This window comes from Melopsittacus undulatus, chromosome 3 (genome assembly GCF_012275295.1).
Source record: "Melopsittacus undulatus isolate bMelUnd1 chromosome 3, bMelUnd1.mat.Z, whole genome shotgun sequence".
NCBI lineage: Eukaryota > Metazoa > Chordata > Aves > Psittaciformes > Psittaculidae > Melopsittacus > Melopsittacus undulatus.
Window position 1 is genome coordinate 37,919,953 of NC_047529.1, and position 144,179 is coordinate 38,064,131.

Consider the following 144,179-nt stretch of genomic DNA (forward strand, 5'->3'; position numbering starts at 1 on the left):
GGAAAAGGACTCATTCACATGGAAATTAAATCCTCATCATTTTACTAGCCTTGTCAAAAGGCTTGGATTGCAATAATCATCCCAGATCTCCAGCTGTGGTTCCAGTGGCTCTAAATATTTTCCCAATTCCAATTTGTTTACAAACTAACATTCTTTGGCAAAATGGTTAAGAACAGACCACTGCTAAATTCCAACAATCTAGTATTCCAGACATGAACTCCAAGTTCCAGCATGTCCTATCTGTCAAGATCCTGGACACAAGTACTGTTTCCGATCCTGGCAAAGCATCAAGGTAGCTCTGATTGCTGTAAAAGATTAAGTGAGCAGCAGTCACTAAACACACAAAATTCTGCAGGTATTATAAACAAGGTACAAGTCTATAGCATGTAGTATGACATTTCCTTTTATTAGCCCTTCCTGCATTGGATACTGAACTAGAGCTGGGACCAAGCTTGGCCAAATCCTTAACAGTGGAAGGGACCCCCCCCCCCCTGCATTGTGCAACAGACCACATATCAGCATTCTAATAATATCACTGTTTCTTACCAGTTCTAAGAGTGGGTTTACTTTCACATTGAATCTGTGCCTGACAAAATCTGGGAGCAGATTCTCCTGGAAGGCATGCTAGGGCACATGAAAAACACCAAAGTGCTGGTGACAGCCAGCATTGCTTCACTAAGAGGAAATACTGCCTGACCAATTTGGTGGCCTTCTTTGATGGGGCTACAGAACTGATGGACAGAGGTGGAGCAGTTGATGTCATGTACCCGGACTTGTGCAAATTGTTCGACACTGTCCCACACAACATCCTTGTCTCTAAATTGGAGAGACATCAATTTGATAGGTGGACCACTCAGTCAATAAAGAACTGCCTGGATGGTTGCATTCAAAGAGTTGTGGTCAACGGTTCAATGTCCGGCTGGAGACCAGTAATGAGTGGTGTCCCTCAGGGATTAGTGTTGGGATCAGTCTTGTTTAACATCTTTGTTGGTGACATGGATAGTGGGATTGAGTGCACCCTCAGCAAGTTTGCCGATGACACCAAGCTGTGTGGTTTGGTTGATACGCTGGGGAGAAGGAATGCCATCCAGAGGGACCTTGACACGCTTGTGAGGTGGGCTGATGCCAACCTCATGAATTTTAACCATGACAAGTGCAAGGTCCTACACCTGGGTCGGAGCAATCCCAGGCACAACTACAGGTTGGGCAAGAGGAAATTCAGTGCAGCCCTGCGGAGAAGGACTTGGGGGTGTTGGTCAATGAGAAAATGAACATGAGCCAGCAGTGTGCGCTTACAGTCCAGAAAGCCAACCGTATTCTGGGCTGTATCAAAAGGAGCATGACCAGCAGGGCGAAGGAGGTGATCCTGCCCCTCTACTCTGCTCTTGTGAGACCTCAATTGGAGTATTGTGTGCAGTTCTGGTGTCCTCACCATAAAAAGGACACAGAACAGTTGGAACAAGTCCAGAGGAGGGCCACGAGGATGATCAGGGGACTGGAGCACCTCCCGTAAGAAGATAGGCTGAGAAAGTTGGGGCTGTTCAGCCTGGAGAAGAGAAGGCTGCATGGAGACCTCATAGCAGCCTTCCTGTATCTGAAGGGTGCCTAAAGGGATGCTGATGAGGGACTATTCATTAGGGACTGTAGTGATAGAACAAGGGATAACGGGTTGAAACTTAAACAGCAGAGGTTTAGATTGGATATAAGGAAGAAATTCTTTACTGTGAGGGTGGTGAGGCACTGGAATTGGTTGCCCAGGGAAGCTGTGAATGCTCCATCCCTGGTGGTGTTCAAGGCCAGGTTGGATGAAGCCTTGGGTGATATGGTTTAGTGTGAGGTGTCCCTTCCCATGGCATGGTGGTTGAAACTAGATGATCTTAAGGTCCTTTCCAACCCTAACTATTCTATGATTCTATAAGACTCTATAGAAGAGTGCACTGAAAGCTGATTGCATATCATCCATAGGTTTAGTAACTCATTATTTGGAAACATATAAAAGGATAGATACCACAGGATATTTGGGGGAAAAGCTCCACTTTCATCTTCCTTGTGGATTTTCCTCGTTTCCCTTATGCATATCTGCATACTGGAGAACAGGGAGCTGGAGACGGGAACCAACGTTACATGGCCTACACTAGGTCAAACAAACACAGCAGTTAACTTTTAAATAACATGGAACTACTCTATTATTGATCCAATTTAGGAGCACAGAGCTTAATTTGAGATGTGGAAAGATGTGAAGAAAAGCTTGGTTTAATCTTTCCCAACCATCACAGAATCACAGAATCCCAGGGGTTGGAAAGGACCTCGAAAGATCATCTAGTCCAATCCCCCTGCAAGAGCAGGGTAACCTAGAGTACATCACACAGGAACTTGTCCAGGCAGGCCTTGAATATCTCCAATGTAGGAGACTCCACAACCCCCCTGGGCAACCTGTTCCTGTGCTGTCACTCTCACAGTAAAGAAGTTCTTCCTGATGTTAGCGTGGAACCTCTATGGTCCAGTTTACACCCATTGTCCCTTGTCCTGTCACTGGATATCACTGAAAAAAGCCTAGCTCCATCATCCTGACACCCACCCTTTACATATTTGTAAACACTGATGAGGTCACCCCTCAGTCTCCTCTTCTCCAAGCTAAAGAGACCCAGCTCCATCAGCCTCTCCTCATAAGGGAGGTGTTCCACTCCCTTCATCATCTTTGTGGCTCTGCGCTGGACTCTTTCAAGGAATTCCCTGTCCTTCTTGAACTGGGGGGCCCAGAAATGGACACAATATTCCGGATGCGGCCTCACCAAGGCAGAGTAGAGGGGGAGGAGAACCTCTCTTGCCCTACTAACCACACCCTTTCTAATGCACCCTAGGATACCATTTGCCTTCCTGGCCACAAGGGCACATTGCTGGCTCATGGTCATCCTCCTATCCACCAGGACCCCCAGGTCCCTTTCCCCTTCACTCCTTTCCAGCAGGTCAACCCCCAACCTGTTCTGGTACATGGGGTTGTTCTTCCCCAGATGCAAGACTCTACACTTGCCCCTGTTGAATTTCATCAAGTTTCTCCCTGCCCAACTCTCCAGCCTGTCCAGGCCTCGCTGAATGGCAACACAGCCTTCTGGTGTGTCAGCCACTCCTCCCAGTTTAGTGTCATCAGTGAACTTGCTGAGGGTACACTCAGTTCCCTCATCCAGGTCGTTGATGAAAATATTAAACCGCACTGGTCCCATCACCGATCCCTGAGGGACTCTACTAGTCACAGACCTCCAGCTAAATTCTGTGCCATTGATCACAACTCTCTGCCTTCTTCCTTTCAACCAGTTCTTGATCCACCTCATGATCATCATGCAGTAGTGACAGCTTATCACACAAGGAAAACCAGCCTGCATTCTAAAAAATGATGTAGGCTCAGAGAAGAGTAATCTTTGACAGAGGGCAACAAAGCTCTTCATACTTCTTTTCCTGAAGAGGTATGCTTCAGTATAGCCCCTGTCCTGAAAAGTAGTCAATAGGACCATGTAGTCAATGGTATTATGGAGAAGAAACAAATAAAAGGAGGATTCTTTTGTGTAGGAACATAATGCTGTCATTCAAGGATAGAAAGAATGAGAAATTTTAAGAAAAATTTAAGCCAATGACATTGATACTAAAACAAAGATTTTATTTTGTATAGAGCCATAGTCATAGACAAGGCTACAAGGATTCTCAAGATAAGGAAGGCATGGAACAAAAGGATCAGATGTCATCTTTCAAATTGATGTGGGCCTTCCTTCTGAAGATAAGGCCTAAGACACAGGTAAACAGTTGCAAAGAAAACAGCTAAAGGAGCCTCTCAGGGTCATAAAGTAGCCCAAGCAAGAGCATGTAGTTAATTGGCAAGAGTAAAGAGTGCCTGCGCCATAGCCTTATCTTCCCAAGTTATCATACGCAATGAGTAAAGAGAATTGGGTGGGCATTTAGTGAAATTGTTATGAATATATATATATATATATATATAATAAATGTATATAAACAGTAAACTGTCTCTTCTCAGTGTGCATGATAGGCAGAGCAATACCCCATGCACCCAGTACTGCAATAAAGTAATGTTGGCTTTCTAACTTTGTCATTCTGTTTGGAGAGATTATTTCACAAATTTCGGTGACAGTAGACATGATAAATAACCACAAAATATCATGGAAAATGCATGTAAGTAAATAAAAATAGCAAAGAAAGATACAAAGTGCACATTTACGCATCTAAAAGACCTTTGAAGGTGGACATAAATATATGGAATGGTAAGACATAAGAATGGCAGACACAGATTAATATGGTTACTGGTGCAGGAAAGTACAGAATTCTAGAAAAAGAAATAAAAGGAAAATAAAGGGAAACTGGCAACACCTGAAGGCTACAAAATACTTTTTTTTAAAGCACCATAGTAAGAAGACACAAAGCTTTATACAGGAACTCTGTCTCTTGAGAGGAAATAAGCCTGTAACTGAGTGAAAAATAACCCCAGCCTGAATTCATTCCTTTATTTCAGAGAAAAAAAAGTTTTTCCTTAGTAGTGTTCTCAGTTACAAGAATATGTTCCTACCACTTTTCCCTGTAGTAACTTTTCTGTGAACAAATCTGACAGAGAGAACTGCTTCCAGGCAAATCATAAAAGCTGCAAAGGTATGACTGTCTTTCATAGCAGTAAGGTGTTCACATCTCTAAATAATTGAAACTGGCTGTCTGTCTCAATTTAAGATTAGGCTAGATGCAAGTCAGGACAATAGTTATCAGCTGATCTTCTTTCAGATTAGTTTCTGGTTTCCAGTAAAGGCCACAAAGGCACTGCTATTAAGCTCCATACTAACTTATTCTTCATTCATCTGTGAGTTTCCTTAGCAGGAATTTCCTGATACACTGCTTCAAGTTAAAAAATGATTGAGACACCTTCTTGGCTTTTTTCCCCCTTTCATTAACAAATTTCCCACTCCTTTGTGTGACTACACTTTACTACTGTAAATACGAGTGCCACCAGGTATCTTCTACAATCCTAGACTTAGGGCAATATTTACTCAAAAAAAAAAACCCACCCTGATTTCATTAAAAACTTCTGTTTATTTTCTTTAACGATCCAGTTTTAATCTCAAGTATCTTTTGAGCCTATTTTACTTCAGGATTGGTCTATCTGTGACTTTTCTGTCAGTCCACCTGCTGTCATTATCCCTCCTCCACATTTACAGTACTGTTAGCCCACTGGCCAACTGGACACAAAATTGTTGTGAATTTCATGAAAATTGGTTTCTAAGCAGTGAAAAGGAACCCAAATCAATGTTATTCCTGAGTAAAGGTCTCCTATGTGCTCTGTTTCTCTTATTTTCCTGTGAATAACAACTGTTATTTTTTAGTGAATAAGCATCCCATGTAAGGCTCCTTACATATGTCCTGCGTGGGTCTCCATCTTATGCAATAACCTCAGCTTCCTTCTCAAGGACTCATGCTTTAAGTTTTTATACCACGCAGGGCACATTGTCACGACAAGACCAGCACATGCTTCTGACTGACTCTCCTGGCTGCTCAGTCAAGGAAACAGAGTTGGCCAGCTGGAAAGTCAAACGGAAGTTGCGAGTAAAAGCACATGAGTTGTTTCAGAACACCAATGGGAAGAAATTGGTTTACAGCCAGAAGAAATGAGCAGGAAAAGACGAAAGAGGGAGAAGGTGGAGAGGACACAGGGGCTGGACTTGGTTGCTCCACATGAGAGGATCTAGAAGAGCCATTGAGTGCTAGTGGAAAACTGAGACCAGAAACAGAATAAGTCACACTGAGAGAAAACAAAGTTGATGAGACTCTGATCACCTGTCATGGTAGATATGGGCACCAGTTCTGGGACTGATGGAAAACTAGGAGGCAGGACTACAAACACACTGCTGGGAGAAAACAGGAGCAAGGGTGGCATCAGTCACCACTAGGGAAAGCAGGCACAGGTATTTCTATAGGCAGCCTATCCTGTTAGTGAAGTGAGACAAATGAGCTGGCTCCAAAACAAGGCAACCATTGCAATTAAGTTACTGTGTGTGAGCTAATCCATCCATCTGAAAATTGAGGCTTTTATGAGAGGTGTGTCACCATGCTGATATAAAAATACCACTTATCTGTTAGTATGGGAACTGTACTTACATTTCCTAATATGTATAGCATCACATGGACATTTCAGCTCAAGCGGCATTAGTTTAGCATCTCTATAATCCACGCCATACAAACAAATGCATGCTCTAAACTATCACACATTCCTTTCCAAAGCCCAGAATAGAACTGAAGCACCATTTTCCTCTTCTGGCTAGGTGTATTTATGACACTCAGTATACCTTATCTCTCACATACAGAGCCATTTGCTAAAGATCCAATCTTGGTCTCTCCAGACTGAGACCAGATACAATACTGTTCCTAAAGTTTATCAACTTCAAGTTGATTAAAGCTGTGCTTTGAAGATAAAAAGGTGTGATAAAAAGTATTACATGCTTTGAAAACGAAGCATGAGACATCTTGTGTTTGGCATCCAAAATCAGGGAATGCTTTTGACAATTCTGACATTCATCTTTGCGTGTCTCAATTTCTCAATTATAAAATAAGAATAATAGTGGTATTTAATTTTATAGGGAACCATAGATTAGCTGATTCTTTGAAGAGCACAGCACAGTGTTCCATAAAGATATTTGGTAATTTTACATTTGATGCAGGATCTGCCTGTTGGAAATAGAGTATGATCTGATATCAAATACTGAAGGAAGAAGAAATATGGAGTAACTACCCTTTTATTGAAGGATTTCCCAAAAAGTGAAAAAACCCAAATTTATACAATCATGTAATTAAAAACTGTCTGATAATGTGTATACACAAAAAGGGCAGAATGAATTTCACACAGGAAACCTTTATTTTTACATTCCTCACATATTAAGGACCTGCCTTTGCAACCCTTATCACTCTTTTTTGTATGGTTTCTCCCTGTAGGCAACTCTATTTTAATTATATTAGAGTTTGTTGCATAAACTAGTTAAGCGGCTTAAAAGTTTTGAAGTTTTGGTTTTCAAACAGAAAGTTACTAAAATTCATTTGATTGTGCTTTTTATCTTTACTGTGTACTTCTGATTCCTTTGTAAGTATTGTTATATTATGATTAAATAATTTATTGTTTTCATTGTTGTTACTGAAATCTTATCAGGAAGTTTAACATTTAATTAAATTACATAATTAATGAAGTAGGTGGAATCAATTAAATTAATGGAAAAACAGATTTCTCTCATTTTATTAAAGTAACACCTTTCACTCAAAAGAGATCCAATTGGTATAAAAAAGTTGTAAATGAGATTTGTTGTTCAGTACCATGCTCTCATGAATTTATGTGTGCAACAGCCCAGCTTTCTGCCTAAGAGTCTACAAGAGAATTAATTTTTTGTAGGTCATTCCAAGAAGTGCGACATCATTTTGGACAGAAGATAATAACCACTGCATGCTTAGCAATGTGCATTCCAGATGCAAAGCATGTCTCTTCAGCCTCAAATTTTATAGTAAAAACAGTAACTACCCTAACTCTTCCTGGGAAAAATCCTACAAAACCAAGTGGTATAAAATGTAAACAACTTTCCTTCTGAGGGAAAAGGAAGAGATGCAACTGTATGTGCTCTTTCACATACCATCTACAAGGCTTAGCCAAAACTTGGAGGAGTGGTAGATAAAATGGTAAAGAATAAGAAATAAGATGTGTATTGATTAGAATATGGTTTTCACTGTATTTGAGAGTACTTAATGCAGACTGTAGTACATATGCATTAAGACTTAAATGTGTTTACTGTCATGAAATGTCATTTTTCTATCATAGAAATTCCATTACAATCAGGTTACAATACCCTAAAGTTCTCCAGTATAAACAAATAGACAGAAATATTGACCTTAATTCAATACAATCTTTCTTGCATTACAAGCTTTGTTTCTCCTCTCAATAACTAAATTTAATTTGAAAAATAACTATATTCCAAGTAAGAGCAAAAGCATTTTCTGTATAAGTGTGCTCATTTATTTCAATGAATAAATGAATTCATTTTTCTTATGGAATAAAACATCATGGTCATATGATTTCTGTTTTTTTCCCTTCCTTTTCAATACATGTGCTATGTGCCTCATTTTTGTCTCAAATTTGCTGAACTGGGTATTTTAAGCTCCACCCTGAATGTTTTAAACTTTGCATGGATTATTTCTACTTCCATTTACTATGATGCCAGTAATTCACTGAAGTAATCTACTCAGTTTACTGTGACCTGTGTCTTCAAGGTTGCCTGTCACTCCTACGCACTTCTCAGCGTTCTGATTAATGCATGTCCACAATGTACTTGCTAATAAAATAGATTGCAATAGCTGTATCAATTATAACACAGATTTTGAACTTTAATTTTACACTACACAGTGTTATATTAATATAGGATTGTATGAATCTCCCTTCTCCATATCTCCATGTTTCCGCCTCAAATGCCAAGATCACCCTTACAACCAGCTATTTTCAGAAATCTCTCAAAGCTTCTTCTGGGGATAGTGTGACTCCTGTGTCAGTTGACAACATGCTAATCTCTGTGCTATTTTCTATCTATCTGGCAATAGAGTAAGAATTCAGCCAAACACAGTCACTCAAGCACTTCTTACCATAAATATTACCGATATTTGTTGTACCTGGCTTTCTGCAATGCCCAATCTGAAACCAAATTAACCCAAAACTTACAGACAAGACATGAAGCCTCAGTGCTATGTGCATTTTCACACTTTATTAGGCGATGGAGGAATGTCACGCTACAGTAATGGACAAATCCATTGGCAACAGAGAACTGAAATTTCATTTTTTCAGGAACAGCAGACTTTATCAGGAATTTGATGACAAAGAAAAGAGCAAAATGCTGGAAATGAAAACTACTTTGTTAAAAAGGTATATTACAACAGTATGCATGTACAAGTTAGGGGATAACGGAGATTACACAGGAGGCTATTAAGTCATTTACCTATAAAACAGCCCTCAAGGAACGCTTTTGTTCTCATCACATATGCAATTACTTGTATTGATATTTCTTATTCTTTTGTCTCTTGCTTTGTGTTAGATTTCACATAGGCAGTAGTGTCCCAAATTCAGACCATGATTTGTTTTGACCATCCTTCACAAAAAAAAAAAACAAACAAAACACCTGTTTCTGCTATGAATAATATAGCAATTAAATGCCTCATATTATGGCCTTTTTTTTGGCTATTAACCAAATCCAAGCGGTGTTGTTTACCTGTCTTCCAACTCCACTCTTCTTTTATTGCTTCCTACTTCTAAGATATACATAACAACAACTGGACATAAACTTGTATTTGCTGTTCTTCCTGTGGGTGTGGACGTGTTTCATATTAGTTCATGATGCAGAAGGTCACCAGTACTGCATGTTTCTGAGGTCACCGGAAGCCTTCCTTACTCACTGCAGTCTGTGCACCAGTCTTCTCTGATGCACTCTGCAAATCTCAGTGGAGATTTTCTCTCTTTATTACAGTCCTGAGCTAAAGCTGGTTGAAGGAAATTTAAACGTGAGAATCCTCTTTCATTTCACTGCAAATCACTGTAAGTAAAACCTGACTTATAGTTTAGAGGACTAAAGCCAGCAAAGAGCCCAAGTACCTAAAACCTTTTCATCTGATCATCACATGGAATGCAAGAGGAGAAATTTAAAGCTTCTGGATGTTGATCAGGCTCATGAGTTAGGTATAAAAGTGCCCAAAAGTGGCAAGATCTGTGTACACACAGGCACAGGGTGACAGGCACGGCACCCTGGAGCTTTAAAATGGAAAAGTAAGACCCTGTGAAGTCACTTTAAATAACAGTTGAGAAGGGCTTGTTTGATGAGCAATTTTTGACAGGTGCCTCAGGTCCTGTATTAGTCATCAAAGTCCCTTATTAATATGCAAATAACTTTGGCTACTCCATTGAGAAGTTGCTTACACTTTAATAAAAAACTAAAGAGTAGCATCTACATCATTTGGAGAAGGTGTTTATGCTGTCTTACATTTTTCTGATTGTCTCCCTCATTCTAGAGTGCCGCACATTTATAGTTCAGCATGACTGAACTTTAGATATTTTCTAGCTTTAGAACACATTCCCGTCCCCCCTCCCCCCCGTATAAATGATTCCATTTTAAAACAAGTTTAATTCTTGGCAAGTGAAACTCCCAATTTCCATGTTCATAAGCCAGCTATTTTTACTGAATTACTCCTTAGTCAATGTAGCTTTTTGTCTTCAGTTGAACCATTCTTATTCATTTACTGATTAAGTACAAGTCAGATTAGGATTGCCACTTAAACGTTAATGTATCTGTCTGATCAAAATGAATTGGAAGCACATGAAGTCTCATAACTGGTAAATGTAAGATGATAGCTTAAATCCACCTCTTGGGCCTTTGTCACACACATTAATAATTTCCCATTTTAGATAGCTGAAGGGAACAGAAAGAATCCATAAATGCTTGAATTTATGAAGTGTGTTTTGCCCAAGATACTGTTAAGGAACTTGACTGCTTCAGATTAATAATGAAATATCACAGAGGACTCAAAGTGTTGAATTATTTAAAGGTTTGATGCACAACATAATCTCTTGCAGCCATATAACTGTTATTGATAAAGTACAAAATTTTTTAGCTTTTTTGTTTGCAAATACCTGATATAAAATGGCTTTCTGACATGAGATGGTCCAATAGCAACCATTAAAATCTCACAGTGTATATTTTGCTTGACTTGCAGTTTCATAAGTGATAATTGCGTATACTCTGTACATAAGAAATCCACACAGCACCACAGAATTATGGTTTCAGATCTAAGATTGTGTTTAAAAATAATACCTATTTCTGTACAAATTTCATGGCAGACCTTAAGGACATTAACAGCTAGTTGAAGACTCCAGCGTTGGGAGTGAATGATTTCCATTACTCTTTCTGTTTTAACTCCAATGCGAATTTCAGTACCAGAGAATTTCACCATTCCATTGCTGATAATGTTAGTAGACACCATCAGGTAATAATGTTATTTCATAATCTCAAGCTATCACTTCTCACAGTTTCTTAGTTGCTTCTCTTATGAACTAGCAAAACCCTTAGTTTCCTAGAGGTAACTTCTACAATGTTCTTACATGTTGATACTATAAAACACTTAAGCTTGTGAAAACAAAATTTTGATTATCACCATGTAATTTTAGATCAAGATTTGGGACTATAACACACAACACAGACTCATAAAAGAAAATCGCCTTTTAGCAAAACTCTGTTTAGGATTTTACCATTCTAGGTATGGAGCAAAATCTCTAAGAATTAAGTCTGTTACAGGAAGGAGAATAAAAACAGAAACGCAGTATCATGGAAAAATTAGGTTGGAAATGATTTTTGGAGGTCGTCTTCTCCAATCTCCTGCTTCAAGACTGTCTAACTGAAAACTTAAGAGGATGGCTGAGGCCTTGCGCAGTCATGTTTTGAAAATCTCCACGGAGGCGGATCCCACAGGCTGTCCGGGAAGCACATCCCAGTGCTTAACCACCCTCACAGAGAGGAATTATTCCCTTGCCCAATCAGAATTTTCCTTGCTGCAGCTTGTGATTGTTGCACCCTGTTGTCTCATTGTCACAGAGAGCACTGCCTAAGTGTCATCACAATGTATTTCCTTCCTCCCACAACCTCACAGCAAGAGTTTTTACAAACATATTGAAACAAGTGACTCTATTTTCTCCACGTGGGATTTCAATTATGCTTGGGATTTCAGAGCACTTTGTCCATCATACCCAACTCACACATGCCTCTCTGAAAAAGCTGACAGCTGAAGATGGAGACTAAAAACCTGCCCACATATTTAGTTCTAACCACTTACCATCAGAGACATGATGTTGAATTAGATGGACCTAGTGTAGCAACTTCTGTATTTGTTATTTCTTTCTCTTCTGTATTAGAAACATAGAATCATAGAATCATAGCATAGTTAGGGTTGGAAAGGACCTTAAGATCATCAAGTTCCAACTCCCCTGCCATGGGGAGGGACACCTCACACTAAACCATATCACCCAAGGCTTCATCCAACCTGGCCTTGAACACCGCCAGGGATGCAACATTCACAACCTCCCTGGGCAACCCAGCTCTGTGCCTTACCACCCTTACAGTAAAAAATTTCTTTCTTATATCCAATCTAAACCTCTGCTAAGTTTTAACCCATTACCCTTTGTCCTATCACTACAGTCCCTAATGAATAGTCCCTCACCAGCATCCCTGTAGGCCCCCTTCAGATACTGGAAGGCTGCTATGAGGTCTCCATGCAGTCTTCTCTTCTCCAGGCTGAACAGACCCAACTTTCTCAGCCTATCTTCATACGGGAGGTGCTCCAGTCCCCTGATCATCCTCGTGGCCCTCCTCTGGACTTGTTCCAACTGTTCTGTGTCCTTTTGATGTTGAGGGCACCAGAACTGCACACAATACTCCAAGTGAGGTCTCACGAGAGCAGAGTAGAGGGGCAGGATCACCTCCTTCGACCTGCTGGTTGCACTCCTTTTGATGCACCCCAGAATATGGTTGACCTTCTGGGCTGCGAGCACACGTTGAAGCCGGCTCATGTTCATTTTCTCATTGACCAACACCCCCAAGTCCTTCTCCACAGGGCTGCTCTCAATCTCTTCTCTGCCCAACCTGTAGCTGTGCCTGGGATTGCTCTGACCCAGGTGTAGGACCTTGCACTTGTCATGGTTAAAATTCATGAGGTTGGCATCAGCCCACCTAACAAACGTGTTAAGGTCCCTCTGGATGGCGGGCTTCAGCTTATAAAAGAAACACAAGCTTGGGCTTATAAAGCTCATTAGGATCACAAGTACCCAAGCAAAAACTAAGGTAACACTGAAGGCTCTAATGTTCAACTGAAGCATCCACTGTAACTGGCCCTGAGAAGAAAACTATCTTCAGGCACTTCTGGGATTGGAAGGAGACAAAGACCTTTCATCCTTTTGCCAAGCTCACCTCCAAGCAGAGAGCTGAATATTAGGCCAAAATTGGGTCCTTGTCAGTGCCAACATAAGCCTTTCAAAGTGGTTATAACTTTGAAAATAAACAATGTGCAAATTGAGCAACAATTTGCTCCCTCTAGCCCTGTTTCATTTTCCTCTTTCTATGCATTTATTGACAGGTCTCACCATTTTTCCTCAGTCAGAAACAACCTGGGAGCTGTGAATTCTCCTTCTGACTAGAAAATCCTTATGGCTATGTTGTGAGAGTTCACACAGACCCCATGTACTTGTTCCAGGCTCCTGGCCATAGCCTAATGCAGGAATTGGATCTACAGTTCATTAAAACATTAAGATCAAACAACAGCAGACAGCTTGCCATTCCACTGAGTACAAACAGCTTAAACAGGCAGAGGTGTTTTCTATTACTACTGTATCAACAGCAGACTGGACTTTGATGTAGTCAAGATTTTCGTCCAACTGGGTATCCCAGGTTCAAGGCTAGATTTTAATAATTGGATTCTTATACACAATGCATAGTTGTATATAATAGTTCCTCTAATATTAAAAGTGTATGTTATAGAAAAAATCTCAGTAGGGTGATTTAAGTATAACATTTATATATAAATATAGTATACTAATATATAAATATTTTATACTAAAAATTAAATAATAACATAAAATTAATAAAAATACATATATACTATAAAATTAGTATAAAATTTTCAGTATTGATCTCTACATTACCCCAAAGTATGCCTGTCTTCAAGAGATAAGATTATTCATCCCTAATCACTAAAGTCTTAAGCCACAAATCTGGATCACAAAATATATGGTTAAGATTTTGTCATTCAGACTCCAGCAATGCAACAGCCCTTGGGAAGACATGATGATAAGGACAGGCTAAGCCCAGTAGGAAAGATACATCAGAAAGTTTCGTTTTCTGGGAAAGTGAGCAGGTGGAGAACAAAATATGAGTTTTCCAACTAAAAGGGGGAAAGGGGAGGGAAGGATGTTATTGGGGTATTTTTTTCTTTTTTCTTTTATTTTCTGGTCAATTTTTTATTACTACCTGCTTGTAGTAGTACAATGACTATCATTTCCAAAGTAAGGCAAAAGTGGATGCTCAAGTAAAGGCAAGTGACAAAGGAAAAAATAATGACAAGAGTCAGCCTGAAGTATTTTGGAAATTACAACAACTGCATGAATACCATCTGGGCAAAAAGATTTCTAAGAGCCTGAATCACAAGGACATGTGAAATCTTCAAAGACCTCAGAGTATATGAATATTTAGGTAAGCTTGAAGTAGCTACCTAACTGTATGACTAAAAAACTTGAGAAGCCATGAAGAAAACAGAGAAACTGGGCTGCTTGCTGCTACCTGTGCAAGCCCAAGGACACAGATGGAACCATGTTTAAGGGCATGCACAGAGGACTGGAAGCCTGTAAGAAGATCAAGGGGAGCTACTTCTCTGCCTCCTAGAGAAGGAAGTTAATCTGCAGCAAGAAAATGTACTCCTCCCCCTTTCTTATACATTAGCGTGCTCTGAAGGAACACAAGAACAGTTACATGGAGTCAGAGCAAAGGTCTATGTAGTGCCTGATCAGCCCTTGAATGAATAGCAGCGCATAAAGACATGAGGCAAAGAAGAAAATGAGAGGAAGAGGGCAGAAAATATTTTGTCTCGTTTCATCATTAGGAACTTCTTGTCTCAGAGCCTTCTGAGCCAGAGGTATTGTCTTCATATTACAGCAGACCTCAGAGGAGTTCCCTTCTCTCTATTCAAACCTGCTTTACAGCAGAGATACACTCTCAGCTATATATATTGATGGCAGAAAATAAAGACCAGTGGGTTTTTATTTACTTGTGTCTCAAAATAAAAATGTTTTGCATAAATTTGTTAATCTCTTACCATAAATTACTTAAAGGCAACACTCAGATTCTCTTCACAACTGAAGTTTCTGAAGTCATTTCAGTAGGTTTGCACAAGGCCTTGACAAGACCAGACCTAGGACAAAAATCTACCATACAGCATATATACCCGGTCCAGCATATATGGGTTAGGAATCCTCTCTCCATTAAAGAACTTGACTTTAACTCTTTGTATTTCAACTACTAGCCATTTCTTGATAGAAGCCGTGGGGTACTTAGTAAGCTAATTGGAGTTTGGACACTGTCAAGTGTTTCCATTATGTTGTTATGACCAAATTAACATATCCTTGATTTGAAAAAATGATACCCTAAACAGAAAAGGTCATGATTATTTAATTTGAAAAGCATATGCTGGGAGTAGGACACAAGCTTTTCCATACTAATTTGTACTTGTCTGTGTCATTTTTCTCTACGCTACTTTATGAAATATGGGGGTTTTGAATCAGTCCTCATCAGCCTTGTATAAATGCAGTGCAGTTCTTTTATATCCATAAATGCAAATAGCACATTTGCTCTAATTTTGACCATTGTGCGAACTCTCTATAGTTATACTTTAGATGATATGGCCTTTGATTTGTAAATAGTACGAATCTTCAGGACTGTACTCTTTCTTCATCTGTTCAAAATTTAATAAAGCTAAACTCATAGGTGTTATGAATCGTTATGAACACCTACTGCTTCTGAATCAGCATCCCTTTAGTGAATCTAAATTAAATCTTGGTAAGCATGCAGCAGAAACATAAGTATCATTCATATAAATATTTATCCTTAGTAATTATTCATATCATAAACTTCTGGACTGGTGTCACTGTGTATGTGATAACAATCTTTTATGTTCTGCTTGCATTCGGCTAGACCTGTACATGGCGAAGTCAGTAGTAAAAAAAGTCTCAGAAGTGACAACTGGGAGCTGATAGAAGTCACAGAGATGATAATCCAACAGCACCATAATCTGAGTACTCAGGTCACTTAAGACAATAAGTGTTCTTCCTGATTACATTCTCAACATGATTGGTATCAAACATATGGAGTTAATTCCATTTTTTCCATGAACAAGCTGTCTCTAGAGTAAAAACTTTTTTCTTTTTTTCTTTTCTGTAGTTTTGAGGCTTCATGAATCAGTGGGATTCCAGCAAAACTATTCCAATCAATATGATGCTTCAACTGGGCTTGCCCAGTGTTACATTTCCAGTGGCAAAAGGAAAGGCTGTTTAGGCAAATGAGAGCCTGGCCAGTTTCTGCAGTCCACTCCCCTCAAACTACTGCAGCTCCACAACTCTAGGAGTAAGGATACTGAACAACATATCCCTGCCTCATCTTTTTATAATCCATTTTTATATGTATTGTTTAAGAATTTGTTTTACAGCTTGTTGAGCTTGCTCATACCATCTGCCTCCATTGCCTCCTGTGGCTGTAAGATCTGGAAGTTTATGACCTGGAAGTTTATTACCTGCTGAATAAAAATGCTCTTTACTTTGACAGATGGCTGCGGGTAGCTGGTTTCCAAAACACGTCATCCAAGCTAGGTTTTATGAAATGTCTGGTCTGGTATAGCTACTGGAGGGCTTCAGTTGATAAACTCAGGCAACCCCCAACTGTGTGGAAGAGTCTCCAGCATCATTTACCATCCCCTCTTTATACATTTTATGCAAGGGCTTTCTCAGTATTTAAAAAGATATGTTTAAGTTTTCTACATCTCTTCTCATCGTTCTGTTTACCCATTAATTTTAAAGTTGGTATGGTGTACTGGCTATTTAGAGAGTGTATTGTTCTCTTCAGTAACAACAACAATAACAGTGCCTTATTACTATCAATATTATTGTCAGTGTTTTATACTGTATTGTTCATTTGTATTGTGTGTGTGCATGTGTGTTGCTGAATATCTCAGTATTAAATTGGTTTCCCACTGAGCTGAGCACTGTAAAGGCACAGATCAAAAAACTTATTGTACAGATCCTAATGCAGCAAAAAAACTCTAGGTCCCTTTTCCATGAAGATTTCCTTATTTAGATAGCTATTACTGATCTCATTATAGCTTTTTGTTTGTGCTAAGCTGGTACTCAAACACTGCCTTCTCTAAAAGAAAGACCCAATAGTACTTGTAAATTTTATGTAATGAAAATCCAACCAATTCAGTCAAGGCTAAAAGTGCTTTTGTGACCATCCATCTACCTTCCTACCCTTTCAAAAATAATTATAGAAAATAGATCTGTTCTTCTCAAAATTTACATGGCCCCACCTCTTGATGGACAAGTTTCCACAGAAAAGCATTCTCCTTTCAGACCACACATTTTATAAAAAGTGATGCATTCTAACTATAAAATACTAAGTAGACTTTTACAATGTGTTTGTTTTTACAGCAGTTTTTCTTCCTCATGTTTCATCAAACCCAGGGAAATTCTTTTTTGGGTGTAAGAGTCTAACCACACAAACCAGGTGATCCTAGGTCTGCAAAGGGTAGTCCATGAGTTTACTGACATCAACTATTTCCTCTTTTGCACTCCACTACCTGAATTAACCATACACAAAAAGTGTTGCCTGGTGGCTACCAGATTTATATATTTATATAAGTATATTGTTGCATAGATATTACTTTCTTTTTTTCCTCAAAGAATCCTCTTCAAAAAGTCACAGTAGAACCATTATTACCTTCAGAATAGGATATAACCTGCACTTGCTATTGGGCAGTAAAGGTTAGAAAAAGAAGTTTGTGCCTAAACCCAGACGAGATGAACTATTGCCAATAAAGTGTAATTGTCAGGGTTACACTGCACTGTCTGGCTCATGAAAAAGCTGCCTGCAGTTATCCACTACAGGGTGACAAAACACTACAGGTTATGGACAAAACCCATAAAAAGTTTCCATCTGTTGCCATTAATTTAAAATGACAAAGAAAACTCGTGTTCTTACACCTCGGTGTGCTTAAGTCATGCATATATGTGACATGCTGATGTGTTGGCAGTTGCATGATCCTATTACAATGACTGTGTTCTGGAAGAGCCTTCAGAAAAGCTCTCAAGGGTTTCCCAACGTAGGATTGCCAAAATGGCATGTCCAGGATTTGGGCAGTTGAGGAAGATGATGCTGGCACTGCAGCCTGGATGGCCGGGGGGGTTCTGCCTTCAGCTTCGTTTCTCCAACCTGAGAAAAAACGAGCAAAAGATCATTTTAAAGCAACTGAGCTGTGGAAAGGGGGCTCACCCACACAACCCGATTTAAGGTCTCAAACGTGCACCGCTCCCTTGCCGTGACTTGCTCCCAGGGAGTTAACCTGGAAACCGTGACTCCAGGCTGACGGGTTTATTTTGTAATCCAAGCCAACGTTTGTTACAGTTTTATCCCCCACGCACACAAGCACCCTGCTCCCAGGGTCCCTCCGGGGCTGCCCGTGTGCACGGCCCGGGACGGACCTGCCCCGCGGGACCGCGTATGCCAGCGTCCGGCCCGGCGGGCAGGGATGTGCCGGGATGGGATGGGATGGGGTGGGGTGGAATGGGGCGGGGTGGGGGGTGCCGCCGCGGCGCTGGGAAGGCGCTGCCCTTCGCTCCGCGCGAGGGCCGGGCTTCCCCAGTTCAGACAAGCCCTTGCCCCGCTCCCGCGGCGGCGGGTTTGGTGCGACACCGTCCTGACATGTTGTAACTGGTTTCCACACCCACCGCGCCTGAGAGCGACGGGAAGTACCTGCGATGAGCCCAGCGCCGCCTTGACTCGCCGCCGCAGCGATCGCAGCAGCCGGGTCGAACCGCCTCGGCGCTCCGGAGGAGAGACCCCACAGCGGGGCACCGGTGCGGTAAGTGGGTCTGCCCTCCGCCTCCCCCTGCACGGGCAGAGGCAGCGGCACGGGCACGGTCTGACCCGTCTGCAGGCGGGCGTGTGGGGCGGCCGCCCCCCTCACTCCTCCCCGCCCCTCCAGCGGCCTGCTCGACGCCGCGGGGCTTTTGAAACAGGGGCGGGGGGATCGCGAAGTTGAGGCGGCGGCGGCGCTTCGGCCGCGGGCACCTGAGGCGAGCCGGCGCCGAGCAGCGTGGGGCGGTGGAGGGAGCAGGGGAAGGGCCCGGCGGGGGTACCACGGGCGTGCGGTCCTCAGGGGGAGGTGTGCCCGCGGCGGAGTCAGAGCGGGGCTGGTGCCTCCGCTTTGGGCGGAAAGTTAACTTTCTGGACAGTAAGGAAAAAGAAGCAGGAGCGCTTGGGGCGTTGTTTTTCACTTGAATCTGATGCCCTTTGCATCCACGGAAAATAGTGTAATTCCGTTTATAATGAAATAATTGCCCGTCACTGCTTACTATAGGTAATTATTATTTATTCTTGATACAATTCCTTCGTACGAAGGTTGGTGGTAGGCGGCTGTCATAAAACGCCCGTTTGCTCGGTCACACGAGGCCCTTGGGCGGTAGTAAGGCTCCTTAGCAGAGCCGTGGGTCACAGCTCCTCAGGTGAACGTCCCCAAAAGCCATGCCTGGGAGAAGGGACTGTGTCAAGACGTCCCCATGGTTTAACTTTCCGCTTGAAACTTTATGCAGAAACTGCCAAAGGAATCACACTTCCTTTGGAAAAGTTAGGATATCCCAAGGAGAGCACCATGGCCAGGGCCCTGCCAGGGACTGACTGTGCGAGCCTGGGGTTAGAGCCCAAAGTTGCTGAATGGGAAATTTGTAAATGCTGTGAATATTAGTAAGGCAGGGAAGTTGCATGTCTCTAGCTCTAGCCTGGAGGACTGTGCTCCTGGAACCACCACAGAATGTTGCATCATCTTCTTCAGTGGGCAGTTGTCATCTGCTGCTTTTGTGACAGCTGGGATCTTTCTGTAGAAAGGCACATTGACCTTTGTTTCAAATAAGAGCTCTCTTGCTGGGTTCTTGATAATGGCACTGGGAAGATCTGAGAGTTTTTAATAGAAAGACAAGATGATCACATCAGTGCAGGATTCAGAATTTGTGTTCTGCAGCAGAAGATTCAGTTCTAGCAGCTGTATTGGAGTTGACATTCTATTTAAACCAATTAATGGCACTCAGTAAAAAAGTTTTCAATCCAAGCAGAGAATATAGCTGATACTCTGGGCTGGGATTAACAGCCAAAGTTATTTCTCAGAGGATGAACAGCAGCTTTCCTGGTGCTGGTAAAATTTGTAATCATGTATATGAAGCCTGACAAAGCTCTGGAAGTCTCCAGAGATGTGCCTCATTCTGCTTATAGAATTGTTGACCTCAGGAGTAGAATCAAGTTCATGATGCAGAATCATTATACAAAGTTGAAGAAGACACCAGAATGTTTATTTCAGAATTTTGTCTAAACCCCTGCCACTCTGTTCAAAATTGTATTGGTTCCACAGGTACATTTCCTACAAAATAGCTTTTACCTTCTAAGAAGGAAAATACCTGTATCAAGACATCTAGAACTTTTGTTAAATATACCTGAAGCCATCGTTTTTATTTGGGAGTTTTCTTTTGTTTCTTCTCATGAATGTATGGCATGCTGATGTCCTTAATGACAAAAAACAGAATTAGAATCTCATCTGTTCTGTGATTTATTTCTATGCTGACAAGATTTTACATTTACTTTCTTAAATAAATGTGCACTGCTTGAAGCTTCTTTTGTAAACTGCACTTACAAATCAAAAGATCAACATCAAAGATGTTCACTGCAAAATAACTGTTCTTGTTTGGAAGACTACATTAGAAGTCTCACCTTTTGAAGATTACAGTACATTTATACCCTGCTTTCAGCGTAAGTCTAAGTTACTGTATTTGACCTATGCCGCATTTAATTAATTAATTGTTTACAATGAAATGTCAAACAGTATGCTATATTAATGCACAAAATGAGTCAAAAGAACCAAACCAAACAAAAAACACATGTGAGCCACGTTCAGTCATTTTTTTTGCCTTTTCTTGTTCATAACATTCAATATTTTATATTGCACAACTTTACATATTAAGTATAGTCTTGTTCTCTTATTTTCAAAGGAGAGAGTGAGGAGAAGAAAAAGGGGATTTAGACAAGTTTTTGAAGTAAACACTTAAGTCTTTCTCAACTGTATATATGCAATCAGTGGCAAAATTCTTATTTTAGAAACACATTATTCCAAAGTAGCAAGAATTTTAGAAATATCTTTCATTTGTCTTTGTAAAATCAGATTTAGTCTTAAATATCACAGTAAGATTGATTGTTTTACTACACTGTTTTGAGACTTACTTGTCCTGGAGGGCCCTACAAGAGGGGTCTATTAGGTTCTCAGTAAAGTCACCTGTGTTAGTGTTCAGATTCTTCAGAGCAACTCTGCTGAGTAACTGCATTTTTAGTCTTGATGGTTTTCATTCTTCATCTAAAATGTCTTGAAAACCTGTTCCAGATGACTGGCTTCCATGGGATGCTGATGAATGCTTTAATTTTACATTATAAGACTTTGACCTTTGCATCTGTCTTTCTTGTCTGTACTGCGTGCTCAGTTCTCCGTCGTATTACACCACAGGCTGTATCTGCATCTGGCCAAAGTAAAATGGTATCACTCTTATTTTATAATGTTCTATTTGTACCTGTGAGAGCAGTGTAGAATGAAGCCCTGAATATCTGTCACAGGAATACATGTAATTCTTGACCAGGGGAGAGCAGTTGCATCCCTTTTGCTTCCTGCTTTCCAGTTTGCCACAAAGAGCTACTCTGGAAGCAGCCAGAAACACTCCTTTCCCTCAGGCTCGAAAGCAGTCCTATCTGGGAAGATCTACCCTGCTACTTGGCTGAGAGACAGGATTCAAATGGAATTATTTCATATGACATGCTGATGCCAGCCTCAGATCTGGATTTTTCTTCCTTGGTCTTTTTTTAACCTCAGAGTTCCCAAGTTCCTCAGAAATCTTGGTTTAATTGAACATGTAATTGAATTTTGAATTATCAGTAATGTATGGAGATTTTGATTTTCATTCCTTTAGGTTAATGCGGCCAATTTGTGTTTCCTTTCAAGAAGATTTAAACTGTTCCCAGCAGACAGTGGAAAGCAATTGCACTGTTCACAAAATTTCTGAAAGTTCTTGATGTGAAGAGAGAATTGTGTTGTGTTTACATACCAGTAATCAGAAATATGAATGATTATTGCTTGCCATTACACTGCTATTCCAATAACTAGGCTTGTAGGGAAACCCAGTGTTAACTTTCAAACCATAATTCATATATGCTTTTTGTAACTATTCTGTCTTTTTTGGACTTCCTACTTCTGCATTTTCCTAAGCTTCATGCTCTAGTCCTGAAAGATTAAACACTACTACCATGTATCAACTTTCTATTGTACATGGCCAAGCCTCCCTTCCTCCCCCACAGCTTTGTGTGGTTCTTTTGTGGCTTACCTGTCCAGTGCAGAAATTCATTGTAGTTTAGGTGTTAGATGAGTCCCATGAGGTTGCACAAACATGAAGGAAGAAAAGCTGGCCATTTGTCCTCTCTGTATCCTAAATCCCAAATTGTTGCAGCAAGAACCAACCCTATCAGCCCTTGTTAAATGAAATAAATAAAAAAAAAAAGAATGGATTTAGAAGTTCGTCAGTAGACAATTTACTTATTATTAATGTTTTGGAAAAAAAGAAAAAAAGGTAAGATTAAAGCAGCCGCTCCTTTTGGCAGAAGGAATAAGCAGGGTGGAAACTAGACATAAGATTGCTGATTCAGAGGTTGATCCCAGATGTGGGAGGATAAATCTTTCTGGAGTTCCTCATAACTCACTGAAATGAGGTAGGCTGATTCTGCTTGGGAGGAACAAATGGATTAGATCAGCATGGGAGAACAGATGATAAGGAGAAGGACCTGAATGACAGTGGTTTCAAAGACAACAGAAAACAGGAATGCATTGCAGAGAAAAAGTAATATATCAAAAAGTAGGAAATGTAATTGGTTTCTGAAGTGTTTATCTGAACATTACTCCGTCAGTTGTTATAAAGAGTTTTGAAGCATGACCTATGGTAGCATATTGGACCATGTATTAGGTATGTATTGGTGTTAGTGGTACAGATCTTTAGTGTGTTAGGAGCTCTGCTGTAGCTTTTAATGTAAGAACATCAAATCACTTTTAATTATGTTTTGTTTTGCCTTGTGCAGAAGCAGTTCTTTATCTAGCTCTTTAATATTCATTTGGCAATATTAAGCCCTGAGCCTTTTCAAAACATTTTAAATTTCTTGGAAGGTGCTAGAAATACTTGGAGCAACATTACCATAAAAGTATTTTGAATAGTATCTGTGTGCATCATACATCTCTACAAATATTCTGATTGTTTTCTTACTTTTTTCTCTTTACAGATATATTTCAGCTCACGAATGGATGTTTAAGAGACTTCATACAAAATATATGTGAAAATGGAAACTTCGTCTTTGCTATCGTCCTTACATGATGAATGCAGATCAGACAACTATATTGAACCTCATTACAAGGAATGGTACCGAGTAGCTATTGATGCACTGATTGAAGGAGGTTTGGAAGCCTACAAAGAATTTCTTTCCAAAGAGAGATGCTCAGAGTTCCTAGCGGATGAGGAAATTGATTATATTTTGAATAATGTTCACAAACTTCCCCAAAACACAGTTTATTCCTCTAACCATGCTATTGATGACACCTCTTCCTCGGGAACCTACTGGCCCATTGAATCAGATGTGGAAGCTCCAAATCTTGACTTAGGTTGGCCCTACCTAATGCCTGGAATTTCTGGTGGCACAAATATTGATCTGCTTTTTCATCCACCACGAGCACAGCCTTATACCATAAAGGAAACTATTCGGAAGATGATACGAGATGCAAGAAAGGTAAACATGAAAAATCTTATTGCAGGAGGGAGGGGAGTGTCAATAATAATCTAGCTGTGTTTTACTACAGGCTTTTTTTCCCCTCTCTCAAAAAAACCAATTTGACTGCTAACAGTTCCAACACAAAGGTTTTCGCATACTGAGATGGGTCTGTTGACACCAGATGCACCAGTGTTTTTAACCTAATTTTCAAGGTTGAGGGATTAATGGGAGGTATTAATGAAGCATAATTTCCTTTTTACTGTAATGCTGACCAGTCCATGAGAAATTCATAGATAATTAGCATGGTTTTTCTTTGACGTTAGTTGAATATACTTCAAGTGATACAATTCTGTCCAACTTCAGGATATAGCCTAAGGTTTCTCTTGAATCACAGGGAACTTTCCTTGCAGAAATCAGTCAGAAAGTATTAAAAAGAGCTCAGAAAAAAAAAATAAATTAAGCAACAAGGAAATAGATTCTGCTTGTGTACCTTACCTTCATTTCTGACTAATGACTAATAAGAAATTTGGACACTTTTCCAAATGTACTTGTCTACACTTAGGGTCACTTGCATCTTGAGTTTCCTAAGGCACACCCAGCTTACACCTTAGTGATAAGGTACTGTATGTACAAACCACCTTGTGCCTTCCAGTGTCAATTTAAAAGGCAAAAAACCCCAAAAACAAACACTCAAAAAATGTATTAGCATCTATATCTGTTTGTCCCTGGGGCATGTTAGCTCTTTAAACAGATGTGACAATGTGTTAAAAGTATTAATAGGAAGTACCCACCCTCCCCTTTTTTTCCCCTGTAATAAATTGGGTTCTGCATGACTCTATGGGCTTTAAATCAGTAGGACAGGCTCTAGCTTGAGTGCATTCATAAACACTTCAGAGGCTGAAACATATATATAAACGTGTGCAATAGAAGTGGACTGAAAAGGGTGGGAAGGGAAGGACAATGTCTTTTTACAATGTCTCTTGTCTATTTAGATAAAGCATATAATTTGTTGTCATAATAGAGTTATCGCTAGGCCTTTCATCCTGCAGTTTACAGTCTAGAATGACTGTATGCTCAAGGAAGAGGAGAATTAATTACTTCTCTCTCTCTTTGTCCCTTTCAGAGGGAGATTCCATGTTTTCTGCTCTTGTCAAGCCTGACTTACCTAAGACACTCCCTGATCTTTTTTAAAATGCAGCTCCTTGGCTACCAATGTATCCAGTGTAAGGGAAATCACAAAAACAGGGTTAGCTCTATTGTGAAGACTAGCTCAGATTTTCTACAAGGTTTTGAAATGCCATGAAGAAGGGCTGTTTCCCACTAGTTGCCTTGCTTTTTGTGGTTAGCTGGCTAGCTGCATGCAATCTAGTCCCTTTCCAACACCTGTCTTAGCTGGTGGTGCTGCCTTGTAAAATGCCATTTTAAGGAGCATGCCTCCTTTGAATGCAGCTGTGGAGGAAAATTATGTGTGATTCTTCCCCAACTTTGGAAAAAGCTTGAGCACATAGCATATTGGCTCTCTGGTGTGTTTGTAGTGCTTGTATGTTATAAGGAGGTTGTAATGGATGTGTCACTGTCAAATTTGGCAGCTGAAAAGTTTGTTTAGTTGATCAGCACAACCTCAACAGCAACAACCATAACACTTTTGATACAGTGATATGTGTTGGTTGCTTCAGGAAACAGCAATTAAATCTAAAAGACTGTTCTGTCTGCAGATGCATAGAAAAGTTTAAAGGACTGCTAAGGTGAAGTAAGGTATTTAAAACATGCTTACAGTAGGCAAACACTTTGTAAACAGGCTAACATACTTCTGCTAAACAACTTATAAAAATACAGTTATATTAAACAGGCCTCTTTGTTATGTAGTAGTGGAGATGTGTAGTCTTATGAGGATATTCAAAGGACACAGGAAAAGGTTACAGATGAAAACCAGAAACCTGTAAAGAATAAACAATTTTTTCAGCAAATCGCATTAAACCAATACATCTCTAAGCAAAATCTATGGGAATTTCAGCAAACTTCTGTGGGAAAACAAACTATTGGAGGTAGGAGTATTCATACACTAAGCACCAAAATTCAGTGCTTAAGTTCAGGTCCTGATTTCCCTGGGCTACGTGAACACTCGGTGCAGTAGGAAACCGACTCCTACAAGGTCCTCCAAAGTGTTTCTACACTCATTCACCCAATGAAGGAACCCATTTAGTATATATATTTCTTTGTATATACTAGCCCAGAAATTCATGGAGGCTGAGCCAGTTGAAAACTAGATTCTATTTGAGTATTTGGAGATATAAAAGGATAAGGATTAGTGGACTTACTCTTGACCTCTTTCATGCTTGATGCATCACAGTGTCACTCCTTAAAATGATTATTACATATGTTAATTTTGACCTTAAGAAGAGGTGTTGTAAACAACATTAAGCAACTTGCTCACTGACAGTGTTTTTTTCCTGACTAAAGAGGAAAATAATTTGTAAGGCTATGCTATACTAGACTAAAACCAGTGACTATGAAAAAGTGTCATAAGAAAATTTTGTCACTTACATTTTTCTTAAATACATAATTTGCATAAAAATTATGCACATCACCTTCATGGTAAGTACAGGCAATATAATAACGAGTTTCCTTACAGAAAAGGATCAGTATTGCTAAAACCTAGAAAAATGAGCTAACCATTTTAAGGAGATGAGTCTGTACTTGTTTCTGAGCTTGTATTAAAGCAGGGGAACTGTACTGTACATGGGATGGCATTACATTGCAGTCTGTACTACAGTACTTCTGTGGGATTGGTGTGGTGGTAGCAGAGTGCTTTAGGTCAAACCTAACATGTCAACAAAATGGGTTTACTGTCAGTGTAACTAGACCTCATCACCAAATGATACAGCTTGCCAGCCACCCTCCTCTGTCAACATAACCTGTGTTCATACAGGGAGGATGTTTGGCGTGACTGTGTTAACGAGACACAAGTCTTTCAGGTGCTGATATAACCATGTAGCTAAAAAGCACTGCAAGGGCTGTCTGACCTTAATGATGGACAAGCTTTTGCAAACAAGCTGGTAGCTTTATTTCTAGTGTGTTTTGGAGGAAGCTTCTACCTTTAATCAGTGGCAGATTTCTGGCTTCTCTGAAGCTTGAGGTGCTCCTACAGCCTGACTCATCCCAACTGGGCTGTCCGAACCACAGCTGATAATGTTTAGCATTTTTTTCTGAGAAGATTATTCATCTGGGAAATGGTATCAAGATGATTACTCATCTGTGTCAGGTTAACATGGAACTTCCTTCTTTTACTATAAAGTAACACAAGAGACTTCAGTAATGAAGTGTCCTCTTCCTCTGTGACTTTCCATAAGAGTTGCCTCTAAACCATCAGTTATGAGGCTTGTACATGTGTGCAAGAAGCAGTTCATGCTGTCTTCTCAGACATGATTGACAGGGTGATGCAACAGGGAAAGAGAGCACAGAACACCAAAGGGTCCTTCTGGCAGTGTGTTTTTCTCTTACTTCATTAACTGCATTCTTCTCTCCACCACTGAGACATTCCTACACAGTTTTAGAGAGAATGCATAGCTCTGAGTCTTTTACATTGATATCCAAATAAGGATCAGCTCTTCCTGGAGAGAATTTAAACCAGCTTTTAAAGAACCACGTTGTTTAGACAACCCAAGTATTGCTGATTTGCAGCACAAGCCAGAAATCACTGAAAGACTTCCCTGACATACTTTGGGGATTTCTGATGGAATGTATGAAGCTGCATACTATTCAATAAATATGCAATACTTTTCACTGATTTTATTCTGCTCAAATAGACTAACAGTCTAAAGGCTGGATTTATAAAATTTGTGATAGTTGTAAGACTTAAAAAAGTAGTTGTTTAGAAGCCTAAGTAGAAATTTAGATGGTTAGTATGTTATTGTTTTGGAAAATAAAAAACAAACAAACAAACCAGTTTTTGCTGAATTACTCATGGTTGGCTTTTTAACATGAGAAAGGGCTGCAAAACTTAGACCCGTGGGATGGAATTAATTTACACTGTAAAGTAAGTTTTGCCAGACCCACTGTAGTTAGGTCTATAGTAAGTCAAAAGACTTCCTTTGAATTCTTGTGAGAGTTATGTACAAAATCTGATGCCTGTGTTATCTTCTAGAGCAGTGGACCTAGACAAATAAACAGAACTTGTTGACTAATTTTACAGTCATATAAAAATGAAAATATTTTATTACAGATTGGGCTTTTTTTGTTTCCATTTTGTTTTGTTTCAGGCAAAAGTAAGAGTTTATTTCAGAAAAAAAATATTATTCACTATTGATCTTTTTTGCTCATGTATCTAATACAATAATAATAATGATCAAGTACAGCTGCAGTCTAGTATGAAAGAAAGTAAAATTCTATTACATGCCTATATGAAAAGTGATGTTTCTATACAGAAGGAAATTTGTAGAACATGGGTGTGTTGAGCATCTTTTTTTACTCTCCCAACAATACTTTGCCAACTATTTTAAATATAATTTGAACACAGACTGAAACAATAATAATGAATCGCACTTGTGGCAATGCTTGTCTTAGGTCATTAATTGCAGTAGTCCAAGCAGATGAGAGAGGCTACATTTTTTTGTTTGTTTGTTTGTTCATAAAAGCTAGAACAATCTGCTGAATTCAGGGAGAGGGAATAGATTCAATAGTCATCCCACTCAAAAGCTTTCTACATTATCTGTAGAGTGTCTGATAAACAGTGGATATCTTTTTTTAAGCTGAGAATAACATGTAGAAAGACTCAGTTCCCAGCTGAAGCCACATAGGCAACATTTTCCCTGCCAAAATATCCTACCTCACAAGGTTTTCAGGAAGTGCTTTTTGGTTCAGCTGCTGCACTGAAGGGTGCATTCATCATTCACTTCCACTCACCTTTTGTTAAATGACTTCCTCTTCACTGAAAACCAGCATGGTAGTCATCCACATGGTTTCCAGGTGAAACAGGATTTTTAGCTTTTAGTAGATTTATTAGAGTGAATTCATGTTGCAGCTCTTCTGATTGTGCAGGGCACATGCCATGCATTGGAAGAGGACACATGTCTTGCTCTTGGTGCTATTATTGTGTGACCCAGTATCAGTTCTGTCATCTGCTCACAACAGGTAATTATTTCAGGTAATTTATCTGCTTGGATTTGCCTTCAGAGTCTTCATACTATTTTACTTGCCTGTCCTCTTCTCCCACTGCCATCCTCTGTGTAAGGGTAGTCCCAGAGCAGTCACCACAGAGCACTTATAATGCAGACAGAGAGGACCACCATCAATGGGACATGTCTATAAGCAGTTTTATAGTCTGGAAAGCCTCGTATTTCTGTGAAATGCATTTTTTATACGCAGTTGCTCTAAACAAGAAACCCACAATTTTTCCTGATAGCTCTTCCATTAGATGGGAAAGATCCAAAATTGAAAAGCAAGCAGAGGCTAGGGCCAGCCTGGAGAGTGGGAATCTGATAAAATAATTGTTAATCACTTGTGGTGGTATCCACCAGGTGGTCTATCAGGTCAAATGTTTGCAAAACTATTTTGACATCTTTCATACTCGTATTAGAATATATAACTAACTAATTTGTAGGTATGGCCATTATGTCACAACTGTGCTAATGCGTTATCAAAATATCATGCCTCCTTGATGTGGAATAGGGAAAATTAAAAACCAGATCTTACAGACAGCTGTATTTATAAATGTCTGTCTCATTCAAGTATATGTAAGAAGTAAGCATACACGTATTGTAACAAGATTTTTTCATTAAAACCATTGACATAAATCTGTCAATCAAAACAAAAGTGCTACTAAAAATCATTTATGCTTTTTGCATATTCAGTAGATTAAAATGTTCTTTATCATCTTAAACAGCAGGTTTGTACACAATATGCTGAAGAAATTCTAGGCCAAAATATGCTATAAAGAGAAAAGTGTTAATTTAAAATACTTTTTCCTAGGCAGAATGCTTCTTTCAGTGCCCAGTCCAGTGTATTTAGGTTTTGGCCCTCTCCTTTTCTCACTTGTCAAAAGTCCTGATAACGTTGAAGTACTGTTTTGTTCTTCTGAATTACCCATCCTCAAGAGATCTGAGTTTTGCTAGGGTGTTTTTTTTTCAGGCAGGTAACAGTCTTGCCTGAAGAACTATAGGTTTAATTCTCATTCATATTGCCATAGGCCTTTTTTCATTTTTTGCAGATTTAGCATAACTTTTGATCTCTAATAGCTTTGCACTATATCCAACAATGCCTTGAGGGATGTTGGGACACATTTCGGGGGATTTTAAACTTTGAATTTATTTGTTATGTGTCATAATTTGGAAACTGAAGTATTATACTATTTGTAGTAGAATTTTAAGTGAGCATAGCTTGGTATACAGATACTTGCAATGCTGCGCCAGTATTTGTGTAATACAGTACAGTAGAAACTACATGGAAAGTGGAGAACTGATGACATGGAGCAAAACCAAAAAGCAGAGCTGCCAGTTCAGAATTCCCTATTCTCCTGTTTGGAAGGAGCAGGACTGAATGCCACTGAGTTATGTGTATTAAGTTTCCTCATATATCAGATCTGATTGCAAGTATCTACTTCACATGTAATTATTGCAAACAACTTGCTTAACACTGTTTTATTTTGCCTAAGGAGTACTGCAGCTATTCCAATGTAGGTGATAGAGGAGTCAAAGTACATTTTAGTGTTTACTTCTCTAAAAGAAGTGCAGGCCTTGTCATTGGTACTTTTACTTTTCATGCCTTTCCTTTTAGACTGTTGATAAGGTATGTCTGTAACCATTTTCTAATAAGGAGGTACTATATTATACAATAAAAATCCACATTTTCAGAAATGCTGTCAGCATGCCTGAAACCTCAGAGGACTTTAACTCTTTAAAGTCCTATCATAATTTATGTACCTGAGGAAAGAATGGCCATTGCAACAGTAACAGGGTGTAACTGGCACTGAGCTTGCTGTTTTATACTGTGATCTTCAGACATCCGTAAAATGACTCACCTCAATAGAGCTGTTCAAAATAAGTAATTGCAAGATCTGGTATGACTTGCCTGATCAACAAAGGTAACAATCGTTCAGTGTACAGTCTGCTGATCAGTAAGCCAGTTGATTTTACAGTAGTATTATTTGCATTATAAAGATAGAAGTGGAAGCAACTAAACTAAACATCTCTGCCTTCCTTGCCTTTGCTTGATAACTTTTTCCATATCCAGGATGTTTGTTTTTTAAAGTTGTAAACATCATTATGTTTTGCTGCATGACTGTATATTATACAGTTTACTGGCGCCTTCATCTTCTTGATTGGTGCCAGCCAGTACAGACAAATCACTGTTGTAGTATAAACAGTAGGTTCAGAATTCATATGCTCTGCTTTATCCTTAGCCATCAAAGAAAATGACTAAAGTGTCTACAGTTTTACGGAGGAGAATACTGAGCCACAAAAGCATTAAATTAATATGTATCACAGCTCAAAAAGAGATTATAAACCTAAAGCCTGAGAGTATTATATGTTAGCAAACAGTACTCAGAGCAAGTGAGGGGGCCAGGCAGCAAGTTTTTATTTTCTTGTCTCTCTGGCTTTAGTTCCTAAAAAAACCCTCACATTATAGGTGTACACTTAGGAAAATGAATTTCTGAGGAACATCAGTACTTCAAGAAAAGTTTGTGTTAGTGTATAACTGTGGCTTTGTAGTGCTTACTTTTCAAAAATGTTTGTAAGACCATAAAGTCTTCAGATAAAGAGGGTGTATGTTCAAGACATACACAGAGTGTTCTCATACCTTAGCTAAGAGCAGATTATATTAACCAGTTATCTCTTGATCTGGGGTGCTTGTACTGACTGTCCAGAAGATATAAGGCACATGAGAACCAGAACAGATTCCTCTAACCCAGGATCTATGGTGACCCTTCCTCTCGCCAGCAAGGCATGTGGGCACACAGCTGCCTTGAAAAAACTACTGTGGTGCATCTTTTATCCAGGGGCTTTTGCTAACTGCAGCATCAAATCTCCTCAGGCCTTTTCACTTCTGCCTGCTATGAGAGATGAAGCTGGGCGATACGATAATATGAGAAGTTATACACCGTATCTCTTAGAGATGAAAAGAAAACTTTGATATCTGCTTTATCCGCTAGCGATCGGGTTTCAACAGTAGCACAGGATTGTGTATTCAGGTAGCCAAATGGGCGTGCCTTTAGTTCAAACAGCAGATTCAACATCTCAGCCTTATTTTCATGCTGTTTCCTGGATCTGCAGGCACTCTGCCAAGCAGGCTGCACTTCAGCTCAATGCACTCCCCTTATGGTTTAAGCACTAGGTAAAGCACTAGACATCACCTTCTAATTCAAGTGAATCTGAGTGGCATTAGCCCACAGAAGGTATTGTAGTTAATATTTTCTTGCTAGGCTTTTGATGTTCAGTAAGCCAGGAATAATAATAAGATAACCAGCACAGAAGAGCAAGTGCCTGCAGATTCTCTGTGGGACCTTTCTCAAGAAACACCCACTAAGCAGCAGCCCTTTCTGAGCTGCACAGAATCCACTGCTAGTGAGCTGTCACCTCCTGATCAGAGACATCGGAGGCAGCAAACAGAAGTGACAATGTCAGCCAGCAGATCTGATTTCACTCAAATGCCAGGGGGATACTGCTTGTCAAAGCAACAAGGTCTCCATCCAGCATGACAGAGCATGAAAATATCTGAAGCCATCTGCTTGTTCTGAAAATTTCTTGGCATTGCCTAATGGTGGATTAGCACAGGCACAGAATAATTGCCTGTCGGGGTCAAAAAAGTCACTGTCAGGGGTGCGGGTTTCTTTTAAATAATAGCCAGGTATATGTGGCTGCAGAGTAGCTGTTTGATAGAGATCTGTAATCTGACTTTACTGAGGATGGGCCTGAAAATACCAACCATCAAAGGATCCAGTTCTTACAGTAGTATGTAGCGTTATAAGTCTATGGAAAGCTGCTTTAAAATATAACAAAAAGTATATTATTTTGCTCAAAGGAGATACCTTTCAAATGGCAAAACTAAGTGACAAGATGAAACTGGGAATTCTGACTGATTCTTCTATTTGCTTATTTATTTGATACTACCTTATTTCATGTTCTAATACTACATGATCCCCAGTAATACCATTATATTCTATGGTAGATTTTATGATGCACTATATGACTGCAGTAATACCATCATCTATTTTGTTTATGAATTCTAGGCTTATTGAATGACAATAAGCCACTTGTGCCAGAAATCTAATTATTCAGATGATGTGATTTCTTATGCATAAGTGAAATTTAATGATGGAAGTGCAGTCCATATCTGAAGTGCTACAGTACAGGATTGCAATCTGCTGTTACAGGATTTCTGTCTTAAGTAAAGGCTCAGTACTTTGTCTTGAAGTTCAGAGTAGTTAAACAGTGTTTTTGCAATGAGCTCTTCAGAGCCCAGGAAGCTCTTCTGGGTAAATGCCAGAGCCTTGCAAAGCCAGGGCTCTGAGTGCTTTTTGGAGGAATAGAAAGGACAGAAAAGATGTGCTGTTCTTGGGAGTTGGGAAGAGGCATGCTTGGGAAGAGGCATGCCAGAGGAACAGGGATCTCTGTTAGTCCTTTCAGTTGATGAGAGGCATCCTAATAGGAACTAGTGCAACAACTAAATTCTGTTTAGGCCTTAGGACCATAACACTCTGGAGCCTGCACCCAGTGTGAAAATGCTGGGAGCTTTGGATTATGTAAGTCTTAGAACATCATGTAGAAAAGGACAACTTAAGACAAATGCAGATGGACTAATGTTTGACTTGGCTGAGCTCTGTTCTGTGCTTTCATGCACTATCAGAAGTAACTCCATGAGAACTGGTATCAAATGGAAGGAAGATGTGGAAGCTCTGTGTAGTGTCTGTAATATGCAGGCATTTCTGTTCTCACCCCTGAAATGACCATACTTACACTACAATAGGAAACCTGTACATTTTTGGTTGTAATTCCTCTTTCCTTCCCCTCCCTGTTCAACCCCACTCCAGCTCTTCCCCTTTGATAGCCCCTACTCCTCAGCCTTTTCTCATTTCCTTGTGCAGCTCAACCAGAGGTGAGCATATCCTGCTTGCTCTGGGTACGTTGGGCATCTTTCCTGAATGCAGTTCCAGTCATGACATCTGGGAATGTAAGCTCCCTCCTTAGTTCAATGGAGAAACATGTGTGCTTTGGTGGATGCCAGTCAGCACGCCTGAAGCAAGTGCTTGCAGTAAGGAGTTTGAGTCTTTAGTCATTCTATCTCTCCCCATATGAAGTAGTAAACCACCATCATGATGTTAGAAATACAGCAAAGCTTTTGAATTGCTAGTTAAATCATCCAATTTTATTAACAGATTTCTGATATTTATTATCAGTTGTAGATTTCACAGATTAAATATTAGGGGGATATATTTTCTGAATAAGAGTTTCTTATTTGCACTGTTTTATTTTGCAACTGACGTTTTTGGCAACAAGGATGGAGTTCAGAGATAAACCATTTGCATATCAAAAATCACAATCTTCTATTTAATAACAAAATTGGCTTGTATGCACAATTGAATTTCATCTCATTTTGTCAAACAATACATCTAATAAAATTTGGAAAGATTTTTTTCAGGTATTTAGTAAAGGTCAGAGAGAGACAAAAATACAATACTCAGTCAAAGAAGACACTTTTTTTCTTCTTCAGACAAAATCAGATGTCTAATCCGGAGAGAATTTGAATAGTTTAATTTGTGTACACAAGAGGTTCCATTAGCTTAACAAGCATATGTGTGTGCAGGATTGATGCCTAGGTATATGACCACATATTTTGAAGAATCTGATTTTAAATATTTAATTAATCTCTCTTAAATTGTGCCACAGTACACTTGTAGTACAAAATTAGCATTTATCTTCAGTTGATTGCATCCACTGACAGCAACTAAAAAAGGTCCAAACTAAAATGTGTCCAAAGCAGACTGATGTAATTTTGTTTTTTATTCTAAGTAAAAAGTGTGTTGAACAACCAAGTATCTGAAGCCCAAACAGGGCATTGAAACTGGTGGAAGGTTTTCCCTTCCCCTGATGCTGGTGATGGAATCATCACACAGTCCACCTTTACTGATCCCAGCATGCACAAGCAGGCCCAGGTCTCACAGATGTCAAACCAAAGGAATGGACGCACCTATAAATGTTGTAAAAGACAGACTGGTCCCTTAGACAGAAATTCAAGAGCCAGACTAATTCATCATGTTGATGCATAAAGAGCAGTAGTTTTTGCCAACACAGAATGTCTATCAAAGAACTTTTTTTCCTCTAACTTAATATAAATGGCCTCAGCCAAAATGACCTGAGTCCTCTGCTAGCAAACCCTAAGAGTGTGTACTGGGGATAGAAGCTTCATTATCTTCTACCAAGTTACACATGCTTATTGAGCTTACATATAGTGCAAGGAAAATTCCAAAGAGAAGTTTCTCAATTTGTACTCTGAGGCTTTTGAAATGATTGCAAAGTGTGTACTAAAAGTGCAGGTGCACCTTTTTTTTCAAGTTAGCAAGAAAGCACAATGAATTTAAAAACACTAAGAAGTGAACATCTGGAATTTAGTTATTGTGGTAGAGCTATCCAAAACAGTTTACTGATTTTGTTTATTTAAGTAAGTGCTGCATATTAAGTTAAAGAAACCAACAAGTAAGCACCTTGAAAAATAGTTTCATGGACAGTTGTGGCACTATGCTGATACAAAATTGTGTGCACACAGGTAAATACACATTTTGAGTTTTGTTAGTGGTGTTTCAAAACATCCTAAGGATCAGAATTTCATAATCTGCTAAATTTTATGGAGAGACATTGCTTATATTTTCTGAGGAGATGACTATTTAATTATGTAAAGTAGTCCCTCTTGAGATATAAATAAAAGAAGAAAGCATTTCAGTTTATGTTACTCTTTAGTTCATAACTCAGCTGTGTATTTTTAAGGTAGTAGACTACATGTGACAACAGTACAGATATAAAAGGGAAAAGATTTAATTTCTGAAATATATAATAATGGTACTTAAGTGAAGGCATTGAAATTACCAAGCTCAGTAGTGTATTCAAAATCAGCATTAGAAGATGATCTTTGACGGATATTTTTCCATAGAATGTAGTTATTTTAAAAAGAACACAAAAAGCTAGGTGTTTAAAGAATTTTGGGGATTTCCAGCAAAATACATTGACTCAAACTTTCTAGCAGCACAGCTATATAGTGTTATCTGTTGTGGAAATACTGTACTGAATGAAAAGCGAAACATTGTAGCATTTGAAATCCAAATACAAAAATCTCTGCTTGTTATAAGGAAGCAATAATAATATTGGTGACTGCATTTCAGTTCACCTTGGTGTTCAAGTAGAGTTTCTAGGTTTAAAAACCCAAATGGAATTTACTTGAAGCTGCTTGTTTCCCTACAGTTTGTATGGGGATTTGTAGTATAATGTGTGCAAAAATAAATGGGCATAGATTTAAGCATAGTTTTTTCTTGCTCAGTAGATCCAAATTTGGGCAGATTCTTTCATCAGTCTTGTCTGAGTGTGTGTCACAAAGTATAGGAAGAAAATCCCTGATATTTCACAGAACTGCAAAAATTTTGTATTGATGCCTATTGGAGGGATCACTGTCTTAACAGTCGGGGTGTTACCAATTATTATGCTAAGTATTCTCCTGTTTGGAAATGTGGAAATTAAGCAAGAAACTGTTTTGACCAGTCTTTGAAGTATTTCTCTAGTGAGGAGAATTTCAAAAATACAGGAAGCATTGTAACATGCAAACTAAAAATAATCCAGTACTTCTTTTTCTTTATTGTCCCTGAATTAGCGTCTTCCATTGATTGTAAATCCTATAGTGCAGTTACAACAAAAGTGCAGTGAATTATGCTTTCACAACACAGTGTATCTGTTTTTGAGCAGCTATGAGTAAAGTTCATAGCAATTACAATGTAAGTAACAAGCATTGATCTGTCTGCTTTTTTTTCTAAATTGCTTATCTGTGGTTCTGGATGGGACTTTAGCCTGAAACAATAAAATTTAAAACTTTCTGCTCAGTCAATCTTAATGGGTTCAAACTTCAACAGCAGAGATTTAGATTGGATATAAGGAAGAAGTTCTTTACTGTAAGGGTGGTGAGGCACTGGAATGGGTTGCCCAGGGAGGTTGTGAATGCTCCATCCCTGGCAGTGTTCAAGACCAGGTTGGATGAAGCCTTGGGTGATATGGTTTAGTGTGAGGTGTCCCTGCCCATAGCAGGGGGGTTGGAACTAGGTGATCTTAAGGTCCTTTCCAACCCTAACTATTCTATGGTTCTATATAAACTCAGTAGGGGATATCTCTTCATCCATGAAAAAAGAGACATTAAGTAATTTTCAAATTATATGTACAAACAGGTTATGTAATATTTATATAAATAAATATGCACACTCTCATTATAGAATTTCATTGAAAAGCTTGCTGTCAGCAGCTGCTTCAGTAAATATTGCACCACACAGGCTGAAAGGCAGAACAACTAGGAACATAATGTATGTGAAGAATCTTTCATGGTAATTATTAACATATTTAACTAAATTAGTGCATTATGAAAATTGAGAATTGCATTTCAATTAGGATATTTTAATTAATTTCAAAGTCATAGTTGGCTCTTGAAGGTCAGCAAGTTGGCCAGGAAGCATTTTAATGTTCATAAACTATGCTCCCTTTTTCCTTCCTTTCTCAAATTTTCTCAAAACCACAAACCCAAGAAAATCTCAAATGTTTCATTTGTTTTCAGATGAAAAATTTCAAATTAAAAAATGCCAGATATTCCTCAGTGGTTCAGAGAATGGTTTTGCGTACTTGGTTGTTTTCAGGCATGCTTTTGGGTACTTAATGCTTGGGGCTTTGAAGTGAATGAGTCTTCTGCACTGCTTTCAATGAGACTTCCAATGTCCACAAAATCTGCGTGGCAAAACTTCAGTTTTAAGCTTGTTCATAGAGACACGATCATCTCCTCCAAGATTAGTAGTGATTGCAGTATTTTAGTGAATATGATATTTTTGTGTAAGTCAATATTCTCCTTGATTATATGCTGCTACTTGTACTGGGTTCACATGCCCTCTCCATTGCTTTCTTTTCAGATATGATTATTTTAATTGATTTTATTGGAATTTGTTTTGAAAAAGATCTGGGTAAACACGAACCCCTAATCAACGTTCGTATGATTGAAAAACCTGTAGTTTGTCACCAGTTTTTGAGGCCCTCCCTTTTGTCTTTGCAGCCATTTCCAGACTGCAAAATCAGCAGGGATTGATAAAACTCAGAGATTCACAGATTTCACAGAAGGGACCACTAGGATAATGAAATCTGACTCCCTGCCCAGCACAAGCCTGACAGTGTTGCATCTTCAAAGAGCTGATACTAAGAATAAACCTAACCTTAAACCACTTGGGTGGTAGCCTTACAGTTATCACTCCTGGGTAACTAATTCATAATTGCTCAGGAGATCAGATATATTTTTGTACAGTCACTTTTCTCTAAACGATGGAATTTGCTTGAAGAAACCTATTTTGCAAGCCCAGACCAAGCTTGCCTGAGCTTTCTGCTTGTCTATCTCATCACTCAACAGGACAGTCAGCCAAAGTAGAAGGTGTAGAGAATTTTAAATGCAGAACTGGAGGGTGAGGTGAGGCTCAGGCTGCTGTGTAGCTGCGGGGATTGCTTTCAGAGGGACTTTGGGACACTCAGCGTCTCTGTAAATACAGGACATTAGCCTCTGAGGATTTGTTCGCATGGCATGGTGAAGTGCAGTGAGAACATTCACGAGGATCAGGGCGTTTTCACCTTCCCACAACATTACATTAGCGTGACTAGGCTGTTTCCAGTAACAAACCTAATTAGTGATGGGCTGACTCAGATGTCCCTGCATAGGACAGTGGTGTGACATACACACGCACACACCCTATGTATTTTCAGGTTCCCAGATAAAAATAGAGTCATTAATGTTATTCCCACATTTACGAAATGGTTTGTGCTTTACATATGAAAAGCTTTCTCTATGCACTTAAGTGTTATTGTAAGTAATTTAAGATGAATTTTAAAAGCTACTTCTTTTTTTTCCTGGTAATATTTCTGAGTCTTTTATGAGAGAGAAGTAGCAGACTTCAATAAATTTGAATTTTTTAGTTATGCCATGGACGATTTGGAAGGCCATTAATAACATTAGTCTATTTAAAATATATTTCTATGCTAATGTCTTCTAGAACAAGCAAAAATCCTGTTTTAAAGTGATTCACATGTTTTTCTAGTTCGATGCTTTTAGGTAGATTCAAAGACCTTTTATATCCCCCACCCCCCCCAAAAAACCCAATTATTTATACCTTTTTATTTTTGCTCAGTATCAGTCTTGTGATCAAAAGCATTGGTGTATTGGTCTAGGACTTGCGAGACTTGTATACAAATTGCAGAAAATTGTAGAACACAGGCTTCTCATTATAAAAGTGAATATTGGCTCTGCGTGATTTCTGAAGACATATACATAGTTTGGAGTACTCATGTACTAGAAGTAGTGAACACAGTTTCAAGAGCTTAAGCTGGAATATAACTGTTCAGGTCTAAAACTTTGTATTTGACATCTATCTTTTGTGTATTTGTTCTTCTCCATGAGATTGCTTGCTTTAGAGTGTTCAAGCAGAAATATTTCAGTCATATCCAAATACAAAGCAGAGTTGTTCACTTATCCATTATCTGTCCTCATTCTGTTACTTTTTTCCACAGTATTCCTCTATACAGCTGTGAGAAACAAGAAAAGAAATGTATTTTTTGTTGTTCACTCAAAGTAGTGTTTCTGATTTAGAATGTGTTTCAGTGAATGCTCAGTGACCCACATAACTATTGTGGAAGTCTTACCTATTACATACCTGACTCTTGTTTCATTGCAAAAATTGTTCCTGTGTCAATTCAGATGATGTGTGTTGTGGGTTTTGTGATTGATAAGAGACTAGGGTATCTTTTAATTAACAAATACTGGTCACAGATGACCAAAAATTATAAATTCCCTGAAAAATTCCTTCCTCACAGCTGCACCTCATCTCTCTCCTGAGTGTGGACTGCACTGACATCTGAGAGCAGGTTCAGAATTACAAGGGAAGATTCTGGCATTTTTAAGCGAGGAAGAAAAAAAAAAAGTCTAAAACCATTCTGTTATTACATCTGAAACAAGTGCTGGTTTTTCCACAGTTTTGTCAATACAAATCTGGTTTGATATTTTTTATCTGAAGAGGCAAATATTAGAGTATTTTTTAGTCAGTGTGTTTCCATGTGGTGCAGTCTTCTACAAGGTAAAGGTTTCTATGTATGAACACATGCACAGGATCCATAGTAGTCTGGTACAGAGAGCCTTATTGGCTTGAATTTGGAGTGTGCAGCTTACTCAAGGGAAGATATTTCCTGAGATCAGAGAGCACTTCAGAAGAACAAATGCTTATTTGAAAGGCACTAGTTTGCATCAAACAGCAGTTATTTTCCAAAGTGCCCTTGGAATAAAATGTTCACCTCTCCACCACAGAGGTATTGCAGGTTCTCATCTCCATCCTTATTTCAAGCAACTCAAGTCATCTGGTATATTAAGTTATTGGCATGCATGGTACATTTTACATGAGCAAATTTTCCAGTAGAATGTGGCTTAATGTATGGGTGGGTTGGTCAGTGGTGTTTCTGCCTTTTTGTTCATTCTGATTAGATGGGCTCTGTTTTCGATGGCAAAACAAGTGAATTATCCTCTTTATCCCTTACATTTGCTAGCATATATACCCCCAAAGACATACACCTATTAATCACAGGAAAAGTTTTGTGGTTTCAGGGACCTCACTGGCACAAACAGGCAGTGAATCTCTCAAAGAAAGCTACTGAAGTGCTGCAATTGGTGCTCTGAGACTGATTTTCTTCTTCCCCCATTCTTAAATCCAGGTGCCTGCTGTGATGTTTTGGAAGAAACCCCCTTGTGCTAGCAGGAGGTTTGCATTTCTTGCAGGTGTTCAGCATGCTTCATGATCAGATCTCTGATTATCATTACCCAAATGGAGGGGGGGGTGGTGGTGTGTATGAACCAGCAAGCAAGGGGAATACTTAGTAGAAGGAGAATGATCTCACATATATGAATTTGTACAGTGGAAGACTTGTGATAACATGTTTCTCTTCTACGCAATAGTAAAACCCTATTAACTTGCCATATTAGTCAAAAACTCCATTGAGCATAAAGAATTCAGTTACTTGCACACCGGTAACTCATTATTTGACTAACTCTTAATTTTATTCAAGATTATCTCTTCTACAAATGAAACTAAAACCAACACAAAATAAAAGTTCTCTGAAGTGCAGATAAGATAAAAAGGATGTGGACCTGCTGAAGTGAGTCCAGAGGGCCACCAAGATGCTCAGAGGGCTGGAGCACTTCTGCTATGAAGGCAGACTGAGAGAGTTGGGATTGTTTATTCAAAATTCAGCTTACATAAAGACTGAAAGAAACTAAAGAACTGCAAAAAAAAAATGGCAGAAAGAAATCAGGAGGAAAAATTTCTTTAATTTTTAAAATTTGTTTTTATTAATTTCCTTTCTTATGCATTGACTTACTACTCCCTCAAATGTCTCACTGTCTGTGGAAGATTCATCTTTGAACAAGAACTATCAAGTTTCCTTTAGAAAGCTTTTAGATGGTTTCAAATTTGAAATATTTCACTTAATCCAGGAATTAAATTTTTTTTAATACCTTATTTAGTTCCAATTCACTCTCTGCTTCTATGGGGTCTACAGGAATTGTGGAATTACTTATCTGCTTCATTTCAGTTTGCTTCACAGGAGGTTTGAGCAGGATTTTTTTAATTGCTTCCCTACCATTTCAAACATCTTTCTCCATATGTGCATTTTGAAAAGTTTGAATTTGCTTTCTTCCTGAAAAGCTGCACATAAATATGTATTAACAAGATTAATCTTATCTTTAGGACATTCTGCTGATGCTTTTAGACTAGTCCACAATTATTTTTTTGCCTTTTTCATCTAATCTGCATAAATAATCTAGCATGCCAGGGTAATGGATTTCACCTGAGGTTCTCAACATGATTTGCAGACAATAATGAATTAATTAGTTTCACAACCTGTCTTTGAAATAGGTGAAATTGAAATGCAGCCTGCCAGCACACAGTCATTAGCAACATGTTGCACCATTTGCTGTAACTGCTCTGTAAGCAAGTGATGTAATCCATTTCTCCTGAGCATCAGAGAAAGATCCTGCTCAAGTGGCCCTGTGTTAAAAAAAATAGTTAAAATCATCTGGCTGTGTTGCTTACCTGACATGCAGATGTAATTACATGCCATACAGACTACATCTGTAATATATATTATAGAATATTGATCTAACATAATTGCTGATAGTTTTTTTAGCAATTTAGATGTTTCTAGGGGTATTTGTCTAGGCATTGTTTTTTTACTTATAAATGCATTTTACTATGTCATGTAGCTGAAATGGAAGTTGCTAAAGATATATATGTAAGGTGAACAGAGAATTTTTCAGAGTTAAACCCTGAGGTAACTTCTCATTTATGCAGGAGGATTGGTGGCTTTCCTTCATACTGACCTGTCACTGACCTGTGACCAGTAATTTTAAACAGCCTGGATTCTCTTTATTTCTGGTTTACCCTAACCATATTGATGCTTGAACTGAGCTCCTTAAACAGAATAAGTGCCTGTAGGGTTTGAAATTAGTGTCAGTGAAGTAAATCGCATTTTTAGCAGGAAGTAAAAGCTTTATTGTCAATATCGTAATGACATAGTCACAAAATGTGCAATAAAAGTGACATATTTTGAAGTGTGTATAAAATGTGTAGGAATCTGTTTTAAGAAAATTTTCAGTATCCAAAAAACACAGATATTTTTTCCAATCTCAAATTTACTGAGTTTGAAGTACTTGAAATAGAATCACAGAATAGTTAGGGTTGAAAAAGTCCTTAAGATCATCAAGTTCCAACCCCTCTGCCATGGTCAGGGACACCTCACACTAAACCATGTCTCCCAAGGCTCTCTCCAACCTGGCCTTGAACACCACCAGGGATGCAGCATTCACAGCTTCCCTGGGCAACCCATTCCAATACCTCACCACCCTAACAATAAAGAATTTCTTCCTTATATCCAGTCCAAGCCTCCCCTGTTTAAGTTTCAGTCTGTTACCCCTTGTCCTGTCACTACAGTCCCTAATGAATAGTCCCTCCCCAGCATCCCTGTAGGCCCCCTTCAGATACTGGAAGGCTGCTATGAGGTCTCCATGCAGCCTTCTCTTCTCCAGCCTGAACAGCCCCAACTTTCTCAGCCTGTCTTCAAACAGGAGGTGCTCCAGTCCCCTGATCATCCTCGTGGCCCTCCTCTGGACTTGTTCCAACAATTCCATGTCCTTTTTATGTTGAGGACACCAGAACTGCACACAATACTCCAAGTGAGGTCTCACAAGAGCAGAGTTAGAGGGGCAGGATCACCTCCTTTGACCTTTTCATATGCTCCTTTTTATATAGCCCAGGATGCAGTTGGCTTTCTGGGCTGCAAGTGCACACTGAAGACAGCTCACGTTCTCACGTGTCTCAACCAACACCCCCAAGTCCTTCTTGGCAGGGCTGCTCTGAATCTCTTCTCTGCCCAACCTGTAGCTGTGCCTGGGATTGCTCCAACCCAGCTGCAGGACCTTGCACTTGGCATAGTTAAACTTCATGAGGTTGGCATCAGCCCACCTCACAAGCGTGTCAAGGTCCCTCTGAATGGCATTCCTTCCCTCCAGCGTACCAACCGAACCACAGAGCTTGGTGTAAGTAGGGAGGGAGGGACAGGAAGGGAGAAAGAAAATTAAGGGGAGGGATTAGGGATGGAAGGCAGTAAGAAAAGAGAGGGAGGAGGGTAACACAAGTAGGCCATAATAATCTGTAAATTACAGTGGTTTTACTTACACTTTTGTAACAGCAATATGAAAATCTTTAGTATCATTGAGTCCTACAAGCTGCTAGAAATACACACAACCAAAAGGTTTTAATGGAATTATTGCTTTAAACATATGACTGTTAACAAGTCCTGAAATGTGTATACCTCCTGTGTCTATTACTGACTCTTTTTTTTTTCCTTCTCCCCTTCCCTGAATGTATGATTAATCTTTATGTCTGTATTCATTTTCCCATGTTGGTTTTCTTTTCAGAAGTAAAGCTGAGCAACCAATTTGATAATCATGATGGTTTTTCTAATACTGGGCATAAGTGTTACTTCCCTGATACTCAAAAGTTTAATTATGAATGACCAACAGCAGAGCAAGGAATTCCTGTACTGTCTTAGGTGTAAATGGTTCAGGTCTGTTAATGGCAACTGTGGTAAAAAAAATTACTCTGTTGCAATGGAGTGTAGTGTTCCTTCTTAACCTTGTAAGACAAGGACTTCATTCCACTTCTTTCCAAAGGCTAACAGGAGCCTCTGTTGAGATCTGCTTTTTCCACTTTGGTATTAGCTTCATGATACCATGAGCTAGGGGAGGTTTTTAATCAGAATCAGTTCTAGTCTCAGTTGAGGTTCTGTGAACATCTAACAGTGTCTTCTGCAAGGACTTACAATTTTTTTTATTTCTTCTTTTCTTCTGCAGTTATCTCTGAGACACTCGCACCAGCAGGGCTCCTTAGGATTATGAAATCTAGCTTTAGAAGTTGTTTTGAGTGTTTGCAAACAAGTAACCTCCAACAATTAATAATATAATTAGGGCTCATCTCAGTATTTATAATCAGGTCATGCAGACTGGTCTGTAGGCTTCCACTAATTTGAAATCTGACAATTTAATTTTTTTTTTTAATTGGGCCTTGCCATCCAAAATAGATTTGTTTTCTCTTGGATGTAATGTCTTTTATGTTAGAAAACAATAATCTTCTAATTAAGTTCTCTTACTTGCTACAAGGTTACCCTGGTATAAGGCTCATGGACTTAACAGTACATGGCTTACAAGTCTTTCACAAAAGCATGTTTTTATTTTTCCACATACAAAAAATGATTGATACGCCATCCCTGTGGACTGTGGTCAACATACTGCACACAGGCATTCAAAAGTCCGTTTTTCTGAAACATAAGCAATTCAAACACATCAGATGTGTGTGCTGACTTGGATCCACCAAAATCTTCATGTGCTTAAAAACAGAAAATAAATGTTTCATGCTTTTGAAACAGTTGTTTTCATCTATGTCCATTATTTTACAAAGTGTGCTATAGAAGCACTGTTTCCACCTTTTTCTTAAGTCTCTGTCTTTCTTTTTTGATTCTTTTCTTACGTGCTCGATGTATCTGTATTACATATTCATTTATGTAAGTAACTGCAAGGGATTTCTGGCAGTATTATACAATTGAACAGTATAGTTATGTTTTATTGGATTTATTTTTGTCTGAACTACATATGCTAGCAGCAACATTTAAGTCTGTACAGGATATTTTAAATATGTTGTTTATTTATAAAATATTAATATTAGCTATTCAGCTTTTCCCATTTCATTTAAGTTCAGAAACATGTTTACCAAGAAGGTCTCAAAGATGACAGACAGTGTACAGCTCTTGCATAAGCAAACTTAAAAGCAAAGTGATTCTTCCCAGTCTAGAAAAGTGGGTCTGAATCATCTCATGTTCCTCTAAACCAGCCTTCGACTAAGAGAATCTTTCATTGTTTCCAAGTGTCTAATTAACAAATGCTGACAAAATTGTCTACTTTAAAGAAATGTTGCTTTATAGTTTAAAGGCTACAGCGTGTAAGTGTTCGTTAATGTTGTGGATTTCTATACATTGCCTAGTGTTTTTCAATATGTAATCTAAACTCTCAGGAAGTGTGTAACTTTATTCCATTCCCAATCTTAGAAACCTCACCAAAAATGTACTATTAAAGGTGGCAAAACCCCAAAATTTTTTCAAGAATTGCTATCCACGTTAGCTGAAGTGTCAGAATGTCAGATGTTTACTTAGACTCCTCAATAAACAGCAAATTATTTTAAGATTCATTGAGGAAAATCTTGGAAAGAGCCCTCAGAAATGTTGGCATCCAGTCTAGTTTACCTTGGCATGTGGCATATTTTTAAGCAGGAGCAATTGGAATGGACAATTTTAGCACATTTTTTATGTCTTCGTTCCTTTGCATTCTTCCACCCCATCCTCTTACCCCCTCCTGATAGTTTGAGGTGGCCTTTTCCCATGTTCTTAACTGTGCATGGCAATTTATGAGAGCCCTTCATAGTTTCAAATATCGAGAGAGTTCTTAACTGTACAGAACTTCCCTTGACCAGGTAGAAGCTAGCCAACAGCATCCACTGCTCTTCCTAGTGCTCCAATTATTTGGAGGAAGTCTCCAAACTGCGACTGGTCTCTAAGGTTGCTATATGAGGTTTTCAGTCATGCATGGCAGATCAAGAAGAAAAGCTTATTAAGAGTTTAGTTCTAATTACTGTTGGCACTTAAAAAATAATAATTAAGGCTTATCACATGGTTGTACATTGTTTGGTTTTGGGCGGTCACTAAGTAATGCACACATGAATAAATAAGTACTTCTATTTACAAACAAATTTAAAATAGAAAGTATAACATTATAATAGTAAGTCAAGTAGCCTGACTATTCGCTAAATATTAAGAGATCCAGTGAGAACCCACATATTAAAGCTGTTAATACACTTAAATAAAACTAATTTCTGAAGCAGCAAGTCTTTGAAATTCATTGTACAGAAAGCCAGAGGCTACAGAAGTACCTTTTATTTTTGCCATGAATTTCTATTCTGGTATGGCTTATTCGTAGGCTGTCAGAAATCCTGGCATTTTTTTTCTGTTTGCTTTTCTCAGGAAAAGCTTGTCAGCTTTCCAAAATAACAACTGAGAACATTCTAAAGAGCTAAATACAAATATTAAAATCCTGCTACCCAACCAGCTGCAGTCCACATGGCACTGAGAATAAAGCAACATCAGTGGCAAGAGAAGAAAGGGCAGAATAAGCTCCCAAGCATGTTCCCTCAATCATGCCAAGGATTTTCTGCTCGCTTCTGTTTGCAGTGACAGACCACATCTTTTTTGTTAAATACCAAACCTGGTGTGGTCATTGATGGGAGCATTGCAAGCAGAAAGCAAACTGTTAAAATTAAACACTAAAAGCTTGTTGCTTTAACCCTGCATGACAGTTCTTTGCAGATTTAGATAAATCTTTTTGTGACATGCCAGTCGCTGGGCTGCAACTGTCTCTTTGCAGATCCTTTCTTCCCAGGCTTAGGTTTATAAATGCTTCTTGAAAAGCCCCCACAAAGAATGCCCAGAATATCCCTTTCCCTCCTCTCATCTCCATGACATGCTTAAACTTGATTCTGCATGTGCAAAAGTAAGCTTCAGAGGAATTATTGCCTCTGCTACCAGCCACAGAGAGATGGTGTCTCCTGCAATTCAGTCAGTTTGAGATGAGTTCTCACTAATCCTTCAGCCAGAATAACAACTACAAAACCCATAGATACAGATCACATTTATAGAATTAATGTAGCTCACTCCCATATGTTTTGCAAGATGTTCACCTGTAAAATTCTTAGTTGTGTGAATTTGAAGATGCAATATAGAAGGCGTCATTTTAAGATGGTACATGTGTGACTTGATAGCTCAGCATGCAATAGCTTTCTGAAAGGTAATCACAGAATCACAGAATCATAGAATGGTTTGGGTTGAAAGGTACTTTAAAGATCATTTAGTTCCAATCTCTCTGCCATAGGAAGAGACATGTTTCAGTAGACTAGGTTGCTCAAAACCCCATCCAGTCTGGCCTTGGATACTTCCAGGGATGGGGCATCCGCAACTTTTCTGGGCAACCTGTTCCAACATCTCGCCACCCTCACAGTAAAGAATTTCTTCCTAATAGCAAATCTAAATCTCTCCTCTGTCAGTTTAAAGCCATTCCCTCTTGTCCTGTCACTACATGCCCTTGTAAAACATCCCTTTCCAGCATTTTTGTAGGCTCCCTTTAGTCACTGGAAGGCTGCTGTATGGTCTTCCCTGAGCCTCCTCTTCCCCAAGCTGAACAAGCCCAACTTTCTCAGCCTGTTTTCATAGCAGAGGTGCTCCAGCCCTCAGCATCTTTGTGGCCCTCCTCTGACTCACTTCAGCAGGTCCACATCCTTTTTATCTTACCTGCACTTCAGAGAACTTTTACTTTGTGTTGGTTTTAGTTTCATTTCTAGAAGAGGTAATTCTGACATTCTAATCTGCTTTTTCAGTGACATGGTAAACTGCACCACAGCTGCCAAATTGAGCAAAAGGCAAAATCATGAGGTAGTTGTTAGAAGATGGTATATGGTAAAAAATGGATTTTTGCGGTATATTTCAAAGTTAAATCATGTCCTTCTTCAGAACTCCTGTTTTTATTGCCATAGCATTCTTTGCTGCTAGAATCAGGTCATTTTTCCTTATTACTGATGGGTCCTACCACACATCTTTCTTACATGTTTTTGACAGATAAGGCCTTGCCATGTGGGCTACATGGATAAACTATTTATATAGTGCTTTATGTGGTTACCTCCATTCATTATTTTCTGAGAATAGTTCGCTTTGGGTTTTTTTTCATATTGTATTGCAAGAGATTTCTAGGATTTTTCTTTACCTAAAAACCTTAGGGTTACCCTAAGCCTAACCCTAATCCTAACCCTATCTCAGTGGTTCTGAGGTAGTGTAGCTGCCTGTTATAGTTAAGTGCCAGACTTCACCCTTTGGTTAGTTAAATTGCTTTTAAAGAGTTCTATAATGGGACAGTGTTTCAATGTACACTTTATAGTTATGGTCTGTTGCTCTCTGAATGCAGAAGCCTGTTAAATAAATTAAATGCGATCTCAGGGAGCAAATTTTGGTGATAATATACTACAAATAGTGACATTAACTTCATGGCAGGTGCATAGATAAAAATCATCTCAGTATTTGTTCTATTATATTGCCACAGAAATTGTAGAAGAATGGATCACACTCAAATGTTTTATTACTATTTTTATTATCGTATCTAGGCACTATTTTCAGATGAGGCCTCCCGCTTATACTGCTCTTTGGTCATTTGTTTCAAGACTTCTGATCTGTTACCTTTGCTGTGGGAGACCTCAGCTATAACAGCCAGCCCAGAGGTGACCTGAGATATTCAGGTGAAAAACAATAGTTTCAAAGTACGTTTTGCAGTGGAAGGGTGTGTTATGCAAAGCATTTCAGGGCTGTGTTCAATTTTGAAAATTAATATGAAATTAACGTAGTATCATTTTAGAAGCACTCTGATGTTAGCAACAGTGAGGATATCAGATGATTTATTAGGATTCTGCTAATAGGAATTGCAGCAAGCATAAACTGAATCTAGACTCTGAACCATAAACAAGAGCATAACAAGATTTAAAAAAAAAATAATAATTTGTGGGATGTATAATATAGCTTACTAGCGGGAAGGCTCTCTGCACTGATCACAAAATTTGTCTCATTTCTTTTATGGTGCCTTAAACCGATCCAGATTTCTGCCTGTGTCCTGTTGCTAATGGCAAGGTATGCAGTACCCTATCTTCTTTTTGCACTGTTGCAAGCATCGTGATACGCTTGCTTTCTGAGAAAGGCCAGATTGAGATAACACCACGTGTGTGCCATAAAGAGATTCTCTGCAAAACAGAGATCTGTGAAAAGGAATTTGACTGGAGTGCCAGGGAAAAGGTCAACGAAAATAGAGTTAACATTTCTATCTGAAATGTGCTGCTTTGATCTTAGGATGAAGAAGGGTAGTGGCATTCAAAAACACTGCACAGTGATATGGAAATTTGTCACAGCATGCCTGAAGTAAGCCTCACAGAGGTTACAAGAAATCGATACACTTGCAGTGTAGGATAGGTGTTGAGCATTATTTCCTACTAGGTTATTGATATAATGGTAGGTGTCTTTTTAGTAAAGCCTGACCTAGGAAAGCAACTGCATTAGAGAATTCCTCTTTTTTACTGTTTATAACACAGGAGGTTGACACATTCTGCAAGATACACCTTAAAGAATTGTAGTTAGTCCTATGAAAGAAGTGAAGATATTGGGATTAATGAAACTGTCAGTAGTTCACAAGATAGATTTACAGAGCACTAGCAATAAAGGACTTTCATTACCTCTATGCCTTAATTTCAGAACACACCCATTTAATGGGTTGTTTTTGATGTTCTAAAACTGAGCTATAAAGGTTACAATCTATTGATTTTTCTTACCAAAATTCTTACCCAAAATGGAACAGGTAAAACAGAAAAACTTTCCTTCTTAGTATTGTTTATTTATAGTCTTGTTTGTTTGTTTGTTTTCTTTAAGTCCTACAGCAAAATTTATAATTAGTTCCAAGCATGTCAAAATTCACTTGGATTTTGACAATGATGGGAGTGAAGATCTCTGAATCACTGAATTGCAGACTCGGTCAATTGGAAGTGACTTTAGGAGGTCTCCAGTCCAATCTCCTGCTTAAAGCAGAGTGACTGATAGTATCTGACTACGTTGTGCTTTATCCAGTTGGGTTTTGAAAACCTCCAAGAATAGAGACTGGACAATCTGCTCTACTGCTGGGCTGTTCTTGAGGGAATAAGGGTTTTTTTTCCCCTATATCCAGTCAGAACTACTGTTGTTTCAGTTTAACCGTTGTCTCTTGTCCTGCCACCGCTATGAGGAAAGTGGCTTCATCTCCTCAAGACCTTCCCTGTAAAGCACTGGGGACTGCTGTAAGATTCCCTGAACCTATTTCTGCTCTGGACTGAACTAACTCAGCTCCTTCACATACTCTTCACAGGGCAAGTGCTCCAGCTCTGAACATTTGCTCACACTCTCCTGGATATGCTCAGGAGATGTTTAGCGATAGATGCATTTGTACAGTTGGGATTGGAACCTTCCTTCTATATAAGCCTTTGAATAGAGTTAATTTCTAAAGGTGAGACATGTTCAAACAAATGTAATGCCTGTGAATGGGCCCAAACTAGTGAGCGATGACTGGCCCTGTAATATGATAGATGAACAGAACTGAGTATCAGCCTCCATTTACAGTCTCATAGTATCGAGTTTGGTGTCATGTTACCATGTACTTAAGCTCCTGCTTTGCAAGAATCTGCATGTTTTTTCAGGATATCTCAGCTATAGCTGTTTATTTTAACGTTCAAGATATGTGTGTCTGTCTTTTATGAATCTTGTCACTAGTATTTTAGGTAGAAGGGAGTCATATCCTAAATTTGGAGATTATTAAAAACTTTTAAAGAATGAAAAGAACTTCAAATTATAATGATTTGATAGTTCAGAGATAATGATTTTTAAAATGTTAGGTCACTTAATACTGTGCAAATTAAATAACTCAGCTTACTGGAAAAAAAATAAGTGTTTTAACATATTTGCATAAAAGTAGCACTATTCAACACAATTATACTTTTCTACCTGTACTTAACTTGTTAATGTGTGACGCTTTACTTTTCTATTGCAAACTGTAGTATTGGTATCAAAATAGTAGTAAGAATAATAGAATATGGCTCTACTGGTGCCTTCATGTAAATTGATAAGTCTGTCGGATTTATTAGGAGCAATTTTGTGCTTATTGACTTCAGCAGATCAGCAGATTCTCTTCTTCTGTAAGGCTGCCTTTGAAACCGCATTTTAACTTTAAAAAACATTCATTGCTTTGAAAAAAGAATTGGTAGATAAGATGAAAGGATTAGTAGGGACAATCTAAGGTTGTTTAAATTTAGTTTTGGGGAAAGAAGACTAGTATATAAAAAAATAACAGAAATTCTGCACTGTTTTTGCTTTTAGTTGATCACTGAAATGTGCTGTTCTATCTAATACCAAATTGGGTGGTGGTAGTTAACTCTTGCTGTGCAGAATTATCAGTGTTATATGATATTCAGGTTGGATGAATCCTTGGGTGATATGGTTTAGTGTGAGGTGTCCCTGCCCATGACAGGGGGGTTGGCACTAGATGATTTTAAGGTCCTTTCCAACCCTAACTATTCTATCTTTCTATGATTATGCACAGCAGGTATCTGCTCCATGAACTGTTTTCACGTCCCTGAAAGTGTAAAATGCTTAATTATTCTCAGCTGAAGGTCATTTTGATCAGGGTAATAATCAGTTTCTTAAGGTTTCGAAAGTTCTTCCAGAGTTCTGGTTGCTTTCAGCAGAAAACTGCTAAACCCATCTAGTGTCCCCTGCATGTTTGGTTGAGCTTTGTATTCCCTGTAAAAGCATTAGTGCTTGCTTTTGAAAAGACCTCTGCATTTTGAAAAACAAATTTGCTTCAAAAGGGAAATGGCAGTTTATAAGAAAGCCTACTGTCTGACACTGGAACATTCTACCTTGGGAGGTAGTCTTGACACAGCAGTGTTGTTATGGCCATAAGAAGCAGAATTTGTGGAATGGGTATTTTTATGACCTATTTTTGCAATTTGAATTCTATATTTTTTTTCCTTCTGGATTTCACTGTTATGTGGCTTCTTGTATCAGGGTAGAAATCAGGTCTGCATTTGCAAAAACAAATGTAAAAAACGTAATAGTGAAATTTTTTCTTCCAAAGTGGTGGAGCAAGTAACTAATCCTGCAGCTGTTGTTATAGCTTTAATAAAAGGTAGATACACACTGTAGAATACCTCTTTTGAGGTTAATTCCTAGTCTTGTTTTCCTTATATAATCAAAACTTGGGACCCTGAATACCATATTGGCTTTTTCCTTCCCCAAGATCAATACTCCCTTCTGCAAAGTAGGCAAATGAACAGGGAAATGTACACTTTGTGCACAACCCCACGTCTCCCCCCCCCCAAGAAAAATGAAAAATATTGAAGGAAATTTAATACATTTAAAAGCCAGAATATTTGTTGACATTAATGGAATCCACTGTTTGCATCAAAATCTATAGTGTGTGATCAAACAACTAATTTGTAGAAATTAGTATACACAAGTGATCTTATCACTGTAAATGACTTTTTATTAATGAATGTATATCATATGAATGGTTCAAATTTGACACTCTTCTTCCTTCAGCAATTGAGTCTAATTACATTTGTGTTGACTAGATTAATAGATTGTTGCTAAGAGTGAATGGGCAAGCTAATGAGGAAGTACAAGAGTCATCTTTGGTTTCCAGGGAATGAAAAAATGAATGTCCAGTTGGTTGTCAGATACAACTGTGGCTTTGCATACATTTTCTTAAATCTGGTGAGGATTTTTCAGCTAGTGGAAACCTTAGGTCTCAAAACGTAATCCCTATTCCAACTCTGGAAGTGAAACCTACTATTTCTTGCAAGACTTCTTTGATGCTTTGCAGAACTAACTCCAAAATTAATGTGTTAAATGATTTAAGAAGAATTCTGCTAGTGAATACAGAGTCTTCCTGTTCATTCGCAAGTTGCAATGTATCTACATAGTAGGGCTCATGCATCCTTCTTATGCCACCAATTTACTGGCCTGCTTTCTTACTTATTTCTCTCCTTCCCTCTTCATAATGATAGCTATGGCCACTCTAGTTGGTTTTTAGTTTTTGTTACTAATTCTTATTTTTTTCTTTTCTTTGTATTTCTAGTATTCTAGTCTTTTTTAACCACAGATGCTGCAAACAAGTTTGCATTTTAGATATCTGCCCTAGGAAAATGCTAGAATGGTTTTTGAAGGCTGTACTGTTGATTCTGAATATTTCATGTGTTCATGCCAGCATATGCTAATGTATCCATTCAAAATTTCTCTCTTGCATTTAAATAGACTCTGGACTGTAATGAGCACATATTTCTAAGGGATATGAACTAAAGGAAAGGTTAAAAAGACATTAGGGAGTTTAGAGGGAGGGGGACACTGGTAATGAAACAGAAGTATTTGAGGACAAACTTGCTTCTTTGGTCTTTTTACCTAAAAAACATAAGTGAATCAAGACAGATGAATAAATAAGATTGCCATGTTCAGTTAATGTTGTGTGTTTCAGATACAAGACCAAGCAGAAGGTGCAGTCTGAAAGTGATGATGTCCTTAGAGTCAAGATAAAACTTCTGTGGGTTTGTCCTGAGTTCAGCAGTAGCAGTCATTTTTCTCATTCTTAGTAGCTGGTGCAGTGCTGTGTTTTTGACTGTCAGCCAGGGAACAGCGCTGATAACGCTGGTGTTTTCAGTTTCTCCTCAGTAATGTTTACTCTGACCAAGGACTTTTTGAGTCTCATGCTCTGCCAGCAAAGAGGAGAAGCTGGGAGGAAGCAGAGACAGGACACCGGACCCAAACTAGCCAAAGAGGTATTCCATACCACAGCACCTCATGCACAGTATAAAAACTGGGCGGAATTACCTGAAAGGGCTAGATCAATGCTCAGATCAGGCTGGGTATCGGTCGGCAGGTGGTGAGGAGTTGTATTCTCTTCCCTTGTTAGTTGCCTGATCATTATTATTATTGGTGGTAGCAGTAGTGGTTTGTGTTATACCTTAGTTACTGGATTGTTCTTATCTCAACCCCTGGCAGTTACATTCTTTCGATTCTCCTCCCCATCCCTCTGGGAGTGGGGGGAGGAAAAAGAGGGAAGGAGTGAGTAAGTGGCTGTATGGTTCCGAGTTGTCGGTTGGGCTTAAACCACGACAGTGTTTCAGTCTTTCCTTTCCAATTTAGATAAAGAAATATAATTTGTACTGTTAAAAATCACATTTAGGTTTTATTTTCAAAAAGTCAATTAAATGAATGATGTGATGCATGAGCATATTATCTAAGATTTTTGAAAGAATTCATTTATTTCATGCTATTCTGTTATTCTCTGACTTGTAGATTTATAAAGAGCCGTTTTATTGCCAGGTGACTTGTTACAGATGGCCTAATTGTCTCATTTCTGCTACTTCAGGGGGTTTTTACCTTTCCTAATGACATTGTTATTTTACTTTTATTTCATGTATGTCAGCTATCAATGATATTTATAGTGCTTGGCACAGGTGAGTTTTTTTGGTTCTAAGCAGGTAGAATTCAAAACCAACTGAACTATTCCAACATCTGACAGAAGACTTAACTTTTACTTGGGTGCAACAGCATTAAACCAATTTTATGAGTGAGGTAAATATTTCAATTCTGAAATAAGATGAATGACTGTAACCTAATAATTTCGCCATTATGGTTAAGGTACAGATAAAGATTAGTGACAATGGTAAATGACACTACCAAGCATGCTCTGACATCTGTGAAAGACTTTATTTGGGCTGTTCAGCCTGGAGAAGAGAAGCTGCATGGAGACTTCATAGAAGCTTGAAGGGAGCCTGTAAGGATGCTGGGGAGGGACTCTTCACTGGGGACTGTAGTGATAGGACAAGGGGTAATGGGTTAAAACTTAAACAGGGGAAGTTTAGATTGGATATAAGGAAGAAGTTCTTTACTGTAAAAATGGTGAGGCACTGGAATGACCTGCCCAGGGATGTTGAAAATGCTCCGCCTCTGGTGGTGTTCAAGGCCAGGTTGAACAGAATCTTTGGTGACATGATTTAGTGTGTTGTGCCCTTGCCTATGGCAGGGAAGTTGGAAGTAGATGATCTTAAGCCTTTCCAACCCTAACTATTCTATGATCCTCTGATTTGAATTTGCAACTGAGACATCTCATTGAAACTTTTCATGGACACTGTAGTGGATTAGAATATTATTTTTAAGTTACACAGATACCTGTTTTCCCTCTGTTATCTCCTCTAATGCTTCAAACTAGCTCTTCCCAAATCCCTTCCCCAAAACATCAACAGTATATCATCTCCAAGATACCATTAGCAAGACATTGTTTTTTTCCCAATCAGAAATACATACCTTATCCCCACAGGTTTAATGGTATCAGTAGCTGGTGTTCAGCACGCTAATCTTCAGGCTCTCACCAGCTGAGAAGATATCATTCCAGTAAGAGTGCTGAATGAATATGGGTCCTGATGTCCTCAACTCCTCCAGCTCTTCAATGTCTGCTTACTGACTCCTTCAAGCCTTTGAGCCACTAGCTTTAGAGAAGATGATGAAAGATGAAAAAGCTCCTTGAAGAAAAATGTTATCTGAAAACATTTTTACACTGAACATTGCAGTTATATTTTGATGGTTTATTTTTTAACTATGTGTTTACATTGTTGATTCGCCTTCCTTTCTCTTCCACTGGCTTTCCTTTTCTTCATATAATGAATTGCTGTATATACCCACAGCGTAACTTTTTGCCAACTTTGGTACATGTGACAGATAGCACACATGTGATCATCTGACTTCTCAAAAAGAATATCCAATGGTCTAGAAAAGCCTTCTAGGTAAGTGGTACCACATGGAAAATATTACAACTTTCTGGATGCATAAAAAATATTAGTGTTAGCTTCCCAGTGCAAGCTTCAGTGAAAAGTTTTATATATGTGTTTATACAATATAATAATTTCTGTCATTTCTGTTTTATTCAGGTCATTGCCATTGTTATGGATATGTTTACAGATGTGGATATTTTTAGAGAAATTGTGGAGGCATCTGCTAGAGGGATTGCAGTGTATCTCCTGCTTGATGAGTCAAACTTCAGTCACTTTCTGAAAATGACAGAGAAACAAGGCTGTCAAGTTCAGAGGCTCAGGGTAAGGCTTCCTGTGTTCCTGTGCATGAATATTCACTACTTATTCCTATACAACTCACTGAACAGGGACTGTTATTCAAAAAGTAATTATCAAATATAGGCTTTTTCGAATTAACAGTAAGCTATAACTAGGTAAGCTCTCAGCAGAACCTTCTCTACAAATGTTTTTAGAAAGATCTTTATCTTTTTTATGAGTCAAAACAAGAGTATTTTATAGAATTACATAATTTTTCTTATTTATGAAGTAATTTTCAATTATTATGTATTTAGGAACACTGTGCTTGAAAAACTAGGCTGCTTTTTTGATTTCTCTTAAATTGCAAATAGAGGCATAAAGCTTATGTAAATTAATAAATCGCAGACTTCATGATCTTTTTCTTCAAAGTTGTTAAGTATTAAAGTACTTTAAAAGGCCAACAATTCTATTTTATTAATGTTTTCCTGAAAATCCATAATATCACGTCTGTCTACATGGTAGAATCATGAAATCAGCGAGGTTGGAAATTACCTTTAAGTCATCAAGTCCAGCCATTACCCCAGGACTGCCAAGACCACCCCTAAACCATGTCACTAGGGAATATTACATTCATACATGAAAAATGTAATTTTATCCTCTAAGAATAAGAAGACTAACACATTTTTCACAAGATGTCCTGTACTGCTGTAATATTTAACAGGGATTAGAATACAAACCATGAGCTGCACTGAGCCAAAGTAAATGCTTCATAAATACTTCTAGATTTACTGTACTGTAGATAGCACTGAAGAAATTCCAAAGATGCTGCCAGAGTCTCTTTGCAAAGCTATGAGTGTTGCCTTGGCTGAACTTCTGTATAGTTCTGTTTGCAGTTTCTTGTAGCTAGTTGGGCCATGTTCACCTGAAAAAAAGAAATATTATAAAAGCTCTTCTTAGCAGCATCCAGTTTAAGAACCCAGCCTAAAAACCAGAGAGAGATCTGATGTACTAGTGAAGATAAAGATGGGGTTTTGATAATATTTTTCAGCAAACCTGTGTTTTATACCAATATTTGCTTTGGCATGTTGACTTAGGTCCTTAAAAGTATTCCCATACCAATTTCTATTCCTGTGTCTTGTGTATGTATGTGTGGGATTGCCCTCTGGTGTCCTAATACACAGAGCTATGAGGACATTCTGAAAGAAAATATCAAAACCATGTTGTGGGTCTGTAAACAGATATTCGTGATTGCCTTCATGAAGTGAGTATTTGGCAGTATTTCAATACTCTGGAACTTGAGATACCACCATGTGCTGAATACTTGGGTCAGCTATGCTGTAGAGGTTGCCGAAAATGGTATATGTCTTTTTATGGCATGAGTTTTAGCCCCCTAAAACAAAAGAAATTAGAAACATGGACGGGGTAGAGCAATTGACATCTACCTGGACTTGTGCAAAGCGTTCGACACTGTCCCACATGACATTCTTGTCTCTAAATTGGAGAGACATCAATTTGATAGGTGGACCACTCGGTGGATAGAGTGGCTTGATGGCCACATGCAAAGAGTTGTGGTCAATGGCTCAATGTCCGGCTGGAGACCAGTAACGAGTGGTGTCCCTCAGGGATCCGTGTAGGGACCGGTCTTGTTCAACGTCTTTGTCAGTGACATGGACAGTGGGATTGAGTGCGCCCTCAGCAAGTTTGCCGTTGGAACCAAGTTGTGTGGTTCCGTTGGTATGTTGGAGGGAAGGAATGCCATCCAGAGGGACCTTGACACACTTGTGAGGTGGGCTGATGCCAACCTCATGAAGTTTAGCCATGCCAAGTGCAAAGTCCTACACCTGGGTTGAAGCAATCGCAGGCACAGCTACAGGTTGGGCAGAGAAGAGACTGAGAACAGCCCTGTGGAGAAGGATTCAGTGGTGTTGGTTGATGAGTAAATGAACATGAGCCAGTTTCAGTGTGCACTCACAGCCCAGAAAGCCAACCGTATCCTGGGGTGCATCAGAAGAAGCGTGACCAGCAGGTTGAAGGAGGTGATCCTGCCCCTCTACTCTGCTCTCGTGAGACCCCACTTGGAGTATTGTGTGCAGTTCTGGTGCCCTCACCATAAAAAGGACATGGAACTGTTGGAACAAGTCCAGAGGAGGGCCATGAGGATGATCAGGGGACTGGAGCACCTCCCATATGAAGACAGGCTGAGAGAGTTGGGACTGTTCATCCTGGAGAAGAGAAGGCTGCGTGGAGACCTCACAGCAGCCTTCCAGTATCTGAAGGGGGCTATAGGGATGCTGGTGAGAGACTCTTCATTAGAGACTATAGTGACAGGACAAGGGGTAACGGGTTCAAACTTAAACAGGGCAGGTTTAGATTGGATATAAGGAAGAAATTCTTTACTCTGGTGGTGGTGAGGCACTGGAATGGGTTGCCCAGGGAAGTTGTGAATGCTGCATCCCTGGTGGTGTTCAAGGCCAGGTTGGATGAAGCCTTGGATGGCATGGTTTAGTGTGAGGTGTCCCTGCCTACAGCAGGGGAGTTGGAACTAGATGATCTTAAGGTCCTTTCTAACTCTAACTATTTCTAATATGCCATTTTCAGAGCAATTATGTGGGTCTATAGCTGTTTCAAAAGGTAAACTTCTTTTGGATGGATTTGAGGTTGCCTTTTTAATATGCTTTTATAGACCTACAGGCATTTATGCTGTGGTTGAAAGAATTAACATATATGTGAGTGGATTTTGTACGGATTAGTATGGATTGGAGAGGTTTGGACTTAGCCTCTTCAGCGACATTATGTTTTATATGTTTCTGTTTAGTAATGGTAGGAGAAATAAAATGCATCTTTACTCTGCAAGGTTTGCTTAGAATACTACAAGTTTTATCAGAACATGAAAAATACATCCCAAAGAGCTAAACAGTATGCCTGTTGTGTGGTGGGTTTCCAGTTAAATTGTAGTCTCTTCAAATTGATGCTGTTTTTATACAAGTGCTCCCTGTATCTGAGTTTACTACTAGCACAGTAAGTCTTTTGTGCCTTTATTGAGGATGAAGAGAAACTGCAGGTGACTATCAGGGAACAGTCAGTACTTTGGAGAATATTTCTTCTTTTCCCTTTTTCCCATCAGCCAAAGGTTCACAAAAACAAAAACATCTTCAACTTTTTGTGCTCTTGGCTTTCAGTCTTTCCCTCCTGTTCAGTGAAAGCAAAAAGAGAACAGAGATATATGTATCTATTTCTTTTCCTCAAGATGTAGCACCAGCAGCATTGGTCTTGTTATTCTCTGGCATGATTTGGTTCAGTCTTGCAGGAGTATGGCAGGTGTTCATCATGCCATGCATTCATAAGGAGTTTCTGTAAAGCTTTTCTGATTCAACACCTTCTCTGGTGGTTTTTCTCTTCCTTTGAATCAGTGAAGAATGAGATGCATTGAAGAGAAAAACTGTATTTTTTTATTCTAATTTACAATTCAGTAGTATTCTGTATAAAAAAAAGAGGATTTTATTCATAAATCTACATTAAATATCTGCAGGCTTTCTTCATCTGTAGCATGGCTGTGTATCAGTGCATGTTTCCCTCTTTATTGAAAGTTATAGCTGAAAAAACGGGTAGACTACATATTCTGTGAATTCTGTGTAGGAATTCTGATTAACTTTGTCACTCTCTGACTTGTTTGGTCAGCAGTTCATCTGCATAGGTAGATGAAGAGTCTGTACAGCTTCAGACATTTTTCAGGTGATTTTTCTAAAACTAATAGCTAAATTTTTGAAGTGTGCTTTTTTTTTTTTTTGCCTTTTTTTCAATGCTACTGACAGTTGTTGCAGCAAGCTGTGAAATAGATTTGGTCTGCAGAATGCCGCACCAAGACAGCAATGTCCCTGAGTGTCCTGCAGCCTGTCTTGGAGGAGGGAGAAGATCCTGTGTCTGACTTTAGAAACCTCCTGAAACATCAAGTCCTTGATTAAAGTATTCTTCCATATGCATCCCCTAGCAGTCACTGACTTTCTAATTGACTCACTGTGGCTGATCTTTCCTACGTTTGGATGTCCCGTCAGGCTACCTTGGTTCCTTCATGATGCATGGGTTTTTTGGCTTCTGGTTTGCCCAGGGTTTTCCTCTCAGGATTCATAAATGAGCTACTGCTTTACCCACAGTGATGCAGTGATCAGTGACATGCTGCCATTAGCAGAGAAGTCCTATAGCCTCAGGATGAAACACAGCATTTCATACTAAATGGGGCTTGCAGTTCAGTATGTATATATTTACTGCTTCTAATCAAACTGTTTCTGTTGGTTTATGAGGAGCTCCACACGAGCCCCCAACACAAGAAGGGGGAGTCCAGAGGGCTGGAGCACTTCTATAGAGACAGGCTGAGAGAGTTGCTGGTGTTCAGCCTGAAGTAGAGAAGGTCCCAGGGAGACCTTATAGCAGCCTTCCAATACCTAAAGGGGACCTACGAGAAAGCTGGAAGAGGGGCTTTTTACAAGGGCAGGTAGTGACACGACAAGAGGGAATGGCTTTAAACTGACAGAGGGGAGATTAATTTTGCTATTTGGAAGAAATTCTTTACTGTGAGGGTGGTGAGGCACTGGAAAAGGTTACCCAGGGAGGTAGTAGCAACCTGGTCTAGTGGAAGGTGTCAGAGCTCATTGCAAGGTAAGTGGGACTAGATAATCTTTAAAGGTCCCTTCCAACCCATACCATTCTATGATTGTAAATGGAACACATTGTTACTATATACTCTTAAATGTTGTCTGTATTTTGGGTGATGATTCAAGGTATGCATCCCCGGCACCTTATTAGAGGGTTTGAAGTAGTTGAAGAATGCCAGATTAACTGTGCAGGAAAAGAAGGTGTGATGTGAAAAAAGGGAATACGATCACTGGAACATGCATTTATAATGCAATGTTCCCATCTGTTAGTGGATGACCTACCAAGACAAGGAATGAGTACAGGATCAAGGAAGCGAGATAAAGCTGCGGGAGGAATAATACTGAAGAGAAGGAAAAGAAAAAAGAGAACAAGAGGAAGCAGTGACTATGATTTTTCTAAAAAACAGGAATTTAATGTAAATTTTATTCATTTTTTAGATATGCCTACTTGAAATTATATTTCAACTTATGCGTACCTAAGGCAAAGCTTTTTCTTATATAGTATAGTAATTTGCAAGCCATTAGCCTTGCTTGTGCCTCCAGCATTCCAGATTCCCAAGTGATATCCTGTCCAATACCTATCAGACCTTATCTCAGTAAGATTGGATGTGTTCAACTGTCATGTCTTTAGGCCAGCACTGCTTGTTATGGTTATTTGAAAATGTATAAACTGCCTCTCAAGTTACCCTTTTCAAATTATAATGAGATAAATATGTTTTAGTATAGTTAAATATAAATCTGACATGCAAATATCATTACATGGGATACAAAATTGGGTAAAACAGTCATTAGGTAAATGCAAATTTCATTACTAAGTCACAACATTTTATTTTATAGTACATAAGGTTTACTCTTGTGATAATCTTTAGAACGGGTAATTTCCAGTATTTTCTTTTTTTGTTTTTCAGGAATTAGTTTTTTCCACACTGTTCTGCACACAACTAAAAGCTTTTTATGTAACTACTTTTACTTAAAGCTTCAGTACCTGCTGGAGAAAGAATACTTTTCTTCAGTGGGGTTGACTTATTCAAAATTCAACAAAATCAGACTGGAAGAGTGGGAAAATTTACTTTCATTGATAAGAAAACTTCTAGTTGAAGTGCAGAAAGCTTGAAAGACAGTGCTAGATTGTCAAAAGTGCTTGGCAGGTAGAGATGCAAAATTATGCCAACCTCCCATTCAGTAATGCAAATTGGGTTCTTATTGTCACTGGTTCTTTTTAAGCTGTTTTGAAAATAGACATGGGGATCAAATTGTATTTTCACTGTTAACATTTTTACCCTTTAAAATTCTAGAGCTCTTCTGGACACTACTTTCATTTATTTAAGAGAGAAATTTCCTGTTTCTACCATATTTGCAAGAGTCCACAAAACTAATTTTTAAATACTGTCTTTGTACCTTTTAGGTGAGTTGCATTTTTGTTTGAACACATCTTGACAAAAATGCTATGTAAAAACTCAGCTAATAAATAAAATTTAAACTTGGATAGCTTCAGTTAAACCATAATTTACCAAGTCAGCAGCTTTTAAGTGTAACTCTTGCTTCTTTGATTTGATTTTTCTTTTCATAGAAATTTTAAGAAACAAACAGTGAAAACATATACTGATTTAGAAAGCATGAGTTACTTGGAAATATGCTTTCATTTCTTGGAGATTTTCTCCTATTTTTTGGAATTTTCTGTTTGGAAAGATACAGTTCATTGGATCTTAGTAGACACTATGATTAAAATTTCCACAACCTCTGTCTATTAGAACTTCATATGTTTTTGGTAAATGCATAAATGCCCCCATAGATGTTAAAGGTTTATTTAACTGAATTGCAAACTTAGTCATACTTTACAGGCTGGAATCTTAAATAATTTTGTAAGCTTAAACATCTCCACAGCCTCCTGATAAGGGGAAGTGGAAAGGGAGGTGCTGAGCTCTTCTCTTTGATATCCAGTAGTAGGACATGTGGGAATGGTTCAAAGCTGTGCCAAGGGAGGTTTAGACTGGACATTAGGAAACATTTATTTACTGAAAGCATGGTCACATGCTGGAACAGCCTACATAGAGAGGTGGTCAATGCCCCAAGCCTGTCAGTGTTTAAGAGGCATTTGGACAATGCCCTTAATAACATGCTTCAACTTCTGGTCGGCCCTGAAGTGGTCAGGCAGTAGGACTAGATGATGGAGGTCCCTTCCGACTGAAATAGACTTGTCCTTTCCCTTCCCTTCTTCCTTCCCTTTCCTCTTCCCTTCCCCCTTCCCTTTTCCCTTTCCTTCCTCCTTCCCTTTTCCTTCCTCCTTTGCTTTCCCCTTCCTTTTCCTTTTCCTTTTTTTCCTTTTCCTTTTCCCTTTCCCTTCCCCTTTCCCTTCCTCTTCCCTTCCCTTCCCTGCCCTTCCCTCCCTTTCCTTCCCCTTCCCCTTCCTCTTCCCTTCCTGTTCCCCTTCCCTTCCCCCTTTCTCCTTTCATGCCCTTTCCCCTTCCCTTTCCCTTTTCCCCCTTCCCCTTCCCTATTCCCCCTTCCCCATTCCCCCTTCTCTTCCCTCCCCTTCCCTTTCCCTTCCCATTCCCCCCTCCCCCTTCCCTTCTCTCCCCTTTCCCCTTCCCTGTTTCCCCTTCCCCCTCCCCCCTTTTCTCCCCTTTTCCCTTCCCCTTCCCTCTTCCCCCTTCCCCATTCCCCTTTCCCTCCCATTTCCCCTTCTCTCCCCTTCCCCCTTCCCCTTTCCCCTTCCCTTTTCCCTTCCCTTTCCTTCTTATTTATTCTTCTGGCTTTGCTGAATTTACCCTGTGCACAATCTAATCCATTTTGCTTCATGAACAATCCATCTGCCTTGACCTTTACAGAGCACATGCCTGCTGTGATTTTCAACCTGTCACTGTAGCAGTCCCATGAAGCAAAACGTTCCTCTGTATTCACAAGCCTTATGTTGCACTATTTCCATATATACAATCTATGTAATAATCATACAGACTCTGTTCTCTTTCTGCCAGTGCTAAACTACGGATTTCACTCCAACTGCAATACTTGTAAATTACCGCATATTAACATTGCTAGAAAAGTATTGCAAGGCTAGAAACTGAAGTAAATACTGTGATTATTCACAGCTGTATTCCGAACTATTTTTACATCTTGTGAAGCATTTTGTATCCCTCAGCCAAATGAGATAAATGCTGTAGGTTGTTTTGCATTGAATATAAATTTTATTTTTTTTTTATAAATACCAACTAAAGTATTTCAATTGTTTTTTTTTCAGAACATGAGGGTACGGACAGTAAAAGGACAAGACTACTATTCTAAAACAGGAGCAAAATTCCATGGAAAAATGGAACAAAAATTTATTCTTGTTGACTGTAAGAAAGTCATATATGGTTCTTACAGGTAAGATCAGTCACTGTGGTGTTTACAGAAAATCTGTTATCTCAGTACCTCTCCTACTGCAAATTCTTTTTTTTTCTAATATTTATGAATATTCTTCCAGCGAACTCTATGGGCGAATTGAATTATCTTTCTGCAATTTAACAAGATATCATAGATACTTATTACTAATTAGCCTAACACAGAGCCAGACTCTGAGATCCTCTGTTAGTTTTTCACAAATAAGAAATGTAAGATACAGCTTTTGCCATAGCTGGAGATTTGCTAAAAAGAGGGGAAAATCCTGTTTTGTCTTGTATTGTTTGAATTATTCTTGTTTAATATTCACTGTGGAAATGGCTACCAAAATTATTTCGTAAGCTTTCTTGGATAGTTCCTCCTTGTAAATAATATTCTAAAGCTTACATTGTAGATCTATTCTGTGGCACTCTGTAGTATATCATGGTCAAATTCAGAATTGACAAGGTTAAGTTGACGTAGTTTATATTTTGCTAAGTTTCTTCATTCTACTTTCTATTTTATTTCCAGTGTTATGTGTGCAAAGCATAGGCTGGAAGAACTTACAACTTTGCAGAGCTGGAAAAAAACCCTAAGTTAAAGCAGGAACAGTTTTATCTCACACATTCTTAAATATTTTCGTTCTTTCTGTGCTACACTTTTCTTCTCTGGCTTACTGAAATAGTTTCTGCTAGTGCAGTGCCTTGGTGCCAGATCCATAGCCACTGACTTTCACAGATTTCTACCACTGTAAGCTCTTGAAAATCTGGCTTTTTATTTCCTCTGAGATTCAGCCAGCCACAAATTCCAACTGATGTATATAAATGATAGTGAGGTAAGTGACAAGTTCATAAATGAACGAGTATAAAAGAGTCCAGGGAAAGTCTGCCTGTTTTGACATCCACACATAGTGGTAGAGAATGTGATAGTTTTTCTCATTCAATAGTTTTTCTCATTCCATTTTGAAAAATAGCATCACTCTAAGACCTAGCACCTCAGATACTGGAGTCATCAGTTTCTGTAGCAATTAAACTTGCTCTCTGAAAGAATATAGTGATTATAACAAGAAGGATGACTCTGAAATCTTGCTATCTCAATTCAATTTAAAGTTTAGAGTTTTTTCCAAATATTATAAAGTATAGTATTCTTAATTGTGTAAATTAATATAAAAAAACTTATGCAACATGATTCAATCTCAGGACACCATTATTTCCTGAAAAATACAAAACTAACAAAACAAAATAAATTTAGCAAGCTATTTACATGAATACAACAAACCTGTTTTCTAACATCCAGAAGACAGATGCAAATAAAACAAGATAATTGATTTAATTTTTTCACTTTTTTTTTCATGAATAGAGTATTGCAAAATAGGGTGGGTTTTCTCATTGTAATATGAAAATTTTATGGTTTTGTCACCATGGTATTAGGCTTCTTGAAACACCCTTTATATACATGTTAGCCTATTTTATCTCATTTTGTAGCTGTAAAGTAGCTATAGCTACTTAGCTTTGAGCATGTGTTCAGCCTTTCTAAGTACAATAGAAAATATAAACATTTCCTTCATCAGAATATCATCATTGCAATTAAAAGAAATGTTCATAGCCAATCTGGTGTGCATAGTGAAAAATGTAAACTTCTTAACAATTCTGAGGTGCATCTCCTTGAAAATGTGTTTAGAGTGAAGTACTTTCAGAGCTATTGAAGCAGTTCTGGATATTATTTCAATTTCAAATGTTTTTTTTTTTCAGAACATAATCACACAGTAGCATTTTCTGACTCAGGAGTAAGCACAGTGGGTCTAGTCAATCATAGCTTAGTTTTTGTAGAGGTAATTTTGGTCCATTAGGTATTTGTACTCCACTGTTCTACATTTGTGAATACGTTTTTGCAATATCCACTTTTTTAAGGGCAATTAAGTAGTTAGAGACTCATTTTTGCTCTCACAGAAAGCAGTGGAAAGTCTCCAGCTGAGTTTGACTGGTATTCAATTAGACCTTCCAAATCCAAATGACATGAATCATGACCACAGTTTTATTTATTTATTTAGAAATTATTTGAACAAAACCAGGTTTTGTGAAAATTATGTGCCTACCTCCACTAAAGTGAAAGCTTTCTTCTCAAGAAGGACCAGTGTAACACTTTACTTCAAGAGAACTGTTTCTAATTTTCATTTGTTCTTCTTTCAGCTTTATGTGGTCATTTGAAAAAACCAACCTCAGTATGGTTCAGGTTATTACAGGACAGCTGGTTGAATCCTTTGATGAAGAGTTCAGAACACTATATGCCCGTTCTTCTGTTCCTAGTTCATTTGCCCCAGAATTAGTGCGGGTAAACAGTCGCAGGACACTTTGGGATAATGATACATACCAACACTCAGTGTCTTCATTGGCTTCAGTTTCTAGCCAAAGAAACCTTTTTGGTAGGCAAGACAAAGTTCACAAGATAGATCCTGTTTGTTGGAAAACTCGTGGAAGATATGCAGTAAATGAAATAGATAAATATGGTTTGAGAAATCAATCCTATAATAAACAGCCATTCCATCCAAGTTTTAATATGCAAAATCCAATCCAGCAGTATCAACCTAGTGAAAAAAATGACCACTGGAAGAGACACAGTTATGCTGGGGAGAAACCAGAAAGAACACCTTACCTATTGCTCAACAGAGCTATTAATAGAGCCAACAATCCATCAAATACTTGGAAAATGGCATCTGATAGCCTTAGTATTGTTTCTTCGTTACGAGGAGGGTATGCAAATAACTACAATACACCCCAGCAAAGTTTTGCTGATCAGTTTTCACGACCAAAAGTAAATCTTGCAGAAAGAAACTCAATTGTACGGAGGTCTTTTAATGGGACAGATAGCCATATCCGCCATCTGCAGCAAAGGATGCCAACCCTCGAACACACGACAAAATCATTCCTGCGTAACTGGAGAATTAAGTCATATTTGAATGATCAGTCAGATTATCCAGTAGAGTCTAATGGGTCGGCCTTGGGTGACAGATATGATAGCTATGACACACCTGAAAATATTAAAGCTCATGCACTGTATTCTCATTCTCGCTTACGATCATCACTGGTATTTCAGCCAACTTTACCTGAACAGCAGGAAGTAAGCAGCTGTGCAAGTTCTTCAAATTCAACTATAATTGGGTCAGAGGGAAGTGCAACACCTAAAGGGACATCTAATCATGCTCCAAGTGTGGAAAATGGAAAAGATAATATTTTAGAAGAGCCTAGCACAAACATCCCACCTAAATCAGATACACCAACACCCCCCAGAATTCATATTGCAGACAACACAAAACCTAGTGTAAATTCAAATGCAGCAGGTGACTCATCTGTCTACTTGTACACTACACTGTGTGCAGACAAGCATGCTGAAAACTTGAAGAACCTTCAAAATGAAAATATGCTGAAACGGAGAAGTTTTCCCATGTTTAATTCAAAGTCCACGTTAGACCCTGGTGCCAATAAACATGCATCCAATTACGTTTACAGCACATTAACTAGGCATAGACTTAAGCAGCCAGTTAGTCCAAAACTTCCAGAAGACATGCTGAAGAGCGCTAAAAGTTTGCACAGTGTGACAAACCACTTGCCACAGGAGGAAAAGAACCTCAAAGAAGAGCTAAAAAGCCCAACTGCTAGCAAGGCAATCTCTATGGCTGCTCTCACTGAACCTAGCAAGGAGGAGTCTAGTAAGGACTGCACATCAAAGAAAGAAAGTAAGAGTTCCCCAAGTTTTCTAAAGAAAGGATCCCAGAAACTGCGGTCACTTCTTAATCTCACACCAGACAAGAAAGAAAACTTGTCAAAAAACAAAGGTCCTTCATTTTATAGAATGTGTAGTAGTTCTGATACATTGGTTTCTGAAGAAGAGAATCAAAAACCAAAGATGTCTGAGAATAAGACAGATTCTTCGCCAAGGAGAAAGAGAAACACGTCATCAAATTCTCAAGGTAGCTTGAACAGAAGTAAAGAAGATGTTACAGGGAGCCCAACAAAGTCTCCAAAGTCTCCAAAGTCACCAAAACCTCAAAAACCTCCATCTGATGAAAGCAATAAAAAGTGTCCTCTATTGTGCCCCCTTGAAAGTAAGTTCATAGAAACTGCAGGAGATCCATCTACCCCAAGATTTAATACAGAACAGATTCAGTATCAAGATGTAAAAGAAATCACCACAAATACTACTCCTGAAAGTGCCCCTGTTTCTGCTCTTCAAAGAGCAAGTTCAGTGACACCACAGCTGGCAAGCTCAAAATGCCAAGAGGAGCTAAGATCTCGTTTGAGTGAAAGGCGTGTTTATAGTCGCTTTGAGCCCTTCTGTAAGTTGGAAAATTCTAGCCAACCTGCAGGAAATGTACCCAACAGTAGTTTACATCTCTCAGATATCAAAACCAAGACCTTAGGGAATAATTACGGCAGGAGTAACCACATGGTCAGCTACAACTCAACCGCTTATCATCCGTTACAGCCTAATGAAAATAAACTGAGAGGGTTTATGCAAAAGTTTGGGAATTTCCTACACAAAAACAAGTGAAACTTCTGTTGATTATATTGAAATACAGCAAGAGTAGCAAAGCTGTGTATAATCTTAACTGGACAAGACTGGTGGGCAACTTTTGTAGAGCTTACTTGGGTTTCTTCTTGGAATGAATGTACATATTTTCACATAATTATCCTAGAACTGTTATACTTAAATCTTCACAGGAATTCTGACTCCAGAAGATGTCTCAAGGGAGTTGTTTATAGTGTTTATATTGTAAGATTAATTTTATACATTTTCTTTGTGGAGAAAGTATGTACTAGTGTACTGTAAGACCAAGTGTGGGGGGAAAAAAAGATGGAGGATAAACTTCCAGTAACACCGTTTCCAAAGACTTGCCCTTTAAAATTAGAATAGCACTAGGAATAGTGGCTTGCATTTTTTCAGCATTTATGTAGACTTTCAAGTGATAGTCAAATGTTAATGCACTGCATGTTACTTATCTTTAATTGTTTAAAACCTCTTTTAGGCTTCATCTTGTTAAAAATGTACCCCTTAACATCTATTGAATCATTGGGCAGCAGATGGACCTGTCTTATTTTATTGAATTCTGCAATGTAATGTTATTCTTCTGAACTATTTGGCACACAGATCTGAAAGTGACCTTAATCTGAGCTTTCACAGACTTGTTTACATGGTCAAACTACTGCGAATGTAGAATTAACATTAAAAAACCTATTTATAAATAAGGTGCCTTGAATGTAACTTAGTTTAAATTTCAATGGGTTAATTACATTTTTATAACATGCCAGTATTCTGTAATGTATTCTAAAAATAGCTTTTTGTTACATATGTCTATTTGGTGTTTCAAAAAAAAGTCTGTGGACTTCCATTTCTCAGGTAAGCTTTTGAGTTTCACATGCAGCAATCTCTTTTACAAGTTGCCAGATATATTTGCAACTTTGGCTTTAATAACCTATTTTTTAATAAGGTTTCAAGTATTTAGACTAGGCATATGAGGGAGATTGCAAGCTTAATTCTACAATGCTGCCTTATGTCAGGATGAATATTACAAGGCCAGGAGCAAATAAGCATATAAAAATGAGTTTAGGAAAAGTCACCATGTCAAACAATAAAGCATCTTCTCCTAAGCCAAAGAAAGTAGTAAAGGGTGATAGCAGCAAGTGTTAACCTCAGTGGAGGTATTTAGCACCCAGCTGCAGTCTGAGGGACACATTTTTATTCATCTGAGCCTCTCAGTCATAAAATATGATATTAAGTGACTATGCCAGGTTAGTGCTTCCAGAAAACAGCAGCAGGGTGATGTGTTTGGGCAGCAGCATGGCATCCAGTTCTCATCTGCAGTGTGCAGCTAGAACATCCAGCTGGATCACACTCCCTCTTAGAAGAATGCCATAACATTTTAGCTGCAAGATGTTCTGTGACAGTTTTGTTCCAGAGTCAGAGATTTTGGAAAATTCATTGTTGAAAGCTTATAATTCTTGTACAGGGTCTTTGTGTTGAAGGAGCATGTTTTAGGAAACCACTTCACCCTTAGATCTGAAAGGTCCTCCTCTATGGAGAAGTACCACTAGGAAGGTCTTGGCTTTATCCTTTAGAAAGAAAAATGTATTTCATGCACCAGCCAGCTCAAGTTCATTGTCTCTTCTACCTGTGGCCCTGGGAAGAGATTTTATATGGAAATTTCACTGAGAATCTGTTCTGGCTCCTGTGAACTTGCCTTAGTTAACTGTCAGTGATTTCAGTGAAGCAGTGCCAGCTTTTTAGTCAAACTGTTTCTCAGGCAACCTTATTAGGCTGATGCATCATAGCAGTAACTGTTTCACCGTGGGGATGATTTTTATTTATGAGAGTGACAGTGTTGCATCTCAATCTTCTGCTGAGAGTTTATGTCTCCCCTTTACCTGTGGCCACAGAAGAGATGTTACGAATTTCTCGAGAAACACTGATGACTTTGTTCACTCCTTGCTGAAATGCCATAGTTGGCATTTATACTGAAATAATCTGTCCCAGCAAAGGGAGCTTTTTCAGACCCAAAGCAAGGACTGTCTTCTTTGTACTCCAGGCAAATCTTCAATATAGGCGCAACATACTTCAACAGCCAACAGCAATGCAGTACAGCACTTTTTGTAACTCTTAATATTTTTTAACATGGCAGTTATCCAGAATAGTGCGTAAATTAACAGTGCAGCAAAGGAAATTAATCAAGATGCAGGTGGTGCTAAAAATGGCGGGGGTAGGTTTTAGGAAGATCTTTAGTTTTCCCTCATATTTTCACAAGCTCTGGCATATGCTTGTAGGCACTACTATATTTGGGAAGGAAAAGAAAGAGAAGAACAATAGTCTTGAGGCTAGTTTTGAAGCGATAGTGCTTTCCGTTTTGTAATAAACTTTGGAAAACCTGTTTTAATACAATTTGGAAATATTGTACTCTATTTTTCAAGTAGATTGCTAATTGAAGAGACTTGAGAACTCAGATATTTAGATTTACCAAGTCATCTATGTTTATAGGTATATACTGCTATTTTGTACCTATTTTGTACCCAGGAGATCAAGTGCCTTCAGTGAAGAGCCTGCTCATAGACTTAATAATGAAAAAAAAAAATCACAGTAGAAATAGATTTTTTTTTTAATTTTCAGATCTCTCCTAGAGATCCAGCATAGGAATGTTGCTACATTAAAGCCTGATCCGAGGTTAATTTAAATGAATGCAAAAGGCCAATATGGACCTCAGTGGAAATAGGATCAAGCACTTAATGTACTGACACCACTGTTTTAGAAATGTTCTAAGACCCAATGCTGCCTGGGGAGCAAGAGGTTCTGACACCACGGGAAGATCAGCCTAGTGCCCTGACTGCAGATTAGTTCTGGGGGTGGGGAGAATACTGGGGAGCTCCAGAGGTGTTGCAAGGACCAAGTGCTACTTTGCTCCCTCCAGACTTATGTGTTAAGGGTGGGAAATCAGTGCTCATCCAGCACTCTCTGATTTGCCTCATGTTTCTGTGGGAACCCAGGTGTTCATAAAATAGAAAAGCATGGGGCAGGGGGAAGATACCCACATCAGCAAAGAAAAAAGATATGCACATTTCTGGAGGGAAAAATAGTTTATATTTTTGAACTTCCTTTTCCCAAAGCTTGTGTTAATGTTTCTGCTTTTCCAAGGAGATGCATTTCATTCTATGTGTCCTAAATGTGCTGTGTGCATTGAAGGTTTGTTACACCCCGCACACACCCAATGCACTCCCAGTTTTGTAAGGCTGTGGAGTAACAGCTGTTGCTATGCATGACAGTCATTTGGCCAAATGTCTTGGCAGTTGTGAAACCCATAAAAAATGACATGTCATTTCCATATTAAATAAAACTCCATTAGAACCATAATAGCTCTAGGGGGGTAGCCACGTAAAATCTGATCAGAGTTATGCAGTACTGCACCACTGGTAGTGGAGCGCAGAGCAGATTGGCGATACATACAGTGCCCATTCAATTCACATTATAAATAAACTACCCAACTTATGATCTTAATACCCAGTGAATAAATTGCTTAATTTCTTTAGCCTTTTAATAAGCAGTCTCAGATTGCAAAATGTCAGTTGTTCTGTTCTTAATGAGCTTGCACTGCACTTTTTATTCATGCTAACAAACATGAAGTAGATATAAAGAAAGGCTAAGAATTAAAAAAAAAATATTAATTTTCAGCTGCCTAATACATGAGGGTGGTAGAATTTGTTACAAACAAAAAGCTAATCGGGCAATTGATGTTTGTGCATCAGTAAGTGAAAAATTGCTGTTCAGAGAAAAAAATGTTTGATCATTTCTCAGCTTTTTGAAATGTATTAGGAAATGTTGTGTTTATAAAAGAAGACACAAGAAAAAGAATACTAAAATCTGTTGCAAGACAATATAAAAATAAAATTTAAAATGCTCCACTAAGCTGTACGATAATTATACTTTTTTCATTTGTAGCATTATGTGGGATAAGCTGTACAACCAGCAAGTAGCTTTGCAGGTGTGTAGCACAGAGAGATCAGTAAGGGTACTGTGGTACTTTTTGTTATTGATCCCCTGTATCAATATTGTACTGCACAGTACAGTACTCAGGATTTATAGTCTGATTTCTTTAGGTCAGGAGATTTTCAGCAATATAAAGGTGCAGTAGTTCAGGGGTAGCTGAAACATGTTACTCAAGTTTTGTCTTCACTTGCATAAGTACATATTGCATTAGCACCCCGGTGACAAGAGAGGAGACTGCAGTGCTCAAAAAGCCATCTTGCCATTTCATCCTTTATTTCATACAGGTGCTAAAGATGTCTTGGTACTTTTCTGTAAGCTCTGAAAATTTTCATCATTTTCAATTCAAAACTAAGAGTTACAGATCTCCATTTTTTCACATTTTGACATGGTGCCAAATACATGTTGGATGTTCCAACTAGTCTTTTCTCTGTTGAGAAACAGGATGGAAAAAAACATTTGCTCTTGGACAGCTCAGAACAGAGCTTCTTTGCTGTTAAGCAAAGCTAGCAGTATATATTTCTACTTTAGTAACATTGACTAGTGAAGATTTAATCCCTTTAGCTTCATTCTAATTTAGAATGGACCCATCCCCACCCGAGCCACACACACCCCACCCTGGTCAGTATTTCAAAACAGTTTTTATATATGTAACATTTTAAAATGTGGTCAAGTCCTATTTCTGAAAAGCTAGGGGGTATAGGGAACTAGATTCCCAAATCAATTCTTTTTATATCTTGCAAATCATAGAATCATAGTATCAACTATGTTGAAAAAGACTTTTAAGATCAAGTCCAACTGTAGGCCTAGCACTGTCAAGTCCACCACTAAAGCATGTTGCTGAGGGCCCCATCTACATATTTTTTTAACACTTCCAGGGATGGTGATTCCACCACTTCCCTGGGCAGCCTGTTCCAATGCCTGATCACCCTCTCTGTGAAGAGATTTTTCCTAATATCCAGTCTAAACCTCACCTAGCACAGCTTGAGGCTGTTACCTCTTGTCCTATCACTTGTTACTTGGGAGAAGAGACCAATCCCCAGCTCACTACAACCTCCTTGCAGGAAGCTGAAGAAAGCAATAAGGTCCCTTCCAAGCCTTCTCCAGACAAACAACCCCAGTTCCCTCAGCTGTTCCTCATCAGACTTGCACTCTAGACCCTTCATCAGCTTCGTTGCACTTTTCCTTGGACACGGACCAGCACCTCAATCAATGTCTTTCTTCCAGAGGGGCCTAGAACTGAACACAGGATTTGAGGTGCGGCCTCACCAGTGCAAAGTACAAGGAGATTATCACTTCCCTGGCCTTGCTGGCCACACCATTTCTGATACAAGCCAGGATGCTACTGGCTTTCTGGGCTCCCTGGGCACAAGCTGGCTTATTATAATCCGACTGTCCACCAACACCTCCAGGTCCTTTTCTACCGCTCAGCTTTATGGCCACTCTCTCAAGCTTGTAGCATTGCATGAGGTTGTTGTCACCCAAATGCAGGACCTGGCACTTCTTGTTGAACCTTGTAACAGCTGGCCTCAGCCCATTGATCCAGCCTGTCCGTATCCCTAGCAGGTCAACACTTCAGCCAACTAAACTGTCATCTGCAAACTTACTGATGGTGCACTCAATCCCTTCATCCAGATCTTTAAAGATATGGAACAGAACTTTCACCAATACTGAGTCCTAGGGAACACCATTTGTGACCAGTTGCCAGCTGGATTTAACTCCATTCACTCTTAGGGCTTAGCCAGCAAACAGTACACCCATCCAAGCAGCTTATACAGAAGAATGCTGTGGGAAATGGTGTCAAAGACTTTACTAAAGTTTAGGTAAACAACTTCCACAGCCTTTCATTCATCAACTAAGTGGGTCATCTTGTCACAGAAGGAGATCAGGTTTGTCAAGCAGGACCTGCCTTTCATAAACCCATGCTGACTGGGCCTGATCCCTGGTTGTCCTGTGCATGATGGCACTCAAGATGATTTGCTCCATAAGCTTCCGTAGCACCAAGGTCAGGCTGACAGGCCTGTAGTTCCCTGGATGCTCCTTCTGGCCCTTGTTGTAGACGGGCATCACATCTGTTAGTCTCCAGTCAGATGGAACCTCCCCAGTCAGCCAGGACTGCTGGTAAATGTTTGAAAGTGGCTCAGTGAGCACTTCTGCCAGCTCTCCCAGTACCCTTGGATGGATCTCATCTGGCCACAGACACCTGTGTGTGTGTCTGAGTGGTGTAACAGGTTGCTGACTGTTTCCCCTTGGACTGGGGGTTCATTCTGCTTCTGGGCATGCAGTTCAGGGGGCTGGTACACAGAGAACTGGTCTTACTACTAAGGCCTGAGGCATCAAAGGCATTAGGTACCTCAGTCTTTCTGTCATTGTTTGTCACTATGTTTCCTTCTGCATTCAGTGAACAATGGCGATTCTCCTTTTGTTGCTGATGTATTCACAGAAACATTTTTTTTTATTGTCTGTTATGGTAGTATCCAAATTGAGTTCTAGTTGGGCTTTAGCCCTTCTAATTTTCTTCCTTCATAACCTCATGAAGTCCTTGTAGTCCTCCTGAGTTGCCTGCCCCTTCTTCCAAAAGCCATAAACTCCTTTTTTTTGCATACTTTTACAAAATATCTTTATGTATTTCTGGAAAAGAGTCTGGTTTACTAAAAATGATTGGACATCCCTTCAGAAGAAGCTGCTGTGAAGACTATGCATCTTTCTCCCACTATGTGTTGTTACACTAAAAATGCAATGAATAAGTGCAGAAGGTAGAGAGAAAAATAATTTCTGATGCAAAGACCACGATGCATGTTTATTTTCATAGTTTTGCTTTCATATGTAAATACAGTTGGGAAAAAAAAAAAAAACCTCTTTCCAAACCAGACAAAATTTATGGCAGCCAAAGCAGAAATATTTTAAAGACTAAGCACCAGTGGCAACATTTTGCTGGTTTTGGGGAATGAGTGCAACTTACTAGCATTCAAACACAGGACTCTTACCATTGTACATTGTCTAGTCCTGCCTCATTTAGCAGTCAGCGTGCTCAGACTGAATGTCTACAGCTTCCCAAGCTCTTGAACAATACTCTGAAGGACTGATCCAATAACATTAAACACACACTTAGCTTTTTAAACTAAACTGTCCCAGGGTAAAGCATAAGAACAAGCATACATATTTTGTTAGATTTTGATGTAAAAAAACTCTCAGTGTAGTCCTTCCTGATGCATTTTTGGAAAACTGATGACTATATAAATTCATTGTTTTCTTTGGGTCATGTCTAATTTTGACCCATGGCAACATCACATTTTGACATCATGTCTGGTATGTTTCTTCCAAATGCCACATATACAGGTGTTAAAATATCTTTATTTTGGTTTCAGAATAATGATAGAAGACCAGTCTTCCTTAGTGCAGAGTCTCTGTATCCCTGGTAATCCCTAAGATTTCAAAAGGGGAGATGGAAATGAGTTTGAATTACTAAAAAACTCGAGACAAAACAAAACAGTGTTTGCATATATATCCACGTACAGAAAAGTAGGCAAGTAAAATCAGAAGATAAAGTTGTATGTGAACATTCATAATGTACATTTTGTCAGTTGAAAATGAAATCTGGTATACCTGCAGGAATAATAATAATAGTTAGGTGCTCTTTGATGAAACCGATGTAGATGATGCAAAACAAGTGTGAGGGGTGCTAGAAACACACAAGACCCAGAATGGATGTTACTGGGAAATTTCAGGAGAGGGAAAAAAAGGGAATTCCATCAATTTGGTTTCAGTGCTCTCAGATGTAAGAGACTGTGCTGTTTTAATTTAAAATTGTTACTTGGTATGTAAATCCTTTTTTTAAAGATGGAATTCCTGGATTACATAGCAGCTATGTTATGAATACACTGTGTATGTAGAGATACAAACCAAAAATGTGTCTTGAAATAATTTATTACTTTTGGGGGTTTTTTACCAATTAAAAATGTTTTAGTTAAACCTTAGCTCATTTCTGTGTTCTTGTGTTCATACTGTTACTGACATTTCTAATTTCAAAACCATCTTTGTAAAAAGCACTGACATCAGAAATCTTGAGTGAAATGTAGTAAACTGAGGTCTCAAAGCTGCTTTGTGGGAGCATCACTGTTTGCAGAAGTGCTGGACCTTCTACAGGACCAAGAGTTCACACAAACAGAGAAAGGACCAAAGCCAACAGCACTTAAATGTAAAATTTATGGAATAACATATAGGTAACAATAAGCTGGATGAGAAATTAAACAGGGTAAGATCCACTGTGTTAGCATCCAATGTTTACTCTCAGAGCCTTGCGTCACTTCCTTGCTCTGACATACTGGATTTGTTTGCCTTCCTGATAATTCTGCCTTGATAGCAAGGTTGTTTCCTCCTTCCGTATCCACCTTAATTTCCTTTCCTATTTACATAGAGCATCCTTCAGAAATGTTTACCTGCCTCCTGCTTTGTAAACACTATTGAAAAAATCACATCCATCAATTGCTTGCGAGAGTTTACTTCAGACAATTCCATGCATGAGTGCATGCTACTACTAAATTGCTCATGAGAAATTGATTTTGAGTCCTGAATATTTGCTCAGTGCCTTTGAAAAACCAGTAGGAAACATAGTAGCCTTCCTGAACAGCTCATAGTTCTATATTTAAACTCACTGGAGAGGGGAAATGAAGAGAAAAAGTGGAAAGTGCAAAAGACAAAGGTTGTAGAACAGTGGGGTGGTTGCACAGTTGCCACATGGGAACACTTTGATGGTTGGGGTTGTGTATGCATACAGGTACATGCACGTACCTGCATGCTTCATACCAAGGCTCCTACTTCTACAGGAACTTCTACTTACATAGTAATATAAGTAAAATTGATCTTGTTTAATTGAGCTCAAGCCTTTTCTTAGTTCACGCACACAGAAGTCATTGTAATTCCCCTCTCTTTTCTTTTGTTCCTCTTTTCCTCACTTAGGTCAAATCTAAACTTACCCTGCCAGTAACTGTCTGCAGCATTTCAGCATCGCTAGGTCAATATTAAAAAAACATGAACTTTCTCATTTTATGGACATATCAATTGACTTGAGTAGGCAGCTACACCTATAGTCAAAAGAGGACAAGACATGATTGCATGAGTTTGGGATTTCTGACAGGAAAGTACACATATGCCCTAAGTAGTCAACACTTAAATAATAAAAAAATTAACCATTACTCTGTGTAAAATGGCTGGTGTCAAACCCACCAGAACAAAGTCTTCACAATTATTCTGTTCTACTTGCTCCTGAAAATAAATATATCTCAGTTCTTTCCAAGGTGGGACAGAGAGCTGGCTCTTACAGCTTGTTGAAGTTTATGGATGTTTATCCAAGTGATGCAGAAGACTCAGCCTGTAAGCAGACAAGTCAATGAGGCAGCAAGGACTTTGGCTCAGGATGCTCTTAAAAACTCTTCATGATGGTTTCCTTAATTAAAAGCATTAGAGTGATGAATATAGGCCACAGGGAAGCAGATAATTGTCATATACTAATTCTCACACTGATAAGTCTGTCAGACAAAGAAGTGCTGTGAAGGTGTTGTGCATGCCTTAAGATTCATATCCTCTGTTCCTCTGCTGAACAGAGCATGGGGTTGAGGGAGAACACACAAGAGCTGGAGGAAAAGAGATCTGGGAAGATCAGAAGGCCGGTTGTCAGCAGATTTTATTCTCATGTCACAAAGAGCCTTTAGGAAGACAACACCTGTCACTGATTACTTGACAAATAAACTGCTAGGTTTTAGTTATTTCACTGCAGATTCTTCATAGTGATGGGAATATTCTGAAGAAACATTACTGCACTCAATTTCTTTCCAGGCAAGTAACATAGCAGAGCCTCTCTGCTATTGACCAAGGGATTGTGCCATCTTCCTTTGATGCTTAAAATGTTTGGGGAAAGACAGGATCACAAATCATGGATCTAAAAGAGTGTTTTCACTTGCTGGGTATTCATAAGCCATGCTTCTCTCTGCAGATTTCAAGAATGGATGTTCCACAAACTAGCTTTTTTAAAACTTAATTTCTGTATGGTTTTCTCTTGCACACTCTGCAGACCTAAAGTAATAAAACTGAAAAATAAAGTATTAAACCTTCAGGAGATTATAAAGAGAATGAGAGTTTTGCCTCAAGCATCTCTGTCCCTTTTTTTTCTTTTCCACCCACACCACTGACGTGGCCAGAGAGCAAAAAGCAATGAAAATGAGAGTAAGCCAGAGGACCTTTGCATCTCACATGTGCTCATACTTTTTTTATTAGCAGGGCTTCTGCGCTACATATTGGTTTTAGCTCTCCATGGACAAACCTGTGAGCTCAACCTGCACCTCTTATGCTGGTTTTCAACCCCACTTTTCACAGACTTAGGTTTAACCCCCATTTATCACATTATTTCGTTCACCACTCCATGAAGTTTGTAAAACATAATCTATATTGAAATACACTTTTCCTGAGTAGTATCACTTGTTAGAGTTGCTATTTTGAAGGTTATTTATATATATACATATATACATACCCACACACAGTTATTTTCCAGCTAGATCAGCTCAAAAGACACCAAATATATTCAACAATGATCTACAATTCAAAAGAGACTACTTTCTCAGTAGATATAAATTTACTGTCTAACAGTCTATAATCTTTAGGTTGACAGGCAATATTTTATTCAGTTCACAAGCCAATAATTTGTTTGAATTATATTCAGGTCAATTATTTATAACAATGTTAATCCCATGACCTTGAGAGATTAATTGTAAAGGAAGCTGACAGCTGACAGTTTGAATTCAATCAACATTTACTTCATTTGCATTTCCTTGAGCAAGTGCTATTAAACCTCATCAAAAAGAGTGAGCATTACACTGGGATATATACTTGCATAACGTCTGACACATACCTGCTTGTACTGACCTCATAGCAACAAAAAGAAATAAACAATACCAGATATTATAAATCTCTCATGCTCCGTTTTGAAGTAAAACATTAAAAATCATGGGAGGGATCTGGAAATTGAAGCCCCATTTTCAAAATCACTGACAGGGTTTTTGGGGTTGGGTTGGTGGGGTTTTTTTTGAATGGGGTGTTAAAGCATTGTATCTGGACTCACTCCTTATGATTTGCAAACAAGCACATCTTGAAAAGACTCATCATGATCAACTGTTACTGATTTTTAAGGGAGAGAGATAAATACATTTAAATCTCTAGAGTCTCAAATTACCTGAGTGATTCTGCAGAGGATGCCTTTAGTCACGTAGTGAGAGACCAGGGCTTCACATCTGAGTCTGCACTTCAGAGGAGGCATTTTTCGAGGGAATAATGTATTGAATTTTAGGCACATAGACAACTTGGAAAGCTTATTTCCAAGAGAACATCAGGAATGCATTTGCATCTTTAGATGGCAAATCTTACGAAATCTGATCCTTTTTTTAAATAAATATATAGGTTAGCCAAGAATAATGTATGTTCTTTTTTATTAAAAAAAATAATTTCCCAAGATCAAACATCTTTTATTAATTAATAAATACTTTCCTTTGAATTTTAAATTACTCCTTTCATTACCATGATTTCTTTGGGTTCCAAAATTATCGAAACACAAAAGACATGAGCTTGCAAATTTTAGCTACTTCAAGAACTATGCCATGAAGCATATTTTAGCATGATCCTTCACAAGTAATTGAATACTTTTAATGTCTTACTTGAGAAGCAAAAGCCATTATGCCCTTGAACTCTTTAGGAATTTTTTTTTAATGCAAGAGGAAATGTGGGTCAAAGTATTTATGTCATAATACTTGCATGCACACCTATAAATCTTTTAATTAAATGGGAAAAAGAATCATAGAAGAGAAGGAGGTATTAGTCCCTCCATCTGCCTGAGGCAGCCAAAATATATGTTGGTATATTTTAGTTCCCTGCCAGCAGCAAGTCAAATTTGCAGTGCTTTAAAGTGGCAAAATAAGGTGACAACTAAAAACATTGCAAAGCCTGAGCTAGCATTCCACATAGAGTGCCAAATTTACCTGTGTCTTTAATGTTTAAATATGGATCTCAGACAGCTACAAAAGCTACATGCTACATGAGCAGAGAGCAGAGTTTGCCCATGCCGAGCAGACCAAGAAGGCAGAGGCTGGGCCACCACAGTGCTTGGTGCAGAGTGGAGGGGGAACCTCACCTGGCATTTTTAGTGCTTCCCCGCAACTGGATGAACTCCTGTCCACTCTGTAAGTATTCCCTATTCTCGCTATAGTTGTTTCTGTTTATTTATTTTCAGTATGGAGCTCAAATTTAAAGATAGAAGACCTGCATCCTCTTCAGGCTCAGGTATTCTTAGGTTAAACAGTTAGAAAATACAGGCCCAAAATCTTTTATCTTGATGTTGACGAGTGAGAAATCTCAGTGAGATTTCTATTACTGGCAGGTGAGCTGTTTGAGAAACTGAAACATCTTCCTGAATATCACAAAAAGGAAAACAAAGAGCCTCTCCTGCCACCAATTGTTTTCATGTCACATTTCAGGTGGGAGCAGACTGCTGTGACAGGGAGAAGTGCTGAGGAGGCCAGAGAAGGCACCAGTGGTGTGATTTGACACTTCAATGGAAAACACAAAGTGACATAAGCCCATAAGAAACAGGAATCTGACCCCATCAGTACAGTGAGTTAATAGCTCTGTTCCTGTAAGCACTTCAAAGTCTCAAGTGGGTCTGATGAAAAATTCACACACAGAGTCATGATAAAAGACCTGGTCTTCAGTTTTCCCTCATTTCCTGAAAGAAATTTCTTCTCTCCCCATATCACTACCCATGCATTTATAGGTACAAATTAACAAGTGTCACTGCATAATGATACTCAGAGAAAAGTGCAAGCTACAGCCCATTTTGCAATTATAATACGATCGATAAAGTATCTGAAGTGCCGCAGTTCACAGCCTGCTCAGATACCTCCATTCTTTCGCATTGGCAAAAGTACAGGCACAACCATAGAAGAGATGACAAAACTGGCATCTAAGCCATCCACAATTTCTAAGGTTCAGTATCAATGTATTGGTTTAAAAGCAGTCTTCATATGATATAATTATATTGCATGATATTTTTATGTATATATAATATTTATGGCATTATATAAATAATAAATCAAGACTTAATATTGATTTATTTTAGCTGACAAGGTAGTAAAATGCCTCAGAATAAAGGGTATATTAATAAATAGCTTTGGGTTTTCCAGGTGGTTCCTTACTGGCCTCCAAAATTAAGAATGGAGCATTCTTTAGGGTTTACCATAGCTAGCAATCAATTATATGGAATGCTACTTAGGAAACATGTAATTAATTTGCTTTCAGTATGGTGATGATGCAGGCATAATAGGATAATCACCAGAAGAAAGCGTATTCTATAACTCTGATGACAGAGTCTTTCAAACATCTTTTGGTGGTTTGTTTTTTCATGTACATGGTGCATATTCCTTGTACAGGTGAAAAACTACAGATGAATCATAAAATGGAAGTAGTGGGAATGAATAGTTTCTGCTTGCTGTAAAACACAGTTAATAATGTATGCATTACTTGCAGCTAATACTAGAGTCCACAGCTGCTACATCTAAATAACACTGAGGCAATTTCCATGCTGATTTACACCCGAGAGTGGGCAGTTCCAAGTCCTGATTTTCAGGATGTGCTATATTTCCAAATGAAGCACTGGACTAGCACTTAGAAGATTAAGATTCAGCTGTTGTTCCACAGATTTCTTACATAGCCTGCTCAGACTTGATTTCTAAACAAGCCATGCAACTGCATTTTTTTATCTTCCATTTGTCCTCTAAGCTAAAATAAAGCAGAGCTGGATGCAGTGACCAAAAGGCAGGGTTCCTTGTTCCCCTGACTAAATTTCTCAATCAACAGGCACCTCCTTTTTGTCCTTATCAGTTTTGCTACCTGATTGCTTATCTTCAACAGTGGTGTTCCTGCAGAGGTAAAACTGAGGAGTTACTGGCTCTTTCTCAGCTTTGTGTGAATCTTTGGGATCAACCAGGGACCCACACAAACCAGGCATAGAGAGACTGACCAGCTACCTTGAATACAGTAAACTGAGGAAATCTCAACTGAGAAACTTTAAAGGTTTCTCAGTTAAGGTTAAGAGATGTGAGAGAAATGCTGATTCTGCCAGTGAGATCCAGGCCCCTCAGAGGTGAGCAAAAACAGAACTTAAGTGGCCAGAGAACTGTAATACTGGCAACTGACTAGGCTCCAGTAACTTCCCAGCCAAACAAACCAGGCTGGCTTTTGAGTCTTAATAATGTGGATCAATGAGAATAAAATGGGTGTTGTGCTGGTGTTACTTCAGCTCATCTGGCTCCTGGTACACTTTTGCTCTTCTCAGTAAACAGTAACCTCTGTGCAAAAAATAAAAAACCCAAAACCAAACAAAACCCACTTCCATTTACCTCTGTGCTTCTTGCCTAGGACAAGTCACAACACTTCCCCTGTGCCCATTGCACGGCTGGCTGCTGCAGTTTCATTTCCTTTTTTTCTAGCCAGTAAGAGATCCTAAATTGTCCTTTAATGTATCAATTTTTTAATTTTCTCAGTTATATGCTTTGTAACCTTCAAGACAGAGTGCTGTTTAAGTTTCTCCCGCTTCATCATTTGGCTAAATTACTTTTATAACTTACAAGTTGGTTTATTTGAATAGGCTCAGTCTAATTTTATAGGCTTGTGAAAAAGATGGGAACAACTGTGCAGTGTAAATCTCTTTTAACTTTAGTCATTGTAATTTACAGCACTTGCAGCAGTACAGCTCTGAATAAATACTTTTGGCTTTTTGAAATTTTAACTAAGAAGGCTTATACGTGACTTGTTCCTCAATGATTGTATTAGTTTCAATGGTGCTCATACTGTGTTTGATTTTGCTTTAAACAACCCACCTTGGCATTAAAAGGGTAATACTTTGTTTCTTTTTTAAGCAACATTGCTCAACATTTGCAGAGTTAATTCCACTCTGCTATTTGATTTTGATTTCTTTTTCCTCACGATGTTTCACCAAGATGGGAAAACGAGCTGACAAACGTTAGGGGTGCATGTGGCTGCTTCTCCTCATTGCACTGAGAGCAAAGCTAATGCTGTTCTGTAGGTAAGGGACAAGCTGCTAGTGCTTCCCATGGAAATAAACAGGATGGTGGAAGTTCCTGGACAAACCACACAAGGAAGATGGTGGAAAATATCTGACTAGAAGACTCAGGAACAGTTTCACCATTCTGCCTCATCAGCCATGTGTTCTCGCACTGGGCATAGATAAAGGCAGATTCCTCTGTGGAATGACTCCCAGGTGGGCCAAATCAAGGTCCCCTTGTTAACAACTGGTGAAGAGGCAGATTTGAGCAGTGAGGAGGGCTGATCTGTGCCTAGGTGCAGGTCTCTCACTGGGAGACAGAGCATGGGGGCTAGGGCTGGTAGCTGTCTCCAGGGACACCAGTATTTCCAGCCACAGCTCATCTCCTTGCTGACATTTGCACAAAAGATCTAAAACTAATCACCAAGCCTCTGCCAGTAGCTCCCAATGTTTTCAGGAGGTTTTTGTTGAGCTGTGCTGAGGGAGTGGCCACACTAATTGAACAAGTGATTTAAATACCTTCTGTAAGCCAGAGGCTAAACTTGGCTACACTAGTGTGCTATATGACCTTGCAAAGAGCTGGGCTAGCACCCATAAACATGACCATCAGTCTAGAGCATATGTCAAAATCAGAAACTTTGCTTTCCTTCTCCTTTGTAACAAATTTATATTGGTTATAGTTCTTCATATTGTACCCAGGGTCTGCTGAAGCAGCTGAGGTCTGTGGATGCGTTTTAAGACAACCAATAAGAAACCCTTCAGAAGTGAGATTTTTGCAAGGTGGTAAGCACCTCTGTGATTATAAAATTCTTTAAAGCAATTTGAACTTAGTAGCTATAAGGGACCAGAAACACTTAAAATCAAAATGCTTTTGGCTTTTGCTGATCAGTTTTACTATTTGTCTGTTTTCATTGTTTATCATGCCATTAAATTACTCCCACACATGTGTAACTTTATCAGTACATCATTACATAAATGAATCTTAACATGCATCTTGGTAATTTAAAAGATAATGATCCTATCACTCCATAAAGAAAACAAAGATCATAACTGGACTGAATATGAACTGCCCAGACTACAGCTAGACAGGGATATTTGGCTGAATTTTTTTTGGAGGGAGGTATCAATACCCTGCAATGAAAGATTTTTCATATTTTTCATTTTACCCCTCCAGGGTGAGCTATTTCTGTGATTTTTTTTTTTTTTTTTAACTTGGAAAGATCTGGACAAATTTTCCAAAGCAGCTGGACCACTGTGTTCTGTCATTCTGGAAGTGGAAATTCCAGCCCATCCAGTTCAAAATTAACACTGGCTTTCAAGTAAGACTGCACATACAAAAGGGTAAACATAAACAACAGGCAAACATAATTGACTGGAATGAGTTTGTAAATATAATTTTGAAAGCTATTTTACTAGTAAGATTTTGCTTTTCATCTTCAATTTTTTGACTGGAATCTATTCTCCAAATCTCAAAAAAATGAGTAAGAGACAGGAAACAGGTTTCCTTCCCAGCTCTAGTATCATTGCTTTGTAGAACAGGTTAAAGACGCAAAGTAGTTATGAAACATGAAACTTAATGAAGGGAGATTTAATAGGAGTTAAACCAAGCCTTCTGCATTTTGCTTTCCTAAGGAGAATGGTGTTAACTGCTGGTTCGTAGATGCACAGCAATATATGTGAACTAAGAGCAAAGGGCAAAGGATGTAAGCTGAAACAACAGATGCTCAGACTAGACCTAAGGAGAAACTTTTTCTCCAAGAGGACATCCTATCTGCAGAGTAGGGTGTCCAGAGAGGCTGTACATCTACATCCTTGGGATTTTCAAGCTAGATGAAGCCCTCAGCAACCCAGCACGGCACCACAACTGACCCTGCTTTGACCAGGAGGTTGGACTGGAGGGATCTCTTGAAGTCCATTCAAACCTGAATTATCCAGTCAGCCCAGTTTATCAGGAAGGCTAAATTAGTTGTCTTTCCATCTGCCTACCAGAACCTAGGCCTGTACCCTGTGATCCCATCTTTCTTTCATTGCACTGTGATTTGGGGCACCTTCAAACAGCTGGCTGCTGCATGGCCCTCCAGCACACCTGTGGCTCTGCTGAAGCTTAATAACTTGTACTTTAACACAACAGCCCAGTGTGGCATGTTCCATTCCCACTCCTGCCAGCAGCCCCCAGCTCCCCACTGTGTGATACAGGAAGCAAAAAGGCACTATGCAGGGAGAGAGAGGTAGAAATCCTCAGTTCTCCCCTCCCTGCATGAAGCCTGAAGCTGTAACTGCTGCTGCATGTGGAGCTGTCGCTATTCTTCTTGTGTGGCAATCTGTCTTCCTTGGGAGAATATCCTCAAGGGATGCACAGTATTTATTTATGGTAACCTTTGGGTTTAATGTGCAAGCTGCAGTGTGGTTTTTATACCTTTGGTTTGTCTTCTGCAGCCCATGTCTATGTAAGCCATCTCTGTGGGTACAAAGTTTGCTCTGGAGTCTTATTTTGACAGATTTAATGTTTCCTGATCTAGTTTTGCATTATTCAGCCTGCGATCTATGAACTACTGTTGCTCCACAGAACATCAAAGATGTTCCACAAAATGATTGCAGACTCCCCCCACCCCTGCACCAGAAAAAAAAACAAGCCCAAAATAAACCTTTTATGCAGTCAGGTGCAAAATCAAGCAAAATGAGGGAAATCAAATAATAAATGAATGCTTACAGTTTTCACTGTTGTTCTGGCTTGGTAGTTAATAGCATTGTGCTGGAACTGCATAAGATAGTCCTTTCCATCCAAGTAGTAGATGCTCCTGTAATTAAATAAGTTAGTTGACACATCAGTTAAACGAAATTAATTTAGATTTAGTTTTAGATGCTCTGAAAGGCTGTTTGCACCTTATTGATATTCCAGCCACAACAGAGTACAGAGTACTTAGGGCAGTTGATTTCTAAGCACTGTTTTTTTTTTTTTTGGAAGGGTAGCTTGCTAATGCCAACTATGCTAATAATGAGATTTTTCATGACTTTGTGAGATAATGGATAAAACCTTCAGAAAATTCCTTTAATTGTATCTTACAGATTTTCTGTAAGATACAGAATTTACAGATGTTTCTGTAATTGACAACTGCAATATTTCAGCTGCATTAAACTTTGGTTTTTGAAATAGAAGGAAATGATTGCTTGCTTTCCACTGTATGTTAAGAATACTCTGTGGAAAGACGTCTCAGAATAAGTTGTAGGGGATGTGAAAGATATGTTATGCACTTACATCAAAGAATATTTTTGCACTCAGCTTAAGTTTTATTAGCATACCCTCCTGGAAAAACCACAGTTAGCCCCAGATACAACTTCCCCTAAGCCTGTGTTACTACTCTTGAGAGCCTTGGGATCCTTTTCTCACCCTGTGTTCTCAGAGTGGTTCAAGTCAGGGGATGCTGCTCCCACTGTTCTTAACTGCTGAGGTGGGGACCACCAGCAGTTAAGAACATTTTTCTCTGAGAAAGAAACCATCAGGTACTGATTGCCTGACAGCAGTTGATAGTACAGTCCTTGAGGCAAGTGTTGTGTTTGCCCATTGTGTTAGAGCTAGGGAGTGAGTCAGCTGGCCAGGCTCCTGTCTGTAACCCCCGGCCCATCCCTCCCTGTGTCCCAGCCTCTCCCATGGCAAAGGGTCAGCCTCTCCCTTTTCTCCCTCTATCTATTTTAATCACCTGATACCTTTGAAGTCACTTCAAAGGTCTGCTGTTAAAAATTAATATCCAGTAGATGATGCTTTCTGTTGTTTTAAGCAGGGAAACTGCCTCAAGTAATGGTCCTGCTAATGTGTTGATGGTTCATTCAACAGCTGGCTATATTTCCCTGCATCTCCTTGCCTCCTAGCTATGTAGTTAACCCTTCAAAACCTCTTACAAATATCATGGAGGAAAGAAGACAACCAATGAACGTAAAGTATTTTATTATACTATTGTACAAAGCTGTATAAATTGTAGCTGCAGCTGTTGTATAGAGTTTACTAGGCACTGCGTGTTTAGGAATATGGCATAGTAAAGATGATCACAGTATCTGGAGGAAACTGCTTCTTCTCCCACTAGTTTTAAATCTGAACAAATCCACTGGCTTTCACAGTGACATCCCTGCATTTCAGTGATATAGAATTGGACGTAAATTTGCCCTGCCACTGTGTAAGTCAGGATCATCCACACTGAAGTAATTGCTCACAGCCATAATCCATAAATATTCATTTATTGCTATCAGTGTTGTTATTTTTTTTAAGTTGTAATCATTTAATAACCACAATTAAAATCCTACTCAGTATTTTCTGATATGGTTGTCAAATATGTAGTAGTGAGATGGCTTTATAGGACTAAAGCTAAGAAGTCTTACAGCTATCAACTGATGAGTCTGATGAATACCTTGAAGGACTCCATTGGACCAATGGGCAAATTTTAGGCCTTAGTCATCTGTTTTGTCCCAGGTAATTGACTACAAATGGTGAAACAAGGATTCCCTCTGCATTTCTTCCACTCATAGCGGTACCTGCTACTATTTCAATTTGATCACCTTTCATTATGTGTATCTGGAAAAGGAATAGAGACCAGAGCTCCACAGATCTAGCTTTTATTTCACGTGGTGCTCTTTGAATTACAGCTAACCTATTCACCTGCTTGCTTTCTTCTTAGTTGTGAACATCTCAGCCTTAGAGAAAATATGACTCATTTGTGCACTGGGAGTCTTCATTTTATCACTTCTATTGGGGAAATTGTGCATGCTCTGTAATGGCATCTTCATATTTCTGAATGCAGATTGAGTACATGCTGTTTTCAGCTTCAATTTCTTTTATGAAGTGATTCATATTGAATCACAGTACTGCTTTTAACAGCTCCTGGTTCAGATCTCAACTACAAATGTCAGTAAAGTCTAATAAATCTCTAATCTGCAACATAAACTGTTAAGAGAATACAAACTACATCAAAGTGAAATTGATCACATCCTCTCTAAAATTTCTTCTCTGAATCTACGATGAAATGGACTGGGAGATTTCTATATTCATGCAAGAAAGTGGAGCCTGGAGGTCTCCTTAATATGAAATATTTAGCTCTTAGGGGAAAAATCAAGAACAAGTCCATACTAATGACACTAACATAGTTGCAGGGAAAGTTTGTCTGCAGAGCAAAAGAATCACTAAAAAGGGTTTTCACTAGAATTACATTTTTTATTCATCTACTCTGAACTTTCTTAGACTGATCTCAGAGATCACTCACCCCATATGGACTATGAATTCTGTAAGTCAAGACTCCTGTTTATGGGCACTTAAGGATACTCCCTGTTGACTCACCTGAAAGAGCAGCTTGCAAAATATCACGGATGGCTCCTATTCATTGGAGCAGTGTGAACGTGTAGAATTTCTCTGAGGTGGCTGTCATGCATGCTGCACACCTGCCTAATAACAAAGGAGTGGAAGTAATTCAGGGATGAATGCATTCAAAACGTGCATCTCCATGGAAATAGATCTAAGATTAGGGTATAATGAAGAACAGGCCTTCAATTACATCATGAGGTATGAAATCTGACCTAAGTTACCTCCTTGCATGTTTACTACTGCAGATGAAGGAAGTGTAATTCATTGGCATACGTGTATCTCCCCCTACCTGCAGGCCTGCTCTGCTAAAGAAGCAAATTAATTTTCTGACATCACAGGAAAACACATATTCGTTCATGAATATTGAAAGTTTTAGTTCCTACCAAAGGTCGTCTTTGACTTTGCTGATGGTGCATTCTTGAGTTGGCTCACTGGAGTTCTACCTCAGAAAAGAATATGTAAATATCATCTTTAATTGCAGTTAAATAATTCCCAAACTGTATTTTTCATACAAGTTGTACTCTGAGTAGTAAACAAAATCTGAGACAGGCTTAACCTATCTGTTATGATAGCTCATCCCAGCTCTGCCAATAGAAAGGAAAGATAGAAAACATATGACCGGAAGACTTCTGAAACAACACAGATAAACATTGAACAGTTCTTTACTTTTGTTCGTTGCCATAAACCCATAAAACTCAAGCCAAGGTGTGTCATGAGGATAACACAAAGACTGCAGCTATAACATTTCTTATCTTACTGACAGCAGAATCAAATGTGACTTTTAAAGAAAATCTCTGATATAATGAATACTAATGTGGATAATGGGTACTACATACAACTTGTTTGTTAAGCCATTTGTCAGATAATTTTAACAATGAGCAAGCTAACACACACACACAAAAAAAATCTTAATTTGTTATTTTCCTGTAAGAAAATTCCCTTTGTCCAGTTATAGAAGTTGTGAGGGTCAACAGGGAGGGGTGGGAAACATTTGTTTTCAGTTTCATCTATCTTCTCCCTCCTTATCCATCTTAAGTTTTTGAATGCAACAACTGACTGCTTTTCTTGTGCTAGAGGACCACTATTATGTGTATGACAGGCTGACTTTGAGTAGTTGCTGGCAGAAATCTGCTGACTTTGCTGTGCTTGATCCATGAATTTACTAAGGGGAATACTAGATATGTTATGGGGTGTTGATTGTTCTTATCTTCTCACTTTTCAGAGACCTCTGGATTTGAGTCAATCTATGTACCTACTTCTGAATTTGTGTACAAAAAACTGTGGGAGGTCATGAGATATTAAACAGAAAATAGTTGAATCCTGGTTTATCTGAGTATTTAGATGTACCCTTTATCTCTCTGTGTGTCTTTTTGTCTATGGTTCAACTCTCTTTGTCTCCTCAGATACTACCACAGTCAGAAGAGATAACAGAAGTCTTTTACAACAGACTGAAGTCCTAAACTCCTTTACTTGTTTTGTTATACTATACTTGTCTCAGATAAGTTCCTTCTTTGCCCATTTTTCAGTATTTCCTTTGTTCCAGAAAGAACACTAGAAGATAGATCAAAATGCCCTTTCAATAGAAAATAGCTGGAGTTTAATTTGACCACAACCAAAAATGACTCTTTCTATTATATGCTAACCTAACAGATGCATTTCAAATAGTGTGCCATAAGCTTTAGGAAGCTTCTATGTAAAAGCAGGAAATGCTTTTAATAGCTGTCAATATTAGATCGTTTTGATTATGTAGATAGAATATAGAAGTTGCTAGTCCTAGGAGGTATACTTTGATACAGAAGCTAATTCTCAACTTGGGTTATTTAATGAATAATGAGTGCACCTTTTTCATGGCATGTCATAAGCAAAAGGATAAAAGGCAAAGACTACTGTGAAAAAGGATGTCCTTGACATTCTAAAACACAATTGAAGGAACTGAGTGCAAATTCAAGCTTAATGTGGTCTCAGAGGCTAAGGTAAATTTGGGAAATTAACTCCTGTGGAATGGGAAAGACATTTTCTCAGGAGTCATTGCATCACAGAAACATAGTAGTGTTGGAAGGGAACTTTTAAAGATCATCTAGTTTATCTCCCTTCCACAGGCAGGGACACCTTCCACTACATTAGTTTGCGTGAAGTCCTGAGCAGGTAACCTGTTTCAAACTATTGCCTTTATCTGGACTCGTATTCTTCAGTACACTTAAACCCCTGTCTTTGCAAAAGCCATACTTTCAAAAACATCAGAAATAGTTCCCTCTTCCTCCTCCTGAAAAACATTTTAGGAAAAATAAAAAACTGCAACTTAACAAGCATTTAGAGATTGTAGCATTTTTACTTACTGAAGAGCTCATAATACTTGATCTCAAGTCAGTAGAGTCCTAGATCAATATCCTCAGGAGTCAAATCTTTGTTCTTAGCAAGAGCATTATCAGTTCATGAACTATTGTCTTATTCTGAAAACAGCCATTAAAAGTCACAATTAGTCATGCAGAAAAGGATAGAAAAGATCAATTAAAAACTTTTCAGATATGCAGTACTAATGACTTAATTTTAATTATTTCTTCTTGACTGTTGCCATAATTTTCCTAAAGAAAGGCTCCTGTCATATGTCATATGGTGGTTTTAGACGGTGTTGTCAATTATAATAAATGGCTCTCTCACATTGATTGAGGTGCCCTGTAGGTGTTTTTATTGTGAGCATCTGTTTTCCAAAGTTAAAGCAAACATGATAGCATATGATAGTATGTGTAGAGTGGACAAAAAGAAAGGAAAACTGATTCTTAACAGAAACTTAAGAAAAAATATAGAAGGCACACTGAAATAACAAGTGCTCTTTTACTTTAGTCTGGAGATAAATTTTCAGAATCAGAACAATGCAGAAGTATCTCACAGTCATCTAATGGCTTTGAAGAACATTTTGTGCTTTCCTTGCACCAACTGCATTGCCATGAAAAAAAAGAGATGAATTTTTTCAAACTAGTAATCTGTATTCATGTGGCAGTTTCCACAAAGACTGAAGAATCTGAAAATCTGCATTCTGAAAAGTTGAATGTTCATAGATGTGGAAAAGATGCATGTCCCAATATGGCAAGTGGCTCTTAAGTTACTTATTTCCTCTCACTACCACTACAGTAATGACAAAAGCCCTTTAAGTCAATATACATCATTGAAAGTAATAAAAAAGCATTTTAATTATTCTGCTATAGCAGAGGAAAATTGTAAGACAAAATAAAAAATAATCCCTCTTTAAAAATATCAAGTTATCCAATCCATCTATCATGAGATTACTTCTTGTTATCTGTCTTATGGTATCTTACTTGACAATCAGAACTTGGTTACAACACATGCCATTTAGATCTTGTTTTGGAATGTGCATATATAGTGTACTATTTCGATGGTGTAATACTGCTCTGTCCTACAAATTGCCTAGCAATGAAGAGCTTTTGATGATTATGTTGTTTCCTGAAGGTTTTTCTCAATTAGTTTCATGTTAGGTTGGTGTTCTGTGGCCTAGAGATTGGAGATGATAGCTTGCAACTCCTTTTCTAAGATGGTAATCATTGTGATCACTGTAGTCCACTGTTATGTTTTCTACTAAATACATTTCAAAATCTAATGGCTACGTTGGGCAATATGTAGGGAGGAATAATATTCTTTCTCAATAATGGGTCAACACGGGAGAATGGAGTATCGTCTTCATGTAGCAGAATATTTTCATGTGACGGATACATTTGCTAGGTCATTTGAATACATTTTTTGCAGTTTCCTATGTAACATAGGTATAAGAAAGTCTGTACCAGTCATTCATAAAGAAAAAATACAACTGTTTTCATAATGCAAATTTTGTTTTGGAAGTAAGTTAGGTGCTTACTTGAGCAGCACAGTGGGGTGCTCAAGCTAGCAATGACTGAGCTAGCTTCAGGACTGGAAGAGTGACAGATGCATGAAGATAATATGTACCAGCCTTGTGGAAACCTATTTACTAGTAGGGCAAATGCAGCTAAATTATTTTGTTTTAGACATAATTGGCACATCCCTGCTGCCCTACATGCACAGTATTTACATAGAAAACACTTAGGCCTAATCTGGGAATTTCTACATGTTTTATTCACTTAAGCAAAAATATATTCACTTATGAAAATAAGTGCCTAAATCCAAATCTTCACACCCATTTGAGCTGGATCCCCACCATATTTATTGTGTAGCAATTGCCTTATATCCATAACTGTCCTGGTTTGAGCAGTAGCAGTCATTTTTTCTCCTTCTTGGCAGCTGGTGCAGTGCTGTGTTTTGACTTTCAAGCTGGGAACGGTTGCTGATAGCAAGTATGTTTTGAGTTACTGCTCAAATGTTTGGTTTTGTCCAAGGCCTTTTCTGAGCTCATGCTCTGCCAGGGAAGGAGGGGGGAGGCCGGGAGGAAGGAGAGACAGGACACCTGACCCAGGCTAGCCAAAGAGGTATTCCATACCATAGCACGTCATACCCAGGATGTAACCGGGAGAGACCCGGAAGGGCTGGAGCTCTGGGGGGATGGAGGAGGTATTGGTCGGTGCTTGGTCGGGCAGGGTGGGGTGAGTTATGGGTCGGTGGCTGGTGAGGTGTTGTATTCTCTTCACTTGTTATTGGCTTTATCATTATTATTTGTGGTAGTAATGGCAGTAGTGATTTGTGTTATACCTTAGCTATTAAACCATTCTTATCTCAACCCGTGGGGGCTACATTCTTTGGATTCTCCTTCCTAACTCTCCGGGAGTCTGGGGAGCGAGGGGGGGAGTGAGTGAGCGAACTATGCGGATTTGGTTTAAACCGCGACAAAAACTCTGAAACTATTGTCTTCTATCACAATGAAGAAGGTGAGCTTCTGCCCACATCCAGTTCTTTTCTCATGTTGGGATCAGGTCTCAGACTTGCATACTATCAGGACTTCTGTATGTGGGCAGAGTGGTTCCTGTTTTTTGTGCTGCATAGGGAATAATAGCATCAGAGGAGTCAGTGCTTGTAAAATTAAGTAATGCGGTGTGGCTACATGTAGGTTCCCATCAGTCCTGTGCACATAAATTGGTGTCACAGTGGCACTTCCAGCCTCTTCCTTCCTGCAATCTGTGTACTTCCCTCCAGGATCCAGTCTTTCTACATCTTTCCCTTCCTTTATTTGATTGCAGTCTGACTCATTTTCTTACTTCCCAGGGTCAAACCTATCTAGAATTAGTCACACCGCAGGAACCTGAAAAAAGCTGGTAAGCTTACAGTACCTTACAGTATGCTGATCTACAGCATGGCTTGGACTACTGGTGCTGTTAGGAAACTCAGGGAGGCAATAAGTTGTTTTGTGATTCCTGTTTGGTACTAAATCCATTTGAATTTGCTGGCAAATATTGTGTCCCATTGGTTCCTATGCTAAACTTCAGCATGCTACACCCTGCAAAATCTGCTCAATACCTTATATCACAGTTCTTGCTGATGTGTTTTAGCTGTCAGTAGCTGGTAATTGTGACTATGTAGTTCTTGACCTTAACAGTGTAGAGCACCTCAGAAGGTTGTGACAGATTTAGAAATACAAAAACAGGCAGTGATTTTTCAAGTCTGAAAAGTTTCCTTCTGTGGGTGACCAAAGTATTCTTCACACGTTATGTTTTTATCTGTATGGGTGTTCATGGCAAAATGTAAGATGGTAGTCTATTTCTTCACAGGCATTATGTCATCTCTGGTCATGAAATATGCATCCATTCAATTTTGTCACTTCTTAAATATGCAAATACAACAGTCTGGATCATCTTAAGGATGCACTCTTGCACCCACAGTGCACCACTTTGCTGGTAGAAGGAAGTAACTCCGTGTGATACATACATCTTAGGTTTTACACAGTGCTAGCATTTGTACTGTTTTATTGTTTGCAGTACCCCATCTTTGTTGGCTGTGTTGCCTGGAACTGCTCATTGGGGTTGAAAATATAAGGCAGTGTATTAATTAATGTCTTTCACAGTGTTTTAAAATATACTGAAATAGGCCTCATATTCTATTCCTCATATTCAGCAAACATTATTTAAGATTTCTTCTTTTCTTCTTTAGTAGTTTGTGATGAAGTTGTCTGTCTCCCTCATGAACTCATGGAACTGCACTATTCCAAAAAGCACAGTCATGAGCACTTCTTCAGTCAGAACATAACTCCACTCTGTGCCTATCGCACCTAGAAAATCCCTCTTTAGCTAAAATAAAAAATAAAAAATAAAAAATTAGAGGGGACAAAAAAGAATTATAATCAGAAAATATTTTCACTTTGACCTAAAATACTTTTTTTTTTTTTATTGGATACAATGTAGTTTTTTAGTCTTCTAGTCATGGATTTTTTTCCCTTTGACCTGATGAATTTTCATTATGTTTTATCAGCATCATAGTTTTGACCATGGTTTTGATCTTTCCCTGCAATTTTTTTCTTTAACATTTGGGGTCAAAGCTTACTTTCAACAAACTCTCCTTTATAGGAGACCAATACACCTAAAAAACCCAAAATAAATCAAAACTCTTCTTAGCAAGTTTTACCTTTGATTTTTAATGTGAGTACCAGTTTGCACAACTCTGCAGCATATCTACTGTCTCTCCTGATTCTTGAGTTTAGTTTTAAAAGATAAGACAAACAGCTCCCCCATTATATCTCTGCAGTCTCTCTTATCAAATATTTTTAGCACTGTTACAGGGTCCTGAGCATCATTCTTAAGACTGTAATGTTATTATTTACTTTTTTAAAACTTAATTTTCTGATCTTTATCCTCCATAGGCATACCTGTGTTCCAGAGTGACTTCTAGTTTGTAAAACTGTGCAGAATTTTAACCTGCAAAACCAGCACTCCCAGTGGAATTAGTCCCTGCATGCTGTCTATTTGGTCTGCTTCTCAGACTCGCTTCCCCATGGATCACACCTTCTTCTTTGCAGGTCTTGCTAAACTGAGTTGCGCCTAGAGCATAGGAGGAATTCTTTTTTCTATGAAAACAGGTGTTTTATTTAAATGCCAATTTAATACAACTTCAGCTCAAGTAAGAGCCATGAAAAAAGCCTCTGCATACATTCTTACTTTTCCCTCCATTAGGATTTGCTGCAGCATTTTTTCAAGGGCATGTAGTGATAGGGGAGGGGGGAATGGCTTTAAACTGCAAGGGGTAGATTTAGATAAGATATAAGGAAGTAGTTCTTTACTATGAGGGTGGTGAGACACTGGCACAGGTTACCCAGAGAAGCTGTGGCTGCCCTATCCCTGGCAGTGCTCAAGGCCAGGTTGGATGGGGCTTTGAACAACAGGGTATACTGGAAAGTGTTCCTGCCTGTGCCAGGGTAGTTAGAACTAGATGAACTTTAAGGTCCCTTCTAACCCAAACCAGCTCACAAAGGTTGCAGCAATCCTAAAGCCACTCAGTTCTGTATCCATAGGCCATTATAGTTGGATAGGTCAGTGATCCCAAGCATCGGTTCCATGTTTTTTCCTGTCTATGATCATTTGACATGCCAATCTTGTCATAAAGTCATTGCAGTTTAATTAGCATTCATTTTCAGCTGTGCTCAGCTGTACATTAGAGTATGGGTTTGGTTTCTTAGCTAAGCTTTCAACCTGCCTTGACACTCCCTCTTCCTTGTGTAAAGTGGTTCCATAGCAGCTCTGTCAAAGCACAGGGACAAAGTCTTTCTTTATGTAGATGGTTTGAATTCCAGTAAATGCAATGCACTAATGCAGTTCTGATCCTTCAGGCACATGTTTTTCTGAAAACATACTTAAATTAAATTTAAATTAACAAAGAAAAAATATGGGTATATAGCATAGATTTTTTTGAAGGACAAGTGATGTAAACATTAAGGTACAGCTTACACAACTTTTAATCATCTGCTGTGTTACCAGGTCTACCAAGTGGTATGAACTGCATTTGCTGTGTTTGAGAATCTGGCCAAGACTTCAATAGTGATTTTCCAGAGCATGATGACAAGATATGGCCTATGTAGATATTCTTATAAGACTTATGCAATGTTTCTTATTTCAGTCTGCTTTATATTGTGTCCCATGCTAAAATATGGACTACACAGTTACAAAACACTGGCATGTTTCTTAGGGCATGCGATATTTCCATCTTTGACGAGAAATATTTCAGAGGACTTGAAAATGTATAAACTAAAGAGTTGCTATAGAATTTGGCTGTTAATCAGGATTGTATATTTACAAAACTTAGTCATGCCTGGAGAAGGAAATACATTGAAATAGGGGGAGAAAGCCTGAATTTCACATGAGCCTATTTTGTGGCATAATATCACTCAACTAGGAGGTCTGGAGTTGAAGTATGACTTTTACAGGGAAACTCTATGGCTTGTAGCCTCAGAGTTTCAGATACCAACCTGGTCTGGATTTAAAACACATATTTTAGGAAACATACTGTACATTTATCCAAATGAGCAGGGTCAAGGCATGTATGCCTGTAGAACCAGCTGTAATATATCAAACCGAAGTGTCATACAGTCACTCCAGCTTCACACAAGGAATTTCAAGGAGGGATTATGCCCTGAGTTAGGGATCAAAAACATTGTTCTGGTTTGAGCAGTAGCAGTCATTTTTTCTCCTTCTTGGTAGCTGGTGCAGTGCTGTGTTTTGACTTTCAAGCTGGGAACGGTTGCTGATAGCAAGTATGTTTTGAGTTACTGCTCAAATGTTTGGTTTTGTCCAAGGCCTTTTCTGAGCTCATGCTCTGCCAGGGAAGGAGGGGGGAGGCCGGGAGGAAGGAGAGACAGGACACCTGACCCAGGCTAGCCAAAGAGGTATTCCATACCATAGCACGTCATACCCAGGATGTAACCGGGAGAGACCCGGAAGGGCTGGAGCTCTGGGGGGATGGAGGAGGTATTGGTCGGTGCTTGGTCGGGCAGGGTGGGGTGAGTTATGGGTCGGTGGCTGGTGAGGTGTTGTATTCTCTTCACTTGTTATTGGCTTTATCATTATTATTTGTGGTAGTAATGGCAGTAGTGATTTGTGTTATACCTTAGCTCTTAAACTGTTCTTATCTCAGCCCGTGGAGGCTACATGCTTTGGATTCTCCTTCCTAACTCTCCGGGAGTTGGGGAAGCGAGGGGGGGAGTGAGTGAATGAGCTGTGTGTGGACTTGGTTTAAACCACGACAAACATGAAAATAACCTCCTTTTAAATTGCCTTCCAGATTCAGAATAAGATACAGGGAAAAAAAAAGAAAGAAAAGAAAGAAAAATGCAGCCCAGAATTCTAGAATTTCAAACCTGCTTGGAAGATTTTGTCTTGTGAAAACTTGGTATAAGCCTATATGTATTAACAACATGAGTATTTTGCCATATTTAAAGATGGAACTTGATTTCCAAATACTTCCATTTCCATAAAATATTATTGGTATCGTAATATAAATACCTGATTTTCAATATTAAGTAGTGTTTTAAAAGTTTTCATTCCTCTAAGGCATATGGATTCTATAACAGATAAAATTAAAAAATACCTGGAGGGAAGAAGGATGGGGTAAACAAAGACCCTTGCCTTTAAATATGATAATAAAAGAAAATATTGCTTTTGCAGTCCCACAAGGAAGTAGAGTCAAACATGTTGTCTGGCTACACAAATTTGTCTACATATTTGCTCACAGTAGACTTTCCAATATGGTCTACTAGTTACCAAGTGAATATACTACATTTGCATACTCATGTTAATAAATTTCCACTCTGTTCTGCTGCATTAAACTGATCTCTGTAGATTAGTTCAAGTGTGTTGTAGGTTATCCTTATTAGAGAGTTAAAAATCACTATATACTTTAATTCAAATATATTTCATTGCATAGTATAGATAATTATTACCTAATTCAAAGAAGTGAGGAAAGTTCACATCATATGCATAGACCCTTTATGCAGATCCACAGTGGAAAAGAGGCACACCAATAAGGAAGTCATTGTAGGATCAGTGTCATACACTATTATATGCAACAACATAAGGGAACAAACATGAATTAAATAATTAAAAGTCATCTCAAGAAACAAATTAAATAATTAAAATCCATCATAAGATATTGCAATAAATTAGTGCCTTTAAAATCGGAAGCAATGCAGACAGGCCAGATGCCAGAGATAAAGATGCAGTAGCACCTGTCTGGCTGCACTTCAGATCTGTTTGTTTCATGAGTCCAAAGCATATGCAAAAGCCCAGTAAACCAGAGGAAAGGATCTGACCTTCTCTTCTGCAGTGACTCTGCTTTGCCAGCTTGCTATAGCAGTTTCACTTACTACCCTATCTTCCAGATAGCCAGCGTCTTTTTTCCCAGATGCAAGTTTACTCTGGCCTGCAGCTCATGCATCAGCTGCCAGCAACCCCTTCATCCTCTTTCTCTTCTTAAACTGTGAAAAAAATCTTCTTTAGATATGGTGTTACTATTTTTTTAATATTCTGGTCATACATGTTTTAAATCTTTTTTCTTTCCATACAGTGTGAAGAGCTTTTGGCTTTTCCACTTTCACCTTGTGGTTGTTTTCATAGGCCTCCTCCACTTTTTTATTCAGTCTATTCACCCCAAACCATGGGCATGCAGAGACTGAATACAGGTGTTCACCACAAATGAGGCTGTGCAAAACTATGTACTGTATACTGATTAATGCTGAATTGCCCAGATAGACACAGAGGTATATATATGTATTTATGGCTTAATTGGAGTTTTGCCAGAGCTCTGAAAGAGGAGTACCCTTTCCCTAACACTGTATGACCTTCCCAGAAATGGGATACATATATGTGAATTTCACTGCTGCATTTGTTCTTGTGGGGTTTTTGCTAGACTTTGTTAAACTGTGCTTGTTTGCAAGTAAAAAAAGCTGAAAGGTTTGCTTTGCTTTTTTGTCTACACTCAGATTGTGATGGTCTCTAGTTTTGCAGGTTTCATTTTCAAATTCCTTGCTTTTGACATTGTGACACCTCTTCCTTTTATAAACAATGAAGAAGTCTCATCTAGACAGTATGCTAGGTCTCTATCCTGGGGCCAGAAGACCTTTATCTATCCTTTATGAAGACAAGGGTGAACAAAACCAAACATTAATCTTAAAGGAAGCTGAACTGTATACCTGGCAGTGCTTGCTGAAGCGTATATCTAGTGGGCACCACTGCCTGGCTTCAGCTAAGTAAAAAAATAAAGGTTCCCTGAAGTTTAGACTGATTCGCACTCACAAAAGATTGTCCTTGCAGAAAGGAGACCAAGCCTGTTTTATTAGTGTTGTGTAAAATATGTTCTGAGAAATGTATAAAATGGCAGGTAATACTAATGATGAAATGTAAGAGGAGGCAATGATGCTTGTCATGGCACTTCGTTCCACAAGCCAAGGTACAGCAGACAAGTGCTTTAGCTCCATCTAGGAGACAAAAAGACTATTACTACATCTACCAGATTCCACAGGTTTTGCTCATTTATAAACTGCATTTTAAAGGCTCAAATGTATTAGTCTTGCTGTATCTCCCTGAGTCAGACTGCCATTTCTACCATCATTTTTGTGGATGGAGTTCTGCAATGCAGAAAGCACAGTTTTGCCTGCCAAGGCAGCAGTTAAGTTTACACTGTAAATAGTTCAGTTAAGATGAATGGAGCTAATAGAAAATAAAACATTTTTTTGACCAAATATTTTTAGACCATATTTTAGACCAGAATTCATTCCTGAGAAAGGGGAAATTAATTCTGACTTCATTATTGAAGGGGAAAGACCCATTTTAATGAAAACTGTGTGTAAAGCACAACAAGTTAATTTGGTCCTGAATGGCTCATTCAAGGTCACACAAAAGGTCAGGTATAGAGATGAGTTAGCCCCTGGAATACATTCTCCAACTTGAACCAGACCCAGCAAGCAATCCATTCCTTCACTGTTAATAGGAGTCTATCATGCCAAAGTCTGGTGTGAAAAGAAACCTAGAGCAAAGTCTATCCTACGAAGAGGTTATATTTTCCTTTTTTATTAAGTTTATTTTAGCTCTGTAGTGTCGGGATCTCAACAGACACACACAGAGACACAGATCCCAGCACACTTCTGTCATTTGTACCAGACCAGTGCTGAATTGCTGTTGTACTAAGGAATGATGGGTTTTTACCTAACTTTTGTAGTAGTTATGTTGGAACATAAATGTCTTCTGACCATCAACATACTGTTTGCCTTCTTTGGATGACCAGTTTCAATCTTGTCAGTGTATCATGAAGTCATAATTGCTGATCCCCACTTCTGGGGTAATATTCCTGCTCACTTCTTAATACACAGTTTCTGACTAAAAACACTGTCTGCTCCTTATACAACTAACTGATTGTTTATTTTTCACCCTTCTTTCCTGCTTACCAAAGCCTTCATTTTGCATCTTTCTTTTTTCCCTGAGCTTTAACAAAGACCACAATACATTTACAATTCATTTCACATATCAGTAAACTAATCCAAATTACAGAAAGTTACTCTGCAAGCCTGGGGGTGTGTATGCAGTTTTCAGCGTCTTAATGCAATGTAATACATGACTTCTGACACTAAACTCAGGCAGAAGCAGAAACAGGAATGTTACCACCTGCTGCCTAGTGCATTCTGTATATCAGATCAGTTAAGCTTACCTAATTTATTATGATTCTTCATATCATGCCTTCTGTATACACTCAGTCAAAATGTAATTCCCAAGTTAAAAAGATATTTAAGGACCCATATAATTTTAAGAACTAGTATGGTCTTCCTGCTTTCCCTTTTCTTTTGCTTACAGTTAAACTCTAAGCATCCTGTCACCCTAAAGCCACAATATGTTTTGGAAGCTCTGAAGAAACTTTTCTGAACTTTGGTTTGTTGTATCATGCAACTGCAGAGTACTTCCACTACATTTGAGTACTCTCACTCAATAGCTTTACTCTGCTATCAATTACTTTACTGAGTTTTACGGAGCTACTTACGACTAGCAAAGATGTCATGGTCACAAGAATTGACCTCTCAATTTCTAACCTCTTTTTGGTCTTGTGACTGTTCCAAGGCTCCAAGACATTGTTTTGATAATGGCATCTTTTCACCACTATGTAGAAATGAGAACATGCGGAAAGTTAAATGTCTTACCCAACTAAAAGCAACATTTAGATATAAGTGATAAAAACATTAATCTGGAATAAATGCATTAATTTCCTTGAAGCTCTTCCAGATTTTACAGTGATACAGCTGAGATAACAGTACAAGCACAAATACCACTGAGGGACCAAAAGAACATTGGATAATGGACCTTTAATAACGTTCTTCTGTGTAGGCTTCAGAAGATAAATGAAGATTAAACAGTATGTATCCAGGGAACATTTTAAATATAGGAGTTTAGATTCTAGAGAGTGTGGTTGCTTTGAATACAATGTATGTAGGACACAGCTGATAGTGCCTATACACTGCCTAAATAAAATGCACATAGACTCTTAGGCCTCAGGACTGTTCTTTGCAGCAGCCAAAGCAAGTGTGTTTAAAAACATTTCAGAGGACTCTAATCACTGAATATATGTGGAGTATGAGGGTTTAAAGATGCTGCAGGATCTAGATCAAGCCTCTACTCTAAACTCTGAATGCAACTTATTCATCTATTTATTTTCTGCAGTTTAAACTCTTCATTGTAAAACATATACAAAGGCATTTTATTATCACTATTTTTCAACAAGAACCTTGCATCTTTGTAGAATGACAGCACCCAGCTAAAATCGATGGTTTTGTTTTCAATCACAAACGTGCAGACAGCACCATATAACCACATAATTAAATGTCTTCTCACTGTAACCATACAAGTTTATATCAGTGTTTGCACTCTAATACGTCTTCACCACAATTTATAAGAAAAGTTGGAAGTACTGCTCTGGTACATTATTTATGATGAAATATGCAATTAGAAAAGGACCAGGAGGGATTTGAATAGATCTCTCAGTTTACATGCCAAATATTTGATTTCTTCAAAAAAAACCCCCAAAACAACCCAAACAAAACCCAGCAGTAAGTAGGGGCCTTCCTTTAACATGTTCAGCCCACCAATATCTGGAGAATAAAAATAGCTTGTTATTAAAAATATGACTATATAACTTTGTTGTCTTCCCTCATTTGCTTTTTTCTCTAAGACTGGTACAAATATGCATTTTTGTTGGTTTTTGACTTACAGGCTACCGAGGTTGACATTTTTACATTATGCACTTTTAATATCAGTATTTTTAAAAACACAGGTACACAGTAGACTAAGATGGTCTTATATTTTGAGTAAATAGCCACTTTTTTCTTCCTCAAAATTGCCATTTTACATGTTTGTTCAGGAGATTAGGCCTATCTGTAACAATAGAGCTCTCATACTTTTCTGTAAAGGAGAGTTATGGAACATTAATCAAGGCCAAATTAAATATTGTAGCCAGATTAATTTTACAGTTAAAAATATGCAGATATATTTGAATAGCAAAAGCCAGATAACTTTTAACTGATATTTAGTGACATTTTTTCTTAGGCAGGAAATCCCTCAAACTTTCAGATTTCCATTTCCAAAGAATCATCCTGTGACTTGTAATGTTTGCTCTCAAAATACATGATGTAGCCAGCAAAGATACAAAACTGATAAACAGATATGAAGAATGGACAAATCATAATAAAGTCAGAGGCATAAGAATCATTGCTGTAAATCACTTTTCCGATGATGCCATGACCTCTAAATTCATGCAGCAGGATCTCACATCAAACTATATGCAAGAAATGATCCAGAATTACCAAGTAAAAGGATTTATTCAGTGGGCAACAGTAATTTCAAAACCATAGTTTTACATTTATGCAATATCATCTTATTTTTAAATGTTTATATAAATATGTATAAAAATATGTATTTTTCCATCTGTTTTTTTTTCCGTTTGTTAGACTTGCATGAGTTCACAAGGTCCATTTAAATCACTGGTTGATAGAATGTGTGCTAAGATTTAGATGTCTCCAGGCTATGACTCTAAAACTTTATTGAAAATACTCAGCAAAATATTTGAAGAAACAGATTTAATTCAAAAAGATTTTGAAAGTGCTATGCAGATGTTTAAATAGTTAATCTTTCCCCAAAATAGGAACCTGTGGTTCTGGGTTGCAGGCTGGGCTTAAACCATGACACAGTGTTGCTTATTTAGTTGCATGCATTCATTCCTATACAAGATCCCAGGATAATTTCCACAGGAAGAGGCAGCTGAAACTCATTTCAGTGTTCATCAACATTCATGCAAGCACTGAAGTGAGATGCTTTCAGCAGAACGTATCTGGTCAGTGTTCATTTCCTTTTTCTTATTCTTACTGGAGAAATGTTGGGCCATATTCAATCTCCTTTGCTGCAGCTACTGTGGAAAATTAGAAATAGGAAGTGTATTTGCTCTTCATCTTCTGCTGCTTATTAGGGATCAGCTACCTAGGCATTAAAAAGAGCATTAAAGACTAACATTCACTGAATCTTACTTTCTTGGGTATATCTAATAACTTTTTTGAGCTGTATGAAATTTAACATTCACATCTTTTCATCACTTTCACACAGGGACTTTCACAGCTTACATCTGCACTGATAAGAGCTACCTTTTTTTGTTCTGTGAAAGGGTGGGTGAGCAGCCACCCTCTTGTTTTATTTGGTAGCCCTCATTCTTCTGTTGGAAGACATAGTAAGCAACTTCTTATTTTTTATACTTTAATCTTTTTTATTAGTCTTTTTTTTTATCTAATGTCCCTTCCTCTCAGCCATCTCTGTTGGCTCCTAAGGCCCAGTCTGGATAAGCTAAAAGGCAGCCTGAAGCAGACAAAAGCAGGCACAGCAGCAATAAATAGGTACTCACTGCTGAAGTTGTAGGAATACACAAACCTTTATAATGCCAGAAGAGTTAAAGGGATAGGAGGCAAGCTGCAACACCTCTGTGCTCCAGCTGGTAGTTGAGGATGAATAATGAGAAAACAGGTGTTGTGCCTTTTGGAAGAACAGTTTCCCGTTCCACACCAATTTTGTGTTATGGCCTGATTGTGTTTGCCAGCTGCTATTTTTATGTAATAACAGTCAACTTAACTTTGAAAGATGCTATTTATTATATAATTAATATCCCTAGATCCTACTCTCCTTTCCTCTCTTTGCTCTTCCTCATTTACTTCAGCTAACGAGCTATGAAGTCAAGAACAAATCTCCAAAAGCAATGCTTTCTTGTATCTCAGTTAGTTGTATGATTTCTGTGCTTTGAAAATTTACGGTTTTAAAGAAATATTGAATCAGTATTGCCTGCAGTAAAGTACTGTATTGCTTCATGTAAAACTTGAGTTAAAATCCACTGATTCCAAATGGTAAACAGCAACAATATTCTTCCTGGTGGTGGTTCTAGTATGTATGTTAATTACCACTGTAAGAACTAGTGGCTTCTGATATGATCTGAACATATGTAGCTTTCTTTGAAAGTGGTAATATCAGATTTAATTAATTGAATGTCTTTTGAGTGATTTTAAGGGTCTGAGGAATGTATTCTCACAGATGATGATGTTTTCCACACTCTATGCAAAAGTTTCCCCATCTTTTCAAATAAAGAATTCCTTTATTTTTAAGTTGTTATAGCAGAGGAGAAAAGAATGTGGCCTACAGTTTCTTAAATTCTCTATGTTCCTTAGGCACACAGCCACTAGTGAAGTAGAAGTGATGGTGACTGTGCTTCTGTCTCCACAGCTGAAGTGGGAATGAAAAGTTTCTAGTTCCCAGACAGACTGTAATTTGCCCTCATGAAAGAACAGTTTTATAACAGACCTAGCTAAATTAGGGCCAGGAAATACAAAGGTTAGACAGCTTTCTTATTTTTTTTAATTGAATATTCCATTACATAATGGTGTAAAGTGCCAAAACCAATTTGTTTCTCAAACTGACTGAATTTCTGCAAAAGTTGATCATTTGGTCATGAACCTCTCTCCACAATTCATTATGTGGTTATACTGTTTTTTTCTGACATACCAGGCTATAAGTTTTGGTACTAGGTGCTTTTTTTCATATAATTTTCTGACCTAAGAAAGGAGCAAATTTAAATATGACATGTATATGGTGAAACAGGAGCTACCTGTTCCTCTATCTGAAACCTGTTCGTAGTGGTTAACTGTCACTGTCCTTGTTGAATAGAAAAGATCTAATACATCTGCAGATAACTAAATATTCCTGATTAAAGTACTGGTAAACAAAGAATAGATGTGAATCTGAAGCTGTGGTCTTCTGAGTAGTTTTTCTTTTTAAAACTGCAGATTCTTCTCCTTGAAAAGAAATAGAAGCAGTTATATTATATAATAATGCCAAAATAAACATTCACATTATGCAGGACATCACTGTAAGTCCATTTATGCTCCCCAGTTATAGTATAGTTCCTTCTTTGCTAAATGGATTAAAAGAGTTCAAGACCCAGTTTATATTAAATATTGTTTGTGGGAGCTTTTGCTTCATTTTATTTCCTCTTTCTTTCACTCTTTTAATCCCATGTTACTTTTCTCTATCTGCCATCTAATCCCTTGGGAGCAGCTGAATGGGACACCATTCATGTGAGGCAAAGATAGAGTCAGGCCTCCTGTACCGCTTTCCTCACATAACTCGATCTATTGTGAGATTGTTTGCATCTCATTTGGTCTTAATTTTTCTCCTGAAATCCTGTAACTGTATACTTCATCTACCTAGGTCAGCTAATAACAAATAGATTGGTGTATAACATGTGCTTTTTGTCACCTGCCTAGTTTCCATAAAAGCTTTGGGAGTGAGGATGCAGTTCAAGACTCTCATTTAAGTGTCTAGGTGTGCTATACATGTTGGAAGTTTCCATTACAGCCAATGGAGTGCATTAATTGACCAAGCAAGGAAAAGTCAACTATATGGAAAAGATTCACTGGCACAGTTCCATAGTGCCAGTTCAGATACACTGGGATGTGCAGGATAGCTACTGAGGGACACAGGTTATGTAGGAGAGAAGCATCCTTCTGGAAAGACAACTGGAAACTGGATATTAGACCATACACCAACTGAAATGATGCTTGACATCAGTGTCTAGGCAGCTAAATTTTATTGTGGGTCTCTGCTGAAGAATGAGCTGAGTTGCTTTCCCTGTGCCAATGGCAATACCTCAATTGATTGTAATGAGAAATAAGACACTTGATGTACACCTATAGACACATATTAATTTAGATATCTTCATGTCAGACTGGATTCCTGCATAGACAACTTAATCCCACACTGAATTTCATCTTTATCAAAGTTGATGAGTTATATCTTTGTCTGCCATGAACATTGCAGTATTCATAGGTTGATGGGTCTTTGGGGAAGGTGGACATAAATAACTGCAGACATGTTAATGTGTTCTGCTTTTATTTTATGAATTCCAATCCACAGGAAATTAGTTTCTTGCAATGAATTTAGAAGGATTAAAAGTAAAATGAAAAGCTGGGGATTTGGAAGATTTTGAGAAAATGTGTCTACACTGATGTACATTTAAATTCCTTTTGCTGCTAACTTTGCAGGAAATTTCTGTACTTCAGCAATGGTCTGGAGTCAAACAATGAGATCCATTCTTTCTCTAGTGAGAGTGAAAGCCAGTTGGAGCTATCAAATCCTTTCCATTACATCTCTGCATTTAAACAAGCTATTTGTTTGGGGATGGGATTTGTACAAATGAAAAATAGCCTTGAAAAACTATACATTTGAATTTTACATCTTTGGTGATTTCTTTCATTTCATCAGAATAGATTGTCAAATGTTGGTAAGTGGAAATTATGTAGTCATCACTTCTTTCGATAACTTCTGGGGCAGACTGGTTAAGGTGCTGGACTGACTTACTAGCCATGCATCCAAACACCCCAAGGGATTCTGATGCTTGTATTTCTGGGCAGGCTTGTTTTACTGAGGTATTCCAGACAACTGCAGTCCTCACGTGCATGGCCTCTGAAAGGCATTACTTCCTCAGAACTGATCAGCTGGTGGCAAAACCACATTTCTTTGCTTGGACTCTGCTTACAAGTTATTTTGGCTGAATCCTTTACCCTTTTTCAACTCATTTAGGTATGTAGTTACTTGGACATCCCAGATCTCCAGTATTCCAGCAATTATTTTATTTATAAAGCAACTAAACTGAATTAATATTTCACCTCTTGGTTTTGATATGGTAACATGGATTCTATTCTTATGAAACCCCTGCTCAGACTTCTGTTTCTTTTTCTTATTTTTGGGCTTCATGTGCTATTGGTTTATTGGCATAGTCTTTTACCAATCGGGCTCTTCAGATATCTCTCATATATTTTATGATGTTATGTTACAAGCACTCACAGAATAGAAGACTAAAGCAAAATGGACAGCTGGGTAGCACTAAAATTATGTTTATACCACATATTTCTCTCATAATAAGCTTGAACAACACTTTAAATTTGGGCTTTCTGCTTTCAACAAGAGAAGCCAAGTCCAAAGCTGCACTGGACTTCTTTACAGCGCTGTAGTTTAGTAGGGCTGTGTTGATGCTGTTAGCGTTGTGCTGCTGAGATACCCTGACTACCTCTATATGTAAATTTATATTTCAATGGGCTAGGGCACAGACCCAGGCACTGTTTTCCTCACCCCTAATTTCTTAGCATTGTCCCTGGCATGACTGGGCACAACAGCAGTGTCCCAGTCCCAGCTCAGGGGTTAGCACATACATATATCGATCCCAGCACAGTTTAGTTATATCCAGCTCCTGGTTTTGTGGATATGAGAACTGAAATGTGCATGTCAGCTGGCTTTTGATTTATACAATGTCAGTAAATCCATGCTATTTACTGTGACAGACAAAACCTCTAGGTTTGCCTAAACTTGAGTAACAGATTGCTAATGGTGTTAATAATGTCCTAGCACAGCCACAATGTTTTGGGGGCTGGTGGAAGGTTTGGGCCTGGATAATCAGAAAACATTTATTAAGTCAGAAGAGAGGAGAGATAACTGGATTCGGAAATTACATTTTGTTATAGCAGTTTGCTCTTTAAATTATTGTTAATTATCCCTTTTTATTGCTGTCAGGTCTTTGCAATCATCAAAGTGTTAATGCTAACTCTTTTTCACAGCTGCAGTAGCGGTATTTTCAGTTGCCTGCCAAGAGTCATGAAAAACTCTGAAAAAGTATTTATTTATTGTGGGGAAGGGGAGGTTGTTTTTAATATGCAGGCTCATCAGTTATCTTTTGGAGATGTATGAAGTGGGAGATGAGTGGGAACTTCTCAAGCTGAGAAGCCCTTTTGTGCAAAGACTAATGCAAATGACAGTTACAGGAGAAAATTCAAACCAAGCCTGTAATATTCAAACACCCCAAAAGCAAAGGTGTTTAAAACAGGCTATAATTAGACCCCTGTGAGGCTAGCACTAGCAGTGCAGGTAGCTCCAAGATGGAACTTAATTTGCTCTGGTAGCTACAGATAAATTGGCCCATACTGGGCTCCTGACCAAGCATAGCGGATGACAGGACATACACTGGGTACTGTGACCCAGTCTGATATGTCATGTCATTGTACTGGGGCAGCTCAGCACAGAGTAACCCAAGTGTTGCCATGGGACTACATGGTGATCTGTGCAGGCTCACTCTGAACAGTGACTACAGTGTTGCTCCCAGGACACAGGTCAATGTCTGGCTTTTAAAATGAAACTCAATATCTCTGTGAGAGTTTAAGGTTCCCTCACCTCTTCTGATGAACTGTTCCAGTGTTCAGTTTTCTTCCTCAGGGCAGTGGCCTGGCTTCAACTTCTAGCAGCTGTGCTGTCATGCTTGTAGGACTGAAAAAAATCCTTTCCTGTGATAAATACACACTACTTGTTATGGAGAAGTGACTTCCACATGGGGAAGTCCTATGTATACCTCAAGGGGATTTGATTTTAGGGGAAAACAGCCAATGAACTTAATTATATGTTGTTGCTTGCTGTGTAATACTTTTATATTCCATCAACTAGATGTCTTCAGGTCACCAGAAACTGGCCCTGACTTCCCTCTAACCATCATCCCAACAGAGAATGAACTTTGATAGGACCAGATGAGTTCTGCAGTAAAGGAATGATCAACATCAGCAGGCAAGAATCCAGCACTGCACACAGACTCTCCTGCTACAAAGGACTATTACAAAGCTAACATTATGGACCAAATGGACTCAGAAGCATTATAGGGATTGGTCCATGTATTAAGAAATTATTTCTTTCTCTCTGGGTGTATGCAGATGTATATACATATATCTATATGATGGTATATTGAAAATGTGGGATCTGAGCATGACGTGATGGTATGGAATAAGGGGTGGATAATGTCATGGGTTCAGCAGTAGCAATCATTTTTTCTCCTTCTTCGTAGCTGGTGCAGTGCTGTGTTTTGACTTTTGGGCTGAGAACGGTTGCTGATAGCAAGTATGTTTTGAGTTACTGCTCAAATGTTTGGTTTTGTCCAAGGCCTTTTCTGAGCTCATGCTCTGCCAGGGAGGAGAGGAAGCCAAGAGGAAGGAGGGATAGGGCACCTGGCCTGGCCTAGCCAAAGAGGTATTCCATACCACAGCACGTCATGCTCGGGGAGGTAACTGGAAGTTGGCCGGAAGGGGAGGGGTTAGCTCTCTTCCGGGTTGGGCTCGTTTCAGCGGGTGGTATCGTATTCTCTCTCCTTGTTTATTTCCTCTATCATTGTTTTTATTAGTGGTAGCAGTAGTGATTTGTGTTATACCTTAGTTACTGGATTGGTTTTTATCTCAACCCATGGGAGTTACATTCTTTCGGTTCTCCTCCCCATCCCTCCGGGAGTGGGGAGGTGGGGGGGGAAAGGGGTGTGTGGTACTGCGGGAGACTGAGGTAGGGTTTTAAACCACTACAACATCACAGGGCTCTTTTTATTTTTCTTATTTTTTTATTCTGAATCTGCCCTCTTTTAAGACTGTCCTTTGAAGTTCTTGCATGCGTTGAAGTATGGATATATAGTCAGTCACTCCATGCTGGTCAGATATGTGACAAGACTTTGTTGCTGGCCCTAAATTAGATATAATATTGCTTAGAAGTGATGTTCTGTTTTACACTTTTTACTGTATCTAAATATTAGAAATATGTGAGCAGACATCTTACAGATTTTTTTTCCATTTTCAAAGATTAATTCCTAAGGTATCATACATTAAACTACATGATGTTTGCAGAGCTTTCTGGTTCCTTTCTTTAAGACCATTATGTGTCATTTGTCTGAGTCACATGATGTCATAACCTGAAAATGTTTCATCCTGCCAGATTGTTTTGCTGTTCATAAAATGCAAATAAAGAGAAAATTATTTTCTTTATATAAACATTAAGTTTTTTATAGTTCAGATGTAACACAATGCACAGTTTGGGATTTAGTCTACTCCAGACCTCTTCTGAAGTCTGAGGCTTTTAAGAAATATCATGCATATGTTGACCTTTGAATGTCAGAAATATTTAATTTTCTGGTTTAGAGATATGTTTCAATATGTATATCAAAATCATTTCCCATTTTTTAATGTGGATATTAAATATAAACTTGGAAGTGATTGCTATTTTGGTAAGAACTCAACTTTTTAAAGTTAATATAAACTTTACTGACTGGTTCAATGACATGAAAAGTTCACAGGAAATGAAAAAATGCAAGATATCAAATAAGAATCTTTCACACTGAGATCACCAAAGCCATGATCTGTTCTCTTCTGTACTTCATGAAGAGAGAGGAAAGACTCATTTTAATCTTAGTATATATGTAGGATGACTGTAACACTTAAAATACCACATCCACTGTACCCTCCAAGTGTTTTTCAGGAGCTACAGTTCCAGTTACTTCCCAAAATATTATTATTACTGTGGGGTTTTTTACCCCAGGAGCAGTTCTTTTTGCTGAACTTTGTGAAGTTTTTTTTTGTTTCAGTTTCAAGCTTCTTAACTTCCACACAGATTAAAGCCCTATAGTTCAACTTTTCCCCCAAGCCCCTTAATTTACCATCACCTCCTAACCCTAATCATGTTCATTAAGAGGTGTTCGGAGCTGGTAAATTCAGGCTGCCTGTTCCTTATTACTTTTTTTGTTTTTGAGTAACTGTAAATGAATTGCAAGGAGCTGTTTCTTGTTGCAAAGCCTGAGGTGAGGCTCTTTTGCCTATTGCTCCCCTTGCGCTGCCTACTTATGAACATAAGCATAAATTTGGCTTTTTTCAGCTGGCAGGGAATTCCTTGACTTATCATCTACTTTTTGCACATGACAAGTTAGCCTCCTCACAACAGTGTGCTATTTCAACACCCTTGAATAGATCTTACACAGCTCCATGAATTTCACTAATACAAGCTTCCTTAAGTAACCCTAGTCTATTGCTTCCCTCACTGCTGGTAGTCCCTCTCTATCTCAGTGAGTTTGCAGGCAGCACCAAGCTATGTGGTGCAGTTAACACACCTGAGGGACAGGATGCCATCCAGAGTCACCTGGAAAAACTGAAGAAATGGGCCTATGTGATCCTCATGAGGTTCAACAAGGCCAAACGCAAAATGCTGCCCTTGGGTCAGGCCAATCCCTGATATCAATACAGGCTGGGGGTGGTGTGTGTGAATGGATTTATAACAGTCGTGTGGAGAAGGGCTTGTAGGTGCTGGTGGCTGAAAAATTGGATATGAGCTAGCAATGTGTGCTCACAGCCCAGAAAGCCAACCGTATGCTGGGCTGAATTAAAAGGAGTATGACCAGCAGGCCAAGGGAGGGGATTCTCTCCCTCTTCTCTGTTCTTGTGAGACCCCACCTGGAGTAGTTCAGCTCTGTAGTCCTCAGCACAAAGAAAGCACAGACCTGTTGGACCAGGTCCAGAGGAGCACCAGAAATATTGTTAGAGGGATGGAGCACCTCTCCTATCAAAAAAGGCTGAGCTCGGGTTGTTCAGACTGGAGAAAAGAAGGCTTCAGAGAGACATCATTTCAGACTTGCAGCACTTAAAAGGGACTTATATGAAAGATGGGTACAAGCATTTTTAGTAGGGATGGTTGTGATAAGATAATGAGAATGGTTTTAAACTGAAAGGGGTTAGATGCAGGCTAGATGCAGACTAGATGTAAGGAAGAAATTTTTTACAATAAATGTGGTGAGGCACTGGAACAGGTTGACCAGAGAGGTGGTAGATGCCCCATCCCTGAAAATATTCAAGGTCAGGTTGGACCGGGTTCTGAGAAACCTCACCGAATTGAAGATGTCCATGTTCATTGGAGGTGGGATTGGACTAGATGGCTTTTAAAGGTCCCTTCCAACAAAAGTATTCTACGATCTCAGACTGTACATGAAAAGGTCTAGAAGCCAAATATAACTGTGAAGACTGAGAGAAAAATAAGTGTTGAGTACTGTAGCCTTTTTTGTATCATCTATTACTAAATCTTTTCCCCCATCAAAAAAGGTGCTACATTTTCCCTGAATCTCCTCTTATTACTAGCAGGCCTGTGGAGTCTCTTCTTATCCTTAATGTGTCTAGCTTTATCTGCAAATGAAGTTTGTCCTTCTTGCTTTTGTCCCCAAATGTCTGAGTCATGCTTTTCTGACTCTCCTTTGATGCCTGTCCTTGTTTTCAATTCTTGTATGCCCTCTGGGGCTGTTTCCAATCAGTATAATTACTTATGCAAGGTAAAATGAATATGTATTTGGTCACCTCAGTGAAGGATGTTGGGCCCTGTGTGACAGACTAGATGCCAATATCTTGACCTCAAAATGATCCATATGTTTTGTGCCTTGAACAGCTGTAGATGAGGGTAAAAGTACTCCTTTCCCTAAAGACTGGATTAGTGAAAACCAGTTTCTTTGGCCCTTCTGGAACTGGTGCACCTAAGACACCTAAGAAAGCAATCAGTGCAGGTGGCTGCATGCTCTTTCTCCAAAGAAAGTTACTGAGAGGCTGGACATCCAGGAAAAAGTTCAGTAACCTGAGTGGAATGTGATTAAAAGCTGCTGCATTTTTTTTTTGCATGATAGAAATAGTAGAAAAATGAGGACTGGATTTCCAGTATCTTTCTGAATGTTGCAGTGGTGTTTGTGACATCAAAAACAATCTCCTCCACCAAATAATCTAATTCAGTCTATGGTTATAACCAGTGCTTTTATCATTCTACTTGTGTGACCTATTTGCCAAACATCAGCAACTGCAGCCATGCTGTTTCTTTTTTTTTATCAGTGAAGGCACATATACAATTAAAAACATATTCTGTTGTGATACATTTTATGCGTTTTTTGTCATCATATTCACTTTAAGATTTTTGTGGCTTAGTGTATTTCTCAGCTAATGTATTAGCAGGGGCTAATAGAGAATCAGTTTCTCTGTGTTTGTGAGCAAATGCCATCAGATGGGAAGAGAAAAGGAATGGCAAGAAGTACATAATGTTCTGTTGTTAGTATCTCTCCAAATTAGTTTGGAGAAGGAGGATCAGCAATTTCCTCAATGGAAGTGGAATTGCCGTTATTGCTTCCGCACAAGGCCAACGTAATTTAAAGTGCTATTGCAGTCATAAGTTGTAACATTGCTCATAAAAGGAAAATAGCATTTCTGTTGACCACAGCACTCAACAAACCTTGAGTGAAAATCACAGGTCTGTGTTTTTTTTATTTTATTTTATTATTTTATTTTTCCATTTTCTGTGAATTCAGTCCGATTTATAGAGTTAGAGCCTCAGGTTATAGTTACCTTTGCAGCTGACTCTTTGACTCAGCACTCAAGTATATAAAAGTAAGCTTAAATAATGTCATCAAACTTGCTTTCGTCCTTTCTCGACAAAACAATATTACCTTCCCTCAGCTGATCACATTTTTTTTCCCAGTGTAGCCCAAAGTGCCACTGGCTGCCTTTGCTGCAAAGGCACATTGTCAGCTCATGGTCAATTTGTTGTCCCCAAGGACCCCTAGGACTTTCTCTACAAAGCTGCTTTCCAGACTGTCAGACTCCAGACCTGGTGTTTCTCAAGCTCTTAGGACTCTCCTGCCTCTGCTCCTCTGTCTCTCTTTTCCTTTGTTGTCTCTCCTGCTCTGGCATCCCTCTTGCCCTTGAATTTCTCTTGTGTCTCCTAGTGGTCACTACCCTTTCTTAAATATGACTGCAGAGGCATCATACGCTCATCAGCTTGCTTCTAGTTTTGCCACACAGCAGGGCTGTTTTTTCTGTTGCTGAGCTGTCTGGAACCAGCTGACCACCTTCTATGCGGGTCACCCCTGAAGACCCCCCCCCATACCAACCTCCTGCATTCAGTACACTCCCTAAGAGCAGGACTCGGCATTTATTCTTGATCATGAGGTTTCCATCAGCCCATTTCTTCAGCCTGGCGAAGTCCTTCCACATGGCATCATGACCCTCTGGTGTATCAGCTACTCCCTCCAGTTTTCTATCATTTGCCAGTAAGTGTGCTCTACACCCATGCATCTGTAATTGCCAATAAAGTACAGAATTTTATAAGGAAACAAGTAGCAAAAAAGCAGACAAGATTAATAATTTATTCCAAGATCAACTCTTGAATGTTTAGTCCACCAGTTCATCCCACATCAGTAGGCTGCATTCACAAAAGAATACAAGTTGGAGGTGATGGCTGTACATCTCCTGTCATTTGTATTTTACCTGAGGATTAGATTAGTATAGAGAAAATCTAGAATGTTGTCCTGCTTGAGATGTTCAAGGTTTAGTATGATAAAAGTGGGACTTTCTTTTCTGTTTTTTAAGTACTGTAATATTAGGTGGTCCAGGACACTAAGAAAGGTAACCATCCTGACACCTAGATTTTTTATTTTTTTCCTGATGTTTTGTGCCTGTACAACAGGAAAATATTTTTCTGAAATCGCAATAGAAATTAAGAAGAAAAAGAAAAACTTAAGTTTCTACGTGATCATTTAATCTATTTCATACTTCCTTGCAGCAAAATATTAATTAAAAAAAAAAAAAAACAACTGAATGAATTTTATAAAATGTAGGAACTTCCCTTTTACTATCCTGTTTTGGTGGTAATTTCTTACTATAAATCCTCAGTATACACAGCATTGAGGAAAATTTATTTTTGATTAAACAGGCATTTTGGAATTTGAGTCCAACATGATCTTAATTAAAGATTGGCATTTGCATTTTCCATAAAATTATGTAATTGTAATTAGATCTATTGTAAAAATAATTACTTATTATTTTCACTTATGTATATGAAACTGTATAATTATTTCTAAATATGAAATTTATGTGGACTAATGTTTCTTGGAAAGGTTATGGACTTTATTCCAAAAGTAATTTTGAATATACATAATTTATAGAGTACCTTAATATTAACATTAATTTCTCAAACTACTTCCAAAAGGGAGGGTAATTATTTTTCATAGATTAACAGACGATTTAATAAGCCAAAATTTGTCTTACAAAATTGGCTGTGGTTATTTTTAAGGGTTGTTAGTAGTGTCTGCCACCTCCTGCAGTCCTGGCTCAGGACTTCCCCCTGCCTGACTGACTGCTGAAGCCCAGCCCAGTGCCAGGAGACTTGGTGTCTCTGCCTAGGCTGAGGAATGTGGCTGCCCCTTTCCCTTTTTCAGGCTCCTCTACTAGGGAAGCTGAGCACACGTGCTGGGTGCACAGGGTGCACACATGACATGGACACAGATGATTGTGAAGGGTGTGCTGCCTTCAAAGTCATTTACGTGTTGGACTCACAACAGAGATAAGCACCTCCTTTTGGGTATGTCTCAATTACCTTTGTCAGGTTTGTGTCTCTGTATGGTCATGTTTATGGTTTCCTTCTTTTCTTATTATCCCCTTTTTGCATTTAGAAGGTCCTTGACCATACAACCTTAAAGGAGCAGATGCTATCTTCTTCCACATACCCTTGGAGTTTATTCCATGGGCTGGCCAGACCACATGTCTATTCCTTGCTGGCATCAAAAGGAAAGAATCCAGAACAATGAGTCAGAGTTGTCAGACAGTATGATATTCATTATAAAAAGCTAAACATGTATTTAACCTAGTACTGCCAAGTATGTTTGGTGCTTGAGGACATGAAAGGAAGCCCCTGACTTGAAGCTTACCATATTTAAACAGACGGTAATAGAAAAAAGGCTTACTTCATTGAAGTGGGGTTAATCTTTCCAGAGACACTCTATCCATCCTTGGTGTATGAAGAAATGCCTCCAGAAACCTATTCAGACTTATTTTTAACTCACCCAGAGGAAATCTTTCCTCTCTCCAGAGAAGGAGCCTTGTAAACTTAATCTTGAAAGAGACACTATTAACACTACCAGGCCAGTGTCAATCACCCTTGGCAAAAAGTATAAATCTGTTTATTCTTCTCCTATGGTGTCCATATGTATGCCATCCCACATTTGGGATCCCACCCTAACCCTAACCCTAACTACACAACTTTTTCAGAAGCAACATTTAAATATGTGTCTACAGTCAAAAACATTGCTCGGTGTACCCAGATCTGAGAGTGCCTGAACTTGCTGGATGCCTCTGTCACTTTGATATGAGATTTTCAGTGTCTAGTTTGTTTTGTTTGGGGCATGCTATTGTTTTTCCAGTCTTAGACGTTTAGTATCATCTTTCCATGACCATGCATCCAGAAAAACAGTGGATGAAAGCTTATTGCCAGTGAGGGACCCCATATGGTAGGCAATCAAGTAATGCTCCTTAACACACACCTGCAGGATCCAGCTCCTCCAATAATAAATTTCCTGACATTTTCTCTTAAGTTGGGACTGAGGAACAGGCAGTTATCACCAAAGAATGGGGAAATCTTGTCGTCTTTAAGAGGGATTTTTTTAACTCTGATCTTCTCTCTGCAAGGATATTGTCTTAGAGAAGGACTTTTCTCTCCCTCAGTAATGTTAGGCCACAGTGGAAAAATAAATCACATCTGAGTTTATCAGAGAGAAGATCAGCAAATGAGCTGAGCAGAGGAACATGATGTTGTAGCCTACTGCTTCATGTTATCTAAGATATGGAAAACGTGCCCTTTACTCTGAGAGCAGGCACTGTCACCATCATTCATGAAGCTCTTTTAAAGAATTTACAAGGTTATGTAGTGAAAGGACAAGGGGCAATAGCTTTAAACTGAAGAAGGTAGATTTAGATTAGATATTAGGAAAAACTTCTTTACTGTGAGAGTGGTGAGACATTGGAACGTGTTACCTAGAGAAACCGTGGCTGCGCCACCTCTGGAAGTGTTCAAGGCCAGGTTGGACAGGGGTTTGAGCAACTTGGTCTAGTGGAAGGTGTCCCTGTCCATGGCAGGGAGGTTAGAACTAGATGATCTTAAAGGTCCCTTCTAACACAAACTATTCTGTGATTCTATGAATGAATATAGACGACTCATCTGAGAAGTAGAGTCTAGAGTCTGTGGCTCCTCAGTAGATGAAGAATGAATCTGCCCCGGTGTTTTCAATCATACATGCACTTTGCAAGAGAATCTCTGAAGTTTCCTTATTGTCTGAGCTTTGATTCATATCATGCACACACAAATTGAATTTATTTTGGGTGGAACTGAACTGGAATGTGTGCTTCTGTTATGTTCCAAGTATTAGTGAGCATTCAGTCACAGGGACCAAGTCATCCTACCCCTAGGAAAATCTGTCTGAAATGCCTATAATGTGGATGTCAGATCCTCAGCATCAACTATTTTCGTTGATGAATTTGGGTCTTAGTAAACTTTACTTGCTAATGCAGACTGCTAATTTCTAGCTTGATTGCCAAATTCCAAGAGGAGTAGGTTTTAAGATCCTTTCAGTTTCTTCTCAGGTAGCTTTAGGCACCTTCTCAATTTGACTGTAGTTTTTTATCAGCTATCCTGAGGCATAGAGCTGGGTTTTTTTAGTTCTAGGTTTCCTATGATGGGCTTAACATGCAAGAGTTTAAATTGACAAGACAATCTTGGACAAATAATTAGGACCAAGACCTCAGTTCATAACTCCTTAGAATGTATTACTTCATTTTCTAAATAGACATAAATTTCTAGATATATTTTTCTGGTTGAACTCAGTAGGAGGAAGACTCACATGTTATTCTAAATAATTTATAAATAGGATGCTTAGATACAAAAAACTTCTGTAAATTGAAATCTGCAAGTTAATATGCTAATAGTAAAGATAACAAATCAGTTGACAAAAGATATTAACAACCCCACATGAAATTCAATCTATTACTTTGAGCTTTTTTAATTACTATGTTTTGAAGAAAAAGTCATACAAACAACAAAAGGCTGAGGTTTAGATGGAATGTCAGAGTGAGGTCAGTGTATTTTTATCAGAGCCCCTGCAATGATTCATCCATCTGCTGGCTTGTTGCTTTCTTCTTCATATATACTATCAGAAGTGTTGCTTCTCCCTTGTATTTATTTTTATATTAAACCAAAAGCAATTACCAAAATGCCCATTTCTTTAGTTTTCCCAATCTCATTCTGTTAATGCAGGATGACTTCAGTAAGTCTAATACCTAAATTTTCATAATTTAGCATAGATTTCTATTTATATTGATTAAATATTTACAGCAAAAGCACGGGTTTTCTATGTCAATTTCCATTCGTTAGTAATAGGTCAATTTTCAGTTAAATTTTAGAGGTTACCTTCTAAACAATGGGATTAAATTCTCTTTTGTTACATAAATCTGACAGACAGCTTATGTGTCTGAGCAAGTGTTTGCTGTAGCAGCATGTTCTTATGTGCAATGCTTAGCTATACCTCCGCCAGGCTACCATCTCACCTTCAAGCCCCACTTTTGGATTCCAGCAGCATGGGAAATTACTCATTCCACAACCTGTTTTACAGATGGTTGAAGCCCCATTGTCACTATTCTCAGCTGTCATCAGAGCTGGATAAATACTTAAAAAAACCCACCCTTTCAACATAAGTAGCACAAATACATAAAACTAATACAATGGAACCTCTTACATATCTATGTAAGATACGATTTTTAAAATCACCAAAATTTATTATAGTTCTCTGAAAGTTTGGCATATATAGATACAGATTGCCTTTAGAAAACATCTTTGTGATCTGTGGCTCACATCAGGGTTCATATGCACAGCAGGTCTCATGGTCACATAAGTGAATTGCAAAATCTTTCATTTGAACACAGCTGAAAAATATACAAGTATTCATCCCTTTTTGATTGTATTCATATTATAGTGATTCTTTAGGATATCTAGCAATACCAATTTTTGAACCTATTGACTTGATAGGCTTACCATAACTCCTTGGAACAGAAAGATTTTCTAAATATATAATTTAATAAATGAAATCTATTTGTTGATTTCAATGTCTGCTACATTAGGCTGATTTGTGTGATGCAGCTATAAGCTGTGTTTATTTTAACAGTTTTCAATCAATTGGTGAGCTTCCAAAACTTATCCAGGGAGGTGGAGATTGTGTAGCATAGGGTCGTGGTTTAAACCAAGTCCCCCAACTCCCGGAGAGTTAGGAAGGAAAATCCAAAGAATGTAGCTCCCATGGATTGAGATAAGAACGGTTTAATTGCTAAGGTAAAACACAAATCAATACTGCCATTACTACTACAAATAATAATGATACAGTCAATAACAAGCGAAAAGAATACAACACCCCACCAGCCACCGACCCATAACTCACTCCACCCTGCCCGGCCGAGCACCGCGTGCTCCCTCCTCCATTTTCCTCCAGAGCTCCACCCTTCCAGCTCTCTCTCCCAGTTGCATCCTGGGCATCACGTGCTATGGTATGGAATACCTCATTGGCTAGCCTGGGTCAGGTGTACTGTCTCTCCTTCTTCCCAGTCTCCCCTCCTCCCCAGCAGACCACGTGCTCAGAAAAGGCCCTGAACAAAAACACCCTCAGAACATGCTCGCTATCAAGCAACTGTTCCCAGCCCAGAAGTCAAAACACAGCACTGCACCAGCTGCAAGAAGGAGAAAAATGACTGCTACTGCTCAAACCATGACAATAGACAAATTTAGCTTGTAATTGTTGCTCCTACAAACTATTTGGGAGTAAATTCTGCGTATTGGACTAGCCAATCTAGCCCTATTTTATGCCAGATTTTGTCAGAAATATGTAATTAAAACCTGAGCAATAAGGCATCCTATCTGATAACAAAACTTCTATGGAGGGACACTTGCACAGCACTTGTTTGTGATCCTCCTTACAAGCTGCTATTCTAATCCACAACAATTCACATTGCACTTGGAATCACAGTCCATGTAAAAGCCATTCTGGGAGAGCTTGTTTAATTTGGCTGAATAAAAATCAATTCTCTCTCATCCAGTGATATAACATAAAGTATGAGGGAATGAAAATAAGTGTAATGTGGTATTTCCACTAATTTTTGGCTGACAAACCATAAGATGTGCATTTTAATTTCAGAAAATTAAGTTCAAAAACCCAATGTAACATAACTGACAAAACTGCAGAGAAAATACATGACTTTCTTCTATGTACTTTTTTCTTTCCTTCATCTTGTGACAAGGTTATCTTCTTTTTAAGAACAGATTTGTGTCTGTTATTTCAACAAAGGCATAAAAGGAATAAAAATAATTAAATATAGAAAGTAGAATCTATTTGGATCCAAATCAGTCTGGAGAAGAAAAGCACATTTTAGAGGAGAATATTGGAAGTCGATTATGTGATCAGTTTCAAGTGAAAATTAAAACCCCTACAACCCTGTTAAAGAGAGAATTCCTGTAGGATTTGTATTCTTTATGAGACTTTTCACTTTGAGGAATACGTAAAACATCAGTTACTCATCATGCGACAATGTACTCATGAGAGCAGATAGTCTTCAGACTTAATTCTAGAAGGTAGCCAGAGCTTGAGCAAAGATTTGATGATGGACACTAAACTCAAATTAAGTAATCACAAGATGATTCAGTTGAATAGAAAATAAATACATAGAGGGCTAAGGCTAAAGTTAGAGTTCTTTTTTTTTTTTTTCCCCAGAAAGAATCTGCAGCTAACAGTCTGGGTCCATGTTATGAACTTTTAAGAACTGAAAATTTGCTTCAAGTTCCATCCTTCCTTTGCTTTCCATCAGTCATATTCCCTTGCCTCATCAGCTCTTCATAGAAGATGGCAATACCATTGTTTGTTCCTTTTAAGATGGTAATTTACTTTGCTCTAAACTGGATCTGTAAAGCGACACGATTAGGAAAAAAAAAACCTCAAAGCAACCCAAAAATGTTTTCTTGTTGTTAAAAGACTCACTGAAGTCAGCGGGAGTTACGTTGCTGAGAAGCTTAGCTGTAACATGGTACATGGAATTTCTTTTAAGCTGAACACAGAATTTTGTGATGCTTCCAGCTCACGTCAAGAGGAAAACACATTGAGGCTCCATGTCTCTGCAAAAAAAAAAAAAAAAAAGAAATAAAAAACCAAATAAATTCATATGGAACATTAGAAATAAAAGCCTAAAAGAACTGAGGAGACAATACAGTGTAATGCAGGAAGCTGAGCTACATCTTGCAAATTTGCAATAAAGCCCAAAATGTCCATTCAAAAGGCACAAAACCCAAATGAAGCAGGAAAGAATTAGCACTGCTCATACACCAAGAACATGGAAAATAATCTAGATATGAAGCCCAAACAAAGGAATATTATGTGTTGTTTTGTTTTTCTTTTAAGTAAGTATTGGACTATTACTGAGAATAAGGCTACAGAAATAGAAACACTGAATTTAAGGAACTAACAAAAGAGCATTGTATTCTGTGATCTTTGAGCACTGCAAGAAGTAACAAGTGAAATTAACAGTCTGATAATTATGATTTTTTGTAAATACTTCGTTCTGGGATTTATGCTCCACGACCACAATATAAAGCCCATTCATCTGGAAGCACTCAGGAGAACTGGCTACCCTGGATTTGGAGAAGGCTGAGGTTCTGAATGACTTATGTGCCTCAGTCTTCACTGGCAAAGGCTCTGACCACACCACCCAATTCTTGGAAGGTGGACGCAGGGACTGTGAAAACCTAGACCTTGGGCCCACTGTACAAGAGGATCTGGTTCAAGACCATCTTAAGAACCTGAATGTCCATGGGACCTGATGAAATCCATCCGCAGGTCCTGAAGGAGCTGGAGAATGAAGTTGCTAAGCCACTGGCCATCATATTTGAAAAATCATGGCAGTCAGGTGAAGTTCCCAATGATTGGAAAAAGGGAAATATAAACCCCATTTTCAAAAAGGGGAAAATGGATAGCCTAGGCAATTACAGACCAGTCAGTCTCACCTCTGTGCCTGGCAAAATCTTGGAGCAGATTCTCCTGGAAGGCATACTAAGGCACATGAAAAACAACAAGGTGCTTGGTGACAGCCAGCATGGCTTCACTAAGTGGAAATCCTGCCTGACCAATTTGGTGGCCTTCTATGATGGGGCTATGGAACTGACGGACAGGGGTAAAGCAGTCAATGTTATCTACCTGGACTTCTGCAAAGTGTTTGACACTGTCCCACACAACATCCTTGTCTCTAAACTGGAGAGACATCAGTTTGATAGGTAGACCACTTGGTGGATAAAGAACTGACTGGTTGGCCGCATGGAAAGAGTTGTGGTCAATGGCTCAATGTCCGTCTGGAAACCGGTAACAAGGGGTGTCCCTCAGGGATCAGTGGTGGGACTGGTCTTCTTTAACATCTTTATCGGTGACATGGACATGGGATTGAGTGCACCCTCAGCAAGTTTGCCGACAACACCAAGCTGTGTGGTTCGGTTGGTACACTAGAGGGAAGGAATGCCATTCAGAGGGACCTTGACACGCTTGTGAGGTGGGCTGATGCCAACCTCATGAAGTTTAACCATGACAAATACAAGGTCCTACACCTGGGTCAAAGCAATCACAGGCAGAGCTACAGGTTGGGCAGAGAAGAGATTGAGAGCAGCCCTGCAGAGAAGGACCTGAGGGTCGATGAGAAAATGAACATGAGCCAGTTTCAGTGTGCACTCACAACCCAGAAAGCCAACTGTATCCTGGGCTGCATCAAAAGGAGCATGACCAGCAGGTCAAAGGAGGTGATCCTGCTCCTCTGCTCTGCTCTTGTGAGACCCCACTTGGAGTATTGTGTGCAGTTCTGGTGTCCTCAACACAAAAAAGACATGGAACTGTTGGAACAAGTCCAGAGGAGGGCCACAAGGATGATCAGGGTACTGGAGCACCTCCCATATGATGACAGGCTGAGAAAGTTGAGGCTGTTCAGCCTGGAGAAGAGAAGGCTGCATGGAGACCTCATAGCAGCCTTCCAGTATTTGAAGGGAGCCTACAGGGATGCTGATGAGGAACTATTCATTAGGGACTGTAGTGACAGGACAAGGGGTAATGGGTTCAAACTTAAACAAGGGAAGTTTAGATTGGATATAAGGAAGAAATTCTTTACTGTGGTGGTGGTGAGGCACTGGAATGGGTTACCCAGGGAGGTTGTGAGTGCTCCATCCCTGGTAGTGCTCAAGAACAGTTGGATGAAGCCTTGGGTGATATGGTTTAGTGTGAGGTGTCCCTTCCCATGGCAGGGGGTTGGAACTAGATGATCTTAAGGTCCTTTCCAACCCTGACTATTCTATGATTCTGTGATTCTATCTAATGTAAATTTTTTAGAACCAGGTTTAAGGGAAAGACAGACTGAAGTGAGTATGGTTAGAGTCCTCCAAGTCTGTAAGCTAGACACCTGAACACAAACAGTCTAGGCTTCGCCTAATAAAGATCCTGATCAGAATTCTATGTCAAGATACCAACATTAGCTGAAATTGATCTCAGTAAAGGTTTAAGAAAGGAGGGGGCAAGTAACGCCATTGTGGCTAATTAAGGATCACGAAGCAATAAATCAGTATGTATAAAATGCTCACAAACAAAAGACTGCTCAGTAGAGAAAGGAGGCAGTGAAGACCACAGGGAAGATCGAAGCAATGTTAGGAACAGAGAAGTAAAAAAGAGTCTTTTTAAATGGGCAAGGCTAAACAATATTTCAAAGCTTGCAAGCATTTTTGCTATGATTAGTGTCCTCTGGAATAGTGTTTTGAAGCCTGTTATCTTCACCTTATTTGAAGTCATCGGACACTTCCTAAAACATCCTGTGTGGGGGGAGAGGGGGTAATGCTTGTTAGTTATTTTTTCAATATTTTAGAGTTTATGTCAGGCTCCTAGGGCTATTAAGCCTTTTTCTGAACACTCTTCAACTAGGTCACAGAAGAAATTAAAGATTAAATGAATAGCTTTCCATTCCACCATACTTCTGTCCGTATACATTGCTCAAATAGGATTCTGTAGGAAACTCTCTGACTGGTATGTGCCCAGTGAAGCTGAGAAGGTCTGAACTGTGAGATTTCTAGGTTGCTTTTTTTGGATACAAATGTCTAAATTCTACATTAAGGTTTCACAGCAAGGATATAAAATGTCATTTGTAGTGCTAAACATAGAGCTCGGCTTTAAAATAGCAAGCATCAAATGTTCACTGTGAGCTCATCAGGATATGTAGCAAAAATCTCAGAGCTAGCAAATACATTGAGGTAAGCAAAAGAAGGAGAAGTATCAATGTTTTCATACATTCAACAAATTTCTCTCTCCTTGTTCAAAATTTAAACTCCCCAGGAACTCCTATAATCCTTCAGACCATTTATTTCAACCTAGTTTGGCAACCCTTAGAAGTCTGAACGGATCTTTGAAGCAGTTACTATATCAAGCTCTTTTTATCTGACAGCTGACCATATTATGTGTTTCCCAGCATAATTCAAAGCTGGTCCTGAGCAATAATGGCAGTTTAAGTATGTGCTAAACTGTAATGATTTCTGTCTAATATTGTGCCAGCACTGAACAGTCAAGGTTCAATGTGCCCGTAACTGTTCTTCCTCTCTAGCCATACTTTCTTTTTAACGTCAAGAAAAAGCCTGCTATAAACTAGTCTCTTTTAAACAAAGTTAAGGGTTCTCTGAGGTGCTGAGTTTGGTTAGGGTAATTTTCCTCATAGTAGATAGTCTGGGGCTGTCTTTTGGATTTGTGCTGAAAACGGTGTTGATAACACAGAGATGTTTTATCTATTGCTGAGCAGTACTTACAGTCAAGGCTTTTTCTGTCTCTCAATCCACCTCACCAGCATGTAGGCTGGGGGTACACAAGATATTTGGAAGGGACACATCTGGGACAGCTGACCCCAGCTGACCAAAGGGATATTCCACACCATATGGCACCATGCTCAACATATAAACCTGCTAAAAGAAGGAAAATGGGGAATGTCAGAAGGAAAGGGATGTTGGGGGCATGCAGAGTGATGGTGGTTTTCTTCCCAAGGCACTGTTACCTTGTGATGGAGCCCTGCCTCCCTGGAGATGGATGAAAACCTGCCTGCCAATTAGAAGCAGTGAATAAATTCCTTGTTTTGCTTTGTTTGTGTGCATGGCTTTTGCTTTACCTGTTAAACTGGTTTCATCTCACCCCGTGAGTTTTCTCACTTTTACTCTTCAGATTTCCTTTCCCATCCCATCAGTGGGGAGGAGAATGAGTGGCTGGGTGGTGCTTAGCTGCCAGCTTCTATGACTGGAGTGTTGGAATGGAGCGATACAGGCTCTTCAGGAAGGACAGGCAGCGGAGATGAAGAGGGGGTGTCACTCTGTATGTCAATGACCAGCTGGAGTGAATGGAGCTCTTCCTTGGTCAGGATTCAAGGGAGAGCAGGGACAGCTGTCATTATAGTGGGGGTTTGCTGAAGGCCTCCAGTGAGGAAGACAGAGTGGATAAGACCCTCTGTAGACAGACATTCATAAGCACTGTCCTCATGAGGGACTTCAACCATGCTGTTATCTGTTGGAGGGACAACATAGCAGCGCATAAGCAATCCAGGAGGTTAGTGGAATGTGTTGATGAGAACTTGCTTCTCCAAGTGATAAAGGAGCCAACAAGGAGATGTGCTATGCTGGACATAGTTCTCACCAGCAGGTAGGGACTAGTGGGGAAGGTGAAGCTCAAGGGCAGCTGTGGCTGCAGTGACCACGAAACAATGAAGCTCAAGATCCTTATTAGAATGTGTTCCTGCCTATGGCAGGGGGATTGGATCTAGGTGATCTCTAAGATCCCTTCCAATCCAAACTACTCTATGATTCTATGATTAAATGACAAAGTTATGGAACAAACCCCAATGTGTTATTGAATACAAATACTCTATCTCAAGAATTGCTACAAGCTGGGAGACTTTGTCAGGTTGAGAAAATTGGGTTGCTAAGCCTGGAGAAGAGAAGGCTACATGGAGACCTCATAGCAGCCTTCCAGTATCTGAAGGGGGCCTATGAGGATGCTGGAGTGGGACTCTTCATTAGGGACTGTAGTGATAGGACAAGAGGTAATGGGTTAAAACTTAAACAGGGGAAGTTTAGATTGGATATAATGAAGAAGTTCTTTACTGTAAGGGTGATGAGGCACTGGAATGGGTTGCCCAGGAAGGTTGTGAATGCTCCATCACTGGCAGTGTTCAAGGCCAGCTTGGATAGGGCCTTGAGCAAGCTGGTCTGGTGGGAGATGTCCTTGCCCATAGCAGGGGGGGTTGGAACGAGACGATCTTAAGGTCCTTTCTAACCCTAACTATTCTATGATTCTATGATTATTTATGGTAAGTATCATTATATGCTCTTTATATTCTTGTGCTCTTCCCAGATATCTGCTGACAGCAACTGAGGAAGAATACCACACATGACAGACTTTAGCTTGCCTCAGCACTGTTGTTTTTCTTCCATTGTACTGTATAGACCTTAAGTTGTCATTAGTCACACGTTTGTAGTGTGATTATACGTAACATAAGCAACTGACTGTTGAAATCACTGTCCAAAGTAAGAACACTTACTAATGGTAACCTTACATACAGCTGTGCTTGTGTGAGAGTGGACACATAACAATGCTTGTTGTTAGCTATGTTCAAGTAGTTGTACAACAAAGCCTTTATTATGTTGTAAGTATGTCTACTCATGTACAGCCAGAGCAGAAACTCCTTCCTAGGGACTAGGGTGTGTACATCTTACTGTCATAATATACTGTAACTTGTACAGTATCATTTATTGCCATTCTTGTCTTCCTACTTTTACATGCACCCCAGTAGAACACCGGCTGCAGGGATCAGCTGTAGAACTTGACAAATTATATGAACCTTTGTCAGCCAAGTAAGATGATCCGTCAGTGTTAGCTGTGTCTGAGGAGGGATCAGCTGTAATTCAGCAAGGTCAAAATGCTGTCCTAAAACAATTTGCTACTGACAAAATTTACTTTCACTTACATAATTCATTCTATTGGCTTTTCTAGGATGTCTGAATGTAAAAGAAAATAGGATTTGTCTTTTGCTTTCATTTTGTGAGTCAGGTTTCACATCTGTGTTCTTTAAGATATTATGCCATAAAAGATGAGCACAAGGTCCAAGTTTTACACACCAGAGAGCTACTTCAAACCACAGAAATAAATTTTACCCTAAGGAGGGCTGATGTGATACTAACATGAACAAGATTTACCAACCTACAGATGAATAAAAAAGAAGCATTTACATAAAAAGTACATTTTAAAAATTAAAAAAGGTCAGAAAAAATAAAGAGAAAGAATTATAACCTTTTGCTTTTGCAAAACCTACACTTAGCCACTTTGCCAGTTTAAAAGATTAAAAATGTCATAATATGTGACAGAAAACATTGCTTAGTTCTCCATTAAGGTCAGATATTTATTAACTTTATTATATGTCGTGCCTCTGAAAAAATCAAAGGAAACAAATCTATATATGGTTGATGCTGCTTTTTTGGGCTGGTTTAATACTTTTGTTTACATTATGGGTATAATTCCATGCCAGCTACCTCTCAGTGTCTTTATCTCACTGTGCTAATGACACACTTTTGGGAAGTACACTCCATACACTCCAAAACAAACATTGCAGTTGGCACAGAACTGATTTTTTCCCCTCTTTTTACTGCATTTGAAATTTCTTGATATTAAAATTTGCATGACTAAGCACAAAGTATTGCCTCTGTTGATAAGGCAGGCATAAATCTAAAGAATAAAATTATTCAAAGGTTTGCAGGTCTGTTTGCCATACTTCTACTATTTTCCCAATTCTTTATTTTGAACCTATTTCTTCTTGGTTTTTTTGTTGGTTTTGTTGGTTTTTTTGTGTTTGGTGTTTTTTCTTAATAAGAAGGAGTTTTTCATTGCAGTGCTTTACCTTCAGGAATCTGGCAGATCACAGATACTTTCAAATGCATTATCATTTATAGATATGTTTAAATTTATGCAAAGCATTCAAATTATTGACAGTTTTCTCCTGCCTATGTTCTCACAGTCCAGAAGTGCAAGTTAACTATAGCCAACAAAAAGAACGATAAAAACCTCTTAGACTTGTGGACACCCTCATCTGCTCCTTTATGTATTTGTTCTGAGTAATTCTGCTCTTAGTTTCACTCAGCTGCCATTCAGTTTCTAGCAATTAAATCTGTTGTCTGAAATATTTGGTAAATAAAATCCAGGCAAAATATTCAGAAGAACAGATTGCAAATTCTTATCTCAGTATTAAAAGTGGCAGTAAACTGATCAGGAATAAGAACATGCAGTATTTTATGATCTATCAATCAAAAGAATTCTTAGCCTTCATGCATTTGCAACATAAAGTTAAGAAACCAGCTACCAGTTGGGAGTATGCTCTATATATAGTTTTAAATTTTAAAGAATTAATACATAAAATAATCATAGTGTATTAAGTTGGTTTATTAATGATAAGCCATACATTTATCTTTCATAGTATTTTGCCTTGTATGCTAATTAAAATTGTCTAAAGTAGCAGACTTCACCCACATTTAAAGAAAAGAATATGCTTGCAATACACGTCTAATGCTATATTGTCAACTCTAACTGGCCAGTTCCAAAATGTAAGTAGTAGAAAATGTAAGGAGAATGAAAAAGTTAGGAGAAAAAATGTTTGCCGTAGAGGTTTAGAATCTTATTTAAAATATATAAAAATATAAGAATAAAATTTGACCTTATTTAAAGATTAAATCTGTGTTCAGTTACATTTAAGCTGAAGCTTTTAGTTCTTTAACTCAAATATCCAAATCTCGAAAGATGCAAAAACAGACTTACATAACAGGCAAATTTTTTAAACCTAGGTATAAAGAGTTACTACAAGAAAAAGGTAAATCTTACATTTGTAGGAATACTAGCATTATTAACTTTCAAGAGAGACACCAATCAGGAGAATTCCATGATAATGAACTTTTCCTAGTCTCCATGCATGCTCCAAACACTTTTCTTATTCTTACTCTTCCACTGACATATGCCTACACAGCCTTTAGGGTCAGGCAGGTTTCCCGGGGTTTGTCTGCAGAGAGCTTGTGAAGCTGGCTCATATCTAATGTGGGTACCATGTGAATTGCACAATTAGACATCCTCGTGGCTTCATCTCTCAGGGAGAACTCCAATTTATCAGATGGTTTTTTAGTTGATGTCACTTGTGAGATCAACTCTTCTTGAGTTACTGAGTGTATAATTTACACTGTCTACAGTTGGGTCATTATCAGGTCCTTTAAAAGTGCTAATTGCTGGTCCACCAGAAAAACATCACTCCTCAGAAGAATTTCTAATGACCACACAGTGAAATATTGATTGAATTTATCATCAAACTTGCAATGGCTTTCTTACATCATGACTAATCATAGGAAATAATGACAGGCACATACATATTTCTTGTACTAGAAGGTGACATTGTTTGCTGCAAATGTATCTTTGATCAACAGACAACAATAAACTCAGTTTAAACAAAGCAATGTCTAGTTCAGCCCTCTTCTATCTTAAATATATGCAACAAGTAAAAATCTCATTCACAGATTGACAACTATAAAAATTAAGAAGATAACTTCTAAAGAACTTCACCAAATATCAGAGCCAGGACAAAGTTGAGCTGCACTTTACGAGAGCTTTCCCTTTGACTGATAGCAACTGAAGAAGTATGCAGACTGTTCAGAGAAGAAAAAGACGGGATGAAAAGCAGTCGTGATCTGGTTCTAAGAAGGGAGCTCTGTCGGTGCAAAAGATGACTGGAGGAAACTAAAAGCATGGTTCTATTTATCTTATATTCAGGGAAATAAGGCTTTGTGCGTAGTACGAAGAAGAATCTCATTTTTATCATTCATTTCTTCTCAAAATAGAGACAGCCATAGGGAGTTCCTGTCTACAGACTAATGGCTCAGAAAAGCAACGAATAATGATAACCACAGACCTCTCACTAGGCTGTCTAGGAAATCAGTTCTGCAAAAATACGCGACTGTCAGTCAGTGGAGAAAGTAAATTATTTAGCACATACTAGCAGTCGTGCTACTGATTCAATATTCTTTTTGAAATACAATTGTGTTGCAAGTGGGAGAATTACAAGGGTTGTTTTTATCATACTTAAACAACACTAGCCTAATAATGAAGTTAGATCCCTTGAGATCAGGAGCTCTTTTTTCCTCCAACACTAGCATCTTAACTACCAGCTAGCTACCTTAACTACTGTTCTCAGATGCTGCTTATATATTTACAGTGAAACTGAAAGTTAGTTTTTCTATATGTCAGTACAAATGAAAGATAAGACCAGTTGTTGGTTCAACATGAGCCAGTTTGTGCCCAGACAGCCAAGAAGGCCGGTATCAGAAATAGCATGGCCAGCGGTCCAGGGCAGTGATCATCCCCCCGTACTCAGCACTGGTGAGGCTACACCTCAAATCCTGTGTTCAGTTAGAATCATAGAATCATAGAATAGTCAGGGTTGGAAAGGACCTTGAGATCATCAAGTTCCACCCCCCCTGCCATAGGCAGGGACACCTCACACTAAACCATATCACCCAAGGCTTCATCCAACCTGGCCTTGAACACTGCCAGGGATGGAGCATTCACTACCTCCCTGGGCAACCCCTTCCAGTACCTCACCACAGTAAAGAATTTCTTCCTTAGATTCAATCTAAACTTCCCCTGTTTAAATTTTAACCCATTACCCCTTGTTCTGTCACTACAGTCCCTAATGAATAGTCCCTCCGCAGCATCCTTATAGGCCCCCTTGAGATACTGGAAGGCTGCTGTGAGGTCTCCACGCAGCCTTCTCTTCTCCAGGCTGAACAGCCCCAACTTTCTCAGCCTGTCTTCATATGGGAGGTGCTCCAGTCCCCTGATCATCCTCGTGGCCCTCCTCTGGACTTGTTCCAACAGTTCCACGTCCTTTTTATGGTGAGGGCACCAGAACTGCACACAATACTCCAGGGCCCCCACTACAAGACAGACATTGAGGTGCTGGTGTGTGTCCAAAGGGCAACAAAGTTGGTGAAGCATCTGGAGGACAAGTCTGATGAGGAACAGCTGAAGGAACTTGCGTTCTTTAATCTGGAGAAGAGAAGGCTCAGTGGGGGACCTTATCACTCTATACAGCTACCTGAAAGAAGGCTACAGTGAGGTAGGGATTGGTGTCTTCTCCCAAGTAACAAGGGATAGAACATGAGGTAACTGCCTAAAGCTGCACCAGGAGAGGTTTAGACTGGCTATCAGGAAAAATCTCTTCACTGGGATGGTGCTCAGTCATGGGAACAGGCTGTCCAAGGCAGTGATGGAATCACTGTCCCTGAAAGTGTTAAAAAAAATGTGTAGGTGAGACCCTAAGTGACATGGTTTCATGGTGGTCTTGGCAGTCCTGGGGTAATGGTTGGACTTGGTGATCTTAAAGGTCTTTTCTAACCTAGTTGATTCTATGATTCTAAGATTCTACTATTCTAGATTGAACACTTAAGAGTAAATCTACATTGGTGATATGCTCAAAAAGTTGTCAGGTTACATCTGTGTCAGCAAAGCAAGAGTGTCCAGATTAATTTTTCAGTCCTGAGGAGAACTTTCTACTGGACTGATTTGGGTACATCTGCATTACTAAATTGTCTCCAAGGAAGATTCTTTATTCATAGACTCTGTCAAGATTATTCTGTGGTCTAAGCTACCTCCTGAACTATTCCATGGAATTTTTTGGCAGAGGAATTATTTAGTAAAAACCAGGTCAAGAACAATTTTAACAACTTTGTATAAGTCCCAGTGCCTGGATCCATGCATTGGTACTGATGATATTTTTGTACAGAGACTTGCTGTTTTAAGCCTGTATCCTAATGTATAGAACAGATGTACTTTCAAATTGAATGGAGTAGTGTTTTCTCTGAAATGTGCACACCACCATCATGATGTAAACCTTTCAAATTCTTCTCGAATACAAACACATTTTAAGCTTTCCATGAGCTGATAGTATTTCCTTAAATTATCATTTAAAATCTCAGTGAGCATCTATAATCCAGGGAGAGATGTCATTGCCTAACACAGAATCATAGAATCATAGAATAGTCAGGGTTGGAAAGGACCTTAAGATCATCTGCCATGGGCAAGGACAGCTCACACTAAACCATATCACCCAAGGCTCTGTCCAACCTGGCCTTGAACACTGCCAGGGATGGAGCATTCACAACCTCCCTGGGCAACCCATTCCAGTGCCTCACCACCCTAACAGTAAAGAATGTCTTCCTTAGATCCAATCTAAACTTCCCCTGTTAAAATTTTAACCCATTACATCCTGTCCTGTCACTACAGTCCCTCACCAGCATCCCTATACAGAAACACAGTGGGTTGTGAATTTTTGCTGTCAGCCTAACATATAATCACTTTGGATTCCTTTTCCTTTTTATTTTTTTTTGTAACCTCTGTTGCCTCTTTTATAAATAATTATTCATAAAATAAAAAGGAAAATAGAGGTTTTATTTTCTTACTCACTCCGGATAATGTAAGCCTGTCACTTGCTCCCATGCAATTATGCTCATTTTTCAGGCTCTGTCAGCTGTTGCTCTAGAGAAGGAGAGGGGGAGTAAATTTCAGAATGTTAAATGTAGCATGTATACCCTTGAGTGTCTAGAGCTATCTTTTTTGTGGTGAAGATGTGACTGTTAACAGAACTCTGGTGTCTTTCTTGAAATGAATAATCAGAAGGAAAAATAACCTTTTTTAAATTGTTTAAATAACTCTAAAAAAGGGCATTATTTCTTTGCTGGTGGTTTCTTTTTTTCTTTTTTTCCTTTTGATATTATCCAGCAATTTTATCACCTAAGGTTTTATAACCCAGAAATAAGCACATGACTGAAATCAGCACCATCTTCATCTGTGCCAGTGCTTGATAAGGTGAGACCTCCCATTGCTGGTTTATTTAGCTCATATCTTTCAAGAGCTAAACTGTAATCCTTCAAGTAATTTGATAACATTCCTTCATTTCTTCAAGCAACATCAATGCAAGAAATATGTGGATTATAGCACAGATTATAGTACTCCTTCCTTACAGTTGAAACTACTACCAAACTAATTTTTTCAAGTGGCTCCCTGGAAACTTCATGACTTCTCTTGTGTCACCTAAGAAAAATTTCTGTAATGCTTGGATAGTATCCAAAACCAAGTGGATTTAAGTCAAGATGTTTAGGTTTCCTGATTTTTCAAGACACATTTTATGGGCACTTTTGGGAGAAAACTCAATTCTTTGTGCTTAACTAGACCCACTGCACACATCTGCAGTTCTGGCTCTGAACAAGCCTTCAGGCCGTAAGCAAGTGGAATAATTAGTAGGATGGTCCTAAGCTATCTGTGTCTCTAAGAACACCACTGGACTACTCTATCTTGAAATATTATCTGTCTAGATAGATTTGATTAATAGTAGTCAACCTGTCTAGTCATGCTCGTGCATCCAAGGAAACATTCATGTGATCCTGTGGTACATGTCTTTCTTCAAACACAAATAATTCTTTGGGTTTCTTTCAGAATGACATTGAACTTTCAGGGGGCACTAACTGACAGGAGCTGTATACATTCAGATTGTGCCTAAGCTTGTATTAGTGGATTGAAATAGTTTGAACATGGGGGTCTTGATGTCTTGAAGTGTAGAATAGTCAAGTAACAGCAATGCAATTGATAAAGAATTGTGTCTGGTATATTAATTTATTAGTATAGACATAGCCTCACTTTCATGATAAATACTACTTATTTACTCAAATGGAAGCCCCAAAACAGGCTGTGAGCTGTTGGCTGTGGTAGCTGGCTGCCTGCCTTGAAACACAATGGGGTTTCTGTACCAACATTTATGATACGTTACATTTAAATATTACCTCTGAGAACACCTGACCTAGACATGGTGGCTCCCCATGTTCCAAGGAGTCAAACTGAGCTTAGGAGAAGCCTTAATAGGTACTGATTAGGAGCAGCTTCTGTTCAAGCTTTTCCAGCAGCCTCCCTTGTGTGTAACCCTCAATAGTACAGAGAACAGAGGCTTTGATCAACAGCTGAAATAACAGGGCACACAGTCATAGCTCTGCTGTGATCCACTGCTTCAAGGGAAGAATATATTTTCAGATCTAAAGAATATATTAAAATGTTCAGGCTTGTGGATGCTTCTTTTCAATGGACCACATTAATACACTTGCTCTGAGGTGCAAAGGTCCAGTGTGTAAGATACAGGGTTTGGGATCAGGAGACATGATTTTGATTTCCAGCAGCATGAATGATTTTCTTTGGGTCATTAGAAAGGCCTGCACATTTCTATTTTTCTGTCTGACCTCCTACGTTTTTCTTCATTGTCTGTTCTCACAATAAGCTCTTCAAAGGTGACCATGTTTTTTTAACTCTGTTTCTTTATGTTTTCTAGGCTTTGTTTTAAATTCTACATTTTTGAATAAGAATAAGGCAGCTTTTCTAACTTTCACAGGCTTTTACTGATTTAAAACTGTTATGATTTATTACCTGCACTGCCTGATTTCATTTAACTAAAAACTCAGTCCAAACATAATATGTATAGCACTTGTCACAAAAAACATCAAGGGCATTTGTCCTCTTTATAGGAAAATCCATCTTAAGTAAGTAAACAAATTGTGTTCCAGCAGGAAATAAATATTGACACAGCAGCCTGTAGAATGGGTGGGATGATCTGCAGCTGGAATCCACAGAAGTAACCAACAGCTCCCTGCTTACTTTTCAGCTCCTTATAGTTATAGGCCACAGTCATCATCAATCCAAAATGTGGGTGCTACTGGATCATCTGGCAGTACCAGCTGCACACAGCTGAAAAATAAGGGCATGTATGTAGTTTCAATAATTGAAAGAGAAGATATAATGGGTTATGTATTAAAGTTTTATGCTAGCTGTGAAGAATCAATGATTCCTAACCTAGCTTAAAAAGTCTTCAAAATATTACACATTTGTACTAGCAGTGTTTGACTGGTTAAGCCTTTCACATCAGGTGACTGTAGCCATTATTATCTTGTCCAGTTCTGAAAAGAGATTTGCCACCATGTTGAGCCAAATGAGAAAAAAATACAGAGAAATTGAAAAATGAGGATGGACTGCTTGGGGGAACAGAGATATTGCCTAAGCATGTAGGGGTGGAGTTAGGAAAGCCAGAGGTTAGTTGGAGCAGAAGCTTGTGTGGTCCCTGGATGAAAACAAGTTTCCTGATGTATAGCAGCAGCAGAAGGAAAACGAAGGAAAATGTGCATTTACTGGTCGGTATGCTCACTTAGTGTTAAAGTACATAGAAAAGACAAAGTTGTTCAATAATATTTTTCTCTTAGTCTTTACTGGTAAGATCTGCTCTCAGGCCTCTTGTGTCAAGTAGCAGAAGGTGTGATAATGAACACTACTCATAGCAGAGAAGGATATAGTTAAGGAACTCTTAAGCAAATTCAGATCCATGGGATGAACCCCGTGATGCAGAAGGAACTGATTGCTTTCATTGACAGCCCTTCACTTGTGATCTTTAAAAAGTCATGACAACCAGGGAAGATTTCTGCTGACTGAAAAAACAAAGAGGATCCAGGGACAAACAATGAAGCCAGGAATTTTCCTCTGATGACACTGGTTGGTAGCCCGGCTCGTGTCAGCACAGACCATCTCTTTTCTCGGAAAATGGGTGGTGTCTTCAAAACTGTGCTGGAAATGGTTCCTGCCTCTTTTTAACCTCCAAACCATACTCAGAAATTTCTTAGCTTTTGTTTACTGTATAGTCACTACCAGTAGAGTGGTAGTCAAGGAGACCCAAAGTTGACTACAAAGTATTACTAATGTTCTTAGGCTGTGACATGTTAGCTCAGGAAGAGAGAACTGACCCTGACCAAGTTTAATCAAAATTAGAGATGTATTCATTACTTCAGTTTTCAGTTAAGCACACAGATAGATGCTCTGGGGGCAAGTAAGTAGACAATGAGGTTTTAAAAGCTTTGCTCATATGAAGTCAACCTCCATTTTAAGGAGCAGAACTAGTCAAAGTTTATTTAGCAGAGCACAAGGAGCAGAGGTGAGTAACTGAAAGGGTGATACCCATTGCTCCGTGGTACATCCCTAAATGTGTGACATATTTTCCAGAAGCCGGTTCAGACAGCAATTTGTTCTAGAAATAAAATTATTTTATTTCAGTACTCCAGTTTTGGGTACTTTGTTAATCTTTAATAACTCATATTTGAGAACTCATATTTGATTTATTTACATATTTATTCTGCTACTGCTTAAGAAATGTTTACCTTACAATAAAAATACAAAGGAAGTGAACAGAGATACTTGCAACTTTCCAAAAATAATAGAAATTCTGATACAAACTTGAACTTCCTCAGCTCTCAAGTTTGGTATTGTTGCTTAAATGTGAATAATTTACTTCTTTTAATTCTTTTTCCCAAAAAAAATTTCCTTTGAATGAATGTCCAGCAAAATATTATTCATAGAACAAATCCAAAATTCGAATTCAAAAACTGGTCACTAGAGGAGTCCTAGAATAATAATTTAGTATAGAATAACAGAAAGTGCTACAGTTTATAGAACAGCAAAACAGCTGTGTTTCTTTGGGCATGGAGAATGGCAATATTTGATGAAAATAAATGGCCAGCAAACAATTTATGTAGGAAATGCTCACCTTGCACTACAGGCTGAAGGAAGAAGTCCCAAGATAACACAGTAAAGTGTTACAATTCAGCACATCAGTACAGTACGACACCATCCAGGGTATTGTCAACACTGTCCTATAATGCTACTTGCCATGATATTAATAGCAAAAGGAGGCTTCAGTTGTTAGGTAAAGTGTATTCCCTCTTAAATGTATTCTTCCTTGCAGAGTGGAAAAATATGTTCTAACCTCTCTCTAGTAAAGTGAGGGAATAGTTTTTGATAATGAATCAAATACTAGTTTCCTAGGAGACAGAGTGATGCACCGGAGGCAGTGTCAGTCTTCTCTGGAGCACTGCTTACTGTCCAGTGTGTTCTCATGCTACAATATTAAACTCTTCTAATGGATCTGGGATAGGAAACCCATTCCTGTGAAAATGTGTTGAATTACTGAGGAGTAATTTGGGACAGTTTTCCAGGTTACTTATGCTATCCTCTCATATTCTCTGTGGAAGGAGAGCTGAGTAGGACCCCAGACTTTAAGAGTGCTTGTGTTACTGGAATTCTGTGAGATTATCTTTCCGTCATATACCATACAGGCACAATGCTGGGGGTATTAATTTGCATTGGAATGTCTATGTTCTTAGGTATGCTTTTAGGCAACTTTTGCACTGATGTTTCAATAGAAAGTGAAACCCATTTTCTTATTTATCCACAGAGAAGGTTACATTTTATACAAGAAGGAATATATTTTCTTATTTTTTTTCTTTGAAACTTTTTAAATTTGCAACAGATGATGTAACTTGGAAAACATTTAGTTCAACTGTAATCATCTGTCTTTGCTGCTATTTTGTGACAACAGTAGGTGTATAATTTTTTCTGGGGAAAATTTATTTACAGTAAATTGATTTGCAGAGAAAAAGAATTTAGCTGCCTTTAAGGTGCAGCTTATTGCATTTTTGACCAGATTTCATAGTATATTAACCTATGAGCAAAGGATACCAAGTTGTTTAATTTTCTATAGCAAACTTCAGAAATCTCATCTAATGTCTAACACAGGAAAGCTCAGCCAAACCTTTTGTTATAATTAACAGCAACAAGCCTGGATATTCTTGTTATCTGTATGAATTACAAGACCTTCTAAAATGCAGACAAGTTTTTTCTTTAATTTCTACAGTCTATTTTTACCTTGTTGGAGGAAAAGCCATTGGACCCATTCTGTATTTCCTAATACTAATTTCATTTGGTGATTCCTTCTTTGCCATGAGTTGGAAGGAACAGAAATATGCAGTTTGATTTCCTCTTGAAGTTCATTTTCTGGCACATTTTCACTATATCCTTTCTGATTTGTTTCCTGTGGTAAAACATCCTCATTTTTCAACTTTTTTTCAAAGGCATTCTCATTGTCTTTATAATTCTCACCACCCTTTTACAAAGATCTTCAAAACCTGCAGTATGCTCTTTGAATGACAGATTGACTAGCACTTCCAACTTGATGAGACAACACCACTGATCTACCTCATGATATGGTATTCTTGTATGATTTTCCAATCTACCCTTTCTCCCTCCACATAAATATTAATTAGAGACCTTCAATGAATTTTTACAATTGTGTAACTAATAATTTAGGGTTCTGTTATAACTGCTCTTTATTCAGCATAGATTCTCCACCTCATGGTCCTGCTCATTCTTATTCTCTGGCAAGGAGAATGGAAAATGAAGAAGCAAATTATAAGCCTTATAACAAAATACATGTATCTTTACACAGGTTACGAAGCAACTATATTTACCTGTTTGTAGATGTACGTAGATATTCTAAAGCCAGAATAAACTGTGGTTACTTTTGCACAAAATGAATGATGAACCTTACAGAAAGGAGACAAAACAGTTAAAGGAAAGGACAGATTTTTCCAGTTCTGACATTTAGTTTGAACTTAGTGAGCTTAGTCTGGACTTCAGCCACTGCACCAGTGAAAGAATTTATGCAACTCATAAATTTAGGGCCTCAACTTGCCATCCTTCACCTCCTTCACTTAAAGCACCTTAAATTTATGCTTTTAGATATGTTCGTAGTAAGGAAGTTCTGTGTATTTAATTTGCAGATGAGTAACTAGACGCAGAGTTTTAAGTGATGACAGTTTTCTATAAGTGATTGTAAGCAATTTACTATGATAGAATCATAGAATCATGGAATAGTTAGGGTTGGAAAGGACCTTAAGATCATCTAGTTCCAACCCCCCTGCCATGGGCAGGGACACCTCACACTAAACCATATCACCCAAGGCTTCATCCAACCTGGTCTTGAGCACTGCCAGGGATGGAGCATTCACTACCTCCCTGGGCAACCCATTCCAGTGCCTCACCACCCTTACAGTAAAGAACTTCTTCCTTATATCCAATCTAAACCTCTGCCGTTTAAGTTTCAATCTGTTACCCCTTCTCCTATCACTACAGTCCCTAATGAATAGTTCCTCATCAGCATCCCTGTAGGCCCCCTTCAAATACTGGAAGGCTGCTATGAGGTCTCCACGCAGCCTTCTCTTCTCCAGGCTGAACAGACCCAAGTTTCTCAGCCTATCTATGATGCATATAAACATACAGAATCCTCATGAAGTTTATTAAATATAATCCTTCTAGCAGTGAAAACACTAACAGCTCAGCTGTGCTTCACAAGAAATGGATTTTAAAACCTAAAGTTTTGAAATCCAGAAGAAAAAGCCACTGAAGATACCAGTGAGGAATATCTGAGGAGGCTTAAGCATTTAGAGAGGTAGAAAACTTAGGATGAAAAAAGGAAAAATACTTTTACAAGTAACATTTTCCCATATGCCTGGTCACAAGTCTGAACCTTTCACAATTGCCTTTATTAGTAGCTGAGATGATTGCCTTCAAATTAATTCTTCCTCCATCCCTCCATAGATAACAGGCTCATTCTGCAAAGTACATCTTTATTTTAAGTCATAAATACAAGAAGATTTTAATAATAGACAGAAATATAATAATCTGAGGCTCAAAAGCTTTCAAATGGCAAAGGGAAAAGTCTATCCTTGATCATAAGGACTGATATTCTCAGGCATGAGAACTGAAGCTAGATTTGACTCATACAATGCAAGGTGATTTGATTGAGAGACAAAAATGTGTTTAATTCACTGAAAAATTCTTCTGATATTCAGGCTAGACCAAGTTCTGAAGTCCAAGTCGGTCTGTATCTAGGCTTTTTAATGTTTACTTTCATTTTTCACATTTTTGGAGCTATTTTATTGTCTTTTCTTCTTTTTGGAAGTTGAATTATTGGTTTACAGTGTTTAATAGAGCAAATAGCTGAGCCAGCCACTGTTTAATAGGACATTGGATAATGAATAGTACCGACAATATTGTTTAATGTACAGCCAGGCAAGGTAAAACTTATTGAAATATGCAAATGACAGAGATGAGCATGGAATAGAATATTCAATACTCGAGGAACTGGAGAAGACCACTAAAAGTTCTAGCTTTAGTGCTTCTGTTGCAAATAACTTGTGTTATTTATTTTTTGGCCCAGCATCATTTTAGAGCCTGAACAACCAAGCTCTTCACTGACTGGTTTCAGACTCTATCTTCTTAGTAAATATAAATTCTATAGGTACAGTAGCAAACTGCAGAATAAAACAAATCAGTGCAGTCTATGCTGACACAACAGTGCATGCTTACCCCATAGCCTGAAATATTAGAATCAAAGAGAAGTCAGATTAAAATACATAAGAAATCCTTTTTTTTCTTCAAAAAATTGCATGCTGTTATATGGCATATTCAATTTCTGATGCAGAAAGCATGATTTTCTACCACAAGAAGCCTTAGAACATTTAGAGAAATTACTGCAAATTTCTGCTTATTGCAGTGCAAAATAGTGTATAGCTACTTAAAAGCTCTTATTAGCATTTCATTGAGTGATTGAGGAAAATATCGATGAAGCAGTTCATTAAAAACAGAAGAAAAGTAAAATCTTCCCTGTTACTTAACTGAAAGATATTAAGCTAGAAAAAATTTAATGTAGCTACGCAATAAATTATCAAGGTAGCAGTAAAGTTTTTAAATGCCACATGAAAATAGAAGTGCATAAGCAGAATATGAAATCAAACCATAAAAAACAAAATAACAAAGAGTGGACAATGAAATGGATGCAAATTATGTTGATGCTTTGTGAACTATTCTCATGACAAAATACTTCTGTCTTGTTTTCTTATGACTTAACATAAAAATGGAAATCTCAAGAGGTCACATTATAGAATAGTATAACAGATTATATCTTTGAGTAAAGATGTACTGAGAAATGTTCTCAGTACCATACACTGGGCTAGACTGAGTGCAGAATGTCAATGTGTCTGAGAAGTGACAAAAAGAAGAGCAGAGTCAGAAAATTATGAAAGGAGAAACTTTAAGAAAAATGGAAGTGACATGAGGGAGGTAGTCTACCCATGGAAAATGAAAGCGATTGATGAAACTTAAAAATAGCTAAGGGGGATTTTTGAAACTGATGATCTGAAAGCAAATGCACCGAAAAGTACAGCATTTAATACAATCCATCTGGTAGTGAAGTTACAGAACACTACTCAAATGTAGTACATAAGGTAAACCAAACAAAATTCAAACAAATGACAGCAAGAACTGAATGCTGAGTGAATAGGGTCTCATTTAAACAGGTCACCAAATAAAACCACCAAAACAAGATCATATGTATGAATGTTTCTATGCAAAGGTTTGAAACCTGAAATAGAAGATAGACAAACTGGAACAGTTGTTTTAAACGAGGAGGTTGACAGGAATATACGTGGTAGAATATGGAAGCTATGCCTATGTTATACTGGACACTGACTGGTACAGTATTTAACTCTTTCAGACAGAAAGAGTTTGGACAAGAATAGTTCGGGGGCTTGCAAAAGCTGCAGATCACTTAAGCAGCCAGCACATGACCATGATGCTATGGAAAAATGAAGGAAAAGGGTCAAAACCAGGGATGTAAGCCTGGGTATACCTAGCTTATCCCACATCACATAGTTCCTAAGTACAAATTACACCACAAAAAATATACCAGTATTTACCATTTAGAGAAAAAAGTCCATAAAGTTTTCCAAGGCCAGGTGATACTCACAACATGTACTAAAGGAGTTCAAATACTGAATTGTTAACCTAATAACTAAAATATGTAACCTCCAGGTGAAAATAACCCAGGGGACATGACAAGTGTCAAATGTATAGCCAGACTTTCATAGGGTCTGTAGGGCGTTTTGAAATACTGGACTCATAAGTCAATTTTGTATACTTTGCAATTTTATGTAACTGAGGTAGTAGGCATGTAAATATGCATAATAGAAAATAATCATTATGGGTTTTGAAGAGGGAATGTACACATCACATATCTGTTACATTTACCTTAAATTTTAGGAAGTATATTTGTGCTTTCAAAGCATTTTCTATTTTCAGGGTCATTGAAATACTCTTCATGAAGCTAAATTATCATCTTGCAGGTCCTCTTGTGATTAATAATAGGTTCATCAGAAGAAAAAAAAAGACAAACAAAAACCAAACAAACAATAGAAAAAAAAACAATTATTTATGAAAATGAAATTTATGACCGGATTCAAAGAAGTGCACTAGACTTGTGCAGACGCCATATTCATGGGTGATTTAGGATAGGACATGAATTTAAAACGTAATGAAGCTTTCTGATGATGCTCTCTGTTGAGTAACAAAAATAAAATGATTGCTGAAATGAAGTCCTTTCAAGAAGGAATTAACTGATGAAAAGAGCATCACAAGTGGTATGGAAAAAATGGAAGGGGAAATATTCTAGTTTTTAGAACATATGAGCAACAAACCAAACAAAATTATCCAGCAACAGTTTTAAAGGTAGAAAAGGAGGAACACTGTAACAAAACATGGAAATCATTGCTTCTAGTTACAGTGGAAGCCAGATGCTCAGATGGGTTCAGAAAACAATTAAGAAGAATTGTTGGGAAAAAAAAAAACAAAAACATAAAGATCTATTTATTAACCAGACATAATGGTTTGCCTCAGGAAGCTTCTAGCTTGCAAA

At 38.6% G+C, this 144,179-nt stretch overlaps 1 protein-coding gene across 2 annotated transcripts; it reads left to right on the top strand.

Moving 5' to 3' along the window:
• Nucleotides 1–18,571: 18,571 nt before the first annotated feature.
• Nucleotides 18,572–72,709, top strand: FAM83B (family with sequence similarity 83 member B). 2 transcript variants are annotated; one of them, XM_005153194.3, is made up of 5 exons: nucleotides 18,572–18,723; nucleotides 23,214–23,714; nucleotides 56,143–56,307; nucleotides 64,150–64,274; nucleotides 66,458–72,709. In XM_005153194.3, the coding sequence occupies exons 2-5, from the start codon at nucleotides 23,271–23,273 to the stop codon at nucleotides 68,814–68,816; spliced, it is 3,093 nt and encodes a 1,030-aa protein (XP_005153251.1). In that variant the 5' UTR covers nucleotides 18,572–18,723; nucleotides 23,214–23,270; the 3' UTR covers nucleotides 68,817–72,709. The 2 variants fall into 2 exon arrangements, with proteins under 2 accessions (XP_005153251.1, XP_030908513.1); XM_031052653.2 differs by lacking the exon at nucleotides 18,572–18,723 and adding an exon at nucleotides 19,116–19,221.
• The last annotated feature ends 71,470 nt before the right edge of the window (nucleotides 72,710–144,179 follow it).

Bases quoted from the DNA above. Each gene is read 5' to 3' on its own strand.
- FAM83B (XM_005153194.3), top strand. From the start codon at position 23,271: ATGGAAACTTCGTCTTTGCTATCGTCCTTACATGATGAATGCAGATCA. The intron at 23,715-56,142 runs GTAAACATGAAA...TGTTTTATTCAG, and splicing joins TGATACGAGATGCAAGAAAG to GTCATTGCCATTGTTATGGA. The intron at 56,308-64,149 runs GTAAGGCTTCCT...TTTTTTTTTCAG, and splicing joins GTCAAGTTCAGAGGCTCAGG to AACATGAGGGTACGGACAGT.